Below are 144,179 nucleotides of genomic sequence, written 5' to 3'. Positions count from 1 at the left end.
AATTCGTTTCGTCGGATTATCCGAATGCTTGTTCAAACATCCATGTCTTTAGTTTTTTCCGAAACGCCATCAGCGAGGGGGCTGACCTTATTTCTATAGGGAGGGTGTTCCAAAGCCGAGGGGCCACCACAGAAAAGGCTCTGTCATACTTTCAAGGAATGGTTTGAACAGATGTATATAGCATTTCAAGTTATTAATCCATTTATTTATTTATTCATTTATTTCCTGCATTTGTAACCCGCCCTTCTCACTCCAGAGGGAGGACTCACAGCAAGCACCATTTGGTGCTGACACAATTGTAAATATTCAAAAATATAATTAAAAGCATTAAACAATTAATTAAAACAGTTAAATAAAATGTACATGAATTTTGTGCTTGGATCTCCTATGATACCTCATTATGTATGCAAGTATTCCAAAATCTTTAAAAAAAAATAAAAATACAGATACTCAACCCTTTTCGATAAGGAATAATTGATGGTACTCAGTAGTATAGACAACTAAGGAATGGATATAGTTCAGGAGGAGAGTTGTTTGTGTGTGTGTGTTTGTGTGTGTGTGTGTCCAATACAGAACAGGAAAGAGAATTGAAAATTTGATTGTTTCATTTCCTCTAAAGAAGCATAATAGGATTTTTTTGCAATTAATATAACCACCATTGGTCCTGTTTGGTATTATATGACAGCAAACACAACCGAACCAAAACAAATTGGCCAGTGCAGACGGAGCTTTATTCTAAGTTGCTCAAAGACACTGTACAGCATAAAGGGATTTGGCATCAAAACAAAGTGTAAGACATTGTTATTCACAAACGGTATTTTGAGATTTAGCTGTATTTGGACTGGGAGGAAAAATCCACTTGAAAAAAAAGTGATTTGCCATTGAATTGCAACAACATCAAATTTGACATTTAGTTTGATTGAAATGGGATAACCTTTTTGAATGGTAAAAGACAATGAAAAGTTGATTACTAAAATATAAAAAGTGCTAATTTATTTTTTAAAATAATATAATGGCTACTATTCCATTTTAAAAGGCCTCTTTTATGCTCTTTGGTGTTAAGGCTGAAGAACAACTCTAGTAATATGTAATTTTTAAAGTGAAGCCTGTAATTTTGTTTTACAGGATGAATTATCTTTGTGAAATATTGAAACAGCCATTACATGAGATAAAAGGAAGAACAGTCCTAAAATCAGATGAAATAGGATAACCCCTTTGATATACAGTATTCAAATTACTCTGGATAGAAAAGATATTTAGCTGCAAAATAGATCCAATAGAACTTGCAAATTCTTCTATTTCAGTTCACTACAACTTTGCTTGCTCTTCCTTGGAAATCTCTGCACAGAAAAGTTGGTTACAAAGCATGTAAATGAATAAACTTCAGTAGTTTTTGCATATTGATCTATTTTAGGATGATTACTGTATCAGTCAGCACTTCTAAAAAAGATTTAACCTGAATGGTAATAAAATGACTTCATACTTTATTTCTATGTGTGTTGAAATATTAAGAATCTTGTAGATCTACCCAGAGATTGTAAAATGTCATAAAGTATGCAATTATATTAAAATACAGAATACCACATAGATTTCATTAGAATCTGAACATGTGCCATTTTCTATGTATGTTAGTAGTTTCATTAAAGTGGGTCATGGAATGAAATGGGCTGCCGAATCTGTATTGAACATTGAAGAACTTTGGATTCACTGTATTGCAATTACAACTGGAAATGTCCTTTCTTATTTGTTGTCTGTTTCCTGCTATTATTCTTCTAACATGATCATATTGCCAAAAAACAAAAAACAAACAAAAGCAAAACAATCTTTTGTTCATTTCTCTGAAACTCAGGATAAGGGTGGTTTAAATATTTAATTTGTTCTCTTGTTAAGGGAGGCATTCATTGTCAGCAACTTCAGAGCAACAGCCTTACACTTCAGGATGGTTCTCATTTTCTCACTTCCTTTCCTTTACTCTTTTAATTATTTATGTACTGTAAGTTCAAAGCTGAATATTCCACTTAATCACTCAGTAAAAGAGCTGTGACTCTACAGTTCTGCTTCAATGAACTTGGCTGGAGTGTGTGACTAACAACTGTACCAGATGATAATGTGTGTGGGTAGTAAACTACCCCAGATTTTGGTCAGCAAATAGGGAAGGAGGGGGGCTACAATTGCTGTGAATTCTTGAAATGTAATGTGTCATTCACGTTCACTTGGATTTAAGCTGAAGGGTATAGTGTTCCTAAACCCAAATGGGAAGCACGACTAACTGGAAATATGTACTATTGAGATACTGATAGCTTAGAAAAAGTTTTTTTTTCGGACTACAGTTTCCGCCTAGTCAAAGCCATGGTATTCCCTGTAGTCACCTACGGATGTGAGAGCTGGACCTTAGGGAAGGCTGAGCGAAGGAAGATCGATGCTTTTGAACTGTGGTGCTGGAGGAAAGTTCTGAGAGTGCCTTGGACTGCGAGAAGATCCAACCAGTCCATCCTCCAGGAAATAAAGCCCGACTGCTCACTGGAGGGAAAGATACTAGAGACAAAGTTGAAGTACTTTGGCCACATCATGAGGAGACAGGAAAGCCTAGAGAAGACAATTATGCTGGGGAAAGTGGAAGGCAAAAGGAAGAGGGGCCGACCAAGGGCAAGATGGATGGATGGCATCCTTGAAGTGACTGGACTGACCTTGAAGGAGCTGGGGGTGGTAACGGCCGACAGGGAGCTCTGGCGTGGGCTGGTCCATGAGGTCACGAAGAGTCGGAGACGACTGAACGAATGAACAACAACAACAACAGTTTTTAGAACCCTTCAGCCAACCTGCCACAAGGACTGTGAGATTCTGTGATTTATAATACAAAATGCATGTGTTTTTCAGTTTGTGTATACACACACACAGATACAGCCTTCCTTCCAGCATGAGATGCAAGGTCTAAATAATAATAATAATAATAATAATAATAATAATAATAATAATAAACTTTATTTATACCCCACCGCCATCTTCCCCAACGGGGACTTGGAGTGGCTTACATGAGGCCAAGCCCAAACAAAAAATTACAATACAGTAAAATACAACGAAATAAAAACCGAAATGTAAGCAGCAACACAATAATACACAAAAACATGATAAATATAATAAGCAAGGAACATAAAAGTGCAATGAACATCATAAAACAGTGAGCGGGCCGCATGTACGATTAAATGGTTAAAAACTCAGGGTGAGATAAAAGGAGCAGATTATTTGCAGGGGAGATCTCATAGGGAAACGGGGTAATAAACAGGCCTTCATACAAGTAGGAGGTGTATTCCCAGGACAAAAGTGTTGAGGTGAGCAACAGCATAAAGTTGTGTGGCTACTTTCCAAAAGCGCAATGGCAGAGCCAGGTCTTGAGATTCTTTTTAAAGTTTTCTAAGGTAGGGGCTTCCCTGATCTCTCCGGGCAATGAGTTCCAGAGTCGGGGGGCCACAGAGGAAAAGGCTCTCTCCCACCAAACAAGCCTGAGAAATTGGCAGGGGCAAAAGGAGAGCCTCCCCCCAGCTCAGGCTGGTTTGTGGAGGGAGATACGATCACGAAGATGGGCGGGTCCCAAACTGTTTAGGGCTTTATAGGTGAGAACCTGTATCTTGAATTGGGAGCGGAAAATGAATGGCAGCTAATGAAGTTCTTTAAACAGGGGGGTTGACAGCTCCCTGTAAGTTGCCCCCCCCCCCTTATTAATCTGGCTGCCAAGTGTTGGACAAGTTGTAATTTCCGGGCTGTCTTGAAGAGTAGCCCCACATAGAGTGCATTGCAATAGTCCAGTCTAGAGGTAACTAAGGCGTGGACCACCATGGTCAAGTCAGACTTCACAAGGTATGGTCGCAGTTGGCACACAAGTTTTAATTGTGCAAAGGCTCTCCCTGCCACCGCTGACACCTGCGCATCAAGTGTCAGCGCTGAATCCAGGAGGATACCCAAACTGCGGACCTGCGACTTCAGGGGGAGTGCAACCCCATCCAGCACAGGCTGCCACCCAATACCCTGGTCATACGGGCGACTGACCTGGAGGACCTCTGTCTGAGTATCAATGAGTATCACAAGATTTCACCTCACTGTCACAATGATAATTGGTTTTGAAAAATGTAGCTTGTTGCAGAAAGATGGACCGATAATAAAGCTTCAATTGAAACACTTCTTCCCCTTGATAACTCTTTCAGGAATGAATTTATCTTCCAAAGGATAGATTTCTCTCACTTTGTGTTGTCTCACCCTCATTCTTAACTATAAGCCATTTGTAAATAGGACACTTGTAACTCAAGGACTGCCTGAACTTTGAATTATGATAGTTATGAATCTGGACCACATACACACTAAAACTATGCGGTTCCTCCCATATTCTGGTTACTAACTCGGGATGTTGTGTGCCTTCAAGTCATTACTGATTTATGATCATCCTAAGGCAAATTTATCATGAGGTTTTCTTAGCAAGATCTGTTCAGAGGGTACTTGCCCAAGGATAACTGGTCCAAGTGGGAAATTGGACTACACTACACTGTCAGTGCTAATTCCAAAACCACCCTTGGAAGTGGTGGAAAAGAAAGCTTTTTAAGAGCAAGTCAGGGGTGAAACCCTCATATACTCACATGAACCAGCTGAGAGCAAGGGGCAAGAGTATGTTTAGCCCTTTTGTCCCATCAAAATGGCCCATAACCCCAATCCTCAGATCTCCCTAAAATACCTTATTGTTTTCTTTCAAATTGTGAATTCCATCAGCATGCTATAGTTCTACTTTCATACATTCATACCCTCTAACATTTCACAGAAAACCACTGAGCAATTGTAGCAGTATATAGCAGTATTATTTCACTCTGGGTTGCTGTATGGCCCACTCCCCATCTTGCTTCTTTGATCCCAATGAGAGGCCAACCAACCCCCCACCCCCACCCCCAGGCCCTTAAAATAAAATAAAATATACTGGGCTACTATTACGCCTCTCTGGCAGGCCTTCTGCCACGTAGAAATGACGTGCCAAGAGGCAGGAAGGGGAGGAGCGATTTGCCCCCCCCCCCCCCGTGAATAATTTCTACAGACCAGGAGGCCTACTAGAGAGGAATAATGGTGACGTGGTAAGTTTTCTTTTATTTTAAAGGGGTTTGGGGGGGGGGTGATGGCCCCATGTCTTTCAGGTAGTTACCAGGAGGGAATGGGGACACCATCCCCCCTAGGAAAGCCCAAGTTTTGGGGAAGGGTGTGGGTACTTAACCTCACAATGAAATGAGCTTCTTAAATCCGCTTCATCATTGGTTTAACCCCTGCCTGGAGGTGCCCTTGGTGTTGTTGTAATATTACCATAACAGAAAGGATGGCAAATCTATTCAGGAAGAATGCATGCCTAATTCTTTGTTGTTGAGGTAGTTACCACTTACCAGTATTTATGAGTGGCTAGTTTAGATTCTGCTCAAGACTTAGATTGGTGCTGCTTATACATAAAAGGGAATTTCAGCCAGTGTTGCTTCTTGCCTAGTTGTATGACAAGCAGCACCTGCTGAAATTCCATATTACACATAACACTATGTAACACAATTTTTGTTCCTGGGTTATAAATGTAATTTTTTAATTGGTTCTATCATAAAAACATGGAAAAGGTTTATTAAACTGCAAAAACCTGCAGCATATTTTGCTATAGTTTTTCAGTAAATATCTCATAGAGTCTCAACCAATTCAACATAGTTTATGGCAGCCACAAAATGAAGTAACCACCATAAAAGTAAACAGAAAATAATGCTTTCAAACCATGATCAACAAATATTTCAGATTTTGTTACGTAGTGTAACCATTAAGATGACAGGAGCTACTGCTGATTTGAGAGCCACTGGATGCTCTTCTGCAGCGAGTTTCCTGGAAATAAATAAATATAGTTAAAGATACAAATATTATAATGGACCCTGGCATATGGAGGTGGTCATTGATAGTGTTACTCCACCTCATCTAAGGTTTCCAGGTTAAAGGGATTCCAGGCATAGAAAGTTCAGAGCTAAAGCTGTAGACCTAGGGATGCCTTGTTAATGTCACAGCAGGAAGATGGTAGTGATATCATTAAGCATGGTAAATTAAGCATCAGTTAAACATCAACAACAGTTGTTCACAGTATCTCATTCAAATAATAAACACCAAGTCTATCAAATAAAGAAAACATTTCCCTGCTGGGGTGTGGATAATCTGAGCAATATACATCTTTTCCCAGCTGTCTTTAGCATCTTTGCAAGAGGTATTTAAGAATATAAGGGATTGTGCTCCAGGCAAATAATGTTTTCTGGGCTTTGAAAATAGAAAGCAATCTAAAGTAGCCACTCTCAAGTAATGGGGCAATGGAATGCTAGTTCTCTCTTTGTGTGTATGTGTAATTGTTGTTCATTCATTCAGTTGTTTCCGACTCTTTGTGACCTCATGGGCCAGTCCATCCCAGAGCTCCCTGTCTGCCGTCACCACCCCCAGCTCCTTCAAGGTCAATCCAGTCACTTCAAGGATCCCATCCATCCATCTTGCCCTTGGTCGGCCCCTCTTCCTTTTTCCTTCCATTTTCCCCTGCATAATTGTCTTCTCTAAGTTTTCCTTTCTTTTCATGATGTGGCCAAAGTACTTCATCTTTGCCTCTGCTATCCTTCCCTCCAATGAGCAGTCGGGCTTTATTTCCTGAAGTATGGACTGTTTCCTGAAGTATGGACTGCAGTCCAAGTTTCCTCCAGCACCCCAGTTCAAAAGCATCTATCTTCCTTCGCTCAGCCTTCCCTATGGTATGTGTAACATTCAAGGTAATTATTTATCCTGAGATTAATCCACTCACTATAAGAAGAGAACAAATAGGATCTATGGTAGCCTTCCATCTGATCCTATAGTGATATCACTGAGAACTGATTATGGCCCCATATACACAGGTTTAAAGCTCATGATTGCTTCCAGATTAGCCTGAGTTGTCCAAACAGTGCCTCAGGCTTTTCCAGTTTAACCTAGATAAAAAAAATACCTGGGTATGGGGCCTCTCAAGATTGCCTTTCGTAATCCTGAGGGTCAATCCTGAAGCCTTAAAAACTGAGATGATACTGCCACCCTACCCTCCCAGCCCCCATTTCCCCAGTAAATGTACCGGAGAGGCCTGCCTTCATCTGCAGGCTTCTTAGAGTAAGCTTCTGCTACCTCCCCTCTCCAAAGCTCCTGACGCATCATTTTGATGTGACAGAAACTTAGATGGAGGCAGGTCACTAAGTTTACTGGGAAATGAGTATTGAGGGCAATATCCACTGGGTTGATCTCTGATTGACCTGAAAGTATATCTAATCACCCCCTCTCCACTAAAATTGTGGGGTTTGAGGTTGCTGTGTAAATGCCACTTTCTCTCGGATTCTAGGCCTGTCTGGAAGTGCCTTATGTTGCCTCCCCCTTCTTGTTTACATTTTGACATCTGTCTGTGAAAGAAGACAACTTGCTTTTCTTCCTGTGAAGCTGGGGACAACAATGATTACCTGTATTTTTCTTTGGTTATTTAGAATCAGAAGTAATACATTTCCCTTATATTCCCTTTTGCAGAAATTAAGGGAAACCTCTTAGCATGACTAATTTGGGGGGGATAAAGTGTATCTACCCAAGGCATTTTGATATGACAAAGTGCCCTATTGCTTAATAAGGTTTCAAGCTTACTCTTTTAATACATATACAGCAATATTTTGCTGCAGGTCCCACTTTTAAATAAATCAATCAAGAAATAAAGAGATACCTAGCATAGAAGTAGAAATCTTTGCAAATACAATGGATCCTAGAAGTTTAACTGAACAGTTGTAAAACATGACATTCTTGTAATTGTATACCTTCTGACCTTTCACAGTAGAACAAACAGATTCTTACTATTTCCACATAGACAAAAATAGACAGCAATTTCACTACTATTTAGTTTAAGTCTACATTGGAGGTTGTGAATGACACTGTAGTCATTACAAAATAAAATAAACATTTTCTCATTTGTATCATACTAATGCATTGGTATTCGTTTCCATGTTGTTTTTCCTCTGCAACTAAAGCCATAAATTTACACAAATGAGCCAGGTATTTTCCATCATGGCACAACAGCTCTGGAATCTCTTTGTAAGGAAAGTCCATATGTATTCCACAGTGCACCACCAGGTCCATCTATACAATTAACCATCTCCTTTTCTGAGTAATTTTATACAGTTTACGATTCATGTTCAACCTATTGACAGCTGGGAGGGGGTACTTTCAATGTATATATATATATATAAAATAATGTAATCCATGTCTAAGCTGCCAAATTCAATTTTACCTGTGTGTTGTCTATTAAATATTGGCAAATACTACAGTTACTGTCTGCCTGAAAACATCTTTAAAAATAACTATCAAAATACTATCTAATAAGAGATTGATTTGCTATTCCTCAGGTATGATGAAAAGTCATATACTAGAAGTTTCCAAATTAGATTTGTTTCAGTTTCATAGGGTTCTTCTATGCCAGGCATGAGCAAACCTTTTTGCCTAGGGGCTGCATGGTAGGCTGAGCCAGGAATGAGGGGAGTCTGGTGCATGCTGGGTGGGGTAGGGCAGGGCCTGGGTCATCCTCATGTTTTCCCCCCGGCATAAGGATGGGGCAGCTTACCCATCTTTATTTTGGGAGAAAGGCAAGACACGCAGTGACTGCCTCCCAATCCTCCCTTCCAATCTCAATCCTCCTCCCCCAATCCTCAAACTGTCCTCTTGGCATTATGCTGGCAGGAGGGCAAAGCATTATGCTGGCAGGAGGGCAAGGCAGCCACTGCATGTCTTCCTCCCTTGTCTTTTTGGCATAAGGAAGTGGCAGGCCACTGTGTCCTTATGCCAAGACGACAAGGAAAATGAGGAAGGCCTGAGATAATTGCCCAGGGGGGCACATCTGGTCCGTGGGCCTTAGTTTGCCCATGCCTGATTTATGCTGTAGAATCAATGCAGCTTGACACTACTTTAACTGCCAAGGATTTGGAGTCCAGGAATCATAGTTTTACAAGGTATTTAGCTTTCTCTGCCAAAGAGTGTTGGTTTCTTGCCAAACTACTAATCATAGAATTCCGTAGTGTTGGGCCATGACAGTTAAAATATTATCAAACGCATTAATTCTACAATATAAAGCCAACTTTAGAAGCTCATCATATCTTAATTTTTATTATTAGACAAATATTAAATATATTTTAAAACACATTGCATTTAAAGTGTCGCATAGTTCAGGACATCATCTAAATTTCCGCTCTAGAACATGTTCCCAGAATCCTTTGAGATTGCCATCGATGATGAGGTAGACATATCTGCTTTGATTCTGTCATAGATATTAACTTGGAAAGTACACTTGAAAAATTCAGTCCTATTGTACAGTGATAGATTGAAGTTCAAATAACTTTTATTCAGTTGTGTTTTCTTTCTTTCCGTTTATGACCATTTACCTGTATAAATTGGTTTCCTTTACCTGTTCTTCAGAGCAATGTAAATAAGTGACATTGCATCATTTAAACTATTAGGTAAAACTTTGCCATGAACCTGTATAACTTCTTTTTTTAAAAGCCATTATAGAAATTCCTGTCTTCAAGGCATTGTGTCTAGTCTGGTTTATAAAACAATTAAACTCAGAGTTTTACCGGGTCCTTAGTTTAACTGATGCCTGTTTTCAGAAAATACTATTAAGTATTCCCAATAACTTGGCCAGAATATGCCAATATTCTTCTTTTCTTTTCTTTTCTTTTCTTTTCTTTTCTTTTCCTTTTCTTTCTTTCTTTCTTTCTTTCTTTTTTTTTTTTTTGGCATTAAATTGAAATAGCATTCCACAAAAGAACATGTTGCTCAACAAAATGCTCTTGTGGCCTTATAAGGTTACAGGAAGTGCTGAGTGAAGGTAAAACTTTTTCTGATGTTTCAAATTCCTAAGTAGTGGAAAGGCGATCATGTTTCTTTGTGACGTAGTTATAGTTATGGTTGGGAGTCCTGTGAAAGGGGGTGGGGATGGCCCAGATTAGTAACAACAGCAATGTTTCCTTTTCCTGTAAATGTTAAAGAAGGAAAAAGCGCACTTATTCACAAAATGGAATAGAAATATGTACCACATGGGAATGAAACATAAACTGAGAATCCTCAAATACTTGGAAAGTTCTGTCCTTTTGCAATGTCTTACATCAGCAACACTTTTATTCATTGAGGCATATTTTCTTTAAAATCCTCTGAATCATTAAGAACTGGAAAAGAGGCATATTCTTACAATATCAAATAATAATTGAAATAATGGCCCTTCACCAGAGCCAGAACCATTCATGAATTAAGGACTGATTTTACTGTGAGGCAAAGCAGGATGGTTGGATATAATAAGCTAACCATGTTCAGATGCTGATTAATTTTGAGAGGTTTCACTGCTTATAATTCAAGCAGAACTTGGAAAGATAACTTTTGGGGACTACAACTTCCAGATCACTACACTCACTGTGAAATGTAGTCCAAAAGTAATTTCTCCATTTTATGACCCCAAATGTTCTAAAATCATGTTCTAAAGGTTTACTATCGCATGAGGACGTGATTCTATTATATGGAAACCAAGAGATACTATCTAAGTAGCCTTTCAATATTGAAGGTTAACAACAAGAGAAGTGAGAAGAGCCAGGTGAACACACTGTACTGAGAAGATTTTGAAAGTCAGAAGTGGTCTCTAACACTAGCATGTAACATAATTCTTGGTGTGACTGGTAGAGGTTTCAGATAGAAGCCATGTCTCATTTCTGAATAGATTACCAAGCTTCAAAATTATATCAATAAAGAGGGACAAATTTGACTGCAGTCTTTCAAATCCTGATAAGCTTCTAGGAGGCATTCAATGCAGAAGAATGTCCCCTTCCCACTGATACAAAGCAGCTTACAGTCATTCACTGCATGTAACCCGTTAATTGGATAGATGACTGGCATTGCTCCTGGTGTGATCCTGCCAATAGCCATAAAATAATGAAGGACAGCAAAACCTCATTAATGTTTCAGTCTTGAACATTATACTTCTTGCTCACATACACTGGAAGACAATGCTTCTCACATAAACAGTACCCCTTGTAGGGTTTTTTAATTGCAAAAGTTTAAACATGCAAAATGCATTACTATGGGAAATGCTTAATGAAGTATTCTGTGAATATTTCTTGGGAATTTGTTAATGTGGCCAAAATACAGGGCTGAAATATAGAGCACATATTTGCCAAGGTCACTCTTTGGCCAAGGTCACTCTTTGACTAGTTAGAGATTTCATTTAATAGTGCTGGGAAAGCCCTCTATTTGACACCTTAGGGAGCTGACTACCACTCATTCCATATATACTCCTGGAACAATGCCATCAGCATTGTCTTCTAAAATTCCTGCAAATCTCTTGGGAATGTCAGCATGCTGGAAGAAGAAAAGACCACCAGCATTGAAGCGATGCTCCTTCGCCATCAACTCCACTGGACTGGCCACGTTGTCTGAATGCCTGATCACCATCACCCAAAGTAGTTACTCTACTCCAAATTCAAGAATGGAAAATGGAATGTTGGTGGACAGGAAAAGAGATTTAAAGATGGGCTTAAAGCCAACCTCAAAAACCATGACATAGACACCGAAAACTGGGAAGCCCTGGCCCTTGAGCGCTCTAACTGGAGGTCAGCTGTGAATTTGAAGAGGCACGAATGGAGGGCAAAAGGGAGAAACGTGTCAAGAGGAAGGCACGTCAAGCCAATTCTGCCGGGACTACCTTCCACTGATGTCCTCACTGCAGAAGAACATGCGGATCAAGCATAGGGCTCCACAGCCACAGCCACCAATCATCCTTAAGCTATGAGGGATCGCCTAACTGAACTGAACTATTTGACACCTTGGGGAGCTGACTACCACTCATTCCATATATACAAACATTCGCACAAACCTATCATGCAGAACCCACACTTTACATATATGACATCTTTCTTCTGTGGAACTGAAGGCGGGTACTGTTAGCCAGGCACCCATACCTGCTTCTCTACAGCAAGGTTGACGTATCCTTAGTTGGGCATTTAGTTAAATGAAGCTGTTGTCCACTGTAACAGTATCTAGGTATTAATGTTTAAGAAACTGACCAGATGCAGTACAGTTCTTTCAATATCAGTAAAATTGACTTGCTATCGTAGAACAGCCTAGCTGCTGCAATTGAAACATTTGTACATTCTTAAAGGGAAGCCTCATGTACACTGCATTGCAGCAATCAACACAGGATGCAATTAATGATTGTTGCTAAGTCAAGGCAATCAAGGAAAGTTTAGAGCTAATGCTTTTAATAGTGTTTAATGCATCTAACATAGAGAGAGCCCGTGTAAGTATAGTGAGCTAGTGTACTGTAGTGGTTTAAGTGCTGGACTTAGTCTTCTGTACACTTAGTTTTAAATCTCTGATCACTTGGTGACCTTGGATAAGTCACAAAACCTTAGCATTAAAAGCAGGAAATGGCAAGCTACTCCTGAATAAATCTTGCCACAAAACCCGCTATGGTGGGATAACCATATTGGAGTTGACTGGTAGGCACATAATATCAATGCAGACTTTGACACATCTGAATGGTCCCAAGATGGAGAGACATGCAATTAATTGATTTGCCACAGGGCTTCTGGGGGTATCCCCCCCCCCCTTTCTCTCTGTCTGTTAAACACAAACATGGGGGCAGGTGTTTCAGGGATGCCTGGATGTTGGCAGGAAATTCATAGAACTGAAACCACCTGGGAAAAATGCCAGCTACCTTTCCTTTTCCTTCTTGTTGAATAATGAAATATAAAACTGGCTGCAATCTATAAATGGGATAAACAGCTGTTCATACAGAGCTGGAATATAAAAAGTGAGTCTTCCTGCATAGAAGGAAATGGGCCTGCTGGAGTTTTAAGATTTTTGAGAAAGGGTCTTTTTTTTCAGCCCCACAATCAACACATTCATATTTAGGGAAATCGTGGGATAGAAAATTCTTGGTTGCCACCACCAGGGCATGAAATCTGTTTCCACAGGAGTCTTAATTGGATGAGTAGGGATTAAAATCTTGATCTTCCAGAGTTAGTTCAACATTCAAATCACATCACACTGGCTTTCTTATCCAATGTAGCACCCTGCAATGATGTAGGTTGTTGCATACACCCTGGGTCCTGGATTGAAACAAAATGGCACAATAAATTGGAATAATTGTGTACTTCATGAAAGGCCAATCTACTCTTAAGAGATAAGATTAATCCCACTAGCAAAATCTTTTGTGACTCGTAGAAGACTTTGTAAACAGTAATCTGTGGATGGGGTTCAGTTCATAAAAATAATAATACTTTATTTATATCCCGCCCCCATTTCCCTGAAGGGGCTCAGGGTGGCTTACAAAACCCCTCCATCAACAACACCCCCCCCCCCCCGTCAACACATGTTAGCATAAAATCAAAACAACAGTAGCTAAAACTAACTGCTGACAATACACATAATGCATATACTCCATAGCAGCCTGTGGTTATTGTAAAGTAAATGCAATGTTACACTTCCATGACTTTAGTTTTTTAAAGCTCTTCTAGAAATGGGCAGTCTGCAACTGTATAATAGGTATAAAATAGGAAAAAAACCCACATTTAATAATGGAAGGTAAAATACGTGAGTAGGCCAATTCTCAAAATGTCATGAGCTTGCCCTCTAAATGCCATGCCTTTGAGTCATTTCTGGTAGATGCAAATACCAGTATTCATTTAACAAGATCTTGGACCTTGCCACAATAATTTTCCCATAGTAATACCCTGAGCATAGAACATTTGTTTTTTAACACTGTATTGTTAGGCTTTAACTTAAAACTGAATTGGGGGGAGGGGGGGGGCTGGTGGGGAATAAATAAGATTCCAAGGTATTTCTTAAAGCAAATTCAGAGTTGATCTGAGTTCCATTTTTATATTAAACTGCATTTGCATTCATGCAGAGCAATGCAACACTGAGCTATAAACAGATACAATTAAACGATTAGCACTATATGTCCCTAAAGTTTTTGCCTTGGGGGCTTTCCCTTTTTCAAGTTGAATTAGCCTTGCTAATGTCAACGGAAGTGATAATGTTAACCACAGGCAAGATGTGTCTCTGCAGATGTTAAATCTCTTGTTTCTGGATTCTGCAAATATGAAACTTGCAACCTTTTCAGAAACTCTGATATTGGTACCACACACAGATACTTATTTTGTATGCCTTGAATACATAAGATAGATCAGAGGATGCCTGCCATAGATGCAGGCGAAACGTCAGGAGAAATGCCTCTAGAACATGGCCATATAGCCCGAAAAAACCCACAAGAACTGAGTGATTCCGGCCATGAAAGCCTTCGACAATACAGAGTCATCTTAATTTATAAAGCTTAAGCACCATGCTTAGCAAACACTCAAAATGAAGGAGCAGTACAAGAAATCACACTCTACTGGTTCAAAGATAAAGGAAGAAGAAAACGTTGCTGCAGCAACATTTCTTATTGTGGTTGCATCCCTCAGGTTCCTCAAAACACTTTATTTATAGTCTTCTGGCAAAGCAAGCACTGGTGCTATACAACATCTGTTCATTTCAGTGAAGCCTTCAGAGAAATCTCAAACAAACTGAGCTGAAACAAGTGAAGCAGTGATCCTCAGAGGACTGCTGCCATAATTCCTGTTTACCATGCTTCAGCACTGTTTCACAGTGTTGAAAAATATTTTTGGGAGATTACAGTTACAGAAAAAACATAGTTAGCACTGGTTCCTGGCTACTCTGGCTGAGAGATGCTTAGCGCAATAGACCAAGAAAGTAACTTCTCCAAACACTGCATTTAATTCACTAGATGTGACTCTAAACATTAAATGTCTCAAGAGAATTACTAGTTTGTGCAGGGCATGGCTAGCATACAAAACACTTTGTAAAATGGAGCTTCAACGGCAGAGGCTTTGTTAACTGAAAGATACTTGTATATACAACCTGTGAAAAACACTCATTTGACCTTGCAGATTAACAATAATAGTACAGTTGTTTAACAAGCAAGGAGTAAAACTGGACTCTTAAGATTTCTTCAATTTCTTTATACTTTGTAACTGTATATGTTGCATTTAACTGACCATCAATGGAAAGAGGAGTTGAATAGTGTAACCAGATGGTTGTGTTTTTATTTATTTATTTATTTATTTAGAACATTTATACCCTGTCCTTCTCAACCTCCAAAGATAGCTTTCAGTTAGATTTGCCGACACAATATAATAACATAACATAAAATACAATTAGTATACATTAAAAACAGTTATAAATATACAATAAAACAGTTTGCCTGTTCAAATCGTCATCCAAATCAGTCCATTGCGGTCCACTAAAACCTTCACCAGTAAATCAGTCTATTCTGCAAACGCATATATGGCATAATACAGAATGCAATTAGGAACCGAGCCATAACTGTTTGAAATCAGGAAATCTCCACCTCCACTTGGTCCTAATGCACTGGGATTCAGGAAGGAAGCACAGCATTTGATTTGTTGGGTACTTTCTAAACCCAATGAGAATTCCATGTCCAACAGAGTATTTGTGTGTGGACCTTTTTACCATAAGTATGTACAATAATGTTCATGATATGGAAACCAGTGTGTCTCCATATCCAACAGATTAGTTGTGCGTGGAGCTTTTACTATGACTACATGTTTGAATTATGTAGAATAACGTGAATGCTATGAAAGTCAGAGAGTCACACCACTCCATTTTGGGTTGCTCTGGAGGACCACAAGTAGATCATTATAACTGGTGCTTTGGGCAACTGATAATGATGTTGGATAATTTCTGGATCTTTTATTTTTTGCTGGAAGGGGATGGAGCAAGACAGCACTTAAGTGTTCTACGGCTGATAGGATTGGGTTTTGGCTGAAAATTGAGTAGAAGGCAGAGTGGTTAAGTAGGGTTCTCAAGGGCCACACTGGATATCTTGTAGGACCACGTATTTTCAGTGGTGGTTGTTTATTGTGATGAAGATTTGGTTGATTTTATGCAGCTGTAGCCTTGTGAGTCAATTTTTCTATCTGTCACATTACTTCTCCCAAAGCTTGTCTTCAAAAACCTGGAACTATATATGCGAAACGAGGGCAAGGAATCTCAGGCTGAAACCACATGCCCCCCCCCCCTCTTTCTGATCCCAATCTGGTCCTCTTTGGTTTCCCAGATGACCATGCCCTTCCCAATGACACCAACATGTAGTAGTAGTTTTTATATTGTTGGGGTTTTTTCTGTTCTAAAAGTTTCAAATTGCTCTTCAATGCATTGTACTGAAATTTTAAAGCTAAAATATGCTTGGAGTTTTTATTTCTACTGCACTGGATTATAGCTCTCAATAATTTTTTTGGCACTGTCTTGGGTCCTCAGGCTGAAATAAATTTGTCAACTTCTGGATAAGGGCAACTTCTAAATTGCCTAATGAAGAACATACTCCCAGGATATGCATCCAGCAAAATTCTAAAATCCAGTTTGGCAAAAGCAGGCTGGGGAAGATGCTTAAGCATGCATCGCTGAGTTTATAAATCGCATTTTTATACACTTCATAGAATCTCAGTTTATCTGCAGACATGGACTGAAAATGCTGTTGAATTGTGTCTTGTCTCTAATTTGGCTTATTTTATGTGCTCTTGACTATGATTTTACCTGATCAGATGTAAAAATGATGAAGTGACCTTACTGGAAGAGAGCTTGTTTTAAAAAACCAAAAAAAAAAAAAATGCAGCACTGGAAAAAGAACAAGGAAGGTTTTCTGGTAAATGAGTAGTGAACTCCACCAAATCCCCAGACACCACAGGTGAGGCAATAGAAAAGAGGAAACAGATTTTGGTACAGGAAATACAAGACACATGGCTCATTTTCTTGTTAGCAAAGTTCCTCTTTACCTTAGGCCCTGGTGTGCTGTTGAAGAAGTATAACTAGATAGTAATCTTTCAATAACTTTCTTGTACCGAGGCACTAATAAATGGTATAATAATTAAATGCCAATCATTCTGTAATGTAAAACATGGCTTCCCTCAAACGTAATATTAACATGGCAGAACCCTATTGTGAGATACTATAGGGCTTACAAATTTGTGTCCTGCTCAAGGATGGCAAATTGGTGTGAGGGAACAAGTCAGGATGAAGGGGGATGCTAAGTGAAATCAGACCACCCACCTTTCAGAGTCAGAGGACAAAATTTAAGTGTTGCTAGTTTGCAGAAAATAAGAATAAACACGGAGTTTCAAAGCATTTTAAAGGAACGGGCGACAGACCTATACCCCAACAATCTTTTTCTATTGTCGTTTACTAAAAATGCTGGCAAAGAGGTCAGGGAAGTTTAGTTTCACCTTGCATTCCAAAGGAAAGGTTCAGAAGACAGGATTGTTTCTGGCAATTATTTTGTCACAAGGAAAAAAGCGATTTGGATTTTGTACCCCAGGAACATAAATATTTCTGGTCAGATCTGTATACTAACAGGTTAAAAGCTTGGTTCTCTGACTAATTTTAGTATAGCAATTTTCTAGAGTAGAATTCCTGTGGAATAAGGCCACACAAATAATACAATGGAAACCAAACTGCGTGTAGATTTTCCACACAGATTTCTGCTTTTGTACTCTCATAGGAAGAGGGGAAATCTAGCATGATTATGGTTGCTCTTTGTTCCTTTTTTGAAATAAAATGGAATGAAGGAACTTCAATATAAACTGTAATTATATTCACCCTTTGGTGTCCTTCAGATATTCCTGCTACAATTCAATCCTGAAACTAAGGAAGTTAAGGAATTGTGTGGAGTTCTTATATTTACTTCTATTCTATAATGCCTTTTCAATATTGCCAGTAAATATAGCTTTGGACTTATAGAGCACAGAATATATTGTAGTTATTTTTAATTTAAAAAACAAACAAACTAGGAATGCTTTCAATACTCGATACACAAACAAGCAAAGTATTTGGATGCTCCTTGTCAACTGTATTCACTGTATTCATTGTATATTGTATGTGCTTATAATAATAATAAACCATTCCATAATCAGAAATTGCAGAGTAGTACTCAGCAAATTAAAACAGTCAGACACAAACATTCAATAAAAATAAACACATTAATAAAATTGTGACTGAAATCAAGAAGTTTGTATTAAAAAAAACCTTTTCAAGAGAGATCAAAATGGCATAATTCAGTATAAAAATAATGTATAATACCTTCATGGAAAGGAAATTACATAGAATCTATCACATAGATACATAAAAAGACAAGTTCCAAACAGATAATCAGTTACATATGAACTGAATTGGGCATCTCTTGGAAGTCTTGTTGATGGGTGAGAATACTTGTCCTCTGCTGTCTGGTTTTATGTTGCTTAGAGCTTTTCTCACTAGTACAAAGACTCTGAATTAGTCTCAGTGGCAAACAAGGTCTTCCTCAAAAGTGATGTTATTGTCAACTACCAAGTTGACTTTGACTTATAGTGATCTCACAAATGAGAGCTTGTAATCACCTTATCATCAACAGTATTCTGACTGAGCCTATCCACTTCTAAAGCGGTCTTTCTCTTTCCCTACTACCTTCTACTCTATTGAAAATTCATCTCTTTTCTAGTAAGTCATGCCTTCTCATGAGATGTCCAAAGTATGACAGTTTCAGTTTTGTCTCTTTGACTTCCACAAAGAGATTAGGCTTGATCTGCTCTAGGACCCCTTTCTCTCTCTCTCTCTCTCTCTCTCTCTTCTTTCTTTTCCTTGTTATTTAACTTATTGAGATAGGCAAGATAGAAATATCATAAATAAATAAATAAATAAATAAATAAATAATGTCCCTGTTGTTTCTTCTGTACCTCTCAGCAGCTTGCGATACCATCGACTATGGCATCCTTCTTGACCATCAAGCTGAGATGGGACTTACAGTAGCTCTGTACCTTCCTGGAGGGGCAAACCCAGATGGTGGTACTGGAGAAATCCTGTTCAAACCCCTGGCTATTGATCTGTGTGCTCCTTCGGGACTCTGTGTTTGTCCCTCATGCTGTTTAACAGATACATGAAATCACTGGGAGAGGTCCTCTGGAGTTTTGGAGTGTGCTGCCATTTATATGTAGATAACAACTACATCTACTACTCCTTTCCATACAAAGCTGAGCCAGATTTCCTGGTCCTAAACCATGTGTATCATGAGTAATGAACTGAAACTTACTCTGGATAAGACAGAGGTGATTCTGGTAAGTTGGAAGTCAAATCTGATAATAGGGATTGAGCCTGTGCTAGATGGGGGTTACACTCCCCTAAAGACAAAGGCTTGCAGTTTGGGGATACTTCTAAACATAGTGTTGAACATCGAAGCCTCATTTTCTGTGGGGTCCAGGAGTGCCTTTGCACAGTTAAAATTTGTGGGCCAACTGCACCTGTCCCTTGGTATGTTAATCTGCCTATGATGGTACTTGCCTTAGTTGCATCCTGTTTGGTTTAATACCCTCTATGTGAAGAGTGTTTGGAAACTTTGGTCCAAAGAGCTGTGATCAAATTGTTAACCAGGGCTGGCTCCAACAACTCCATCGGCTGCCATTTTGTTTCCTGACACAATTCAAAGTGCTGGTTATGACATTTAAAGCTGTGTACTGTTCAGGTCCAAGTTATTTGTCTGATCACATCTCCCTGTACGAACCTGTCTGGGCCCTAAGATCCTCAGGAGAGGCCCTTCTCTTGGTCCCACCTCCATCTCAAGCTTGGTTAGAGGGAACAAAAAAGGGCATTTTCAGTGGTGGTCCCTCAACTCTGGAACTTCCTGCCCATGGAATCCAGAATGGTCCTCTCTCTGCTGTCCTTCGGACAGGAGACTAAAACCTTTTTTTAGGCAGCTTTTTAAAGAATAAAGTTTTTAAGATCAAACCATGGGGTGCTGTGTAGTGTTTTCTGTATTTTAATACTTTCAAAAATGTTTTATTATCTTTAACTATTTAATAATCCTAAATTTACTTCTATTTCAATGTTTATATGTTCTACGTTTTAATTTGTACACTGTATTGTTTTAGTATTGTTAGCTACTTTGTGTCTCTTTTGAGAGAGAAAAAGCAGGATATAAATGAATATAATATTAATAATTTAAACATTACTTTTCTAAATTAAATATTCAGTCTTGTAGAAAAATGTATATAGGTAGCATTGTCTGCTGTGAACTGAAAGTTGGGATATGCTGTTTTATAAGAAACATGTTTCTACTACATTTTTAGAACAAACATGATCCTACTAAAATTTATGTGTGTAATTTTAATTCAAAAGTAAGCTGCATGTTTTGCAGACAGATGATGATGATGATGATGATGATGATGATAATAATGATGATTTTTATTCATACCACGCCACCATCTCTAAAGGGGACTCGGGGCGGCTAACATGAGGGCAAACCTAACAGATGATCTTGTTCAACATCAGGCATCTACAATTAGACAGATAAGGTAATAACTAATAGGAAATATTTCTGACAGTACAAATTTCCTACCAGTTTTTAGGAATAGGCAAGATTAAAATATTTTACATTAATTTATATGAACTTTTACCATCTAGATCCAGATTTTTTGCCTTGGGTCAAGTTCTGCCTAATGTTCAATTTTGTTTTTGCAATTGATTTACCTGTTCTCAGAACACTTGTTTTGCATTAGTGTTATACTTTCCAAGGAAATTCTTCTTTGTGGGAAATGTCTTACTCTTATCTATGAATATTTTTCATTCATAAATTCGGACAAAACTGTGCTATATTATTCTGAGCATTTATGGGGATAACCAAAACAGTTATTTCCATCATAACAGCTGCGTAAGGGATGGAAGGATGTTACTGACTCACTTGGCTGACCAATTAAGGGCTTAACTTTAAAAGAATTTTCTTGAGAATCTGACTCAGCCTTATATTTAGGCAGGCCAAAAATCCACATGATTTAAAGTTCCAGAAAATCATTTATGCCAAGATCCATCTCAGCAGGAATATAGAATAAATACACTTCAGCAAGCCTAAGGACATCAACAAGTTTTTCATTTTCTGGGATGTTACTCTTAAGATGATTCCAAATTAAAGAAGCTCCCTTTAATTGCTAGATTTTAAAATGAAATACAGAAAAAAATATCTTCAAGTAGTTTAGAAACTTCACATCGATACGCATATATGTATCTTTTTAAAATTCAGGTAGTAAATTAGCATAAATTGTAAACTATAGATTATTAATTCACACAGGCAACTTTAAATTTGGGAAAGTATATGTTCCTTTTCTGTTTATCTTGGGACAAGAACTCCAGATTTCAAAGAACAAAGAATTTGGATTTTGAGACATTCTCAGTTTAGTTATATGTAATAAGAATAAAACTATATTAAATTTTATTGCATTTACTTGCAGATTAGTCTTAATGATTTATATTAGCTAAATTGTGATAAACAATTCATGTGCCTCCCACACACATGTGGCTTTTGTCTTTTTGCATGATGTGAACTACAGAAACAAGGACATCTTCAAAATGCAAATTAAGGTCTGTATTAACAAAGTTCTCAACATCATCTCTTTATTATTAGCTTCAATTCCAACTTATTCTCCAAAAAAGTATGGTAGATTTGAGGTCTATAAAACTGAGGGAAGTGATATCTTTTGGTTGTCATGTTGATAGGAAAGAACACAAATAGGGTAGATTTGTAGGAAAACAATTGTGTATATGTGACTGCATCTTCCCATGCCATAATCGTCAAAGAACCCATGCCTAAGGACTGTAATATAACTTTTTCATCATTGCTTCAATCTTGTTGACGCAACTAACCCAAAGTAAGTTCCCTCCCCTCGACCTACCACTTTATCCTCATGGCCAGAATTGAGAAATACTCCATAAAGTTATGCCTACTGGTGAGAAAGATGCAGCTGCCACTGCCTCTCTCAATCACACACTGTGATGTTGCAGTGAATAGCATACATCTGAGGTGGGCAGCCTTCTTGGTCATCGTAGAACATGGCAGTGAACGTAACTGCACAAACTGGTAGTGGATCCCATTAAGCTTTGGGGAAAAGATGCAGAAGTTTTTTGTGGTCCTTGTCTAAAATGATTTCAAGGAGCTTCAGCTGAGTCTTCAGCCCCTGCACAAATATCCTGGCCTCATCTCCCAGCATGGATCTGAGAGACAGCACTGCCTAGCTTTGCCTGGCTTAGTTCAACTCTGCCAAACTGGGGTAGTGGTGCTACCCCAGTTGACCCACAGCTTGACCGGGCCAGTTAATTACCATCACGTTGGGTCAGCCCCCCCCCCCCCAAACCTCACTAGTATTCGAAGTTGGCCATATTGAGTATTTGTGCCAAGTTTGGTCCAGATCCATCGGTTGGGTGCACCTTGCTCTGTCAATGTGGGTGAACTCTAACTCCCAACCTCTGAAATCAGTCCCCTCAAAACCCCACCAGTATTCAAAGTCTGGCATGTTGGGTATGTGTGGCAAGTTTACTAGTTCCATCACCAGTTTCGTCAGAGTGCTCTCTTAGTGTTGCTGAATTACAACTCCCAGAATTAAAAAAACAGCCCCTCCCCACCTGTATTCAATGTTGGCCATGTAGGTAGTGTGTCAAGTTTGGTGCAGATCCATTGTGGGCTGGGTTCAGAGTGCTCTTTGATTGCAGGTTAACTATAAATCCCAGCAACTACAACTCCCAAATGACAAAATCAATCCTCCCCACCACCACCACTTTACCAGTATTCAAATTTCAGCGTATCAGGTATTTGTGCCAAATTTGGTCCAGATCCATCGTTGTTTGGGTTCACAGTGCTATCCAGCTGTAGGTGAACTACATTTCCCCAAAATCACTGTCAATTCCTCCCAAATCCCTCCAAATCCCAAATCCCTCCAGTATTTTGTTGGTCATGGGAGTTGTGTGTTGGAAGTTTGGCCCAATTCTATCGTTGGTTCAAGAGGCTCTTTGATCATAGGTGAACTATAAATCCCAGCAACTACAACTCCAAAATGACAAAATCAGTATTCAAATTTGGGTGTATCGAGTATTTGTGCCAAATTTGGTCCAGTGAATGAAAATATATCCTACATATCAGATATTTACATTATGATTCATCACAGTAGCAAAGTTACAGTTATGAAGTAGCAACAAAAATAATTTTATGGTCGGGGTCACCACAACATGAGGAACTGTATAAAGGGGTCTTGGCATTAGGAAGGTTGAGAAACACTGCTTTATGGAAAGTTGTTAGTCATCTTCTCACTGCAAAAGCAATGTTAACTTCTACAGAATTAAAAGCACTTGGTATAAGAGGTACAAAAGGATAAGTAATGCGTGGTTTCGAAACAGTTCTGCAAAACTGAAAATCGTATTATTAGTTGCTCCAAAGATAAATTTAATCAGTTAAATATATACACCACACAGAAGCACCTATCCACAGTCTGCTGCATACAAGTATACATTTGCCTATAAGTCCAGTAGAACTATTATGCATTTTTAATAGGTCATGGTACATTATGCTTTAACTTAACGTTCTGGAGGTAAATCCATCTATCTATTTTATATTCCTTAGACAGGCACAAATTTAAAAGTGTCCTTTCCATTTCATGTTACTGTCCCCCTAAGCAATGAAAGTATAAAGAGCAGAAGTCTTATACAATAATGAGCAGGACTGCACAGTTTGCATACAAGGTTTTCCCCCCTGAAAAACACTTCCCTCTAAATAGCATGCATATATGCTATTTAGAGGGAAGTATGCTATTTAGAGGGTCTAATTGGAAATGAAATAGAAAATGGTATATGTTTACAACCATTAATTAACCACATTTAGCCATATATTGCTAGAATAATTTGAATTTCAGAGAAAACATTATGTTGCAACTAATAATACAAGCTAGTTCTTACAAGCAAAAAAATTCCATTCTACATTATATTCTGAAATTTAATTTTAAATAAGAGAAATATAAACACATTAATTTTCTAAATGGTAACTACCCTTTCCATATTTTTGTGACTATTTGCATGTAACTGGATACAAAATGAAATCCAGAGTTTTATATTTAGGAAAGAAAATGTGAGAATTCCTCTTAATTTTACCAAAGAGAGAGAGAGAGAGAGAGAGAGAGAGAGAGAGAGAGAGAGAGAGAAATGGGGGAAAATAACCCTGGATATCATTCAAAAATTGATTCAAATGAAAACTGGAGAAAACCTGAATTTTCTTTGAAGAATTGAAAATAATATATCTTTAAAATACATAATTTCAGGTTTTTTTTAAAAAAATAAAATAAAGCAGCAATTGGAATTTCAGTTCTCTGAACTGATGAAAAGGTGAAATTAATGGAGTATACTACCATGTAAGGCAGTATGTGCATTTGAAACACTGACATTTATGAACGCTCTGTGATGTTAAAGTAGATCTAGCAATATAAGAAGCCATGTGAAGTGATGGAATGCCAAACTACACTTTGGTTAGTACCCTTTGCACCTGTTTGAACAGATGGGACGATATTATTAAATCAGAAGAAAACCACTGCATTGAATATAAAAATACTCCCTCAGGAGAAAGCATGCTTTGAAATTGAGTTCACACATTTTTATACAGCAATAAGTTGAATGGGAGATGCTCTGTAGAAGACTGTAATTTATGGTCTTTGAGATAGTCAAATTAACCTTCTTCAAGGTGTTGTTTCTGTAAGTAAAACAATTTGGTCTGTAAACAAAGACTAACCACACCATCATATGGGTCCCCCCCCCCCGCTCCCCATTTTAGCATGCTACCTACACAGGCATGTAGCCAGGGGGGGGGGGGCTCGGGGGGCTTCAGCCCCCCCCGAAATTCTCATGGTGGTTCGCGAAAAGGCCTTACTGGTGCATTATTTAAACTGTTATGTTTATTAATATCATGATTTGATCACCATTCTCAATATATCCCATATGTATGGGGGTATTGGGGTAATGATACAAAAGGTTTGCTAGGCTAGACCCTCTTTCACTCAGACTCAGCCCCCCCCGAAACTCAGCCCCCCCCGAAACCCCCCCTGAAATTTTTTTAGCCCCCCCCGAAACGAAATCCTGGCTACGGGCCTGTCATGCTGCCGGGATGAAGTCCACCAGAGCCCATCATATGATGCAGGGCTACTTCCAGCAAGGCTTCTTGAGAGCTGTCCCGGCAGCATGCCAGCAGTGCGCTAAGAGGGAGCCCTGAGGAGATGGGTGGCTACTATCTGTATTCTCATTGAACCCCAAATTGTTTAATCTTGTTTACATAATGCAGCATGTCCTGACCACAAGTGCTAATCATGCAACCTTTGTCAGTATAGCAAAAACAAATAAAAAAAAAAGCAATGGTGTACCACTTGTTTGGTCAGTATAGCTCAGTGTAGCCAAATCAATTGCTGAGAAGTAGTGGGTAAGGAAGGTTCAGCATCATCACAGGCCCCAACACAAAGTGCCCTGGAGAGGGGATTATGGAGATGGCAGTTGCTATCAAGTATTATGGTATATCTCATCATCAGGAAGTGGTGGAGACCAGCATTTTCTAATCATCCCACTGACATCAGGCTTGAAGCTGACTCTGCTGTTGTTTTATCAATGAAACTATTTATTTTATGCTTTAATACAAATTTGAAAAACTCACTTCTTACTTTACTGTTTTTTTGGGTGGGGAACTTGGTGGTTTTTTCTTCTTTTTTTGCTATTTGTGTTGTGTATGGATTGGGGTAATATTTAGAGGAGGGGGGTCAAGATGGATTGCTGGTTTGCACCCCCACCTGGCAACACTAATGAAGTTATTTGATCCTAAATCAAGCAGCCCAATCAATCCACCTCACTCTTAATCTCATGACTGGACTTGGAGAAAGAAAAAAAAGACAGTGCTGATTTTGCTTTTGGGCAGGGGAAATGTGTGACTATCATTATGATTTGAGCCCTATATATTTTGAGTATGCATGGTACTAACAGGGTCCATTCAGGACAGAATACTTCATATTGGCAGTGGATTATTTTGCAAGTCTAACAGCCACTGGGGAAGTTGCTGTCAGATTATATCAACAAGTTAGACTTTCAATTTGCTGTCCTTTTAAAGTGAGCTGTATAAATATTTTCTACAATGAACACTGTATGTGATCTAAAACATTTGAGGCTTCCAAGTAGGATGTTTTTTTTCTTCCAGAAACAGGAAGCTAAAGAGTGGAAATAATTTCCTCTAGACAAGATATGATGGTTTCATCAAAGTGCTGAAAGCTTTTCTTTCAGGAAATAACACATTTTAGAAATGAACACTGAAAGCAAACAGTTCTTCTTTTACATCTGCGTAGCAGATCCAAATGCTTTTGTCCTTATTCCCAAGCTTATGTTTTAAAAAAAGATTTAGTTTCTATAAAGATGTGTTTCTGAAAACAATCTCAGAAATCTCTAAGAAGCTAGAATTGGTAGTTGTAGGTGACTTCACAATTATGTTGATATCTGCTGGGAGGCTAGTTCTGCGAAGCATAGGTTCTCCAACAAATACCTGGTATGCTTTCAAGATAATTTTCTCCTTTCAAAGGCAGAAAAAGGAACAAAGGGATCAGCAACCCTGGACTTGATCCTAACCAGTAGGGAAGAGTTGATGAGCAGAACCAAAGCATTTGATACTCTAAAGTAGAATGATCATGTAATGCTAGAATTCATAATTGCAGGACAGGCCGAAGGAATTTCAGCAAACCTTAGACCAGTCAGCCTGAATTTAATGCCAGATAAATTTTAGAATGGATTGTAAAGGAGTCCGCCGGCAGGTATTGTCTTTTCTTTTTTTATATAATATTTAAATAAAATATTATATAAATATTATATATGAGGAATGGGGAAGGGTACTAGAGTGGATAAAGAACAAGGTGTTTTAAACATACTGCATCTTCGTCTTCTCCCATTGTTATCTAATACAACAAAGGTTTCTATGACGTTAATAAGGAAAATTTTAAAAAGAACATTTCTTTTCTAATAAAAAACAGAAGGATGGAAAAGCGGGTTTATAGTATTTTGAAACATAGGGGACAGAATAGTTGGGAAACAGAAAATAGGAAGCCCTAATGTTCCATATCCTGTTTCTGCTGTCTTCTTCCTAATAAAAATGCTATTTTTTGTCATAAAACTTAACTCTGGTAGATTAACTTTCCAAGACCCCTTGGGGATTCTGCTATTCTTGTCACTAACTCCTCTATTTTTTCTTGTTATTCCTACATCACTGACTGCACTACTAATTTTTCCCTAATGCTATAAAAACTCAATATTTTCTTTTTCTGGTGTCAGTTTGCCCATCTCTCCCATGTCCAACATTTTTGTAATCCATGCTTTCAGATATCTTGATGACAATCCAGTGATTAGCAAAAATAAATTTATATCTTTTTTAGTACATGGTGGGGATGCTGTGGATATAATTTATATATATTTCAGCAAAAAGCTAAGCTTTTCCATTATATTTCAATTAGCAAATTGACTACATATAGAATAGATGGAAACACCATCAGTACCATGACAGAGTGGAACAATATACATATACCTGTTCTACTTGTTCATTAAAAGTAAACAGCAGCATGTTAGTTGAAGGGCCATTGAAGAGAGCCTCGGGAAAAAGACTCTTGCAACACAAAATAGACAGTTGAAATTTTATACATACTCATGGCAATACTGCATCCAGTATTTTTTGTGTAGATGCCACTGGATAAAGTGCAATGTTTTTCTGAATAAACATACATGGGATTTCATTGATATACAGCCAGCCTTTGCATCCACAGTTCAGTGATTCAACCAATCACGTCTTGAAAATATTTGATATCCCACCCTCCCAAAAAAGCAAAACTTGATTATTTTATATAAGGAATACCATTTTCCTACACTATTCTATACAATTAATAATATCGAGGATATTCCCCATAGTAACCTATGGATATGAGAGCTGGACCATAAGGCTGAGCGAAGGAAGATAGATGCTTTTGAACTGTGGTGTTGGAGGAAAATCCTGAGTGCCTTGGACCGCAAGAAAATCCAACCAGTCCATACTTCAGGAAATAAAGTCTGACTGCTCATTGGGGGGAAGGATATTAGAGACAAAGATGAAGTACTTTGGCCACATAATGAAAAGACAGGAAAGATTAGAGAAGACAATGATGCTGGGGAAATGGAAGGAAAAAGAGGGGGCAACCGAGGGCAAGATGGATGGATGGTATCCTTGAAGTGACTCTGAAGGAGCTGGGGGTGGTGATGGCCAACAGGGAGCTTTGGCATGGGCTGGTCCATGAAGTCACGAAGAGTCAGAAGCGACTGAACGAATAAACAATAACAATTCTATACAATGTGATTTGAACATCCAGATTTTTCTATCCACCAAGGGGTGTGTGCATCCAGGAACCAAATCCCAAGGAACACCAAGGCTTCAGGAAACCTTCATAACCTGCAGATATGAAAATATGAAATATTGTTTTACTGGGGTGTGCAAGATTGTGTGTTCTCATCATGCAGAATTGTCTCTATTGAAGTTAGGCATTGGTTCTTTCTACACTACTGATCAAACCTTAAAATATCACTTATTATGATTGTTTGAAGGCCGTGGCAATGTAATGTTTATGTAACATTTCTTTTAAAATAAAAATGCCTCTTCCTCAACATACTTTTTTCACTTTAACTTTGATTCGTTAGGAGCAAACAAAGCTTTCTATGTGAACTGCTGTCTCGGAGTTCACACTGAGTTTGACACATAAAATCAGAGACATTTAAATCTACAATGTTCCATGAAGAACAGCAGAACTGTGCAGCACATCCCCGAGCAAAATTATTTAGTAAGGCTGCTGAGTTCAATGTGGCTTACATCCAAAGTATGAGCGGGATTGAAGCTATAGACATTCAAATCTAGGGGGACCCATACAGTGCAATCCTCTGTATATTCTTAAATAGGAAGCATATAATAGCAGGTCTGCTGGATAAGACATTTTGTTCCCACTGTGGCCAACCAAATGTACGGGAAGATCACAAGCAAAATATGACTGCAACAGCAGCACTCCCTCACTTGTGTTCCCTGGCAAATTGTGTTAAGAAGCGTACAACTTCTGATGTTAAAAGTAATAAAGAGCTGTCATGACTAGCATCCATCAACAGCCTTATATGCCAAGAACTCATCTAGCCCACTTTTAAAGCTGTCCAGGTTGTCAGCTATCAAATCCTACAATATGATTTTAAATTCTACAGTTTAATTATGCATAGGCATACTTTTCTCTCTCCTATATCTTTCTCCATTCACTTCACTAGGTATGTGTGTATCTTCAAATCATGTGGTGATTTAAAGCAACGTTAATAGGGCTTTCTTATAAAAGGAATACTCAGAGACGGTTTTGTCAGTTTAGCATCTGAAATATGGCATACAGTACCTGTGATTCATTGGCACTCTCCCATCCAAGTAATAACCACAGCTGTTCCTGCTTAGCTTCCAAGATCAGACAGGACCTGGCATGTTTAGGGTATCCAGACCGCTGTAGTACTGCATATTTTAATACACAGGTTTCAGCCCTGCCACATACACAAATCGATTCTTCTCATACCAGCTTTAACACAATTATTTCACACATACAATGCATTAGATGAGGCTTTTTCTCCAATATACATATGGCTGCCTGTTTATCTGACCTATATCCTACCTTTTTTAAACTACCATCAAAATAAATATTTATGACTTTCTTAATGACTCAGTCCACTTGTACAAGAAAGTTCTTCCTAGTTAGTCTCAATGGTGTAAATGGATTCCTTTACGTTGTTTTACATTTAGTTCATTACCTTGTATATATCCTTCCTTCAGTGTAAACCTGAGTGTAGTAATAATCTTTCCAGCTAAAATGCACACAGGAAATAAGCCTTCATGCAGAAAAATACTGTGCATGCCTATTATTTGTTTGATTGAGACCCCACTTCTCTCCTAAATGGGTATACTCAAAAATCCCAAAAAAGAGTATCCTCAAAAATTCTAGAAGTTGTTGTGTTCCTTCAAGCCCTTTCTAATGTATGGTGATCCTAAGGTGAACATATCACAGGATTTTCTTAGCAAGACTTCTTCAGAGATTTCTCTGAGGTTGAGAGAGTGTCACTTGTCCAAGATCACCCAGTAGATTTTCATTTTTCCCAATGTCCGACTCCAACACTCTAACCACTACACCAACTCTGTGCTTATACCCTGGTTTCAGTAAGAAATCAAACTGCTGGGACTTAAGGCAGCTTGAGTAAATGGGCTTAGGTGTCAGGTAATGGGACTTATCAGGGAGGGAAAATTGATTCATAGAATCATAGAGCTGAAAGAGACCACATGTGTCATTAGTCCAACCCCTGGCCATGCAGGAAAGGCACAATCAAAGCATCAACAACTGATGGTCATCCAGTCTGTTTAAAAGCCTCCAAAGGAGCTTCCACCACACTCCAAGGCAATGAGCTCCACTGCTGAACAGCTCTTACAGCAAGGAAGGTCTCCCTAATGTTCAGCTGGAATATTTTCCTATAATGTGAACTCATTCGTCCTAGGCCCCTTCCACACATCTGAACAAAATCTGGTTTTAACTGGAATATATGATAGTGCGGACTAAGGGCCTTTCCAGACAGGTGTTTATCCCAGGAGAATCTGCGTTTAAAAAACACGGATCTTCCTGGGGGCCCATCTAAACTCAACCCAGAAAGTGCGTGCTTTCTGGGGTGGGTGTCCAGACCTTCTACTGGGACTTCCCAGTAGAACTCCAGGACACTGTAACCCCCTCCCCAGAAGCCCCTCTAAACAGAGTAAAAAAGAAAAGAACTCACCCGGGCCCCATAAGACGGCTGCTTGAGTTCTCCTGGCAGTTACAAATGAAACAGCAGGAGAAAGGGAGGGGGGAGTGATTTTCCTCCTCCCTCCCCTTATCCTAGTGCATCATTTCTTCGTGCCAGGAGAACTCTGGCAGCCATCTTATTAAGCTCGGGTGAGTTCTTTTCTTTTCTTTTTTACTTTGTTTAGGGGGCTTTTGGGGAGGTGATTGGTATTCCCAGTTTTCCGGGCTAATTTAGCCCAGGAAACTGTGGGAATACCATCTGGACTGTAGTCCAGACACCAGTAGTGGGTTTATCCTGTGCCTTCCAAGAAGGCGCGGAATAAACCCACTATCAAATTAATTCACTATAAACCAGGGTTTTCCTGGTCTGTGGTGGCTTAATGCAGGTTTGTCCAGGACGTTGTCTGGACAGCCCCCTTTTTATTCCAGAAGTTTCTGCATTAATAGGGCTGTCTAGATCCACCCTGTGACAACCCAGTTCAAAACAGATATTGTGGGATTTTCTGCCTTGATATTCTGGAGTATGAGGCTGTGTGGAAGGATCCCTAGTCTCCAGCGCACCTCTCTCTTCCTTATGACATCCCCTCAAATATTTAAACATAGTGATCATGTCTCTTCTCAACCTTCTCTTCTGCAAGCTAACTATATCCAGCTCTTTAAGCTGCTCCTGTTAGGTCATGGTCTCCAGACTTTTGATCACTTCTTTTGCCCCTCTCTGGACACCTTCCAGCTTGTCAATATCCCTCTTGAATTGTGGTGTCCAGAACTGGACACAGTATTCCAGGTGAAGTCTGACCAAAGCAGAATGGAGAGGCACCATGACTTCCCTTGATCTCGACCAGGCATGGGTAAACTTTTTTGCTTTATAGTCATATTGTGGGCCTGGCCGGGAGTGGGGCATTTGCACGCTGGGTGGGCATGGGCACACGAGGGGTAGGGCCTGGGGGATCGCGAAGCCAGGAGGGGGCAGGGCCATCCTCAGGCTGTCCTGACAGCATAAGGACGGGACTGCCAGCCTCATTCTTATGCCGGGAAATTTGGTGACTGCCTCATTCTTGGGCTGGCCTCTTGGCATTATGCCAGGGGGAAGATGAGACAGGTGGTGACTGAGAGTGCTCCAGAGGGCTCTCAGACACCATGTGTTTTCTTCGAGCAGTCCTCCCAGCATAAGGATGGGGCATGCCTTCTACTGGCATGGGCCAACTTGGGCCCTCCCTCTAGGTGTGTTGGACTTTGATTCCCACAATTCCTAACAATCTCAGGCCCTTTCCTTTTTCCTTCAGGGAAAATATAGCTGGGTTTACTGTTGATCAGGCAAGGGCCAACTTGGGCTCTCCAGGTATTTTGGACTTCAATTCCCACAATTCCTAACAGCCTCAGACCCTTTCCTTTTCCCCTCAGGGAAAATATAGCTAGGTATACTGTAGAACAGACTGGTTCAAGATTGGGAAAGGCGTACAGCAGGGTTGTATACTTTCACCCAACCTATACAACTTGTATGCAGAACACATCACACGATGTGCAGGGTTTGACAAATGCAAGGCTGGGGTAAAAATTGCTGGAAGAAACATTTACAACTTTAGATATGCAGATGATACCACTTTGATGGCCAAAAGCAAGGAGGAGCTGTATTTCTAGGTGCAAAGCTTGCAGCCAGGAAATCAGGAGATGCTTACTTCTTGGGAAGAGAGCAATGACCAATCTCGATAAAATAGTGAACTCCAGGACACTGAAGTAGAGACATCACACTGGCAACAAAAATCCATACTTCAGGAAATAAAGCCCGACTGCTCATTGGAGGGAAGGATAGCAGAGGCAAAGATGAAGTACTTTGGCCACATCATGAAAAGAAAGGAAAACTTAGAGAAGACAATTATGCTGTGAAAAATGGAAGGAAAAAGGAAGAGAGGCTGACCAAGGGCAAGATGGATGGATGGTATCCTTGAAGTGACTGGATTGACCCTGAAGGAGCTGGGGGTGGTGATGATCGACAGGGAGCTCTGTCAGGGACTGGTCCATGAAGTCACAAAGAGTCGGAAACGACTGAACAAATGAACAAAAAGAGACATCACACTGGCAACGAAGATCCGCATGGTTAAAGCAATGGTATTCCCCATAGTCACCTACGGATGTGAGACCTGGACCATAGGGAAGACTGAGCAAAGGAAGATCGATGTTTTTGAACTGTAGAGTTGGATATTTATCTATTGTGTCATCAGCACCCATACCATTGTATTACATTTCTAACAGAACAAAACAAACAGACAGATTAAAAAAGAAAAACACAGATTTTGCAAACTTGGTAGTTGATTAAATGTCCTTTGACCAGTATCTGGCCACTTGGAGTGCCTCTGGTGTTGCCGCAAGAAGGTCCTCCATTGTGCATGTGGCAGGGCTCAGGGTGCATTGCAGCAGGTGGTCAGTGTAGTGTTGGAGGAAAGTTCTGAGAGTGCCTTGGACCGCCAGAAGATCCAACCAGTCCATACTTCAGGAAATAATGCCCAACTGCTCATTGGAGGGAAGGATAGTAGAGGCAAAGATGAAGTACTTTGGCCACATCATGAGAAGACAGAAAAGCTTAGAGAAGACAATGATGCTGAGGAGAATGGAAGGAAAAGGGAAGAGGGGCCGACTAATGGCAAGATGGCATCCTTGGAAGTGACTGGCTTGACCTTGAAGGAGCTGGGGGTGGTGACGGCTGACAAAGAGCTCTGGCGTGGGCTGGTCCATGAGGTCACAGAGAGTCGGAAACGACTGAACGTATGAACAACTGTAGATCACGCATGGGCCAACTTGGGCCCTCCCTCCAGGTATTTTGGACTTCAATTCCCACCATTCCTAACAGCCTCAGGCCCTTTCCTTTCCCCCGTCAGTCGTTTAAGTGGGAATTGAAGTCCAGAACACCCTCTGTTTAAAAGCTTTGCATTTCGTTTTTTCTGCCAAAGTGGAGTCTCTTGCAAGGTTGCTCTGAACATAAAGCATAAGCAAAAAAAGCCAATGGGATTTTGGCCCACATCAATAGGAGCATACTGTCTAGATCTAGGGAAGTCATGCTACCCCTCTATTCCGCTTTGCTTAGACCACACCTGGAATATCATGTCCAATTCTGAGCACCACAATTCAAGAGAGATATTGACAAGCTGGAATGTGTCCAGAGGAGGGCGACTAAAATGATCAAGGGTCTAGAGAACAAGCCCTATGAGGAGCGGCTTAAGGAGCTGGGCATGTTTAGCCTGAAGAAGAGAAGGCTGAGAAGAGATATGATAGCCATGTATAAATATGTGAGAGGAAGCCACAGGGAGGGAGCAAGCTTGTTTTCTGCTTCCTTGGAGACTAGGACGCGGAACAATGGCTTCAAACTACAAGAGAGGAGATTCCATCTGAACACGAGGAAGAACTTCCTGACTGTGAGAGCCGTTCAGCAGTGGAACTCTCTGCCCCGGAGTGTGGTGGAGGCTCCTTCTTTGGAAGCTTTTAAACAGAGGCTGGATGGCCATCTGTCAGGGGTGATTTGAATGCAATATTCCTGCTTCTTGGCAGGGGGTTGGACTGGATGGCCCATGAGGTCTCTTCCAACTCTTTGATTCTATGACTAGGACGCAATGGAGCCATGGTTTCAAACTACAAGAGAGGAGATTCCACCTGAACACGAGGAAGAACTTCCTGACTGTGAGAGCCGTTCAGCAGTGGAACTCTCTGCCCAGGAGTGTGGTGGAGGCTCCTTCTTTGGAAGCTTTTTATACAAACAGATTCCTCTGTAGTCCGCATCCTTCTCTCCCTCCTCCACAAGCCAGCGTTGCCCAACATTCAGAGATTCCAGAGAAGTAGCGGTGCCTCATTCCTTCCTTCCCTCCCTCCCTTCATGACTGACTCATGAATCACAGCCGAAGGTGGAGGGGGAAAAAAGAAGGAAAGAGCCGGAAGTGCTTCCCCGCCCTCTTATTGGCCCTTCTCCGTATCACTCAGGGAACTCCAGGACCAACAAACAAACAAACAAAAAAAGCCCACTAAAAAAGAAGAGGCGGGAACAGCGACCAATCCGGGTCTTTCCTTCTAGTTTGTCTGAGCACCTCAACCGCCCCACACCCTCCGCTTTTCAGTCGCGCGCTCAGGTTTGATTGGGCCAAAGGCGCGAGGGCGAAAGAGGGGAAAGGGGGGAGAGAGGGAAGAGGAGCGCGAGACTCCTCAGCACGCAGGCGCAGTAGGGTCTTGAGCGTAGGGTGAAGGAGGGGAGAGGCAACGGGGCCTTCCGCTTGGCCCCGCCCTTTCTCCGGAGCCACGCCCCCTCGCCGCCCTCACACAGGAGAGCGATGAGGCAAAGCAGCGGTGCCTTGGTTAACGCCGCTGCGGCGACCACAACGACGACGACGGGCCCTCCGTGAGGAATGAGACCCCCATGTTTCCCCGAGGAGCCCCCGCGGCTGTGAGGAAGCCGGGAAGGAGGCTGAAAGGAAAGGGAGCGTTCTCTGCGGCGGAGGCGTCTTCTTCTTCTCCTCTCAGGAGCAACCGGAACCAGGAAAACGGCTGGGATTTAATTGCTGAGGGATAGAGATAGCCTGAAGGAGAAGGAAAGGCCAAACTAAGTGTGGGGGCGTCTTTTGCGGCCTCCCCTCTCCTTTTCAAACTTCCCAGAGGAATAAAGGAAAGGACTTGGTGTGGCTACTGCTCTGAAACAAACCTTGGAGACTTTGGATCTACAAACATCAAGCGACCTCCTTCCTTCCTTCCCTCTGGATTTCCTTTGGGTGGTTCAATTTGGAGAGGACATCCATATATCCCAATAGCAAAAAAACAAAATTGTTGGGAAACTTGTAGGTATTTTGAATGCCTCTCTCTAGAGATGGAAGAGATTGATGCCTTCTCTCTGTTCTTCTTTCCAGGCTGGAAGTGTTTGTTTAGTAACGTGGCCTTTTGGAAGCCCATGTCTTTGGTCCCAAGTTGGATGTCGTTTGGGAACGACATCATATGGTCAGGGCAGATCAGGCATGGGCAAACTTGGGCCCTCCATGTGTTTTGGACTTCAACTCCCACAATTCCTAACAGTCTCAGGCCCCTTCCTTTTCCCCCTCAGCCGCTTAAGCGGCTGAGGGGGAAAAGGAAGGGGCCTGAGACTGTTAGGAATTGTGGGAGTTGAAGTCCAAAACACATGGAGGGCCCAGGTTTGCCCATACCTGGTTTAGACTCATTATAGTGCAGTTTAACCACATTGGACTGTGTAATGCAGTTTCAAACTGCATTATACAGTAGTGTCAATGGTGCCTTTGTTACCTATCATATAGTGTGTCCTTTCTGAGGCACGTGTGGACGATTAACTATAATAGGCATAAGTTTGAGTGTCACTGCGTGTCACAGTTATTATCTTTGTCTTGAATTATATTCATATTCGCTTTGAATTCTTAAACATGTTGAGGTGAATGAGCCAAAACTATGTATTCTATGTATGTTGATTGCTTATTTCCATAAGAAGCACAGAGTTACTGCCAATGATTCTGTTGGAGCAAAGATTCCCTTTGGGTTGATGTTTTCCATGCTCATGTTCCAGGAGCATTCTCTCCTGATGTTTCACCCACCTCTATGGAGGTTGTTAGGTCAGTTGGAAACTAGGCAAGTGGGGTTTCTATACCTATGGAATGCCCACGGTGGGAGAAAGTACTCTTGTCTGTTTGAAGCAAGTGTGAATGTTGTAATTGGCAAGCCTTGTTTTTTTCATGCCAGGAGTGACTTGAGAAACTGCAAGTCGTTTCTGGTGTGAAAGAATTGGCTGTCTGTAAGGACGTTGTCCATGGGACGCCAGGATGTTTTACCCTCCTGTGGGAGATTTCTCTCATGTCCCCGCATGAGAAGCTAGAACTGACAGACGAGAGGTCACCCCGCTCCTTGGATTTGAACCTCCAACTTTTTGGTCAGCTGTCCTGCCGGCACAAGGGTTTAACCCATTGCACCACTGAAGGCTCCTTGATCAGCTTGATTAGCATTGAATGGCCTTTCAGCTTCAAAGCCTGGCTGCTTCCTGCCTGGGGGAATCCTTTGTTGGGAGGTGTTAACTGGAAAATCCAGTGATTCCATCCATGAAAGCCTTCAGCAACATGAAGATTACCTTTCTTCTCAGAAAGTTTGCAGTCGACGTGTTACTGGGGTTCTCTTCATCAAAAGTTATATTGTAATTTTCCATCCATTTGAAAGTCTATGCCTTTGTTACTTATCAAAGTGTATCCTGAGCCATGTGAGGACAATTGCCTGTAACAGAGTTTAATTTGAGAGAGTGTGTCTCTGCATGAGGAAAAGGGAATACAGTTATTATTATTATCACACTGGCTTTGAATTATTTTTATACTAGCTTTGAATTTCTTAAACATATTACAGAGGCTAATGAGCCAATACTATGCATTCTCTCTATGTTGACTGTCTATTTCCATAAGATGCGCTCATTTGCGGTCAATGATTCTGTATGACGTTGGAGTGAAGATTATTTTTCATCCACCGAAAGGTCACAATAGGTGGGTTGTTGTAGTTTGTCGTCAAAAGTTATATCGTAGTTTTTCCTTGACATATCCTGTATTTCCTTGAGGTGAAAGCGTGAAGTCAGCATGTCTTGTTTTCCTTTGTGGGCATGTGTGCCTGGGTGCGGGGGCAGGAATAATTTCACACACCACTCTTTCTTTTTCTTGCAAAATTAAGATCCCAGATGGCCAATTCCCTCAACGGCCGGAACCCAGGTGGCCGAGGAGGAAACCCCCGCAAAGGGCGTATTCTGGGCTTCATTGATGCTATTCAGGATGCAGTTGGCCCTCCGAAGCAAGCAGCTGCTGATCGCAGGACTGTGGAAAAAACTTGGAAATTAATGGACAAAGTGGTGAGTCTGTAAATTGTGTTCCCTTGTCTGAGAAGAATTGAGAGGACATACATATAAATGAGAACTGTTATTGTCAGTGTCCTTTCATGGAAGCACTACTTCTGGATTGTGTTAAATACTTCATGTTAATTTGGCCTCTGGCTATTTGTTCTCTTCAGCATGGAAATAGTGAGAAAAATGACATTCTGTCATTTTAAATATTATGCTTTCTGATATAATGCATTATTTACATAAACAGATACTTATAGGGTTTTGAAGAAGCCCATTGCTTTACGTGAATCTAATGTACATTGGGTCACATTACAACATCTCCCAGGCAAAGAAACTTCAGTTAAGCTAACCAAGCTGTGAAATACTCATAGGTTAATCACATGACTGCAGTTCATGCTGCAGTTTAGAGAAACAATTCTGAGTTTTTAATGTATGAACAAACACAATTTAAGCACCAACTTATGGTACCAATATTCTTTTAAAATATATTATGTGACAGTTTGATGAACAGCTCTTGCAAAGTTATTTACCCATGGTGGTATGATGGATAATATATTGAAAAATATTTATACTTATATCTGAATCAGAATCACTTATTTGGTTGAATTCACATAATTCCAAAGTGAATTCCCCTTTTGTTCACTACCAAAGAAATGTGTTCATAACAAAAATGACCAGTTTTGGTTGTTGTCATTGCTTGATGGCTCTATTTTTAATACTGAATTAAGGGCATCAGCTTTTGCTATAGTTTGCTGAAAGCTGTAGGATTGCTTCTTTAATGTTTGTTTTATATAAACTTCACAGATATAGCGCAAGTAAATAGCTATAACTATGCAATATATTTCTAAAAGCTGCTTCTTTAAAACACATTTTGAAAGGTTACTAGTGTACATATTTTGCTAGCAGATAGGAATAGAATATGTCTTCATGAAGATGCTTTCATAGCCTTAATTCATATAAAATGTTCATTAGTAGGTTGTTCTACTGCGTAGTATCAGCTGTTGACATCATTATTAATATTTGGTGGGGGTTGAGAACTACTTCTGGGGAACCTGGCAGGGCATAAACATGTTCATATAGATACATGTCTATGTATGAATTCAGTTCTAACTAACCTGGATGTTTTCCTCCCAGCACAAGGCACAGGTCAGTTCTATTCAAGTCTGCTCAAACATAAGGCTTGATGTTTTGCATATACAGAGCATTCAAAATTGGAAGGTAGTGAAAAAGTTAAATGCCTTCAAGTTTCTTGAATCTCTATGGATAACCTATTAAGGACTGAAAAAACTTCAACCCTAGTGATTGTATCCTGGGCACAGTTGGTGCACAAGTTTTAATTGTTCAAAGTCCCTCCTGGCCACCGCAGTTACCTGGGCCTCTGTTGAGTCCAGGAGGACCCCCAAACTGCTGACCTGTGTCTTCGGGGGAGTGTAACCTCATCCAGCCTAGGCTGGATCCCTATTCCCTGATCTACCTTCTGACTGACCAGGGGCACCTTTGTCTTGTCCAGATTAAGTTTCAAGTTTGTTTGCCCTCATCCAGTCCATTACTGATAACAGGCACTGATTTAGACTCAAGACAAATTCCTTGACTTTCAGTTGGAAGGAATAGTTGAGTTGGTTGTCATCTGCATATAGGTGGCACTTCACTTCAAAACTCCGGATGACCGGTTTCATGTATATGTTAAACAGCATGGGGAACCACACAGGACAATGGCCAGGGGTTCAAACAGGAGCCCCCCAGCACCACGCTCCAGGAAGGTATGGAGCGACTGTAAAACAGTGCCTCCCAATTCCATCCCAGCAAGAAGGCCCAGGAGAATACTATGGTCAATGGTATTGAAAGCCACTGAGAGATCCAGGAGAACCAACAGGGACACACTCCCCCTGTCTAGCTCTCTACGTAGGTCATCCACCAAAGCGACCAAAGCTGCCTCTGTTCCATAGCCAGGCCTGAAACCAGAAGCCCTGGTATAGTATAGAAACCCTTCATTGGATCCATAGTGGGGAAGCCTGGTAATTAAGTTCTCCAGACCCTCATATGAATCCTACTCTAGAGAATTCAGTATTATCAGGGCTGCCATAGTCCGGTTAAAGTCTGTAATTGCCCTACTGAAAAAGTTCTATGCTTCCGATTGCCAGCAAGATTTAGTCTCTGTTTAGGTGGCATATAGATTATTTGTGAACCCTGCTCTATGTTTAAGTGGTTCTGCCTGTGCTATATTTGTTTAGTACAGTTGAAGCAAAGAACCAAATTTGAGAACTGAGCAAACTACAAAAGGCCATAGCATTTATAGGACCATAATAAGCAGCTTTGTGCCAGGTCAAACATTTTTTTCATTCAGTCTGGAATTTTTTCTTGTTCCATCTATTCTTCAGCACTTTATAAGGCAAGAGCCTTTATATCATTACTTATCTAATCCTTCCACTTGGGGATGCCAAGGGCTGAATCTGTGGCATTCTGCATAAAAAGCATATGTTCCACTGTATAAACGTGAAGCCCTTTTGGATTCACAAAAATAATCTAGTAAACATGAGTAGAGCCAGGCTGCTTAAGTGTTAAAAAGATCTTTTATGGATTCTTTGGATCTATTTTTATAAAGCTAGAGATTTGTTCCAAGTAGTAGTCATGTCTAGTCAATTCCTGGACCCTGTACAAGACCCATAACATAGTGTTTTCTTTGCTGTGTTATCTATATGGTGTTTGATCCCTCAAAGTCATACCATGCATCATGCCCATCAGAATGTCTTGCAGTTTTCTTTTTTCTTCACATCTTTCTTTTACACTTGTTTTCAAAGAAAAGTTTGACCAAGTTTTTTTTTAGTTTCAAACTTAATAATTATTTTAATTCATGCTGTTTTTGGCAAATAATGTTTATTTTCTTAGTTTTCATTGTCCCCAGTTGTTGCTTTTTTTTTTTTTGCATACAGTTTTATCTTGCTGTCATGCTAAAGTAACTATATTCATTTGATTTGCATTGGACTTATTTCCTGATGTTTATTGAAAGGCTTGGCATTTCACTTTCCAGTTCTATTTGCCTTGCATACTGTTGGTTCCAAGCAAATGTGTAACAAAAGTCATTGTAGGTGTTTGGGAGATATGAGGGGTAGAAATGAAATTGTGTAGATTCTGAGAACAGCTCTGATTTGCCCTCAACTATTTGTTGTATGGGTGGCATAATGACATACAGCTTTTGATTTTCAAAAGCAGTAGTGTGTATCCTATTCTAAATACTAATTTGTTGGTAGAGTATGTGACAAAAGGGAATATAAGATTGGTTTCTAAAATGATTTATATATTTACAGTGTTAGGCCCATCCATAAATCTCTAAAAAAAATCCCTATAGGGAACACTTTTAGCTTAGTTTATTCTCACATTCAGTATAGATGCTGTTTTATCTTTATGCTTGAATCCTTGGTTTGAAATCTCTGATGATATGGAGGAAGAGATACTTGAGGCTGTCTGCTGTTAAAGTTAGATCACAGGAAGCTGTCTCGTGGACACCTTGGCACCTTTGTTTTGGCTTTATCCGAATAGCCAAATTCATAATGTAGTCTGTGTCTAGACACAAGACTGTGTGCCACAGTAACTACTAATTGAAGATAATTGCCTGTGTAAGGTTTCATTTGCAGCAAAATATATTTTTGTAGAACTTATGATTAATTTTCACCATGGAAAACACGGTGGAATAGTCAGCATTTCTACTCCATAGCATGAAGCTTTTAATTCAAAAGAAAATGCTGGCACTGCACAGCTAGCCTTGATACTACATGCAGTCTATGAGTCACATGATTTCCATCCTTCATGGAGCTAGAGCAACTGAGCTCGAAGCAAATATCACACAAAATCTGTGGATGTCATTTTCTGAAACTTCCTTATACAGTAATACTATTTGCAAATTAATGGAAATATATGATTCAGTTTTTATGTTTCAATTGCTATATATCCTAAAGATAAGAATTTGACAATTTAGAATTATAGCTTGAACCAAAAGGAATTTGTTTTTTTTTTTTCCTTCCTTCTCGCACAACTCCCCTGTGAGCCTCTGCAAAATCAGAGGATCATCCTGATAAATGTTGTTTCAGATGCATATTCATCTCACATTTTTCAGGGGGTCTAGTTGAGTGACGGGTTGTAAGGAAAGAGGTGTATTCCATGAATAGTTACCCTATTAGGACCTATGTGGTTGTATTTTTCAAGGTTGTTTTTGATTTTTTAGCTCATTTTACATATGACACCTTTTTAAATTTCTTAATGAATATTTGCCCTTAGTGCTCTCTTAATGCCTCCTATGTTGACATTTGTCAGTTAACCATTTTTTTTTCCAAATTAGTTTAAAATACACCAGACATTTTGATGTCATGGTTTTAGAAACCTTTGATTTTTTTCCCTAAAATTGAGTATTTGGTACTGTGTCATTAGGAGGAATCATTTGAACAATTTCAGTATTTAGACAGATACAATACTATGCTGTAGTTCAAAGAAAGCAAAAAGAAGCCTCTTCTGTTTGTTAAAATAAATATAAGATTGTAAAATCAGCTATTTTAGTTTGAGCCATTGGTAATCAAAATGTGCATTACAATTTGATTTTGCAGATAACTTTAGGTAAGGCTACCCTTTCTCCAGTTCAGAACTCACAGCTTACTGCAATTTTTAAAAATTTATATCATATTATAAAAAGCTAAAAAAATATCATAAAAAGCTGAAAAGTGAGCAAATTATCAAAAGTTTCAACACAATTAAAAACATAATTAAAATATTAATTAAACATAATTAAAATATTAATTAAACATAATTAAAATATTATTTAAACATAATTAAAAACATAAAAGCTGGGTTGCAGTTAAACATAAAAAATGCCAAGATAATGGCAACTAGACTGATTAATAACTGGCAAGTAGAGGGAGAAAACGTGGAGACAGTGACAGACTTTGCATTTCTAGGTGCAGAGTTTACTGCAGATGCAGACTGCAGCCAGGAAATCAAAAGACGTTTACTTCTTGGTAGGAGAACAATGACCAGTCTCAATAAAATAGTGAAGGGTAGAGTCATCACACTGGCAACAAAGATCTGCATAGTTAAAGCAATGGTGTTCTCTGTAGTAACCTATGGATGCGAGAACTGGACCATAAGGAAGGCTGAGCGAAGGAAGATAGATGTTTTTGAACTGTGGTGTTGGAGGAAATTTTTTGAGAGTTCCTTGAGCTGCAAGAAGATTAAATATGAAATGCTTTGGCCACATAATGAGAAGACAGGATGGCTTGGGTAATGATGCTGGGGAAAATGGAAGTAAAAAAGGAAGAAGGGCTATTATTTATATACCGCTCTATCTCCCCGAGGGGACTCAGAGCGGTTTCCAAATAACATCATCAATACATACAGAGTAAACAATATAACCATAAGATTAACAAAACAATATAAGCATAAAAATTGTCGCCAATACACACATATATTAAAAGTAATCCTGCCTGTTTAAAAGGCCGGGCCGAGATTAGTGCAAGCTCAAACATTCTGGGGGGCTATCTGATTATTAATTTGGGACAGAGCAGGATCTGAAATTAATTCACTTAATTTGAGATCCTGCTTTGAGCTCACACATTTTGGGTCCTTTCTGGATGGGCCCTCAGACTTTGTGTGACTTCTCCATGGTCACTCAATGGGTTCTGTGGCTGAGTGAAACCTATTAAACCATGGCAGTTATTTAAAAACAGTGTTAGACTCTGTATGATGAAGTTGTTTGGGGGGCTTGAATTCCTCATGGATCTTGTCTCATTCAGCCATAATGCCAAACTATATAAAAATATAACCCACAGTGTTGTGTTATTCAAAGTTTTAATGTATTGTCGAAGGCTTATGCAAAGTTTTAAGTTTTTAACAATTCAGAGTTTCATTTTAGCCATGGAATGGTTTTGAATATCTGAACTGTTTGCAGGAAGAGCAAACTACAGGGTTGCAAGAAAATGAGGGTCATTCAAAACTATTGAAAATGTGAACTTTTAACTACCTCCCATAATGAGGAAGAAGGATGAGAGTTTCGGACAGTGTCTTAGCAAGACAGAGAAAAAGACTCCTGGAGTCGTAGGAGACAATTTTCTCTATCTAGGACTTTGAGGAGATGCACTGTGCTCAAGAAAGCTCTTTCCTCACTCTAAATTAGGGGAAAAGCTAATCAGAAGTGACTAGAAGTCGCTTTTAGTTTTGAAAAGCATGTGTTTGTGGCAAAAGTTACTATTTCCAGGATTCCTGGGGGAGCACCAAACTTAAAAAAAACCCTCTTCCCTCAGAATCCTGAAAAAACAAAACAGCAAATCAAAATTGACTGGAAATCTGCTTTGAAGTTTTAGATAAAGAAGAGAGGCTTAAAGGTAAATGTTGTATATGTTTGGTTTGTATATGCTGAAATGTGATGAACCACAGCTTCTGGAATGTTTAGGAGTGTCAAGTTACTTTTTGTTTGTAAAACACATTTTTTTATTAAGGAGGGCCAAGGGCCACACAAAAATACTTGATTATACATGCAGCCCATAGGTTACATGATTTCTACCCCTTGCATATTGAGGAGCAGCTGAGCCTAAAGCTAACCATGGCTCATTTGTGTACCACACATTTGTAGCCTCATTTTAGCACCTATTAATATTTGACTAGAAACCTGAGATAAAAAAGATCAGTAAGCATTGTTAGCTGCCCTGTAAAGAAACATTTAATGAACTGTGATAGGCTATGTTTATTTTATGACAGGCCTTCTGACACTATGGACCAAACACATGAGGAGGGGTAGTCCTCTTACATTTTCCCATCACTTTCTACATGCTTTTCTGAACCTTTGTGTATAGAGACTGCCTATATAGTCCCCTTGGGGAGATAAAGTACAGGGTTAGTCAAAATGCATAGGCCAATAAGCCATTCAATTGAATGGCTTATTGGCCTATGCATTTTGACTAACCCTGTATAATTTACAAATAAAGTGTTATTGTTGTTATTATTATTATCAAAAGTACTAGAAAATCAGCATTCCATATCATAGGGGAAGCTGCAATGAGTAGAAGATACACCTTAATGATGTTACTTTTATATGAGGAGAGAAGCAGCAAAGGGGCCCTGCTAGCCTTTTACCCTTGTTTATTTTACTTATGTAGGCAATGTTTAAACAGGGTTCTAGTCAAAGGCACTTTACACATTGCTTATCTTAATACATTGGATTCAAAATTGTTTATAGAGAAACACGATAAAATAAATATATATAAATGTACCATGCAATTAATAAATATCCATAAACTGAAAAAATCCATGTGAATAAATATGTAATGAATTCTGCTCCATGTCAAAATTGACAGAGATGTCTACGGATTCTACCTTGCAGATGCTGTATGTATATGGAGTTGTGGTCTTTGTAAGCAGTATGCCAGCAAGCAAGGATTTCACTGGAAATTGTTTTAGATAAGTTCTTTATGTTATGAACATAAGTAATCAGAGATGCCAGAATTTTTGATGGTGCTCTTTGAATTCAATTGGGTTTAATTAAGTTTTTGTTGCAGCTTATATTTTGTGTCAAACCATGTCTCTACATAAATTATATGTGTAGATCTATGTAGAACAGGACAAAATTGAAAGATAGCAACATTGTTATTGTTTCCACTACATTCTTACTTAAATAACTTTTATCCTTAGCTTTAAAATGATGCCTACAGAAGTCACATCCTGTTAATTGATATACAGTAGAACCTTGACTTATGAGTGTCCCAGCATATGTACTTTTTGACTTTCAGGCCGTTGCTTGGCCCAAGTTTTGTTTTAACTTCTGAGCACCATTTTAATGTCCGAGCAGCCCAGAGGATGCACTTGTGCCAGAGGAAGTGCTCATGTGAGAGTACAGTGCCGCCTCAACCCTTTTCTTCTTCTGGGCTACTCTGCCCAAAGTCTCCGCCCCTCTCGTGGCAGCTTGGCCGGCCTGCCTGCACCCCCTCTCACTCCGTCTTCCTCCCTCCTCACACCCTCTTGGTTGCTGTGGCAGGGCTGCTCTCCCTCTCTCTCTTTCCATCTGCCTCCTTCCTTCTTGTGTCCTTTCGGCGGGGGTGAGGCTCTTCCTCCTCGCACCCTCATAGTACCAGCAAGGCTTCGCTTCATCCCTCTCTTTCCCCCTCTCTCTCTCCATCTCACTTCCTCTTCCTGCTATGTGTAGTTGGGATCACCTAGCAGGAAACTATGGGTATTATATTGGCTTTGAGATTGTCTGTTTCAGTTTGTTTCACTTTCTTAACATTTATTTAAAATATCAGTTAGAGGATGTTATAAAATAGTTCAGTAATTAAGAACACAAAGAGATACTGCACTATTCCCTTGTTAGTTTAAATGAAAAGTGATCTGCCCTACATGTAATCACTAATCCTAACTTGGAACAGCCTTAGTGGCTGGATGGAACTAAGCAATATTATTTGTTTACATTTTCTTTTATTATGTGTCATTTATGGCTATACATTATTTGGTATTATAAAGTACAATTTCTTATTTAAAAACAAATTCATATTCTGTGTAGAGACAAATTAGAACTGGAAAGCTGTCTCGAGTTGGGTTTATTGAAGTGTCTTCCTACCTTGTGCCTAAACACAATGCTGGTTAATATTAAGATAAAAATATCAGGCAGTGAACAATGCTTTTAAAATGTCCATTGGTGACTGATAATCCTTGTGGGAAGGATGTAAAATATCCAATTCCAGTCAGCCAACATCTGCTGCTTTGCTGCTCCATCTGCACTTATTAAAGCTTCTGCACTAATCACAGGGGAGTATGGTCCCCTTCTGCAACTGTGTTAATTAACAACCAGGGCCAGGTATCATCTGATGTTTCTTTTCCCTGGTGGTTAAACAAAAAATAAATTACTTGTATACTGGATTACTATGTAGACAAAAATGCTACATACATGTAGATTTGGGTGTCATTGCCCTGTGTTTGGTGACACTTTGCAAATGGCAAATGTGCTGACTTTGACTTTGAGTATTTAATTTTTCTTCCAATTTGAAAAATGAATAAGTTAAGACAGTCTCTAGAATGGTAACTCATTCAATTGCCAGGGTGTAATGGACACATCAATGAAAAATTGTCTATTTAATATGATTTTATTAATATGTTTAACACCATGTTTTTTTAAAATGTACATTTACAAGATATTAATAATAGTTCTGTGGATTGTCTTAATCAGAAGTACAGGAAGTCCCCGAGTTAAGACGTCCGACTTACAAACAACTCATAGTTATGATGTGAGACAACAGGAAGTGACAGAAATCTACAGCTAGGAAATGAAATTTGCTCCTGAAAGAGTTATCATAGGGAAAAAGTGTCTCCACTGAAACTTTATCACTAATCGTTGTTTCCACAAAAGCCAAATTTTTCAAAATCCAATTATCACAGGAACAGAAAGTGAGGTGATATCTTCTGAACAGGGACACAGACAGCAAAACAAAACTGCACAGGTTGTTAACCTTTCCTAAATTAAATATACCTGTTCTGACTTAAATTCAGCTTAAGGACAAACCTACAGAACTTATGATTGTATCACTTTATCACTAATCTGCCTGTACTAGAGTTTATTATTTGGACACCTTCATTTTGTAAAAATGTTATCATTCTGAGTCTCTGCATTTGGGTGATGCTCATTTTGCCCTGCAATTGAAAGTTTCATACTCCCGTTGCCAGACAGAAATCCCTTCCTTCATTACTTTTTAAAGGTACCAGGGGTCACGAAGACGTCTCTGGCCAAAGACCTGTTCTGTAGCATATAATGTTTAGTTATGTTTCGATTATTTCTGTCCATTATTAGGAGGCAAAGGAAAATGGTATATGTTGGAATTTAAAGCACGATAGGATCCCACTTTTGAAGTGGCCTCATATGAAGACCTGACTTGTAAAATTAAATCATGGTTCTTCATGCAGGCATTTAGAGTCTAGTGAAATCATAACTTACTGGTAGTTTTGAACTTCCAAATTGCAATTTGTATGTTGTCTTAGATTTGTTTAAATCATGTGGGTAAAGGTCCCTCTTCCAGAACTGTATCACAATTGGAACTGCACTCCAGTGACATTTGTAACTTTCACTTTGCCCACCTGTGTTATAGTTGATTTTGGCTCGTTTCACAGTTATTTAATGGATAATGCCCAACCTTTTTATTCAATGATATAGGTTATAAATAATATAAATATATCTAAACTAACTCCTCCAAATGTTATGATGACTTGGTACAGGGCATTAAATAAATTAATATTATAGAGCTCTTTTCCTTTTTTTCCCATCCAGAATCTTAGAATCCTCATGATAATTCCACAGAATGCAGTGTCCGTTCTTTGTGTCCTTCAGTCCTCTTTTTTAGATGTCCATTCGTAGAGCTAATCTTAGATCCATGTAGCCACAATATAGTTATCCTGACTTTTATTTTTTTTATTTTACTGGGTATTTGCTTGTGAATGATAAGGCTTCTTTGTTGCGTATGAGTTAGTTAATTCTTCATCACAATGTAATATAATGTTGTAATGAATTGCCTCCCATATGAAAGCTATTATGCAAAAAACTGACTATATATTTAATTTATACATCAATTACCTTTTCCCGATATAGGGCCCAGGCAGCTTACAGAATAGTACAAAGGTTAAACCTGTTGTAGTACAGCGTGATAGTAATGTTACTACTACCGGTAGAAGGGAGAAGAGGGCTGCGCAGGTGTTGGAGGAGGAGCAGCAGCGAAAGCGGATTAGAGACATATTCATGGCTCCAACTGATTCCGAATCCTTTGAGGGTTTCTCAGACTGTGAAATGGGGGAAGGAGAGGAAAGCAGGGGAGTTAAGCGGGCTACTCGTGAACAAGAATCTGATGAGGAGATCCAAAGGAAGGGTATCCGTGATATACTTAGCGCTCCACCAGCAGATTAAGATTTTATGGGTTTTGAAAGGAGTGATGGGACTGGGAGTGACATTGAGGAGGACGATGATCTAGACTGGACCCGTATACAGGAAATTAGGGACATCTGTACGCAGCCTACCTCCATTGATGACTTTAAGGGGTTTGCAGAAGAGTGGCAATCTGGGAACACTTGGGAGGACCTAAGTCTTGACAGACGCTGGCAAAGGTGGAGAGATGGGAGGCAGTGCTCAGCTGCGGGGAGCAGAAAGTGATGATGAAAGGGCTGGGAGCAGTTCATCCTCTGAGGAGGAGTTATAGGATATAAGTTGGTTTGGTTTCAGTAGGTCTTTGCAGAAGGCAAAGTGTTTTTTCGGATGTGAATCTTTGTTACTGCCATTACTCTCAAGCTTGGGTCTTTGGACTACAGATCTTCATGTTTCCGTGACTTCTGGCTGATACTCCGTAAGTGCTGACTTCAACTCTCCCTTTTTGACTCCAGACTGTGTTTTGACAACGACTACGCTTTTTGGACTGCTTCTTCTTACTTTGGACGTGCCTGGGCTACGAACTGCTTTTGGACTCTGATTTTGCTTGCTCCCATCTTGTTTTTCTGTGCCTTTTGGACCTTTTGATTTACAAGCAGATTGCTGTATATTTTTGTTATCCCAGATTATACTTCAGGATAATCCGGATTATATTTAAATTGGGGTTTTTACTTAGCGGTTGCTATAGACTTTTAGTTTGTGCTAGAGACACTGAAGCAAGTGTCTCTAAGCCTTTTTTGTGTTCAATAAACCTGTGTTTGGACCTTTTATATTGTATTTGCCGTTCTTGAGGCTTCTGGGTCTTGACAAAACCAGTATTAAAAATGATTAAAACTACTTTAAAACAGTTTTAAAACACTTAAAACATTAGCAATGCAGGTAAAAATACACCACACTTTGTTAAAATGATCTTCTCCATGGACAGTTAATAGCCAAAAGCGTGTCTAAATAAAAGGTACTTACTTGCTTGAGGAAAGAAAAGAGAAAGCAGGCCAGTCTAGTCATACATGGGGAACAATTGCATCTCCTGAAATCGGCCATCAAGAAGGCCCTGTTGTTTGTCTTCTCCAAATGTGCCTGTGATGATGGTGGGATGTTAAAATTTGGTCAGGCCCATGCAGTAAGATATGATCTTCCTGATCATCATAATTATTGTTGTTATTTGTATCCTGCCTTTCCTCCATGAGTCAGTTTTCAATTTAAAACTATGCTATATGCTTGATACAACAACAATACTTTACTTATAATCTGCCCTTCTCACCCCGAAGGGGTCTCAGGGTGGATCACAGTACACATACACGGCAAACATTCAATGCTGCTTTGTATAGACAATACACAGACAGAACAGAAGGAGGTGCCATGGAAGATTGGGCTTGAATCCAGAGGGTGCTGTTGCTCTATCCTCTATGACGAAGAGCCGTGAGGACTTCCTACTTCCTTTTGGTCGCCCAGCATTTTCTGATCTTTCTTTATGGAGTCTTAAACACCTCCCTCGCTTTTAGCGGTATCTAATTTCTTTAATCACAGCTAAAGCTGTTTTCGAATTGCTTAGGTAAACAGTGAGCTGGGACTGACTGATCCGGGACTTTGAACTTGCAACCTCTTGGTTGAAAGATCTTATAATTGCTGATGATTTACCAGCTGTGCTAAACCTCTGGCCCCCTAAATTGGGATTAAATGCTCAGAAACATTAAAAAATAAACTATACAACTAAAAACAATAAACAGTCCAGAAACAGTACAGTTGAAAGCAGTGCAACACTCTGTTAAAATTCTTTTGTATTATGCTGCTATCCCCTATCTTCAAATTTCATAAAATCATATTTTGACTCTATTTTCTCATTAACAGAGGACTAGAAATTGGAAAGAAAGTGTTGAGAGATGTACCACCATAAAGGAAAACTAGTTTGTTAAAGCTGAGATTGGGAAATATGAAGGGCTAGTGAGTCTATGGTTCTTCATATCTTTCATGATGGAGGCATACATGACGCTCCAAAGTAATAATTATCCTGTTCAGGTTCACTTATCTGCACTTTTGCTTTAATTTGGCAAAGCTGCTGCACTGTGCATTCAGACTTGATCCTGGCACTAATGACAACATGCAAAATGAGCAGATACTATGAATATATATATATATATATATATATATATATATATATATATTGAAAATGAGCACAACATAATTGGAAAAAATAGAAGTTTCTGTACATACTTAAAAACACAGTGTTATTTGTCTTGGAATTCAACCCCACACTGCAAGTCTGCAGTCCTCAATGAGGAGCAGTCCCCCCCCCCCGACTCCTGAATGACAAAACATATCTATTTGTTATTATTTTTGTAAATAAACCTTTTGTAATTTTAAAGATTGAACTCTGCATCTTTGCTCCATGTGCTCTAAATTCTTTGCCAGCCACAACACTTCACTCTCTGTTTGCTGTGTGTTGAGTGCTCAACTATTAAGTATTCTGTTTGTATTTTTGGATGCTCTCCTATTTTGGGAGTTTTCCCTAACAATTTGCACCTCAAATAAAAGCTTGATTTTTAAAATTCTTTCTTGTAGCAATTCTGTCATTTTATTTTCAAGGCCTCCTATGAAAATCATAAACAATTATTTCAAATAATAAGAAATATTTTATGAAAAAACTATTCAACTTTGTACTCTGATTTACTGTAATATTTGTTAAAGGTAAAAGTATTACTAGTGCCTTGGGTTTGCATCTTGGCAATCATATTTAGCAATCTAAACTGGAAAGAAAATATAATTTTCATAGGTCTAAAAGGTGACCTTTGGGAGGGACAATAAATGTAGAGAGCTTTCAGAGACTGTGGCATCTGAAAATAATTATCTTTGAACGTGAGGAAGTAACGTAACTAGTACAGTCTGAATCAGATTTCCTGTGCTAAGGTTGCCTGTTTGCATCAAAAACTCAAGATGTGTTGCAGTCTTTGTTATTCTGATGAATGCTAGGGATAATATTTCACATGATTTGAGTCAACTGTGATAAGATGTAATTCATATCAGGTGATATTTAACTTCTTAGGAGAATGGTCTGCTTTGATCTATTTTAATTGCATTACTAAAAGAACAGGCTTACAACTGAGTCTGGATCTGTTTGTTTGTTTTACTCTTTAACAGGGATACATGTGAGTGTAATAAAGGGCAGTAGTAGGTCAGGTTTTAAAATACAGCTTTGACTGTATTGTCGAAGGCTTTCAAGGTCGGAATCACTAGGTTATCGTAGGTTTTTCGGGCGTATGACAATGTTCCAGAAGCATTCTCTCCTGATGTTTTGTCTGCATCTATGACAGGCATCCTCAGAGGTACAACCTCTGAGAATGCACAACGTTTGAGGATGCCTACCATAGATGCAGGTGAAATGTCAAGAGAGAATGCTTCTGGAACATGGCCATGCAGCCTGAAAAACTTACAACAACCCACAGCTTTAAATCTTCTATGAGTTTTGTTGTGAAGTGTACATTTAGTTTGCTGCTCAGTAATTTGATATGAAATAGTATTCCATTTACATCTTTAGTGGTATCCTTAGTGTAAAATGAAATTTGTTCATGAAAAAATATTTTCAGTTAAATACCCGAGACAACCAGTTCAGGTGCTTTATCTGAGTCATAGATATGAGGAAAGAATGGTTTGTTACTCTCTATATGCAAGATGATATCTGATGCAATTTCTACACTTGTGTGTCCTTAAGTTTGGAAAACTCAAATGGGGTGGTTCTATTTCCTGAAAGGTTTTTAACTGTGTATGGAGAATATGATCTTGTTACCTCCCAAATAGACTACTGCAATGCACTCTACATGGAGCTACCTTTGAAGACTGCCCGGAAGCTTCAATTAGTCCAACGGTCTGCAGCCAGGTTGCTCACCGGAGTCGCGTACAGGGAGCATAGAACTCCTCTGTTGCGCCAGCTCCACTGGCTGCCGACCAGCTTGCAAGCACAATTCAAAGTACTGATTTTAACCTTTAAAGCCCTAAACGGTTTTGGCCCAGACTGCCTGTCCGAAAGTATCTCCTGTTATGAACCATCATGAAATTTAAGATCATCAGGAGAGGCCTGCTCTCGATCCCACCATCATCGCAAACTTGTTTGGTGGGGATGAGAGACAGGGCCTTCTCGGCAGTGGCCCCCCATCTTTGGAACTCCCTCCCCAGGGACATCAGATTGGCCACCTCACTCCTGTCTTTTAGAATGCAATTGAAGACTTGGCTTTGGGACCAGGCATTCAACTAGTGAATGCGACAATGATTTAACCCAGATTTGGATTTGATTTTTAACTGGCGTGTTTTAATTCTATTGTTTTAATAAATTGTTTTAATGTATTGCTGATTGTCTATGAGTGTTATGGCATTGTATGGTGCTTGTTGTAAGGCCGCCCTGAATCCCCCCTTGGGGGGAGAAGGGCGGGGTATAAATATATGTAATAAATACATAAATATATAAGATCTTATCAACATATTTAAGTGGTCCAGAGATTTTTTTTCTCTACTCTTAGTTGATAAAATGCAGACTGTTGCTTAACCAGATAGTGGATACAGCAGTAAATAGACAGCCCTCCACACCCATGGATTCAATTATTTGTAACTTACTTTTTTAATTCTAAAAGGCAGACCTTGATTTTGCCATTTTTTATATAATGGGTGCCATTTGTTTTCCATGTAAGGAGTGACTTGAGAAACTGCAAGTCATTCTGGTGTGAGAGAATTGGTCGTCTGCAAGGACGTTGCCCAAGGGACGCCCAGAGGTTTTGATGTTTTACCATCCTTGTGGGAGGCTTCTTTCATATCCTCACATGGGGAGCTGAAGCTGAGGGAGGGAGCTCATCCACACTCCCCCTGAATTCGAACCTCCAACCCGTCGGTCTTCAGTCCTGCTGGCTCAAGGATTTTGGTCACAGAGGTTCCTGTAACTAATCCCCCAAAGATAGCAAGCACCCATTGTACTTCGCCTCACATAGCTATGCAAAAACAGAACAAAACAAAACAAAAAAACCCTAAACTTCTTAACCTGTTAGACTCACAGTGAAACTTTTAAAGTATGTTACTGCAACAAATAACTGAGCCTTAATTAATTTAGTAAGCATTGCATGAGGTCTGTTGCTTAATGTTAATGCAAATTTATGGGGTGTCATGTCATTCATGTAAAACATCTTACTGCAAAATCGGCACAAAAACTCCATTAAATCTTCAAATAGGATTCTTGAACAACATTTCAAGAGCAATCTAGCTCAAGCTGAATGTGGAACAAACATATACACTGTGTTGCTCATAACAAAAAAAAACTTACAAAACTAATCTCTCAAGGACAAAATACTGACCACTGTTCTCTTGAAGTTGATTTTGCAATCATCTTCTATGTGCTTAGATAAAAGGGAGAGGCTGGCAAAAACCAGCTGAGTGTTTATTTCCTAAGAAAACCCTATGAAATTAATGGGGTCACCATACGTCAACAGGTAACTTGAAGGTATATGCACACATGCACACCTACACAAACAAAGGTAACCATCCAATCTTTCTATTACCTCTGTTGATTATATTTGCCTAAAGCAGGGGTTGACAACTGTGGGAGACTAGAAGCCAAGAATAATTTGGGTCCCAATTGCTGCTAGAATCCTGGAAGGGACTTCTGCCACCAGAGATAGCTTTGGGGCATTTTGGAGCAATACTTTAAAAAAAATCCATTTTTTTTTAATCTGTAGGGAACACAAAAAGAGGTGCAGGGGCCACATGGGCCCATTGCCCACACTTGATCCACCCCTTCCCTAAAGCATTTTACATGTCTTTACTTGGTTTCATATTGTATTTTAACAGTCTCGCTAACCAGTCCTGGTATGACTTTATGGCTTATATGTTTGCTTCCATTTGCTCTCTTTTTGATATGAAATAAGATGTCAATTCAGTCAGCTGTTAAATTTATGCACATTTTTTTTCTTTCCTTCTAGGTAAGATTGTGTCAGAATCCCAAACTTCAGTTGAAGAACAGCCCACCTTATATACTTGATATTTTACCAGACACCTATCAGCATTTGCGACTTATATTGAGCAAGTATGATGACAACCAGAAACTTGCACAGCTCAGTGAAAATGAGTATTTTAAGATATATATTGACAGTCTCATGAAAAAGTCAAAACGGGCTATAAGACTATTTAAAGAGGGGAAAGAGAGGATGTATGAGGAGCAGTCACAGGACAGGTAAGAGAACTCAGACTTGCCAACTCTTTTAACAGCTTTGTGCACATTTATCAGTGTTTGCTAAAAGTATCCCTCTTGGAAGCAGATAATTTAATTCCTACTAGTGAATTCTGTCAACCTTCAAGTTTGTTAGTAATTTATTATTGATTATTTCTGTCTGGCTGGTATGAAGCCCTTCTTATTTAATTTCTGATACATCTGTTTGATTCATAAAGTGTTATTTTTATGTTGAACTGTTTATTCCGTACATTTCATAGAGATGTATAAGTGAAATTTTTAGAAACTCACTGATTATTTGGCATCCATTGTGCATAATAAAGTTGGGAATATCAAAATGGCTATATCAATTTGGAGCTCTATGTGGCAAGTAGATTATTGGTTTTTGAGTTGCAAAACTGATGGTATAAGATAAAAGTACAGTTTGAGCATCCCTTATCTAGAATTATAAAATCTGAAATGATCCACATTGATGGCTGAAGTAGTAACACATTCGCTTTCTGCTAGTCCAGTGTATACAAACTTTGTTTCATATTCAACATTATTTAAAGTATTGAATGCAATTGCCTTCATGCTATGTGTTTAAGGTATATATGAAACATACCTTGCATGAATTTAGTGGGTCTTAAATAGAAACACGTTCTTACTTAGAACCTGGCTCTGAGAGCAGGCCTTTGGAAACTAAGGCAATGCAGTATTTTTTAATCGAAAGCTTGTGCAATTGGCCATGGAATGGACTTAGACTGTGAACTTGGATGTTGTGTTTTCTAAGTTTTTAAATCTGTTTTAACTCTGTTTAATATGTTGCAATTTTGAAATGTTTCGGTGATTGTGTTGAGGCACGACGTTGTGACATTGTAAGCTGCCTTGAGTCCCCCTTTTAGGGTAGAGAAGAGCGGGTTACAAGTATGGCAAATAAATAAATAAATAATACTTAACTACTTGATATAATGATTAGCTGGGCAGGATTGTAAAAAGGATAAGAATTTTGTATTTGATGGTGTTGATGACTAAAACACCCAAAACATTAAAATGTATTTTTGTTTTGCCAAAAAAAAAAAACCGCTAACAAAAGTGTAGGACAGGGGTAGGGAACCTTCGGCTCTCCAGGTGTGGTGGACTTCAACTCCCACAATTCCTTGAGGCTCAGCATTTGCCCCAAAGGCTTACACGAGCCTCAAGGAATTGTGGGAGTTGAAGTCCACCACACCTGGAGAGCCGAAGGTTCCCTACCCCTGGTGTAGGAGAAGCCTTTTCTTTTAGGGAAGTAAAATGGGTAGTAAGGATGAATGGAAGAGGCAAATGGAAATTAATGCTTCAAAGCTCTTGTGCTCTGAAAATAATTTATTACTTTCTGCCTTTTACACAAAAATGTCCTGACGCCTAAAAAGACTTGCTAAAATGATCTTAAATGAAAGAACATAGTGAAATAGTGGCACATGTAGAAATATTTGTCATAGCTAAAGGGTGGATCTGTTGTTGACGTTAATGCGTCAGGCTTTAGATTGTGAGTTAAGCATGCTATTTCTATTTGACATAGCACAGAAGAATTTATTTTAGTCACAGTTTGTAAACATTTTCTGTATTGGGTGTAATTTGTATGCATCATATAATGCTAAGTGCAGAGTAAATGTCATTGCAAACCACAGTTGAAGAGAGACATAGCTTTTTTACACTGTCCTGTTTGAATCATCACGAGTGCATGCTTCAGTGAATGTCAGCAGCTATCAAAATGATTAGGCTGCAATCTCAAATATACTAGAAAATAAAATCTACTGAATATAGTGGGACTTTGTCTTGGTAAATATGCATAGGATTGGACTTTAATGCAAATCCACCATCTATTTCTAAAATATATTCTTCAAAGTTTGAGCCTAAAATACTTTTTTCAAACAACAGAACTCTTTCCAGATTCTTTTACCTCTGTTCAGCTTACTAGGAAAACAGTTCTAAATTAAATATTAATTAATGTGTATGTTAAATATTACATTTGCTCATTCATAATATTTTTTGGTCAAGGGTCATCTATATCCAGTGATATTAATACTTTTTATTCTTCTGCGTCTTAGAGTTACTGTCCGTAGTGCAAAATGCTGTTGTTTTAGAATTTCCCATCCTTCTAGCTTTCGAGGTGTCTGGAGACTGTAGAAGGAAGTGTGCATCTCTGTTTCTGGCAGAAGCAGTGCAATTCAGTGGGAAGTACTCAGATCCTAACCATAGATTTTGAATGAATAGTGAACTGAAGTCATGGCAGGCAGGTAGCCAATAAAGGCTACAGACAAACAACAGAGATACTGGAATTCTTGACCTAAATATCATAAAAATACCATATACTGTCTGACCATGGAAGTTAAGCAGGGGTATCTCTGGTTAATACTTGGATAAGATACTGCCTACTAATGCCAAGTGCTGTAGTGTATAGTTCAGGGGGAGGAACTAGTAAAACTATTCATGAGTATTCCTTGCCTATCAAAACCGAATGAAGTTCAAGGGGTTGCCACACATTGACAGGTAACGTGAAGGCACCAACATACACATATTAGATAATTCTTCACTGATACACAGAGCTGAATTGAAATGGACATATCCCAAGAGACAAAATTGAGCATCTATTCTCAACTACCCAAAATACACACATTTATTTATTTATTTATTTACTATATTTATATCCTGCCCTTATTACCCCAAGGGCGGCTCACAGCAAATGCACACATGTTTCTTACCTGAAACATTAGAATCTTGACTTCTGGGGTAACTGAAAATATGGACTCAATCGGCAGACCACATGTCATCAGTGCTCGAAGACATGTGAAGGAAACAATTGATTTCCTGAGGAAAACACAGTCCGTCCACAATCTCCTAGAAAATAGTGTCCTTGCTGCTATGGATGTGGAATCCTATAAACCAACGTACTACACAAGAATGGACTGTAAACCGTCAAGAATACCAAACTGAATACTAAACTACAGCAGACCTAGCCACCTAACTCTGCCACTTTGTGCTTACAGCTACTATGCTTTTGGGAACACATACTTCCAAATCAGTGGTGCTGCCAAGGCATCCAAATAGCAACACAGTATGCAAATATCTTCATGGCTGACTTGGAAGAATATTTGCTCAGAATTTGCACTTTAACTCTGCTTTACGTATGATTTCTAGGATGAGTTATTTGGAAAGCCATCACTTGAGAATTTGCACCAGCTTCCAGAATCCACACAACAAATTCACTTTCTTGACAACACTGTCCAACTGCACCATGTAACTTCTAAGCACTATACTCTATTGGAAATGCACTGGTCTTTACACATGCTTTCATACCTCCAGTTTCCACCAAGAATGACTGCATCTGATAGATACACTCAAAATTCTTCAATTTACAATAGGCATTTGTTGAACTAACATCCATACCTAAGGAGGTAAAGAAACAAGTCAAGAAAGCAAAAGTAATATGTGGTACCAACAACAGATCAATGACACAAAGTGACAGAACATCCATAGTTGTCATATACAGTCACAGACTGCTCAAACACATTATGAACAAATTACAGTCAATTATGGAGAATTACATTCAATTATGGAGAATAGCACAGGTGTCTCACAAGCTCTGGGAAGCATGCCTTTGGTGGCCTACAGACCCCCTCAAAACCTTAAACAACCATTTACTTACAGCAGGACACATAACATGGATGGTAATAATGGTCACTGCATGTATGACAAAAGTGTTTTAAACCTAGCAAAACTGACTTTTGGAAAACTGATTTATTGCATTCACACATCAATAATAATTGACTATTTGAAAGACCAGTGTTACCTCACTGGTCTTACCTAGGACAAATAACACATTTGCATAATTTTGGATCTTATTACATTATATCCCACTCTTACAACTCTATAAATACACTTTATCACCTGAGGATTTAATATTCCTTTGTACTTCATCTGAAAAAAATACGTTTATATCCCTTTACAGGTGATGAGAACTCTGTGTTCATGTAGAAACTGGCTGCTGAAACAGAATTGAACTCATGAATAATAATAATAATAATAATAATAATAATAATAATAATAATAATAATAATCTTTATTTATATACTGTCCTATCTCCCCAATGGGACTCAGGGCGGTGAAAGGGACTCAGTGTAGAGAGCTACCAGTAAGCTGGTAGGGTGAGAAGAAAGTTAGTACCAGTAACAACCCATCAGTAGAAATCTATATATTTCGTGGAAACCAAATACATACTTCATGAGACTAGTAGATAGCTTCTTTTATCTCAACATAGTCACTGATTTTCTGTTTACTTCTATCTCTAATCACTTTATTCTTTAAAGCTAGTTCAGTCCCTAATGTTTTTATAGCAGGAGTGGCTAATCCTTTGCCAAAAAACTATGTACTTGATGATTCATAGCCCAGGAGAGATCAATTTGTGCTTACATATTTCTAAGCTTTGTCTAGTTGCAACAGTGTCATTAATTTGAACACTTTCCAGGAACATGTTGTTTAAATTAGAAATATGAAAGTATGGTGTTGTGTTTTTTTTAAAGGAAGAAATAAAGGACGTTGTGCAAGAAACTTTGAAGTAGCATATTGCTGTTTGATTCATTAAAAATCTTCTGGCAGTTGGAGGATAGGTTGAAGGGATGAAAGGAAATAACTAAATTACTGCATATCCCTAGAATAGAAGCTGCCCTGAGTCCCCCTCGGCAGGTTGAGAAGGGCGGGGTACAAATAGTTTAAATAAATAAATAAGTACTTCATATCCGTTCTATTTAAAGTTGTTTTCTGTGGACCAGTGCTGGTCCATGAGCACCATCTTCTATAAGACACATTTTCAGAAGTGATGCCCAGTATGATGATAATATGGCAAAACTTTAGTCTTGCTGCCCAGCACATGATAGAGAGAATTGCTGGCTTATCACATCAGATAGTTTGAGAATAGCTGCTTTATGTGATTTTTTAAAAATTTAAATACAGATGCATAATATATTATTTGATAAGGACAAAACAGAGACAGTGTCCTCATCCATAAGAGATTGGTTAGATTGGGTTTACAAGTACATATTTTAAAAGCTGGACTCTTGACCCTTTTTTGGCTTTTTTAAAGCTTTAAAAATCAGGAGAAAAGTTACAGTATGTGTTATACACATGCCCTTGGAGTGAGCCTTGAATTCACCAAAATGTCATCTATGACTAGAAGACAGCTGTTAGAAACATGTTCTTAATGTCTAGCTAGAATCTTGCTTGTAACTTAAGGGGGGGGGGGAATGTCCCCTTTTCTATTTATAGAGTTCATGTTGAGTAATATATCATAAAGGTTGCTTTGTGGCTCACATTATTTGGAATCCTACACAGTTACTTTGTTGAGAGATTCAAAAATAGCGGGAAGAAGAAAATGGCAAGAAGAAACAGCAGCACTAGCAGCTACCCAAAACAAGGGAAGAAAATGACTGCGGGCTCCAAGCCACCTATTTCATCTGTGCCTGACAGCCAGGCAAATATGAAAGGTTAGCTAAGGTTACTTGCTTGGGGTTCAGATCACTGACCAAACTTTCCTTCCAGTACTTTTTTCAGCTCCATACATATTATCTTACCAAATACCAGGTATTTAAGAGGTGATTTGAAGCCAACAACCCTTTCTGATCAGTTGCCCTGTCCTGCAGTTGCCTAGATTCAAATGTGTCCATCTGAAAGTGGTAACTGGGACAGATTGGGGATTTTGCTTGTGTACCGACCACCCTGCTACATAACAGACTCCCTACCTGAGCTAGCAGGGATGGCCTCAGGCCTGGTGTTGAAGTCTCAGCGGCTTATAGTCCTGGGGGACTTCAACGTCCATGCCAGGTCCACCCTGTTGGGAGTGGCTCAGGACCTTATGGCTGCCATGACAACCATGGGACTGTCCGAAGTGATATCTGGGCCCACTCATATAGCTGGACACACCCTGTACCTGGTTTTTAATGCAGATGGGGAAAATATCAGAGTGGAGGAACTTAAAATTGTTCCATTGTCATGGACCGACCATCAACTGATCAATTTTAGACTAACCGCAGCTGCTAACCTCTGCAGGGGTGGTGGACCCATTAAGATGGTCCGCCCCAGGTGATGTATGGATGTGGATGAATTCCTGATGTCTCTTGGGAATTTTCCTGTCATGGAGGCAGACGATCGTTTCGATTCTCTGGTCAACCTCTACAACTCTGAGATGGTTAGGGCAGTGGACATGATCACCCCAAACATTCCCTCTTGCTCCGCAGAGCCAACTCAGCTCCTTGGTTTACCAAGGATCTGGCAGTGATGAAGTGGTCGAGACGGAGAGTCAAGTGCTGCTGGTGGAAGACTCAGAAAGTATCCAACCGAACACAGGCTAGATTCTCGCTTAAGGCCTACTCCGTGGCTGCCAAGAAAGTTTTCTCGACTGCCTGCATTGCATCTGCAACAAATAGACCTGCAGAGTTGTTCCAAGTGGTCAGGGAATTCCTTGATCCTTGTAATCAGGAGGAGACCCCTGACCACTTGACAACTCGATGTGGCAATTTCGCCCATCACTTTGCAAATAAAGTCACTCAGATATGTTCCGACTTTGACACCAGTTTTATAGCAGTACCAAGAGATATACCTGAGGCACCTGTCTGTCCTGTGTTGATGGATTCGTTTCAGCATGTTCAGCCTGATGACATGGACAGGATTCTTGGAACTACGTATGTGCTCTAGACTCTTGACCTGCCTGGCTTATCAAACTTGCCAGTGGAGGATTGGCTGAATGATTCATGCTGATTATAAATACCTCATTGGAGCAGGAACAAATACCATCAAGCCTAAAAAAAAGCAATAGTAAGACCAATTTTGAAGAAGGCTGTCTTGGATTCATCAGTACTAAATATCTATCAGCCCATTTCTAATCTCCCCTTTTTGGACTAGGTTCTGGAGCAAGTGGTGGCTTTTCAACTACAGGGATTCTTGGATGAAACCGATTATCTTGATCTGTCACACTCTGGTTTTAGGCCTGGTCATGGAATTGAGATGAATTTGGTTGCCTTGGTGGAGGACTTCCGCAGAGAGCTAGAATCTTGTTGGTTCTCTTAGATATTTCAGCAACTTTTGATACCATCAACAATGGTATCCTTCTGGGGCAACTCTCCGGAATGGGTCTTGGGTGCATTGGACTGCAGTAGCTCCACTCCCTCCTGGAGGATCGCACCAAGTTGGGGAAACTGGGGTACACATGCTCAGATCCCTGGCCATTGACCTGTGGGGTCCCACAAGGTTCTATTCTATCCCCATGCTTTTTAATATCTACATGAAGCAGCAGGGTGAGGTCATCCGAAGTTTTGGAGTTCTGTACACAGATGATACACGGCTCTACTACTCCTTTCCACCGAACTCCAAAGAAGCCCTCTGGATCCTGGACCAGTGCCTGGCAGCTGTGATGGACTGGATGAGGGCTAACAAGCTGAAGCTTAGTCCAGACAAGACAGAAGTTTTCCTAGTCCGTCATGAGGCCAGATGGGGTATATGGTGGTTACCTATGCTTGACGGGATTACACTGCCCCCAAAGACGCAGGTCAGCAGTCTGGAGATCTTCTTGGACTCAGCACTGACACTTGAAGCCCAGGTGTTGACAGTGGGACTTTGTGCAATTAAAGCTTATGTGTCAGCTGCGAGCGTACCTCAAAAAACCTGACTAGGCCAAGGTCATCCATGTCTTAGTTATGTCTACATTGGGTTACTGTAACGCACTTTACGTGGGGCTGTCTTTGAAGACGGCTTGGAAACTGCAGTTGGTGCAAAGATCAGCAGCCAGGCTATTAACTGGAGCTAGCTATACGGAGCACACAGTGCCCCTACTAAAACAGCTCCATTGGCTGCCGATAAGTTTCTGGTCCCAATTCAAAGTGCAGGTTACTACCTATAAAGCCCTAAACAGTTCGGACCCTGCCTATCTTTGTGACCACATCCCCTCTTATGAGCCAGCGCGGGCTCAGAGATCTTTGGTGGGAATGAGGGAGAGGGCCTTCTCGGCAGTGGCTCCCTGGCTTTGGAATGCCCTCTCCAGGGAGATTAGGCAGGCCCCCACACTGTTCTCCTTCCATAGGGACCTGAAGACCTGGATTTTTAAACAAGCTTTTGATAACGCCTAGTACGTATTTGTTCTATGCAATAGTTATACAGACTTGCACCTCGTCCTATGCCCTCGTCCCATGGTTACAACTCGGTGCTTATCTCATTCCCTTATCCTATTGTTTACAGCCTGGCCACGTCTTACAGTAGCTTAGTGCCATTCAATTGTATTTTATATTGTGCTTTATTTCATGTTTTGTATTTGAGCACTTGTGCCCTGTGTAAGCCTTTTGGGGAGATGGTAGGAGGATATAAGAAGGTTGTTGTTATTATTGACACAAAACCACAGTATGTCATGCGTGGAGATCCAAGTAAGGTGGCCTTTTGCAGTAGACAGATCGTGATTTTGTCAATGTTTATTGTTTCCAAATGCCAGCTGAGATCTTTTGGCACGGCACCCAGTGTGCTGATGACCACTGGGACCACCTGTACTGGTTTATGCAAGAGCCTTTGCAATTCGATTCTGAGGTCCTGATAATGGCTGAGTTTTTCCTGTTGTTTTTCCTCAATGCGACTGTCACCTGGTATGGAGACATCAATAATCCAAACTTTTTTCTTTTCCACAATCGTGATGTCTGGCGTATTGTGTTCCAAAACTTTGTCAGTCTGGATTCAAAAGTCCCATAGTATTTTTGCGTGTTCATTTTCCATGACCTTTGTAGGTTTATAATCCCACCAGTTCTTTACTACTGGCATGTAATACTTGTGACATAAGTTCCAATGAATCATTTGGGCCACAGAGTTGTGCCTCTGTTTGTAGTCTGTGAGATTTTCTTGCAGCAGCTGAGGATGATCAATGGTTTCATCAGCTTCCTTGCACAGTCTGCATTTTGGGTCATCAGCTGATTTTTCAATCTTGGCCTAATTGCATTTGTTCTGATGGCTTGCTCCTGGGCTGCAAGAATCAGGCCTTCTGTCTCCTTCTTCAGTGTCACATTTATGAGCCTTAACCAGGTTTTCTCCTTATCAACTTTTCCTTCAGTTTTCCTTCAGTTTTATCAAGCAAGCCCATGCAATGCTTTGTTGCGCCAGCTGTCAGCTCTGGTTTGTAGTGCAGTTTTCTTGCACTGATTCTTTGTCTGCTGTACATTGAGAAGTTTCCAATTATTCACTTCAATTAAAGCAGGTTCTTGGCTTTTCTTTACATATTCAGCCAGGACATGCTTTTCTTCTTCGACTGGTTGTTTTACTTATAAAAGTCCCCTGCCACCAGACTTTCTAGGCAGATAGAGCTGGTCAACATCACTGCGAGGATGTAATGAGTTATGAATGGTCATGAGTTTTCTTGTTTTTCTGTCCAAATTATCAAGTCCTGCCTGCATCCAGTTTATGATGCCAGCAGTGTATCTTATGACAGGTATGGCCCAGGTGTTTATGGCCTTGATGGTATTGCCTCCATTGAGCTTGCTTTTGAGAATTTTTCTGACCCTTTGAATGTACTCTTTGCTGACCACAGTTTTCACATGTTTATGTTTGATGTTGTTCAGCTGTAGTATGCCCAGATATTTATAGTCCTCTGGCTGGTGATTCTTTATGGCTTGGCCATTGGGCATATTATGCCCTCACTTTCAGTGATTTTTCCCTTCTTCGGTGCCACTGTCGAACATATGTCCAAACCAAACTCCATATTGATATCAGTGCTAAAGATTCGTACAGTGTTAGTCAGAGACTGGATTTCAGTTTCGCTTTTCCCATGCAGCTTCAGGTCATCCATGTACAGCAGATGTGAATTTTTGTGAGATTTCTTAGATGTTTGAGAGCCGGGGTTTGTTTTTTGTAAGGTTGTTGACAGAGGGATCATGGCAATGATGAAAAGCAGTGGAGACAATGAGTCTCCCTGGAAGATTCCTCTCCTGATGTTGACAAGTCCGTAGTTTTCATTTCCAACAAACAGTTCAGTTTTCCAGTGCTTCATCATATTTTCAATAAAAGTGCCAACATTTTTACAGATCCCGATGGTGTCTAGGCACTTGTTGTTGTTATTATTATTATTGTTGTTGTTGTTGTTGTTGTTATTGTTATTATTAACAATGGGTTTTTCCTGTTGTGTGGACCCAAAAAGAGCCCATAACAGACTATTATACTGCTGTGGTACTTGAATAGGATCCAAGCTAGTGGGCCCAATTTTGAAAGTCTTCTGCAGTGCTTTATGTCAACTAAGAATATTACAGTTGAGCAATCATTTAGCTGAAGATGTCTGATAAGTTGATATATGTCAGCAGAACCTCAATATTCAGTTTTTTTGCCATTCCAAAGCATATTAACTTCATGATGTTGATAGATATAATGGAAAATAAGATGACTCAGGAGTTCAAAATAGGCACCTCAAAGACAGTATCTGAAAACCCATGTTGTATTGACTACATTGAATTTAATCACGGATAGGCAGGCTACAAATACAGTCACTTCTTTCTGGATACAGGAAGAAAATGCTCATTCTAGAGTAGTGAATCTCGATATTTATTTGTATGGATGTTGTAGATGTCAATTTCCATAAGCTCTAGCTAGCATAGCCAATTGTTAAAAATTATGAAAGTTGAAATCAAAAGCATTTGGAGGGCCAGATGAACCTTTTTAAGCGGAATTTTATAACATTGAATTATGATGGCTGTTGATTTTATTTCAAAGCAATATATTTAAATTGAAAAGAAAGTAGCATCCTGATTGTATTTTTCTTTGTACAGTCCTATTAATTAATATCCTGTGAAGAATGAGCTTCAATAGCATTCAGAACTTAATAGTAGTAAAAAGCAGTGTGCATCTTGGAGGCATTTGACACTGTAGTTATTTATTGACTCAGCTGGTAACCAGATGTAAGTGCACAAACATATTAACTGCGTAGATGCATCAACAGCAATTCTCATAGTAGTATGTATGCCTAGCAGCCAAGCTAGATTTTTTTCATACTTAAAAGTATCCTTTTCCATATAGTGAGTGATAGATCTATTCGGCAAACTATCAAATCATTGTTCTGTAGGCAAGGTAATGTGAAATAATGTTTCTGACGGTTTTAGCAGTTTTTCATTAATAAATTTTGTTTAGAAGCCAAGATTATCAGCAAACAATTTACTTTAACATGGCTTCGAAAACACTGAATGATCTGAATCATTTTTTTAACCATTCTGGTTTCTTCTGGCAGTGATTAAATGATAACAAGCTCAAATTTACAAAACCAGAAAATAGTATGGAACTATTCCATTATCCAGAAGGAGGCCACCAGGGGGCACTAGAGAGAGAAGGATAGTCCATTTTACAGGCGGAGAGCTGAGAATGGAAACCATTTCCCTGGTTTTCTCTGGTTATTCCTCTTCCCCACCTTCCCATATCATAAACAAGGTTGTTTCCATTATGAGGACATGGATGGGGGGGGGGGGGAATAGCAGGAAAACAGGGAAATGGTTTTCATCCTTCAACCCACCTTCCTCCCCCATAAAATTGACTATCTTTTCTGTAGTACCCCCTGGTGGCCTCTGCCTATATAATGGAACAGTACCAATGGTATTGCTCTATTATCCAGTCGGACACCAAAAGGGGGGTACTACACAGAGAAGGATAATCCACTTTAGGGGGGGGGGGAGGATGGGGAGTGTGAAGGAGTAAAACTATTACCACTGTTTTTGTTTTATTCCCCCCACCCATGTCGCTATCGTGGGAACAACCCTCGTTTATGACATGGGAAGGGAGACGGGAGGAAAATCAGCAAAAACGTGAGAAGTTTTTTCCTTCTTCAACTTCCTCCCTGTAAAATGGGCTATGCTTCTCTGTCTAGCACCTTTTTTGTCCTCCACCCAGATATTGGAACAGTACCCAGAAAACATAAACCATTCCAAATGTTGTAAGACGTAATAGCAGTATTAATCATTAATAACATTGTTGAGTAGTTTTGCTGAGCAAGCAAGCAATCCTGTTCCCCCGGCAAGCAAATCTACTGGAAATTCTTCTTGGTTATTGACTCCTTTTTCTTTAAAACAATTGTTAATGAGATGACAGAAAAATAGGATGTGAACTCATCACTGTGAAACAGGAAATGATAACCTGTGGAACCTAGGTTATTTACAGTTTTTAGCAGTTACTTTGCTAAAGCTTAAGATGTTCCCACCCCTTACCCTGTTAGATGGCAAGGAAACAACCACTGTCCCAGTGTTTCTTTCAACAGTACTAGTAGAGCAATCTTGGTGGAAATTTTAATATTGCTGTCTCGTCATCAGTAAAAATCTGCTTTCTGCTGCCTTCTAGGGAAATAATTATCTTGATATGGATTATTTGGGTCTGACAGATTAAGGCCTCTCTTAACCTAATCCTAATGCTGTGTAAACAATGATCTTCGAGGCACTTGCATAGGGCCGGATGTGATTTAATACTTTCCCTCCACCCACCAAAGATTCCATCTCAGCAGGCACATTTAAGTCTATCTGAAGGGTAGTAATACATGCAGTCCTCAGGGTCACAGAGATTCCCCCATTCTCGTTATAGTTAAGGATAGAATTTCTACTTGTTTTGTCCTACATTTAAATGGTGCTTATTAAGCACCATTGAAAGTGTGATTATTCTGGCACAGCTGCAGTGTTCATCAAATTTAATTAACTTTAAGAAAGCAATCTAAAGAAGTACTGTAGTTTGGTTTGGTTTTATAGGTCAGACCTTACCCAGTAACTGTTGCTTCTCTTCCCTCCTTTCCCCAGATATTCCAGAATATGTGTATTTTGGTTCAAGCAATGCATGTATTTTATGTCTCGACTCAAGTTTAATCAACATATTTAGGGTTAGCTATGTTGAACAGGAAGCAAAATACAACATACTCAAAATATCAGTACCTATATTAGCCAAACAAAATGAACTAAATACATTATGTACTCGACTCCTGGAGTTTTCTTGAATGTGTCACACACCAGAGCTGGGAAAGCACCTTTAAATCAATCTCACACTCCAGAACTCAGGTTATAAGCAAAGCAGTTTATTAAAGAATAAGTGTAGCTTCAGCAAAAATGATTAAAAGACCAAAGTTAATATAAAATATAATCCATGTAAGACAATTTATTTATTTATTTATTTATTTACTTTATTTGTATACCGCTGTTCTCAGCCCTTAGGCGACTCACAGCAGTTAGTCACCAACAAAACACAGCAACCCAGAGGATCAAAAGTACACAGCAGCTATAACATAAATCCAAAAATACAGGAGACCAGAAAACCACCTGATACAAGGAGCAATACAGGAGACCAGGAAACCACTTGATACTTGGAACATGAGCCCATGAATAAACACATAGAAACCCCTAAGACTTGAGTCCATGAATCCCATACACATGAGGAAACTTGAGAGAGAAACTTGAATCATGTAACAAATCTAGATGTTGTCTCCTCTAAGGAATAACATGAATCAAACCTCCTTTATACCTAAGAACCTATGGCGCTTTCTTCAGGAGCTCTCTGCAGGGCCCCTTCTCATTAACAGGTGCTGAGAACAGCGCCTCCCTTCAGCTGCTTGTCTTTCTTGACAAATTGCTCTTCTATCTAACACAGGAGAAACAGGGGAATCAGGAGGAGACACATCTGCAATTACTACATTCTGGTCAGAGACTGACCTTGGTTCCCTTGAGAAATCTAATTCAGGCCTGTCAGCTTCTGAATCTGTTTCTAACTGCAAATCTATTTCTGGCCTAACATTCCCAGAATCCCCAGCCCCATCAGGTACAGAACCAGACTCCTGTGAGTCCTCAGATGCTGGCACAATCTCCTCTGACACCTCAGACAGTGGTACAATCACAGGCTGAACCACAACAGAACACCTATCAAAATGTTGCCAATGCATGATAAGTTTTCAGCACATGATACTGAAAACATTTGACATTTTTCACACTGTCATTAGGATATAGCAATAACCTGTGATTTGAGATTACATAAAGAAACCTCTGTAAAGCCAACTTCATTTTTCTTCTTCATCATCATTAGAAGAAGGTATAAACTATGGTGGGAGAAATAACCAATGTCTATTAACCAAGTGTGAAGGGTGCAGTTACCAAGCCTGATTTGCAAGTGTTTGCATGGGATCCATCTAATAGCATGTGAGTAACTGAGAAGATTGCATAGTCAATAGTAATTGCCTCTGCCTGGAAGTAGGCAGGAAGAAGCCTCTAGGCGGCAAGCAGTCAAGGCCCAGTGAACACCACTCAGACAAAGGATGCCTCCAGTCAATAAATACTCAAAAGCTACAAAGGCCTGGCTAATTCCAGGCAGATGCCGTATGCAATCTTCTCAGTTACTCACATGGTAATGGATGGCTCCCACTCAAACACTTGCAAATCAGACTCGCTAATTGCATCCTTCATACTTGAGTAATAGACACTAGTTCTTTCTCCCACCCTGGACATTCCACAGGCTGGCATCTTCATGTCCTCCGAAGATGCCAGCCACAGATGCAGGTGAACTGTAAGGAGAAAATGCTGCTAGAACACGGCCCTAGAGCTTGGAAATCACACAGCACTCCTATGGAAATATCCCCATAGTACCATTTCAGTTTCCTGCATCTGACAATATATGTCATCTGAAGGAATTTTCTAGCCATTGTGATATGCTTCTGTCAGACTTTACTACTAACTCATGCTGGCAAGTTACTAGAAAGGATACTTCTCTAGGAAGTTTCTGGGTCCTTCAGCATGACATTATAGTAACTTCTAGCAAAAGTTGTGCATTTCAATAGGGTTAGCTATTACCCAGGGTTTCCTCTTCCTATTGTTCAGGAGTATATCTCTTCCTACAGGGTTTCCTCTTCCTACTGTTCAGGAGTATATCAGTCCATGTGCAAGTTTACAAAATCCTAAACCGCAGAAGTGGCACTGCTGGAAATAGTTGCACTGCAAATCATTGATAGGCAGTATTGGTATATCAATATGCAAAAGCGGAAGTTCTACAATTTAAAACTAATAAAAACTGGAGCAAATCATAAAATATATCATAGTTATAATTTTCAATAACACATGTGATACCATGTCCTATGCATTTCAGAAGGAAAAGGTCATACTAAATTATCGATGCTACATTAGAGCTCTTTAAGTGCTCTTTGAGCCAGTGGGGTATAGATAAACAACAACAGCAATATATTGTCGAAGGCTTTTATGTCCAGAATCACTGGGTTGTTGTAGGTTTTTCAGGCTGTATGGCCATGTTCTAGAAGCATTCTCTCCTGACGTTTCACCTTGTCACCAGCTGCATGGTATACGGTAGACTCCTGCAGAAGTCTACCATACAGCTAATCACCTCTCAACACAAGATTCCCCCAGGCACTAACAAGCCACACCAAAAAACTGACAGGCCATCAAATGCTAATCAAGATGGCCAATTGAAACATTCACACCTAGCTCCAACAGACAAGAGTTCTTTCTTCCATTCTGGACATTCCACAGATATATAAACCCAAATTTCCTAGTTTCCAACAACCCAACAACAACAATCTCCATTTGAGACTTCATCTCACCAATCTTCTGGATCCCCTTGAGGCACCGTGGGTTAAACCCTTGTGCTGGCAGGGTCTGCATTTTGAATTTGGGGAATGCGATGAGCTCCCGTCTCAGTTCTAGCTTCCCAAGCTGGGACATAAGAGAAGCCTCCCACAGGATGGTAAAACATCAAACATCTAGGCGTCTCTTGGACAACGTCCTTGCAGACAGCCAATTCTTTCTCACCAGAAGCAACTTGTAGCTTCTCAAGTCGCTGCTGACTCTAAAAAAAGCCCCAGTCTTCTGAATTTTAGTATTGCTTTTACTTTCAACAGTAGACACTCCCTTGTATTCTTGACTCTTATCAAATAAGATTGCCCTAAAAGGATTCAGAATACATTCAGGGGGACTTGTAAATATTAACTCTCCTATTATGTTGGTTTCAATATTCTGTTGGCAGAAAGGCAGGCTAAATTGCCATAAAGTTTAATAGAATTTGCATAGGCTAAGGATACACTGTCCTCTGGATTCAGATACTATATCTTGTTCAAGATCATTGATGATAACCTCCTAGCATTCTGGCATGGTATGCACTATATTTGCTTACTTTCTTGTAGTTTGAGTTTACATGTTACAATATTAAATTATAATGTTTTGAAAGATAAAACAAAAGCAGCCACTGGTACTAATGTTCTCCAGAATTCATAGAATAATTACTGCCAGTAATGTTAAGTTACTTGAATATGCATGTTGCAAACACATTATAAATGTATTGGTGAATGAACAGAAGGCAGCTCTACTTTCGTAGAGATCCCCAACCTCCAGACAGATCTCCCCCATATGTCATTGCATGCTGTTCATCAAGTAGCTTTTTGTAGGAGTGAGGACATATTGGGAAGAAGAATGAGAAAAAGCTCATTACAGAGTACTATTGATGTGGCTTGCAATCTTATCCAAAGTTTTCCCAGATGCTGACCTAGAGTTCAGGTTCTTAGTAGAGTGTTCTGTTTTATTTTGAAGAAGGTTTTCTTTCTTTAGTTTTCAGCAGAGAGACTCATTTCTTAGTTCATCCACTGTTTAGAAATATTTTTAAAAAAATGAAATGGCAGTTTTCTTGGATGGTATGATTCTGCTTGTGAAAACGTAATCTGAACTATTGGTATTATAAATAGACAGCCAGTCTTTTTATCTTGTTATTTAAATGTACATCTAAGTCTCTTAAGTGTGTGTGTTTGTGTAATTGCTGGTTTCACTTTATGCCAAGAACATGTGATATACAAAACATACTGCAGGGTTGAGAGCATGTTTTAATGGGGTTACTGTTTTAAGTGGACTTGGTCCAAGTTTGAGGTGCAGCTATGAACAGATGATGCATGTGTTGAGATTCAAAGTGTCATATAGCTGCCCATACCTACCCAGTGAAAAAATTGAAACTGCTAGGCATAACCATGTTGAGTGAAAATTCACAAACCCTTCTTTTGAATATGTTTTCATTCTAAGGTGTTTTAGACTTGGAGATGATTTGGATTTGACATTTGAGTGTATTCTGTAAGATTAACATAGTGGAAATGACATAAGTGCCTTATTTATAAGAATAATTTTAATAAACCAGAACACTGGTGTGGACAACCCTCAGGCTTGGAGAAATGTCACCCTTAGAAGGACACATAGGACCCGGAAGCCTCCTCAGAATACTTCCGCTCAGCTGCAGTTACACAATAGATTCCAAATTCTCACACAACTATCACCTGACCAAGAAACACAACATATTGGGGAAGACCAGAATGGCTTAGATACTGATCAGTGGCTCATCCTTGATCAGTGTGCAGGGGATAGCCCTGACTGGGACAACACTTCACAACATTCACACTTGCACAATCGTGCAGGTGTACCATCCCCAACCATAGACCAGGAGCAACAGGAACACATACAGGAGAACCATAGGCTCTTGGACGAATCTCAATGGATTGTCCTTGACGAATGCACCGGGGATGTCGAGGAGGAGGACAACACTTTTCACCTACACAATTCACACCAACAGGATCACTTTTCTGGAGACCTACACACTACATTGCACAAAAGGGGCCCTGTCATTCCCGAAAGTAAACAGGTCTTGGTAGTAGGCGACTCCCTCCTTAGAGGAACGGAAGCTGTCATTTCCAGACCGGATGGGATGGCTCGAGAAATATGCTGCCTACCGGGGGCAAAAATACACCATATCACTCAGAGGCTCACCAGGCTCCTCAAGCCCTATCACCGTCCTCCCCTCATGTTGATTCCATGTAGGAACCAATGATACTGCAAGGCATACGTTTCAAAAGATCACAAATGATTTTCGAGCTCTAGGAGCAAAGCTAAAAGAATGTAATGTACAGGTGGTCTTTTCATCCCTCCTCCCTGTTGTAAGACACGGACCCACAAGAGCCAGAAAAATAGTACAGGTCAATGACTGGCTTAGAAAATGGTGTCAGGAGGAACGCTTTGGCTTCCTCGACCATGGCCTGCTTTTCCAGGAGGATGGCCTACTGGCAAGGGATGGGGTGCATCTCACACAAGTAGGAAAACACCTTTTTGCTCACAGACTTGCAAACCTCATTAGACGCACTTTAAACTAGGTCCACCGGGGGAGGGGGACAACAGCCTTGCGAACACTACTTTACCCATAATGTCTGGGAATCGCCAGAAGGCTAAACGGAGGGCTGCACAAACACAACAAGGACCAAGCACCAAAAGCACAATAATCCCAATTAAACAGCTCAAGGGAAGATCTCAGGGGCTCACATGTCTTTACACTAATGCACAGAGCATGGGAAATAAACAAGACGAACTCCAACTTTTAGCACAACACCACAAAGATGATATCATAGGGATCACTGAAACCTGGTGGGATGACTCCTATCGCTGGAATGTAGATATCGAGGGGTATAACCTCTTTCACAGAAACCGAACAAAGGGGAGAGGAGGCAGAGTAGCCTTATATGTCAAAATCTCTTATGCTGCAGAAGAGATTCAAGACAACAATCTGGGAAACCATCTTGAAATCATCTGGATAAGAATCAAGGGAACTGGGACTCAAAAAGATGTCGTTGTAGGCGTCTACTACAGACCCCCAAGCCAGGAGGAAGAACTTGATGAAGTCTTCTGCCAACAGTTGACCAAACAGGCACAGAGAAGAGATGTAGTAGTCATGGGCGATTTCAACTATCCTGATATTTGCTGGAAAACAAACTCGGCCAAGAGTACAAGGTCCAACAAATTCCTCGCTTGCCTTGCAGACAATTTCATGGTCCAGAAGGTAGAAGAGGCAACAAGAGGATTGGCTACTCTTGATCTCATCCTAACAAATGCGGAGGACCTGATCGATGCGGTCGAAGTGGTAGGATCCTTAGGGGCAAGTGACCATGTGCTCCTGCAATTTGAGGTACAAAGGAAGGCCGAAACTAAGACAAGTCAAACCCGCATTTTGGACTTTAGGAGAGCTGATTTCCAAAAAATGAAGGAAACGCTGAGCAGCATTCCGTGGACACAGATACTAAAAGACAAGGGAGTTACGGATGGATGGGAATTTCTCAAGAGTGAAATACTCAAGGCGCAATTGCAAACCGTGCCAACAAAGAGAAAAAATAAGACAAGTGCAAAGAAGCCAGAATGGATGTCCAAAGAACTTCTAACTGTGCTAAGACACAAAAGAGACATGCACAAGAAGTGGAAAAAGGGAGAAATCACCAAAGAAGAATTCAAACAAATAGCCAACACCTGTAGGGAAAAGGTCTGCAAGGCTAAAGCAAAAAAAGAGCTCAGACTTGCCAGGGACATTAAAAACAATAAAAAGGGCTTCTATTCTTATGTCAGTAGAAAAAGGAAAAACAAGGAGGCGATAGGACCTCTTCGAGGAGAAGATGGGGCAATGCTGACAGGGGATAGGGAAAAGGCAGAACTACTTAATGCCTTCTTTGCCTCGGTCTTCTCACAAAAAGAGAGTCTTCAACCTCAGCAAGATGGAGTGGATGAGGGATTGGAGGACATCCAACCCCAAATTGGGAAAGAAGTCGTCCAGGAATACCTGGCCTCTCTTAATGAGTTCAAGTCCCCAGGGCCAGATCAACTACACCCCAGAGTATTGAAGGAACTAGCGGAAGTCATTTCGGAACCATTGGCAACCATCTTTGAGAGTTCTTGGAGAACGGGAGAAGTTCCAGCAGATTGGAGGAGGGCCAATGTGGTCCCAATCTTCAAGAAGGGAAAAAAGGATGACCCAAACAACTACCGTCCGGTCAGCCTCACGTCGATACCGGGCAAGATTCTGGAAAAGATTGTTAAGGAAGCGGTCTGCAAACACTTAGAAACAAATGCAGTCATCGCTAATAGTCAACATGGATTTATCAAAAACAAGTCATGCCAGACTAATCTGATCTCTTTCTTCGATAGAGCTGCAAGCTGGGTAGCTGCGGGGAAGGCCGTGGATGTAGCGTACCTGGATTTCAGTAAAGCCTTCGACAAGGTCCCCCATGACCTTCTGGCAAAGAAACTAGTCCAATGTGGGCTAGGCAAAACTACGGTGAGGTGGACCTGTAATTGGTTAAGTGGACGAACACAGAAAGTGCTCACTAATGCTTCCTCTTCATCTTGGAAAGAAGTGACAAGTGGAGTGCCGCAGGGTTCCGTCCTAGGCCCGGTCCTGTTCAACATCTTTATTACCGACTTAGATGAAGGGCTAGAAGGCATGATCATCAAGTTTGCAGACGACACCAAATTGAGAGGGATAGCCAATAGTCCAGAGGACAGGAGCAGAATTCAAAACGATCTTGACAGATTAGAGAGATGGGCCAAAACTAACAAAATGAAGTTCAACAGTGACAAATGCAAGATACTCCACTTTGGCAGAAAAAATGAAATGCAAAGATACAGAATGGGAGACGCCAGGCTCGAGAGCAGTACGTGTGAAAAAGATCTTGGAGTCCTCGTGGACAACAAGTTAAACATGAGCCAACAAGGTGATGTGGCGGCAAAAAAGCCAATGGGATTTTGGCATGCATCAATAGGAGCATAGTGTCTAGATCTAAGGAAGTAATGCTACCCCTCTATTCTGCTTTGGTTAGACCACATCTGGAATATTGTGTCCAATTCTGGGCACCACAATTCAAATGAGATATTGACAAGCTGGAATGTGTCCAGAGGAGGGCGACTAAAATGATCAAGGGTCTGGAGAACAAGCCCTATGAGGAGCGGCTTAGGGAACTGGGCATGTTTAGCCTGAAGAAGAGAAGGCTGAGAGGAGATATGATAGCCATGTATAAATATGTGAGAGGAAGCCACAGGGAGGAGGGAGCAAGCTTGTTTTCTGCTTCCTTGGAGACTAGGACGCGGAACAATGGCTTCAAACTACAAGAGAGGAGATTCCATCTGAACATTAGGAAGAACTTCCTGACTGTGAGAGCCGTTCAGCAGTGGAACTCTCTGCCCCGGAGTGTGGTGGAGGCTCCTTCTTTGGAAGCTTTTGAGCAGAGGCTGGAGGGCCATTTGTCAGGGGTGATTTGAATGCAATATTCCTGCTTCTTGGCAGGGGGTTGGACTGGATGGCCCAGTCTTCCAACTCTTTGATTCTATGATTCTATGACTTGCTATATATGACTATTTAACATTTTCGTGTTCTTGGGAGTATTTCACAGTTTTCCCAAACGCCATATACACCCCAATTTAATTATCACACTGAATACACCCATTGTTTTAATCTTTAACTTGTGCTCTGTGTTTAGATTTACACCTATTATTCAGGATAAACAAAATGCAGTTTGTAGAGAAGATATCTCTCTCTGCATGTGTGTCAGAGAGATGTAGGGATTGGTGGTTTTTCACTCTCCTGAAATCCTAGAATAGATGGATGTTAGAGTATCTCAGACCCAGTTCTTATTATTGAGAAATGCAGTTATTATTATTTTAAATAAGCGTTTTGTAATTTTAAGATTGGACTCTGCATCTTGGCCTGCCTAAGCTCTAAAGTATTTACAGCCACATCACATGGCACTTGACACTATGTTTGCTATGAGCTGATTGCTTAACTATAGGTATCCTATTTATGTTTTTGGATGTTCTGCTTATTTTTGGGTACTTTTCCCTAACAGGTAGCTCATATTGATCCGGTAATTTTTTAAAATAATTTTTTATTAGTTGATTTTCTATAAACAACACTTAAAAAAACCGGGGGGGGGGGTAGGGGGCGGGAAGAAAAGAAGATTGGGGGATGGGGGGTATAGGGGAGGGGTGGGGATGGGGAAGAGGTAGAGGTTGGGGAAGGATCCGCGGGGGGGGGGGGGGGGGGGGGAGGAACGTCTTCTTCCGTTCCTCTTCTGTGGGGTTTTTTTCTGTTTAATTCCTTTCTTCTTGAGTGTATAGTATTTCTTTATAGCTTCATAAGAGGTGGATCCTGTCTATTTTTCTGGTTTGCTCTTTTACTGTCTCTTCGCATTTTCTTTCTTAGATTAATACCTTTACTTTATTTTCTTTCAACCATGTGCACACTGATGTCCAGTCTGTCATCTGTCTCGGTTTGTTTTGTATTTTGGATATTAGAAAAGTTAACTTGTCCATGTTCATTGTGTCCAATATTTTCTTTACCCATTCTGCTTTGGGAGGTCTTGTTTTCTGTTTCCATACTTTTGCGTAGCTCAATCGTGCTGCGGTGGTGATATAAACAACGATTTTTTTCCTCATTATTGCTCCAATGGTCATCTGTAACGCTTAGAAGGAAACGTTCTGGCTTGAATGGAATCTTTTTTGACAGCACTGTCTGGCACATGGCATGGATTTCTTTCCAGAAAGCCTGGGCGATCCTGCAGAACCACCATGTGTGTATGAACGTCCCTTTGTGTCTCTCGCACTTCCAGCATCTGTCACTGAGGTTTCTGTTAAATTTGGCTATATTCTCCGAGGTCATATGCCATTGATGGAACATCTTCATTATGTTTTCTTTGAAATCATACGCGTACATATAGTTCAACTTTTTGGTCCATAATGACTCCCATTCCTCTAAGAGTACCATTCTCTTTAGGTCCCTGGCCCATTTTATCATACAATGTTTTATTTGTTCTTTTTCTGTACCCCATAGCAATAATTGTTGGTAGATCGTTGTTATTACCTTCTTTGTACTTTCGAAGATTTTTTGCCATGGTGATGTTTTCTCTTCAAAGCCCAGAGCCTTTGATCCGTTAAAATTTGTGAATTAAAGATATAGTAATATCTTATGTACAACCTATCCCTTCATTTTCTTGGGGACATCAGATCATAGCATTCATTTTAGCACTCACTTACACAGCACTAAAGATAATTCTGGTGTTCAGCAGAAGGGGCACATTAACAAATGTTTAAAAATGACTTTTTAAAAACTTGTGTGAATAATTGTTTGCTTTTTAATAATGACAAAGAAATTTCAGCAACAAAAACGGGTTTCAGTGTTGAAAATGGGACCTATGTGATTGCCTATCCAAAACAAGGGAATTGCTGGAAAAAAGCGTCTATGTAAACATTAGAAAGAACTTCCTGACTGTAAGAGCTTTTCAGCAGTAGACTATGCAGTCTCAGTGCATGGTGGAGTCTCCTTTCCTGGAAGTTTTAAAGAAGAGGTTAGATGGCTTTGATATGTTCCTTCTTGGCAAGTGGTTGAACTTGATGACCCTTGTGGTCTTTTCCAAGTATGATTCCATGAATTTGGCTGTGTGTGTGTGTGTATCTGTTCTTCTGATAGATATTGAGCCACAATAAGAGCCACTAATGACCCGAGCTGATAGTGAATTAATTTTTAAAGTAGACCAACAGAAGGAACGGACACTGTTTTAGTCCCTTCTTAAGGTTTAAGAGTGCCCAGACTTGAATTATAACTGGTACAACAACTTCAGTGTTCAAACTGTGTTCTTTAATAAAAAGTATACACTTTAAAAAATAAGGGCAGGAAACTTTACTTTTGTAGTCTATAATCTAGTTTTATACATGGCATTGAAATAATGTTTCATGTGAAAAAAAGAGTGATAGAGGTGCTCTTTCCCCCTTCTTGAAGCTGTCAGTTCACACCCTTGTGAATTGATCGCCTGTTTGTTAACAACTGAAACATTCTTTTCAGGGGTTGGTTAAACTTTAGTGAATTGAGTTTATTGAAGTGGCATAAGAGGGTCTCATGTTGCCAGAACAGATAATGTAAAATTGGAAGGATGGGGGGATTTGTGATTGGTCGCAAGTTGTTGAACTGCAACACTTGTTCACACATGTGTGGATATTAAAGATGTTGTATTTGCTATATTTTAATTCTGTTTTTACAATACGATTATTATTTAATTGTTTTTATAACTTTTGTATTGCTCTTTTGAAACTGTTTAGTATGGATTTTAAAATGTATTTTTCATGATACAAGAACATGAAGAGAGGTTAAGAATGGTCTGCTACAATAAATCTTTGTCTATATTATTAGTAGATTCATCACTGGATGGAATATTGTGAAGAATGCAAGGAAACTAAAGGAATTGAATATATTTAGCCTAGAGTTGAACATAGTAGGCACAGTGCTGACAACCTTAAAATGTTAGTTTATTTATATGCTGCTTTTCTAGTCACAACAGGAGGTTTTCCTTTAAGGAGGAATGATAAAAAGTGTCTTATTTGCTGAAACTATAACAAGAATTAGTAGCTTTCATATGAAAAGATAAGATGACAGTTGAGCTATTTCAAAATATATTAGTGCAGCTTAGGGTGTGCAGCTACTCTCTCTGTGAATTGTATAATTAAAGACATATGACTCTCTGTTTAATTGCTGTTCTTTGTCATGTCTCAGAATGCTCCCTCAACATGAAGGGACCTATTGATCTACTCAAGCAGTTTTTGAACTGCTAGGTTGGCAGAAGCTGGGGCTAACAGCAGGATCCTAGATAGAAAGAAAAACTAAGTTGCTTAATTTCTTATGGTTTTTACGTGTTCTCAGTAATCTTGGAAGCAGCAGTTCTGAAGAGAGGAAATAAATCAATAAATGGTGATAACCTTCAGTTGCTTCCCTGATATGTATACAGGAATTTGGAGAGAAGTGAGATATATTTAATTAAAAATTACCTTCAATTGCTTTCTATAAAAGTTAAGATGAAACATGTAGCTTCAAATTTCTTTTTTTTAAAAGAACACCCCAAACTACTGAGCATGTCTGCTTTAGAAAAATAATGCTGTCATGACTCATCTTTGACCTTTGGGGAAGCCTTACTTTCAACCGCTGTAGGTGGTTACAACATTGTTCCATGATACTTGCCCTTGAATGTGATAAATTCAGCTTTTTCTTTCCTCACTTCATTTTGCTTTAGAAAAAAACAAATTTGAGAGATCATATCATGAAGTTTCAAGGGAGATGAACTAAAGTACATAAGAAATTTCCTTAATGATGCTGCTTACGTCTTCCCACAAATGATATTTCTGTAGATAAGCTACTGAAAGATTCAGATTATTTTTTTCATTTTCTGAAATAAAAAGATATAATCTGTGTAAAGTAGGGAACCTGATAGAAATCCAGTCAGCGCAGGACCCACATAAGTATCATAGAGGCACCACATAGGCAGCTGCCTGCTTAGTGACAGAAAGAAGGCAATGATGTGACTGACTGGAAGTAACTGTGCTTAAAAAGATATGCTTTCACAGAGAGTAACATAGGCATTCTCAACTAGCACATAGGCCCCAAGGATAGGAAGTTGTAGGGCTTTCTTCATAAGCAGGGTGCACCTTGGTCATGAAGTTGAGAACTTGGATTCTAGGTGGCACCAGGGAGAGGGGTCAGGTAAAGCATGACCAAGAAACTGAGGATCGCCTGTAAGTTCAGCAAGATTTGTTGCATAAATCATATCTCTATGTCCTGCCTAATCCTACTCCAGGTTCTCTTTGAAATATTCTGAATCGATGGGACTTGGTGAATAGCTCAAAAAACTTACTCAGGCACCCAAATAAAGGATATATTTATGTGGGCTTAAATGGCTGGACCCACAGCTGCTTCACATCAACTACCAGAGCTATAGCTGCCAAGGTATCACCAACACTGAGCCATTTTTCACCTTGAACTTTTGTAGGAAAATACCCAGAACTGTGAAGGAGTCTCCTGCCCTGTGCCTTGGAAAAGGAGAAGTCATGGGCCTAAGACCTAAGCAGGACTTGTTAGTTTAATACTTAAAGGGAAGCCTGCTTAGAAAGGGACTAGGTGTCCTGAATCAGACTCATTAAGCATCATGCCACAACTGGATTTTCTTTGAGAAGACTATGGGAACAACTACAAATGATTTGTTTCTCCCTGTGGGAGGGATGTCCCAGAACAATAATGCCCTTTTCTCTATGGGAAGAGTTGTGTTCAGAAACATTTTGAAATGTATTGAACTGGTTCCTGGATAATACGCCATTATGTCATGGGTGTGTATCAATTGTAACATTACTTCAAGGGAAATACTGTTCATCCATAATAAGCTGAATCCCAAAATCTACACATCTCATGGCTTAAAACATTTAGGTTTGTCTTAATCAGCTTCTTATTCATTAATAATTTCCAATTTTTTTTAGAGTCTTTATGCACCAAACCAGAATGTCAACAACTTATTTTATTATTAAGTGAGAAAAAATAGTTGCATGTCACCTGCTTTTTGATTTGTGTTAACCATAGAGTCATGCTATAGAACCTAGAGATTTCTAGATAGGTGTTCCCTCACTTTTTTAAAAAAGCATATATATATTGCATTTTATTCAATTTTCCCTGGAGTCTTGTGCCCCAAGCCCTATGAATTTGGGGGGAGGGGCTGGTTTTACTATATCCCGAGAACGTAGACACATCTAGGAAAAACCACTCCACATTATTTACCCATTTTTGTATTAAAATAATATTCTCAGTTCCAAAGCCTCAATATAATAAGTCAGTCTCAAATAGAATAGATTTACTGAATCATTGGCAATAAATGCTGACTTGTTACTGAGAAGTTGATTTAAGTGGGTATGGTATAGTTGGGACTAGCAACTGGATTTAGGTCTAATTACTAATCAAGGTAAAATAGCACCAAACAGATAACTATTCAGTTAGTTTAATGAGCATTGCCACTGCAAAATAGAACTTGGAGCATGATCATCCTCTTCTTCTTCCTCTTTTGATGTGTGTCTGCTTTATCCATCTTTTTAAATCAACACTATCAAACACCTTTGGGTAAAACCAGTATGTCAGTTCTTGGATTACTTAATCACTAATGTAACTGCTTTACAATTTAACCATTGCTGTGTTTTAACTACATGGAAAGTGATCAACTAGTTCTCAAATGTGTTGCTGAATATAATATTAAAGTCAGCCATGCTTCTGTTTTCATGTCATTATGATTAAATGATAAGTGTGTCTCTTAGTTTTGTTTTCTTATATCTACTATAGGCAATCCTCAAGTTACGGACAAGACAGGTTCTGTAAATTTGTTCTTAAGTTAAATTTGTATGTAAGTCGGAACAGGTACTATAAAAATGTAACTCCAGCTATATGTTTATGTATATATAAGCTTTCGCTGGCAGAGGGAAAGGTTAACACGCCCGTGGTGTTTGTTTTGCTGTCGGTTTCCCTGTTCAAAATATTTCAGTCTCTATGTTAATTGGATTTTGAAAAATCTGGCTTGTTGTGCAAGCAAGGATTGTCAATAAAGCTTCAGTTGAGGCCTCTTTTCCCAATTATAACTCTTTCAGGGGTGAATTTCCCTTCTGAGGGGTAGATTTCTCTCACTTCCTGTTGTCTCACCCCCATTCTCAACTATGAGTCATTTGTAAGTTGGATGTTTGTAACTTGGGGACTGCCTGTACATAATTTGAAAACATATTGATTAGTTGAAAACAGAAAATATTTATATATATAATATGATAATGATGTTGATTTTTATTGTTTTTATTGCTTCTATTGTGGTTTTATACTGTTTTAATGTTTAATTTTTATTTTGTTGTTATGTGTACTGACTTGTTGTAAACAGCCTTAAGTTACTGATAAGGCTGAGAAAGGCGATATACAAGTATAGCAAATAAATAAATAAATAATATTATATGTTCACCTGGAATACAGTATCCACATTTGAAAAGGATGTTGATAAGCTCATACGTGTCCTGAGAAGGGTGACCAATTTGATCAAAGGTTTGGAAGTCAAGCTCCATGAGGAAGAGCCATGTTTAAATATTTGAAAGGATGTCACATTGAAGAGAGGACAAGCTTGTTTTCTGCTGCTATGTAGTCTAGGACATGGAGCAGTGGATTCAAATTGTAGGAAAAAAGAGTATGTTATATTGAAAAAACACAGCTTGAAATTCTCAAAAACAACAAATTTTTACTAGTCTCTCCAAAACATTTTGGAGGCTTCCATTTCATTTCATAATGCTTCAAAGGGCTCCTGTTTCGGCTAGAAATTCAGAGATTTGTATTAACAAATCATACAAATCTCAGAATTACGAAACCAACCTCCCAAGCTTTGCACAGCCCTTTTAAAAACGTACCACACGGAGTTCCTTCACAAATTTGATTACTAAGTTTAATATTAGTTTCATTTAGTTACATCTGACAACATAGAAGTGTCAAACCAAGTTGTGGAAGAACTATGTGGGGGAGCAAATTTGAGATTATTTTTGAATTTAGAATTCCTAATTCCTGTAAAATCAGCATACTTTTAAAAAACGTGTCCCTTAATTTTTCAGGCTTGTGAGGAGTACACTTTAACCTTTAAAGGTCAAATATGTTATTTTCTTCAGCAATGGTATAGCAAGCATTTTTCCTTTCTCTGTATTGATTCTTATTCCTTTCCAGTTTTGGTGTTGCTTCTCTTCCTTTAATTAAGCCTTTCCTCTTTATATAAAACTTTCAGAGTGACCTTTTAGAATTAATTTCAATTGGAGATGTGGATATGTAACTTGCATATATGTGACTCCATCCCTGGAATTATTGTTTTACTAAAATCTACCTATTGTTGTCTCCCTCATAATTTTTCTCTGTGTAGGAATCCATTGATTTTGCTAAAGTTACTGTGTGCATCTCTATAACACAGATGCTTATGAAACTTTGTTGTGTGCTGATTTTTGTGAAAATAGCTTGCTAACTTTTATCACTGTCTGTCCTATCATATCTGTGTAAATATAAGGACATTTCATTCAATTATTATTCTCTTCTTTTCGGGGTTACCTATCTTACTGGTCTAACCTGTTGAGATAAGCATGCTTCATTTTCAATCAAAAATATACTGGCAAATGAAGGAATGAATATGATTGTGTATGTTTTGTGTACATTAAATAGAACTGCTTGAGAAAACACTTTGTGAGGAGCAATTTTACCCCAAAATTACTTCAGTGATTTCATAGATCATAAGTGATATAATCTAACACTTGGTTGTGGTATAAAATGAATTCTCGCTATTTTCATTTTTTTAAAAAAAGTCAATGATTATCTAGCAACAAATAGGCTCTTTTCCTTAATATACTTGACAGATTAGATCAATCTGCTATCTAGTACCGATAGTGACATACTGTAGAAATGAACATGTCCAGTTCTTAAAAAACTGATGCTGCTTGCATTTAATTTACTGTATTCGTTTTCGAAGCCAAAATGCCAGATAGCAAAGATGTAAAAATTTCACAACATAAGTAAATATTATTAAACCATACTTCAAAGCAAAACAACAGAGTGCAACAGCAACATAACTTGGTATCCACTTGGTATATCACACGCAGCTAGACCATTTGAGTAATGGTTATTTATATAAATTGATGAACTGAGTACCAATACCTTTGTCCCTTTCCAAAGGAGTGAATGAGGTTGCATGGGTTGCCTACTAATGTGTATGAGGCTGAAGGGTTGCAATCCATCCCAACAGTTAGGTATAATGCAAGGATCTTCATTGCAGATGTGGCTATGATTGACTCATACTTTATTTTTCATTTATCGTTTCATAAGTGAATTGAGAATACAGCTATAACATATAGAAAAACTTGGCATTATTCCAAATTTCTTTTGACCAGAAGTTAGCCACTTCAAGTGCCTTTGGTGTCGCTGCAAGAAGGTCCTCCATTGTGCATGTGGCAGGGCTCAGACTGCATTGTAGTAAGTGGTCTGTTGTTTGTTCTTCTCCTCACTCGCATGTCGTAGACCACTTTGTATCCCCATTTCTTAAGATTAGCTCTGCATCTCCTGGTGCTATACCGACTCATGCTGATATTGGGAGTTTGGCTTGTTGTCGTTTTAACATAACCACAGTTGCTTTGTGATGCAGTTTGTTTGAGTCCTGTTACTTTTGGACCACTGACTTTGATGGTCTTGATTTGAAATAAGTTTTTTCTTCTGTTAGAAATCCCTTCTCACCAAATTCCTTGTGACATATTGTGTCCATTCGTAGGGAAGTTATTCGTAGCAACGCCCTCCCAAAAGATCTCAGACAGGCCCCCACTCTAGCCGTTTTCAGAAGGAACTTAAAAACTTGGCTGTTCCGTTGTGCCTTCCCAGACTAGGAATCCCCACCCCAAGTCCTAGTAGCACCTTAGCATAACAAACTGTCGCTGCACATCGCACTTTTAACCCTACGTGCCTCCTGCCATTCAGCACTTTTAACCCTTGTACCCCAGTGCGCCGGCCGAACCAGTTTTTAATAATGTCCTGATGTACTGCCATTGTTGTTATTTTGCTTATTGTTTGATTTGTTTAGTATTGTGGTGTTATGTTATTTTGCTTATTGTTTTGCCTTGTTGTTGTGATGTTATATTCTCTATTGTATTGTGTTTTGTGGCTTCGGCCTGTGTAAGCCGCATCGAGTCCTCCGGGAGATGCTAGCGGGGTACAAATAAAGTTAATAATAATAATAATAATAATAATAATAATAATAATTCATGTTGATTAACAAGTAATATGTTAATATGGAATACATGACTGTACAGTTAGAAAATAATATTTTTTCTTCTGAGTTTTCTGTGAAACTTCAACATCTACTCAAATCTATAGAAACCAAAATTGTGAAACTTTGAGTATATCTACATTGTCGAATCAATGCCACTTTAATTGCCATGACACAGTGCTTTGGAATCTTGGAAGTTGTAGATTTACAATGTTTTTAACCATATCTGCCAAAGAGTGCTAGTGCCTCACCAAACTAAAAATCTGAGGATTCCATTCAATGAGTTGTGGAGTTAAAGTTATGTCGAACAGCATTAATTCTATAGTGTAAATGCATGCTTACAAGAGGAAATGTGAATGGAAAGAACTTGGAGGGTAGGATAACAGGTTGGGGCAAGAGGGTATTTGATTTAGACAAGAAAGAATATTCAACTGGGCAGGGAGCTTGGCAATACCATTTTTAGTTTTTCTCTGGGGGTGTTCGGTTTCCTTTGTTTGGTATCTCTCTCTTTCTCTGCACAAACATTCTCTTAGAACTTAGTAGCAACTCCCACTCTAGGCTAAGAATATTTGCCTGTCAAATACCTCCTAGCCAAAAAGTTACCGATGCTTCATTCCAACTGTAGATAGATTTTTTTAGAACAACTGGAAGATATGCCTTGCAAATAGGCTAATTTCCCCTTTTCGGTAGCTTGTCTTTACAGTCTTTCTCCTAGCTTTTAAAGATTTGTATTTAGAAGAGATGAATGCTTGTTGTTCTGTGTTGAGGCTGGCCAAGCAAGTAGAGGATATATATATATATATATATATTTGCATAAAGAGGACGCAGGCTTGTGGGGTCTCAGATATGTGGGGACCAATCATACGCTCTTATTAGTTCTGTTCCAGGAGCAACCTTCCACTTGCTGCATAAAAAGAAAAAGGCATTCTGTATGTTTGCATGTATTTAACTATATTCCTGCTACTTAGTAGACTCTTTTTTTAAGTTCAGGAAATGAAGTTAATGAACAGAAGTTAATACCTTCCTTGCTTATATAGTGGTGAGCCCTTAGGAGGAATCTAAGGAAATTGTAAACACAATTAAAATGTAGAAAACTTGAAGTTGCTATTTATAAATATCTGGCCCTTTTAAACCTTTGAAAATAGGAAAATAGAGGGAGGCATAAAAGAGTCGTATAAAATTATACATGGTGTCAAGAAAGTGGATAGGAAGCAGCTTTCCTCTGTCACATTGTTTATATATTTGTGCATATATGCATAAATACAAGTTTCAAGTTTAATCAATGTTTAGACCATAGGTCTTTCACATATAAGGCAAATAGATAAATACATGAAGGCCAAATTATTAAATACAGTATAAAATACACAACAGAAATCCTATAAATCATTGAAATGCAACATATATCGATGACGAGATGCACCTGTAAAATACTACATACTGTATGGACTCACACCTGCATAATTCAGGTAAATCAAATAGATACAGCATTCTTAAAACTACATAAATAGCCACTATTAGTTAAAATAATCAGTCGACTGCAATATCAGAAATTAGTCTTGCCTGGATTTTCTGTGCTGTCAGGGCAAAAAGAGATACCTTGTGAAGTAACTACAGGGTTAGTGTCAGCCAAGAGATAGAAAATCTTTTCTGACACAGTGTTGGTTTGAAGGAGATGAAGAATAAGCCCCAGGATTTTAGTTCTTGGCTCAAAGTACAGAGGCAGGAAAACAAATAGTGAGGGAAATCCTCAATTTCCAGGCACCCGCAAACACATAAATGAAGAGCCAGAAGGTGCTCATGTATCTGCCATCAGTCACCACCGTGGGCATAATTTGAAAACGAAGGGCTGTGAAAGCTTGCCTAAGTTTTGGAAATGTGAGCCTAGTGAGGTGGATAGCCCTATCATGGTCAAGTTTGTACAGTCTGAACCAGTGGGAAAATTTGGAGTTATTAATAGCCTGCCTATCATGGTGGAGACAGTGATTAAAAATATATTCATGGAGCTTCTCCCTTGAGTTCAAGATAGATGGCTTTTCAACAGTGTGGGGTGAAATTCAAGCAGCTTCTGGTATCTTGTATTCCAGACTTCTCATTTTGCTCATAAATACAAAAATGTCAAAGAAAAGATAATGTTTTTCACTGAAAATTATGATATATTTTGTAACTGCTTTGAATGAATTCTCATAAATATTAAAGTACAATCGGTCCCTGAGTTGCAAGCATCCAACTTATAAATGACTCATAGTTACAAACGGCGGTAAAACAACAGGAAGTGAAAGATATCAACTCCTAGGAAGAAATTCACTCCTGAAAGGGTTATCATGGGGAAAAGGTGTCTCAACTGAAGTTTTATCTTTGTTTCCACAACAAGGCAGATTTTTCAAAATCTCATTATCACACCGACAGAAAGTGAGGTGAAATCTTCTTAACAGGGACACAGGTAGCAAAACAAATACCACAAGGGTGTTAACCTTTTCCTGTCCTATCTAAAGCATTCATATATGTGTGTGTGTATGTGTGTGTGTATACACACACACACACACTGCTGGAGTTACACTTAAAAATGTACCTGTTCTGACTTACATATAAATCAACTTAAGAATAAATCTGCACAATCTATCTTGTTATAACTTTGGGAATTCCTGTAGTTTACTTCAGTTCCAATTTTTTTTTAGTTTTAGGTTCTTGGTTTTCCTTCAGATACACATATAAAACCAGGGACTTCCTCTGTGCAGTTTTGCTTAACGTTTCTCCTCCTGTTTTATTTTATTGATAGGCGAAACCTCACAAAACTATCACTCATCTTTAGCCACATGCTTGCAGAAATCAAGGCAGTCTTTCCTAATGGTCAGTTCCAAGGTGACAACTTTCGTATCACAAAAGCAGATGCTGCTGAATTCTGGAAAAAGTTCTTTGGAGAAAAGTAAGTATCAGCAATTATTTTATTGTTAGCCTATTTATATAGATTGTATAGGGAATGATGAGTGTTGCTAGTGACAATGTTTACTAAAAGAACATTTTTCATAAAAATCTGAGCCCTCCCCCCATTGTTCAGATTATTGATAGCTGGCCATGGTTCATAAACATCTTGCGTGTTTTATCAGTTACAATATATTCAACTCAATAGAAGTTGCTAAGGATCCTTTTTTGGATACTGACGTCATTGTTAAACATGGGCTGGTAACTGAAAGGGGTTGGGGGGAAGGATATACTAAGAACCCAGACTCAAAGGCCTAGGGACACACACACTCAATTTTGTTCGTTGTCACCTCCCAATCCCCCTCTTAAAACAGCATTCTTGAAGTATCTGACCTGTTGCAATTATGCAAGCAAATCAAAATTCAGGAAAGAGGGTGGACTCACCATGAGTCTTATTTATTAATTCATAAAACAGTTGGTTTCTATATTTAATTTTGAAATATATTTATGTTTGTAAAATGTAAAATAAAAACAAGTCTGAGTGTCAGAGTGAAACATGGGAATTCCATGTTGTTTGACATCCCCACACAGCCTTGAAACTCAGTAGATATCTCATGAAACTCACAGTCATTCAACTGGATTCACTAATTGTCTCTAACAACTTGATCCACCACTAAATACTTTCTGTGAAGATAAAATGATGCCTGTACCATCATAAACTCATTGAAAGAAAAGTGTGATACTTTTTTTATCCAATGAAACATTTTTTCTTCCTTTCTTCGTGATGGGAATGTCATTACCAACTTTTTCATTTTTCTTGTGTGCAGAGAATTTGGGAGGAGAAAACATTCAGTCACTAGTTTCCTCCAGCCAGGTGTCTGTAATGCAGGCCACATAAGCATTTTCATCCAGAATTAATTCCTAGCTGGCTGTTTCATTCATTGACCTGGCATTCAGCAGCAGCATTTTATAGTAATATTAATAACAGCAGCAGCAGCAATTATTTAAAACCTGCTCTAACTCCTCATAGTGGTGGAGGAAGCGCCTTTCTGCGTTTCTACCCCACTTTGGGAAGAATGTGGGCGGGACCTGCTTTGCATCGTGTGATGGTGTCTAGTAGACCCCATCCAAGCCACATGTAAAGCCGCATGTAAAAGCAGCAAAACGGAGCAGAAATGACCCATGTGAAGAGGTCCTTAGATCTTGAAAACGGCACGCATAATATGATAATGTCTTCATTATATACATTATAGAACTATAACATTTTTTCAGTACTTCCACTATCACACATATGCGCTGGTTGTTATTTTTGAGAGGAGGATGGTTCATGAATCACAGATGGGCTTTAGTCTACAATTTCCAAGATCCCTAGCTAAAATAGCCAATGATGAGGCATTAGTTCAAATACATGTAGAGAGGCACAGTTGCTCCCTCTTGCATACGTAATATAGAAACCTCACTTTGGTTTATGAAATGTGGACAGCAGAGAATATTCTTCCTCTGGATCAAACTGTGGCATTATGGATAACCAGAGTTTGAGCTTAACTTATTATCCAAAACCACATTCCAGCCATGTTTATAGAATCTGGATTGAACTGGAACCTTGTTGGCCTTAATAGTAATGATATATTTAATAATAATAATAATGTTATTTATATTCCGCTCTATCTCCCCAAAGGGACTCAGGGTGGATAGATTTATTAATATTATGATATAGAGCCAGTGTTTGTTCGGTTTTTAAGTGTGAGGGAAGCAGATAAGCTGAAGACGAGTACTATATAAAGAATATATTGATTGGTCTATCAAGTGTTTCTGAATAGATGTGTTAGAGACTAAGACAAAAGTGGTAGGGACTTAAGCATTGAAATGACTTTAATCAGATCAGCAGCTCTGTTCCTGAATGCATCTGTTGCAGTATTTGTACTGTTCATTGTGGTTTCCTGTTTTGCATAAACAGAAGGTGCTATCTTCAAATGTGTCAGATTTCCGCATGCCACAACACTTCTGGATTTCTCAGGCAATATTATCTCCTAAGGCTTGTGTGTATATAGTAGTGAGCTAATAAGATTTTTGTCTGTCGCAAAAGCTACAGAATTGGGACCCAAAATCACTAACTAATTTTTCTGCCAAACCATATGGCAGTGTATAACGGTGTAACGATTATCCTAATTTGGAGGGGGAAAAACAATTCTTCCAAAGGTAACAGATTCATTGTAAAACTGTTTTTACAAGTGTTGCTTTGTAAGCTGATCCCCATTTAAACCTTTTGAATTAGACAAATTCCAGGACTGATTATTTTTATTACTTGTGTAATTCAAGTATAGTGACACCACCTTTCAGCCATATTCCCGTGGTGATTTATAAAAAGAAATATATTGTTCCAGCTGAATATAAGCTCCTAAGAACAGTTGCATTCTTGCAGTCAGATGTCTAAGAATGGTTTTCTTAGGAATTTCTCACAAAATATTATGTGTCTATACTGAGAGAAAACTTGTAAAAGTAGTGAGTCTGAATAGTAATTTTAAATTTACATTGGGCTAAAGGCACAATCCCTGTGCAGGTGTACAGAAGTAGCACTGGGACTGTGGCGCGGCTGGCTGGGAGTCAGCTGCATTAAGATCACTACTGACCAAAAGGTCATGAGTTTGAAGCCAGCCCAGGTTGGAGTGAGCTTCTGGCCAATTTGTGTAGCTTGTTGTCGAACTTTGCAGCCTGAAAGACAGTTGCATCTGTCAAGTAGGAAAATTAGGTACCACTTATGTGGAGAGGCTAATTTAACTTATTTACGAGGCCATTAAAAATCTCCAGCAAGCATGTGGGGAATGAGGAAGTACTTCATCAGTGTCGCAGATAGACGGTTAAGCGACAGCTCCTCTGGTGGCCAGAAAAGTTGGAATATTAAATAGCCTCTGTCTGTCTGTCTATATGTGTTGTGTGTCTCTGGCATTGAATGTTTGCCTGTATATGTACCTTGTAATCCACCCTGAGTCCCCTGCGGGGTGAGAAGGATGGATTATAAATACTGTAAGTAAATAAAGAAATAAAGAAATTGACATACAGGGATAGCCAGATCCCAGATTTTGAGACCCAGAACTTTAATTTTTTAGGGCCCTGGCAGGTATGGAGACCATCAATACATACGCACTGAAAAGAGGAAGGGAGAAAAATAAATGTGGTGGCACCTTTGAGATGAATTGGCTTTTATTTTAGCAGGAGCTTTTGTGAGCATAAACTCCTTTCCTCTGATATACTACAAGTGGTATTAAGGACTCGTATAAAGCGCTCCATGCAGTCATGCCGGCCACATGACCTTGGAGGTGTCTACGGACAACGCTGGCTCTTCGGCTTAGAAATGGAGTTGAGCACCACACCCCAGAGTCAGACATGACTGGACTTAATGTCAGGGGACTACCTTTACCTTTTATATAAAGCACACTGATACAGTTGAAAGAGAGGAATAGGATGTAATAGGATTCAGAAAGATGCAAATCGTGTTCCATGCCCTAAATTTTGAAAAGCCTTGGCAAGGTGATCAATGTGTTTCACATCTTTACAGTGATCAACGAATCTGCTTCCCAAAGTCAGTTTCCCTAAGTTGAAGACACTCTCTGAGTAATTGCTCTGTCTTCTTTTGTAATTTTCTTTTTCAAGGATTGTTACCTGTATTTCCCATACTGTGTGTCAAGGAAGTTTGAAATGTCTGGCAACTGGTTTTTAAATGTTGCCGTTTGTAATATCAGATCTGTGTCCATTAATCTTCTTGGTAGTACAGACATAGAAACATTTCAATTGAGAGGAATGTCTACATTTACATACTTTTATTTGTCATTATAGGGTGGCCTATAAATAATCATCATCATCATCATTATTATTATTATATTACCCTAAACTAAAAAGGGGTTTTGTTTTTTCTCACAGCAATTGTTCAATCCGGAAGGGGGAGTCTTTGAAGTTCATTTTAATCAACTCAGGGATAAGGAGAAGCTTGTCAAAGTAAAATCTCTGGAGCTTTTTATTAGTCCAGAATGGCCCTCTAAATACCAGTTGATTGAGAAGGATTATACGACCTCCTGAGTTTAGTAACAGGGTGGAAGTAAAGTTTCAATACGCGAAAAAGTTCAAAAGTGTCAAATAGTTGACCAGGTTTTTCTCTATGAATAATGTTATTTCAAGAGATTCAGTGAAGACATTTTCACAGTGGTTTGGTTTTTATAAGTCTTCCTCTGTCAGTTGGTGCAGTTCCTTGTATTTTAATACCTTTGCTTGGCCAGTTTTCTTTAGCTAGTGAACACTTGGCAGGCTGTGTAGTTATTAAAGACGCTATGCAAGGGCAGATATCCTCTTCCACTGTATGAAAAAAGAATATTCAGTCTGACTGTACTTTCACTTTCTGCAGTGCTTGCAGAATATTTTCTGCTTCATTGAGTATTTCTTCTGCTTGGTAAGGTTCTCAGATGGCCCATGAGGTCTCTTCCAACTCTTTGATTCTATGATTCTATGATTCAGGCGTTACTAAAAGGCAGATAAATGCATTTATTTATTTATTTATTTATTTATTTCAATCATTTATATCCTGTCTTCCTCACCTCTGAAGAGGGACTTAGGGCGGCTTACAAAAGACCAGTGAACTCTGCCATTCTCTGCTAGTATTTCTAAGTCTTACTGTTTAATCCAGTAGTTCTTGGGCTTTTAAAGTCAGTCATCCCCTCTTTTTGGTCTCTTTCCCTGTGTCACATTTCAACAATGGAAACATAAACTTAGTTTACAAGTATATTTTCTTATAAAATGTAAAACATAACAAAACACAACAATGTCATAAATGTTTTCTTAAATTAGTATGTTAATATTTATTTTTGCATTTAATGTAAACTTCCAGATACAAAAAGTTTTGAATTCCTATTATTTTCTCATGGTGTGTCCCATTATTTCATTTTTCGGTGATCTATTTTGGGGCTACTTTTTGTTAGAATTTGTTATGGGTAATGAATTTCATTTCTTATCAAATCCTGAAGCACTGAAATCTCTTGAAGGAGTTTCAGCTGCTTGTGTTGAATTTATATGTGATGAATTTGCTTGCTTAAAGGATTTATAACAAAAGTTAGTATTTTTTGTTAATTTCTTCAAACCATTTTCCTCCTGTGGATTGGTGTTGTTGTTTTGGTTACAAATCAGCAGTGGTACCTGCAACAGAAAATCAGAAGTAAATTGAATGGAAACCCAATAAAATCAGAAATTATAAATAGAAATGTCCTAAAAATGAAATGAAATAATTTTGAAAGCAGTACCTAGAAGCTTCAGGAGTACATTGATAATGAGACCATTGAACTCTAGGCTTTGTTCTGTGTTCATCATGTCCCCTTTTGTTAAAAAGGTTTTTTTTAATGAAGACAACAATTTTATATAAAGTCTTTTTTAGAAACTACAGCATATTGGAAATAAAACTGTGACTCAAGCAACAAAACCTTTATTTTGCTTTTTTCAAAAACATAGGACCATAGTGCCTTGGAAAGTGTTTCGGCAGTGTCTACATGAAGTACATCAGATAAGTTCTGGTTTGGAAGCAATGGCTTTGAAATCTACCATTGATTTAACTTGCAATGACTACATTTCAATTTTTGAATTTGATATCTTCACAAGATTATTTCAGGTAACATATACAACTGAATGTACTGCTGAACTTCGTTTTTCTGTGATACTTACAGCCAAGTGTGTATGTGTGTATTTATCTATATAAATAAAAATGTAATGTTTGTTTGTGGGATTAGCATAACTCAAAAACCACTGGACGAATGGACACCAAATTTGGACACAATACATCTATCAGGCCAAAAATTGACCATCACTCATAAAAACACTGAAAAACACAGCAGAAGAGACTTTAAAAGCCAAAAAACAAAAAAAAAAAATACATTACAACGCATGTGCAAAACCACATATATACACAAACACACATATATACACATATACACAAATACATATACACACATATACGCATGCATTTATTTATTTATTTATTTGCAGTATTTATATACTGTTTTTCTCACCCCTAGGGGGTGAGAAACACATATACACATGTACACAGACTAGGGCACAGCAATGTGTGGCAGGGAACGGCTAGTCTCATAAAAATTCAATACTTCTTCAAAGTGGACAATCTTTGGAATTCCATAGAACTGTAAAATCTGAAGGCATTCCAAAGACAATCTAATCAAATATCTACAAATACCTGGATAAACTGTCTTTGAAAAAGGGCTATAATCCTCTGCAGACACTAAAGTCTGCTGAGGGACATTTACTTAATCCAGTCAAAACCTGACTGGCAACTGTTATCCAGAGGACCTTTTAATCAGCCACCCCAAGACTGTAGAAGGATCTGCCAGAAGAGATTTGACAGCTAACTGTCCTGACACAATTAAAGATTTTTGTCTTTTGGGAGGCCTATGGGAAGTGTGGTGGAAATTCCTTCTTTAGAGGCTTTTAAACAGGCTGTATGGTATAAAGAACTATGGTCACCTAATATAGGAATATCCCACCAGGTGCCACCTGTTGTAAAGGATACTAATTATAAAGAAATCCACCTCCCAATGATCACACATGATGAAGGACTGAGGGAAGAATCTGCCTCAGGCAGACTCACAAAGATGGAGAACAAAAGGCAAACCACGAGGTTTGGCCCAAGGCGAAACCATGATGGAAATCAGTGCACACACACACCCTCACTCACAGAAAGGCCAAACAGTGGAGAGCCACCACTGTATATATCTATTATTCCTCAAAGAGGTTTCTTTCCTATTACAAAACAGTTCCCTTCCTTCCCTTCAGTCTCTTAGTTCCTCCTTCTTCACCACCATTTCTACAACTGATCTTAAAATTGCTGCTAACTTCTTCTTTTGGCTCCAGTTTTGCCCACCTCCAGCTACTGAGCTTCCCCCCCCCCCCCCAATTTCTATCAGCCTATCAGACTGCACTTCTGCCTTAGATACTGCATAGACTGTTCCACCCCTGAGCCTGCTTTAGCTTCAACAAGCAGGGGCCTGGCTTCTGCCTTTTAAACCAACCCATTTACACACCAAACCTTCAGAGTAGACCAACCCTTTACACACCAACCGTTCAGGGTAAGACAATCCATTAGAGATGACATCTGTCAGGGATACTTTGTGTTTTTCCTGCATGGCAGGGGGTTGGACTAGATCGCCAATGCTGTCTCTTTCAACTCTGCGTTGATTCTACCGAGTAAATTTTAAACAATGATTTTTAATTTTACCTTTATTAATATTGGTGTTTTAATATTTGCCATCTGTGTTTTAATATTTGTATTTTAATGGTATTATGTTTTATCTCGGTATTTTAGCTATGTTGTACCTCAGGTCAAGCTGGGATACAACATACTATTATTTATTGTAGACCTCTGGTAGATATCTATATAATTTTGAGTATATTTTTAGTTAGTTTGCTGTTGTATCTGATTCTCTGATTCTTTCTTAAAGCTTTTTTCATGTACATTAAAACATTCTAAGTTTCAGAATAATAACTAAGGAATAATAGCAGTGAGAAAAGATTCTCATTCTTTTCTGTCTGAGTGCAGGTTGAAGATGGACATATGAAACATTTGGTATGAGAGTTTAAAATAGGACCTACTTACATTTTTTGTAATGTAATTTTAATAGTGATCATAGTAGTTTGCATATTTAGATATGTGCATGACTGCTGTGATAAATTACTTGCAGCACTAGATGCAATTGGCTCATCTCATAATCAGCAGAGATGTTATATGTTATATGTAAAGGGGAGAAGGTTTTTCATTAGTATACAGTAGATTTAAATATTGACACCAAGATTTTATAGCTAGTTTGACTGTTGGCTTCTGGTTCCTTTATGACTATGTAAATTCATTTTCCGCTTCTTTCACACACTCATACCTCCTAAAATGGATGTTGTGTTTTATTTATTTTTTAGAACTGGAATGGGACACAGATGTAATTTACTAACTGAGTGACTAAACCAGGGGTCCTCAAACTATTTAAGCAGAGGACCAGTTCTGAGGACTCGGGGGGGGGGGGGGGACTATAGTTTGGAAAAAAAAATCTGAAATTTCCATGGCTTACCAATCCAGATTCAGACAGAAGTACCTAAACGAATCCTCCATTTTGGGCTAAAGTAGCTCATATGACTATAATAGTAATAGAGGGCAAGTACTTGACAATGTTTTCAGATGAGAATTGGGACACATACTGTACATTTTTTTTTCAATTTTTGTTTAGCCTTGGAGTTCAATATTAAGAAACTGGAACTTCTTAGCTGTGACACATCCTGGATATATGGCATTTCTGACCTATGATGAAGTTAAAGCACGGTTACAGAAATACAGCACCAAACCAGGAAGGTAATGTGTTTTAACTCAAACATCATTAGAAACATGTCATTTGGCCTGAGCCTCTTTGTTGTCCTTTCATTCAGTCGTTTCCGGCTCTTTGTGACTTCATGGATCAGCCCACACCAGAGCTCCCTGTCGGTCGTCACCACTCCCAGCTCCTTCAAGGTCAATCCAGTCACTTCAAGGATACTATCCATCCATCTTGCCCTTGGTCGGCCCCTCTTCCTTTTTCCTTTCATTTTCCCCACCATCATTGTCTTCTCTAAGCTTTCCTTTCTTCTCATGATGTGGCCAAAGTACTTCATCTTGGCCTCTACTATTCTTCCCTCCAATGAGCAATCAGGCTTTATTTCTTGAAGTATGGACTGGTTGGATCTTCTGGCGGTCCAAGGCACTCTCAGAACTTTCCTCCAACACCACAGTTCAAAAGTGTCTATCTTCCTTCGCTAAACCTTCCCTATGGTCCAGCTCTCACATCCGTAGGTGACTATTGGGAATACTATTGCTTTAACTATGTGGATCTTTGTTGCCAGTGTGATGTCTCTACTCTTCACTATTTTATCAAGATTGGTCATTGCTCTCCTCCCAAGAAGTAAGTGTCTCCTGATTTCCTGGCTGCAGTCTGCATCTGCAGTAATCTTTGTACCTAGAAATTCAAAGTCTGTCACTGCCTCCATGTTTTCTCCCTCTGTTTCCCAGTTGTCAATCATTCTTGTTGCCATAATCTTGGTTTTTTCAATGTTTAACTGCAACCCAGCTTTTGCGCTTTCTTCTTTCACCTTGATTAGAAGGCTCCTCAGCTCTTCCTCACCATCAAAGTGGCAGCATCTGCATATCTAAGGTTATTAATGTTTCTTCCAGCAATTTTCATCCCAGCCTTGCATTCCTCAAGCCCTGCACATCGCATGATGTGTTCTGCATACATGTTGAATAGGTTGGGGGAGAGTATACAACCCTGCCGTACGCCTTTCCCAATCTTGAACCTGTTGTTCCATGGTCAATTCTTACTGTTGCTACTTGGTCCTTATACAGATTCCTCAGGAGAGAGATAAGGTGATTTGGTAGGCCCATACCACCAAGAACTTGCCACAATTTATTATGATCAACACAGTCAAAGGCTTTAGAATAGTCAATAAAACAGAAATATATGTTTTTTTCTGAAACTCCCTGCCTTTCTCTATTATCCAGTGGTTATTGGCAATTTGGTCTCTCGTTCCTCTGCCTTTTCTAAACCTGAGCCTCTACTTTAATACAATGTTCATAATTGCTGTTGTTCATGTAATGAAAGACTAAAGTCCTGATGTTTGTTTGATATGATAGTTTGACTCATACTGCTTTTTAAAAACTCAGATGCACTTGAGAAAACTATATAAATGTTTAATCAATATGGACTTCTTCTGTGATTTGTTGAGTATTCGTAGATTTGTGGTAGATTTTCAAGCTTTCTGCGAAAACCACAAACACTTTTTTTAAAACACACACATACACAAGTTTAATAGGAATTGTGTCCTGAGTAGTCAGCGGACTATAATCAGCAGTGCAACAGTAAAATCATACTTGATCTTCTTTATTGGTGTGCTTCAATAATTTGATTATGTGGCCTTATTTTCTTAGCTCAGTTCCCTGTCCTTCATTCTTCATTCTTCATCACTATTTCTAAGTTTCTCTGATGCATTTCTAACTTTATGTAGTAGATAGTCTTCATGCTGTTGGCCCCAGAACAAAATAAACTCTTTCTGTAGCTGGAGAGATGTTTGGCATATCACATATTATGTATCTAAAAAATTCCTAATGTTGACCTCACATTGTTCAGACAATGTTAAGCCATAGTTTGTTTTTGGTTTTTTTTTTTAAAAAAAAAAACCAACGTTTTATCATAGTCCAATACATTTGTTATACATTGTTTGTTTTACAGCAGATACATATTATTCAATACAATCTACCATACTTTTAACTTTTGGCATCTACTATTATTTACTTGCTTATACGTATTATCTATCCCTTATCACTGTGCTCCCCTCCCAAGCCACGGCTTTTACATATCATCTGTTCAAAATTTCAATTCTTCTTCTTTCTTTTTTAATCTTCAATCCATAGCCGTAGTTTAGCCTAACTGTGTTTTATACATACAAGCCTCTTCAAGTCAATTAACGATGGGCTATATCCAATTTTAGTTCTAACTAGAGCAAACCAGTTGGAATATGTATGATTTATAGGGTAGTAAGCAATGTTTCCCATTCGTTTTAAAAGTAATCTAGCTGGAACTAAAATTAGATTTAGTCACATATCCAAGTAACCTGTGCTCATCCTTGAAGTGTACAAATGGGTAAAATGTGCATTAGAACTAGATAACCTGTTATTTACTGTGTCTGCATCAACCATATTGCCCAGGTCCTTTGTGAATCTCTTTTTGCAGCAACTTTATCTGCAAAGTACTGAGCAAATTGTTGGTAATAAGGTGTTGTGTAGTCTGATTTATCTTTGTATAGTCCAGGGTATTAAAGACATCTGATCACTTATAGTGAAGTTTTAAACATGTAGAAGGGTACGGTTATCAAGCCCTGATCCAGATACTGTTCTTTAATAATGATGATTTTCCCCCTTCACTAAATACACTTTTGTTCCTTTGATTTGCAGCTATATTTTCAGACTAAGTTGTACTCGATTAGGGCAGTGGGCCATTGGATATGTCACTGGTGATGGAAATATTTTACAGACTATACCTCACAATAAGCCTTTATTTCAAGCTCTGATTGATGGCAGCCGGGAAGGATTGTGAGTAGAAATGGTTACTACTTCAAATACAAAGTGGAATTTCTGGTTCATGGATTGCAATTAAGGATAGGGGGTACTTTAGGTAGATCATGATTGCAATGACTCATTATTTCCCTTTTATCTCATAACTCTTCAGGGAAGAATATAAAGCAGGAAAACAATGAACAGTTTTCTTGTACCCTCAGTTTAGGTGAGATAGAATTTATATGCAGACTGCAGTGAAATTGAAACACAAATAGGAAGGGGGATACAATTAGAGGCAACTATGATATTCTGGTGGAAAATATGAATATTGCTCTTGCAATGATGTCCAGAACTGAGAAGAAATGATCAGAAAAAAACAATGGGAAGAGGGGAACTTTGGAACCTTCACTTCACTTTACCTTAATAGTCTTGTGGAAAAATTCTTCTTGAGACAGAATGAAGCAATTTCTGTTGTCTAGTTTTTATCAGATTAATCTAAAAGTCACTAGTTTTTTGTTTCCAAAAGGTGTTAGCAATTTGATTATCTTGAGCACATAGAAATGTATTTAGAGTTGGTTACAAATTGTGCAAAGTAAAATGGTCGATGTTTATTTTCAATCCAGCTATCTCTACCCAGATGGACGGAGTTATAATCCTGATTTGACAGGACTCTGTGAGCCCACCCCACATGATCACATAAAAGTTACACAGGTATGCTGCATATTATCAATTGGAATAAACACATCAATCAATAAAAAACATAAATAATAGATAAAAATTCTAAAAATTGAAAGTTATATTTGTGGAATCTATGTGTATTTCAAGGGTACTAAATACCCAGAGGTATGAAATCCATTATCCAAGTTGGTTAAAAAAAATGGCAGAAGGTGGGCTTTTAGAAGGCACTCTTGAAAAAGTGTTTAGTTCATTAAGTATATCTATTTAGTAAAACTCTAATTGTTTCAGTCTTCAGGAAAATATCAAAGGTAAAATATGAATTAATTTTGGCTATTTCTGTTTGTTTTATTTCATGATACTTTGAACGATATTAACATTTTATTTGACTTTTTAACAGTGTAATTTAGTAATAAATCTGTAACCATTTTCATGCAGATTAAATTTTTGTTAATGCTGTTCTTGGGCAATCTTATATGTTAGTGTTTGAAGTGATCCCTTGTTTTTCCACAAAATATTGATGGTTTATTCAACTTTTAGAGATTGGGTTTTTTTTCCTGTTCTGGTTTTACAGAGTTTCTAATGCATTTCTGTATGCTGTGGTTAGATTTTTGCTAACATTAGTTTTGACTTTATAAAAAAAAAAGAAAAATATTTTAGTATGAATAAAAAATCAGTACAGCTTGAAATAAAGTAATGTAATGCTGTTCTGTGTGCTACATGGGCAATGCAAATTAATTCTGTGCTTCTTGCTGTAGGATATACTATACTCTTTTTGTCATTTTTTGTTGCTAACTGAGACATAATTGGTATCTAAATGTAAATGTTAAGTGAAATATAAAATATCAACTTTCTGAAAGTGAACATATACAATGTTATAAAATTATAACTTTTGAACACATCTTTGATTTGTGTTTTATGTGCTGTAAAGGCAGTAGATGTAATTAAGGAGGAAGAGCAGGATTTGACTAAAGGCAAGATTTTCTGAAAGATAAATAGCCTGAACATATTTCAAGGAGTAGTTTAGTTCTGGTTTCCAACAAAAAAAGTCTTAACTTTGCCTTGATTAATTTGAAGAAATAAACTCAGTCATTTCCATCAGATCTCAATGCTCACAGTTCTGCCACAGCCACATGTGTGTATATGATCCTGCAAATGAAGATTCTGCAACTTTTGAATTCTGTTTTAAATGTGATTTTAAATGTATATTGTTAAGGCATCAAATGGCTTCCTGGTTGTAAGCCGCCTTGAGTTACCTTTGGGTTTGAGATAGGCGGGATAGAAATATCATAAATAATGAATAAATATGATAGTGCTGGTTTTTTCCTTGTGGAGTGGACTGTACAGTTGGTAGAATTTTACTCCATAATTAATTTGTCTTCATAGTAACCCAGGTTCCTTTGTAATTAATAATGGGAAGTTATTGCATATGGTATATGTATAGATTTACATACAAAACAAGGCATACAAATTTAAAATATTGTCATAAGCTTATTTTTGTATCACATCAATGTCTTCAAAATTTTATAGCTTCACTTGTGTACTGTATTGCTAAGGAGCAAAAGCTGGGTTATCAAACCATTCTTAAACTTTGTTAAACTTAACAACCTGTGTACGCACTACAGTAGTGGAATAACTAGTAACTACAGTAGTCTCATTTTCAGGAACAATATGAGTTGTATTGTGAAATGGGTTCCACATTCCAACTTTGTAAAATTTGTGCCGAAAATGATAAAGATGTGAAGATTGAACCTTGTGGGCATCTGATGTGTACATCTTGCCTTACAGCATGGCAGGTAGGTTGTCTTTCTTTTACACTGTCACAGTTAGACTTCTTTTACTAGTCAGATTTGCTCTACTGGTGGAAGTATGCAGAAGTGTCTTTGGTACCAAATTTTGAAAGTCTTTCTTAGAAGATAAATGCAGAATTCCATAACCTGTTTGATTATGATTGCTCAGTCATGAGAGTTAGAAGAAAGGTGAATTTTTACCTTAGTAATAAGTGTATTACCCCCCCTCCCCTGCACAGTTTCACTTTTTGTGTTCTCAATTACCTGCAGTAAACCATGATCTGAAAACATTAAATGGAAAATTCAAGAAATAAGTTTTAAATTGCACCATGTTCTGAATTGTTTGATGCAATCTCACGCCATCCTGCCTGGGACATAAATTATCCCTTTGTCCACGTTGTGTATGCTACCTCCCTGTTAGTCACTTAGTATCCCTCTCAGTTATCAGATCAACTGTTGCAGTATCACAGTGCTTGTGTTACATAACTCTTTTTTACTTAATAATGGCCCCAAAGTACAAGAGTAGTGATGCTGGCAATTTGGATGTGCCAAAGATAAACCATAATATGTTTAAGTTAAAAGGGCAACATTCTCAACTTAATAAGGAAAGGGAAAATGTATGTTTAGGTTCCTAAGACCTATAGCAAAAATGAATCTTCTATTCATGAAATTCTGAAGAAAGAAAGAAATTCATGCTAGTTTTGATGTCATACCTCAACCTGCAACAACTATGGCTGCAGTGCACGGTAAGTACTTAGTTAAGATGGAAAAGACATTTAATTGGTAGGTGGAAGACATGAACTGAAAATGTGTTCCAATTGACAGCAGTATGTTGAACCAGAAAGCACTGAGCCTATTCAAATACTTTAGCAAGGAATCTCTTGAAATTTCTGACACCAAGTCCTTTACAGCAAGTAGGGATGACTGCATTGATTCATTAATACATTTGCCCCCCCCCCCCCAAATATGAAAATTACTGGAGAGCCTGTGACTGCCAACAAAGAAGCTACTGCCACATCGAGTAGAGTTGAGGAAATTGAATAGGGGAAAAAAATACCATCCAAAGCATATCTTCAGTTATGATAAAAGTAGATACTCAGTGGAACCTACATTCATAAAAGTGCAAAAGAGGAACCAGGGCATAAAACATGGAAGGACAAATTAACTGATACTATGTGCAACTCTACAGGGCGTATGATAAAGCCAGGGTGAAGACCTCACACTTTCAAAAACAAAAAATGTCTGTCATGTTCTGGCAACATAATCAGGAAGCGTGGCAGCCATTTTGTTTATGGAGTAATAGTAATAAATCTTTATTTATGTTCCGCTTTGTCCCACGAAAGGACCTAAAGTGGCTTCTAAGATATTAAAATACAACACAAAATCAACAGTAATCGAACAGATAAATATAAAACATTGTAAACAATCAAAGTTAAAAAAAATTTAACTAAGCATTTAAAACCGTGCAGAATGGTTGCATCAATTCATCATCCCAGAAATTGAGAGGAAAAAGAATCCTTGGAAGAGGAAGGTTTGGAATTTAAACTGCTGTTAATAATAGGCAATTAACACATCCTGAATATGCTTACTATGACTATAAAAATGAAAACGTTGAGGTTGTCTTTACCTCCAAATACACTTCAGTGCTTCAGTCCCTAGATCAAGGCATCAATCATTTTGCCAAAGCCACACACCTCTTGTATTTGATCACATTTGATCAGCAATGGATGCATACTCTATTGTGGACATAATGCAATGCTGGAAATCATTCACTATTGATGAGCCAATCACATCCTTCAAAACAGCATTGGATTAATTTAAACCAGAATCTGTAAATGCCTGCCAGAAGAAGTTATGGAGTAGAGTTGTGAATGAGTTTAAAGACTTCTTGGTAATGGAAAAGTCAGAAAGATTATTTACATGGCAAGACATGTTGGTAGGGAAGGATTTGCTGACAGATTGGATAGAGAAGTGAAAGAACATACTGAAGGCCATTGAGAAGTCTTAAGAAATGATGAATTGCAATAACTTGTTAAGTCATCTATGGAGGAAGATGATGAAGATGAAAATGAAGCAGAACCAGCAATGTAGACGTTGCTGAAATTTGCCAATATTTTTCAAATTGCCCAAATATTAAGGACCACATTGTGGAATGGGATAGTTGGATGGAATGCAACATTAAAATCACCCATATGATTACTCAATGATGTAAAAAGAAAAAGACAACAACTTCACTTCACTTCACCTTATTTCTTAATTAGTCGCTCTCCACCAAGATGCTCCGAGCGACTTAGAATTTAAAATAGCATCTCACAATATAAAAACATGCAACATAAAAACATTTAACAGTGACTATTTGGCAAATTAGATCTGATTACTTAAATGCACAACCAAAAAGCCAAGTCTTGAGCGCTTTTACAAAAGGTTGCAACTCCGACATTGCTCTAACATATGGAGGCAATGAGTTCCACAGAATTGGAGCATAGATCGAAAAAGCTCTACGCCTTGTAGTTTCCAGGTGTAGCTCCCTCGGGCCGGGTATATATAGGAGATTTTCCTGGGTGGATCGAGGTGACCACTGATGGAAAAAAGAAATGAGGCAGTCCCTAAGATATAAAGGTCCTTGGCCATTTTGAGCTCTAAATGTCAGGATCAGTATCTTGTAAGAGATCCGATGTTCTATTGGTAGCCAATGCAGTTGTTGCAGAATCGGTGTAATATGGGGTCTTATAGATGATCCTGCTAGCAGCCTGGCCGCCACATTTTGGACCATCTGAATCTTCTGGGTTGTTGACTTCGGAAGGCCGGCATATAAGGCATTGCAATAGTCCAACCTAGTGGTGATGGTTGCGTGGATTACCCTTGCCAATGCTTCCACCAAAATGTAGGATGCCAATTTCCTTGCCTGGCAAAGATGAAAAAAGGCCTGCTTACTTACGGCAGTGATCTGGGTCTCCATCGTCAGTATTGAGTCCAACACAACCCCAAGGCTTTTAACAGTGGCAGACGGAACCAGAACTTCCCCATCGAAATAAGGCAGAGACTGGATTAATTCTGGCGGCTGGCCGGGCCAGCGTATCTCAGTTTTTGCAGGATTCACTTTTAGTCTGCTCGCTCGCAGCCAACTCATCACTGCTTCCAAACACAGCTTAAAGTTCTCAGGGATCGCGGTTGTCCCAGGTTCGAGATGCAAGAGTAGCTGGGTATCATCTGCATACTGGCAGTGCTCTATGCCACAGCTCCGCACCAGTCTAGCAAGTGGTCGGACATAGATGTTAAATAACAGGGGTGAAAGGATAGCACCCTGGGGAACTCCACAACAAAGGCAGGAGCTCTCAGAGCTTTGGCCTAACCACTCCACCCTCTGTCTCCGGTCCCGGAGGAACGAATTGAACCATTTAAGGGCTATAGCTCGTACACCAGACATAGCCAATCGATGAATCAGTAAGTCATGGTCCACGGTGTCGAATGCAGCTGTGAGGTCCAAGAGTACCAATAGCACTGATCCGCCTCGGTCTAACTGACGACAAATTTCATCAGTAATAGCTACCAGAATAATCTGTCTCATGACCTGAACGAAAGCCTGATTGAAAGCGGTCCAAACACACAGTCTCATCTAAGAATTGCTGTAGCTGCCCCGCCACTGTCCGTTCAATCACCTTGCCCAAAAATGGAAGGTTTGAAACTGGGCGATAGTTACTAGGTACGGCGGCGTCTAGGCTTGGTTTTTTCAAGAGAGGGTGGACCACTGCTTCTTTAAGGCAATCTGGAAAAATTCCTTGCTCCAAGGAGCTGTTGATGATGCTCCTTAAGGGTTCTCGTAGTCCCTCCCAGCACTCCTTAACCAACCGGGAGGGTGATTAAGGAGGGTGGTTAACTATCAATCACAATGTTTTTCCTAAAGATGTTTTGGAGAAAATTGAACTATTGAGAATCCTCAACCATCAATATTGTCTTGGCTCAATGAACCAGGATCATCCAAAGCAGATAATAATCCCTCTGACATACTCTCAGAACATCAATAGTAGCGTAACACTAAGTCATAATACTTGTGTCATTCACCTCACTTCATCTTATCACATCATCACAATAAGAAAGATGAGTACAGTATGATAAGATATTTTGAGAGATATATTATTACATTTTCTTACAGTATAGTGTTGTAATTCTTCTATTTTTATGTTAATCTTTTAATGTGGGCAATTTATAAATTAAACTTTGTAATTAATATATATGTATAGAAAAAAACATTGTGTAAATAGGGATCTATATTATGCATCGTTTCAGTCATCCATTGAATATTTTGGAACATTTTCCCTGGTGAACAAAGAGGGAGTGGGGTAGTATGTAAATAGCAGTATATGACAGTGCACAAGTATGGCTGGATGAGCAGGCAATATTTTTCTAGCATACATTCTTCAAGAGCATTTTATAAATTAGTAATGAAAAGGAGAATGGGTGTGGAATTCATTGACCATTCAACCAGCAATATAATCTTAGGCCAGGATGTGTGCTCAAGTACTATAAATATATTTTGGATTCTATTTCTAACATTGTTTTGTTACTTCCATCCTTTCCACTCCCTATTGGAATCAGAGGAAGTAAGCTGTGAAAAACCATAGAAGTGATGGGGATTTTTGCAAATACCTCTTCCTCCTTTCACCAATAGGGACTACATGCTCTGTTGGGTCTTCTTGTGGAGCAGCTGTAAAAACAGGCACGGAAGAAAACATGCAGATGTTAATTTCATACTATCTCTTTCTATGTGTCAGTGGGGACAAAAATCTGGCCCAAACAAAACACCTTTTTAAAATAAAAGCTGAAGTGAACTACAATAAAAAAAATGAAGCATTCAGCTTTTTCTTTCATCAGCAGTCACATTTTCTGTTTAATCAAACTTCATTGCAAATTCAACTTCTATATAATTGATGCATTGATGAAGGGGCCATACTGTAGCAGTGCCAGTTGTTACTTGCCAGTGGTTAGAGTTTAATTGTTATCATAATGGCTCATTAGACATGCCTAAAGAAGGATTGCCTTTGCTTATTTCTCGTAGTGAGACATTTGTGTTATTGCTCTACAAAAAAATCATCGGTGAACTCAAATTCTGAATATTATTTTATACTGAAGATCAATTTTATTTGTACCATTTTCTTTTTTATAAAAAAGCTTTGCAAGGGTCATGGGGGAAAGCAGAGTACAGATCAATGTTGAAAGAAACATATTGGTTAGTTAAGAGGGTCGCATTCTATAAAATGGTGATTTATTTCACTTTTGCATAGGTAGAACTGATTAATAATATATGCATGGAACATTTAATTATATTAAAGCATTTTAATGAGTTTCTGCACACATTTGTGTAATCATGGTTTAATTTAAAGCCTGAAGCAGAAATGTGCAAATACATTGGCAAGGTTGCCAATAGCAACCATATCTCTTGATCTGGCCTGTGTCTGCCCTCACCACAAAATAAAAACTAGGTTGGGTCTTCTCTGTGGTTTTGTGTTTTGCTTCAGAAGCATTCCCTTTGAGCATAAAACTCAGTACCTCAGGGAGGCCTTCACCCTTGTAAATGAGGTCCCTATAGACTTGGTGAAGGGCCATATATTTTGGTTAGCTACTGAAGCCAGAAGAAAATCCTGAAAATCCTCCTTAAGGGGGTTTAGAGTGTATTTAATTAGCATATATGCATTGTTGTTTATTAGAATCGTTATGTCTTGGCCAGTGTCATGAAATCTCACTGCAGCATACAACATCCATTTAACACTTTTAAAACAATTTAGGACAATAAAAATAAGTAAAGCAAACTAAATCCATATTAAGTTATAAGGCAATTTGAAACTATATACATGTGCAGATTTGGATGAAATCAACTAGGCCCCAAAGCAGGCATCCTCAAACTGAGGCCCTCCAGGTGTTTGGGCCTTCAACTCCCAGAATTCCTGACAATTGAACAAGCCTGTTAGGGCTTCTGGGAGTTGGAGGCTCAAACACGCAGTTTGAGGATGCCTGCCCCAAAGTCTTTAGAAAAAGGCCATGTTTTATCTTGGTGTTGTTGTTATAGTAGTTGTTACTATTATTACAAAGGCTAGTTGGCCATCTATTGGGGATGATATGATTTGTGCTTTTCCTGCATGACAGAAGGGGGTTGGATTGGATGGTCTCTGGGATCTTCCACTGAAGGGGGTTGGACTGGATGGTCTCTGGGATCTTCCACATATTGTTAGGTTTATCTTGGTTTAAATTTTTCTTCATTTTAAATATTATATTGTTCCTCCTCCCCCTCCTTCTGTTTTTTTTCCCCAGGGGTGGGGGGGGGATTGTACTACAAGCGAAATATCTGTAGTGTGCATAGCAATTTGTTCATTTTTTTCCAGTTCACACAAACTTCATCCACCCATCTGCCATTGACCCAGCCCATCGGTCAAACTTTAAAATGCAATGTGGCCTTTGTGTCCAAAAGTTTGCCCATGCCTGATATATATACATTATATATTATATATTATGCAATATATAAACATTTATTGGAGCTCCACAAGAAACTTTTGCTTCAAAAAGTGCTCCATGGCTGAAAAAGTTTGAAAACCCCTGTTTTACAGTAAACAACCCAAACCAATGGATACAATCTAAAATATATGTTATATCATATATGCACACAGAGGGGAAAAAATAACAAAATACAAAACTGTAGAATCAACGTTCAAACCAAGCCATCCAGATAAAATACAAAAACAAAGAAGCAATATGCTACAAAGCAAACAGATTAATCCATAATCTGAATATACAAGACTACAAAACAATATTAAACAAATTCCAAAAGCCCTGGAAAACAAAAATGTTTTCAATTGAGATTTGAAAGCAGCAAGAGAAGGAGCAAGACCACACATGTTCAAGGAAGCAATTTCAAGAGTAGAGGGAAGCAAGTGAGAAAAAATGAGCCTGAGCCAAGGAAGTGGAAAACCATAGTTGTTTGAGATAGGGTTAATAAAGTTGTTGTTGTTATTGATGTGTACTGTGAAGCTTTTTTTTTTTTTTTTTTTTTTTTTACTTATGGTAACTCTGTTATGGGGTTTTCTTAGCAAGATTTATTCATAGCGGGATTCACACCTTAGTGTTATTGTATATTCTTTAGTTGGCTCCTCTTAAAACATTTTTGTCACTTTTTAGATTTTCTCAGTTGTATTAAATAAAAACGCATAAACATTTTGTAGCGTAATGTACATTAGCAAAATACAGGAATATTACCCTTTGAAGGCCATTAGATATTACGACTCAAGTTGCTTAGACTAATTTGTGGAGATCTGTGGATATGCAAAGCTCTTGCTCTGTTTTCATGGAATTCTGTCCAATAGAAAATATTCCCACTATTCACAGGGCCATAAAAAATCAGAAATAACAGAGGCAACCCATAATTAAATAACTTTATTCAAATTGGTTTTATTATAGTTTCTGTTTTAATTTTATAGGATTTTAAAGAATTGTTTGGTACAAGGTTAAAATGTTTCCCTTAGAGAGTTTAGGAATCCAAATACACAGAGATAAAATTGTGTTCGGTAATTTAAAATGATTTTTTCCCATACAGGAGTCTGATGGCCAAGGATGTCCTTTCTGTCGCTGTGAAATCAAAGGGACGGAGCCCATTATTGTAGATCCCTTTGATCCCAGGGATGAGAACATACGGTGCTGCAGCATCATGGATAGTTTTGGTATCCCCATGCTTGATTTGGATGATGATGATGATAGAGAAGAATGTTTAATGATGAATCGATTGGCATCTGTGCGAAAGGTATATATTTCTGTTGAAACATGTAACATATTTCACTCTTACTGGCATAGAAAAGCTAAAATGAAGTCATTTGTAAGAATTAGTTGAGTCCCTTACAGGTACTTAAATACTGTTAAATATAGGCTATGTTAATCAATCATGATATTCATTAACAGGTAAGCAGCATATTTCTTCATTGTTAAATTAAACATAGGCAAAGTTTTTATTATGTGAAATAATTTTGACCCATCATTTTAAGAAATATAAGAATCCTGACAAATCAACTATCTATTTAATTGAGCTGTCTGTTTATAAGCACCAACCAGATATTTGAAAAGTGATAGTTTTCCACTTTATCCTTCCACTTAATGCCAATAGGAAGCTTTGTGCTTTTCTCCTTCATTTTTACCAGTTTTTAAACTAGTTTTAATTATAATTTATATGTTTATTGATTTTATTGATGTATTGTTTTTGTATAATGGTAGCATTGAATATTTGCCAAAATCTGTAAGCCGCTCTGAGTCCCCCTCAGGGTGAGAAGAACAGGGTAGAAATAAAGTAAATAAATACATAAATACTAGGATTTCATTTCACTGTTGATTTTTGGAAGGATTTTTTCAAAGGCTTTTAGAGCTAGTTACCATATTTCTTGCCATTAGCTTCTATAATTTACGTATTGTATAGGGCAGTGGTTCCCAACCTATGGGTTAAGATGCCATTTGCAATCGATAAGGGTTTTTTTTTGTGGGGTTGCTGGGCAGTTATGAGCTATGAAAAGTTTTAAAAAGAAATTCCAGTATTGCCTAAATGATCAATTCCTATACAAAGGTTGTGTTAAGACTCTTGAAAAATAAAAATAACATCATCTTTCAGAACATTTTGCATTAGTCTATTAATATTCTTAAACAAGTTAGCAAAAAAAATAATAATCAAAAAATACATGGAGCTCTGAGCCAAAGTGTTTGACTTAAGGGAAAGACACATTTTGCATTGAAAATATGCAGATTTTCAGCATATTCACTCACAAATGAGAGATTGACCTATCTTGAATAATTGTCACATGTGCAACATGCAAACTTTTTTTTGCATTTTTAAAGATTTGAATCCAACATTTTTCAAGTAAGCCTTACAGGATAGGATATGAACTAGCTTTAATGACTACAAATACACTTCTGTTGATCTGGCATCCCCTTAAATGCCACTGTTTTTTGGCAGTTATGTTTACTGATCGCTCTGGCCTTTGGACACTGTAGTAGTTGGATGTTAATTATTATGTTAATCTATTTCTTCATGTATTTCTGACCTAAATTCAGTCCTAAGTCTTTGTGAAATACTTGTATGAAATACTTCTTTGTTCATCACCTAATTAAGAGCCTGGGTTGAGACAGCCAAAATCATTGTGGCTTGTTTTGTTTGTTTTTCACTTGTCCCCATGTGCTTTTTATATGTGTTAGAGGTGTAGTATGTAGCTGAAACAGCAAACCTCTTTCAGTCATTTGAATAGAAACTGAACTTTGGTGTAATAATCCTAATTATTATTTTCTAGTGAACAAGTCGGCCTCACTGTAAAATAGTATAGTAGCTAAAGGCTTATTTTGAAAAGCTCAAAACCAACTAGAGAGGTAGCTTGTTTCAAATCATATAGTGGTGGTCACAGTATAAATCATAGATTCAGGATTTATTATTCAGAAGAAGGAACATTTACTGATATAGTAAACTAGGAAGCGCTAAGAATAATACAAGTTTTGCATATAAAATTTGAAAACTCAAATGTATAGTTTGCATGCTTTCTGAACTATATGAACTTAGAATCATAGAATCATAGAATCAAAGAGTTGGAAGAGACCTCATGGGCCATCCAGTCCAACCCCCTGCCAAGAAGCAGGAATATTGCATTCAAATCACCCCTGACAAATGGCCATCCAGCCTCTGCTTAAAAGCTTCCAAAGAAGGAGCCTCCACCACACTCCGGGGCAGAGAGTTCCACTGCTGAACAGCTCTCACAGTCAGGAAGTTCTTCCTAATGTTCAGATGGAATCTCCTCTCTTGTAGTTTGAAGCCATTGTTCCGCGTCCTAGTCTCCAAGGAAGCAGAAAACAAGCTTGCTCCCTCCTCCCTGTGGCTTCCTCTCACATATTTATACATGGCTATCATATCTCCTCTCAGCCTTCTCTTCTTCAGGCTAAACATGCCCAGTTCCCTAAGCCGCTCCTCATAGGGCTTGTTCTCCAGACCCTTGATCATTTTAGTCGCCCTCCTCTGGACACATTCCAGCTTGTCAATATCTCTCTTGAATTGTGGTGCCCAGAATTGGACACAATATTCCAGATGTGGTCTAACCAAAGCAGAATAGAGGGGTAGCATTACTTCCTTAGATCTAGACACTATGCTCCTATTGATGCAGGCCAAAATCCCATTGGCTTTTTTTGCCGCCACATCACATTGTTGGCTCATGTTTAACTTGTTGTCCACGAGGACTCCAAGATCTTTTTCACACGTAGTGCTCATCTAGAAGTATCTGCATTCTTAGTTAATGTTAGTTAATTTTCACATAGCTCATTAGGCAAAATATTATAAAAACAGAATGGAGGAAAAAATGAGAAAAACATCCCTAGTGATGTTAAAATCAAGTTTCTCTACATGCTTTTTGATTACTATGATGTGGAGGAGTCTGGAGACATTCAAAGAATGTTGAAGCAGGTGCTGGTATGTTTTAGGTTTCACTTGGAGTGACATCTAAGAATATTGAGTGTAAGAGAAACAAAATTTTGAAAAAAAATATAAACTCAGAACTCTTTCCATAGTAAATGGCTAATGTCACTGAAAGAATTTACTAACCTAGATTCTCTTTAATCAATGCAAGTTATATGTGTTATAGGCTTTATGAGTGCTTTCCGTTGCAGTGTAATGAAAGGCAGAATTCACCTGTGACATCCCCTGGATCTTCTCCACTATCTCAAAGAAGAAAACCACTTCCTGATCCCCTACAAGGGCCCCATCTTAGCCTTCCACCAGTGCCTCCTCGACTAGATCTAATTCAGAAGGGAGTTGCTCGATCTCCTTGTGCCAGCCCTGCTAGTTCACCAAAGGTATGTCCAATTTACATTTTTAACACACCTTTCTCAGGTGAAACCCAAAATTTACTCATGTGATATCCATGAGTAAAGTTCTCATTTATAAACTAGCCCTGCTGGCAAACTATCCTTAGGAGCAAGTCTGCAATGGAAGTCAAATGTGTGATCAGGACAAAGAGGACCAGATTGACAATCCCTCTGGTTTCATCATAATCTACAGATTGAGTTCCTGGACAACTGAAATCCTTCAAAATCTAAAATTGTCCATATGGCTAAGATAGTGAAACTGGCTTTCCTCCCTCCCTTTCTTCTCTGCCCCACCTTCATCCTCCTCATTGTCTCCCTGCATTTTCCAAAAAGGCTGCCCTTTGCTGCGAATCCTCCCTTGGGAAGTAAAGGGGAGCACCAGGTGGCAGCTAACCCCACCCCACCCCCTCCATAATCAAAGCCCTCCCAATAGATGGCCATTCCACCTCTGCTGAAAAACCTCCATAGAAAGAGTACTCCACCAGACTCAGGCAGCATATACTACTGTCTGAAATGACTTGAAGACACATAACAACAACAGTCTTAATTATCTTGACTCTCATCAGCCAAAAGCACGCCCACACTTCCCATTGAAAGATAGGTACTTTTACGTTGGTTACACATGTTATTCACTTCATATATTGTATTGTTCTTTCATGGGTTTTTTTTGCACTACAAATAAGACATATGCAGTATGTTTTTCAAACTATAGCCACCACCACCACCAACCCCCACCCGCCGCAAACAGGCTGAGGGAACCGTGAACTGGCCCTTGGTTTTAAAAGTTTGGACACTCTCCCTTAGAGGAAAAACTGTCAGACCAATGTGTGTTTACTGCAAAGGGTTAAACTTTAAGAACAGAAAGTTTAATTTCATCAATATTTCTGTATCATGTTAGAAAAAGTACCCGATATAAAATAGTTTAGTCAAGTATGTAGGTTTTAATGCAGGGCTTCTGTTTGGGTTGTATTAAAATAGATTTTTAATTGAATGTTGACAGGATACTTTGAAAACCCAATTAAGTGTGGTTGCATATGTTCCTGCATGTGTGTGAATGCCCGGTGATAACACACATTTTCCTTTTATCAGTGTTTTGCCTGCAGACTTGACAGTTCTATTTACAAATTAATTTTAATTCTAGCTGCATAATACTTAAACAACTAAAGTACATAAAATGTTTCCTCATTGCTATCATAATTTTAATTAACTTTGTCATTTAAACTGGCACTGAAAGGTTGCAATTGCTGGTGAGGTCTGGCATTTAATTGAGATGATGAACGCAGTGCAATATACTAGAAAATCATATACTACAGACTCTCATAGAACTTGATGTCAAATTCTGTATATCCCACATTACATTTGTTTTACAATATTGGTGAAGTTTGATGGAGATGCTGAATGTTAAAATGTGAGTAGTTTGATGTGTGAGTTTTGAATGTAGTTTTTTTTGTTTTTTTCAACTAAATAGCACAAGTGCATTTGCCATGAACTTGTGATCAAGATCTTTTGCTTTTCATCATCCAGTCATTATTTAACTCATTTTAAATAACCAATTTAGAAAATAGCAAGTCGAGAAATGTTCCCCAGAAGCTCTAATATAATGTACATGTATGTGTCATGATGTACTTAAACTGTGTTACTTTATGTTGAATACCTAGTCTTCTCCATGTATGATGAGGAAACAAGACAAGCCTCTTCCTGCACCACCACCACCCATACGGGATCCTCCTCCACCTCCACCAGAAAGGCCTCCTCCCATTCCACCGGATAACCGGTTAAATAGACACTTGCATCACCCTGAAAGTGTGCCTTGCAGAGACCAGCCTATGCCACTTGAAGCCTGGTGTCCCAGAGAAGTTTGTGGGACTAATCAAATAGTGGGATGTCGAATAGCTGGGAGTGATGGTTCTCCCAAACTTGGACTCACTGCAAGTTCAAATATGAATGGAAGGCATTGTCGAATGGGTTCTGATCCAATATTTCTGAGAAAGCATAGACGTCATGATTTGGCTCTTGAAAATGCCAAGGTAAGAACCTATAGTGCAATACATGATGCTTAATTATATTTAACAGTTTCCAGCTGGGTCAAGTGCTGTTTCTTAGTTATCTCCTTTCCCTTTGACACTTAATAATTAAAATTCTGGAATTAATAAACAGATCATTGCATTTTCTTTTTTAAAGTACTGCTACTTTTAAGATTATGCAGTCAGAAATCTTGCAAAAGGAGAATCTCTCTAGACTTATTAAATTATTTAAAAATGTTGTAGATTCTCCAGCCTTTCTCGCATTATAATCCCCTGTATCAACTTCTCATTCTTAGACAATCTTGCGGTTTCTATTAACATATTCCATTGAATCTAAGGCACACTTTTTCCCATTTAAGGGGCTTCAAAAACAAGATGTGCCTAATATTTGAGGATGAGCCTCACTTTTATAATATTTTTCTCTTGCAAAACTGTTATGCCTCCGAGAGAGAAGAGGAAGGGCCCAAGCCCTAGTGGCTTGCTGTGCTCCCAACATTTTGGCTTCAGTCGGACGCCCCCCCCCCCCCAACACAGTGTGACTTCTGCTGTTTCCCCAAAGGACCCATATATGTAATAAAACACTCATGCAAATAGTTGACTTGATTAGTGCTGTTTTAATTTGAATCTTAAGTTGCTTGTTTTTATGCTTATTTGTTTTATTCAATTGTATTTTATATTGTGTTTTATTTTATGTTCCCTTTTTTTTTTTGCACCTTGTGCTGTGTGTAAGCCGACCTGTGTCCCTTTGGGGAGATGGAGGCAGGATACAAGGATAAACTTATTATTATTATTATTATTATTATTATTATTATTATTATTAGAAACACAACAAGATGAGTCCACAGCAGACACTCTGCTGGCTGTTGAATTGGATCACACTTCAGACACTTCCCAAGTGTCTAGGACTGTGTGATCCACAAATAATGCATGCAGATCCCAGTAAGGTGGCCTTCTGCAGCTGGCAGATGGTAATTTTGTCAGCGCCAATTGTGTTTAAGTGCAGGCCAAGATCTTTAGGCACTGCACCCAGTGTGCCGATCACCACTGGAACCACCTTTACTGGCTTGTGCCAGAGTCTTTGCAGTTCGATCTTTAAATCCTCATATAGTGTCAGCTTTTCCAGTTGTTTGTCTGCAATCCTGCTGTCACCTGGGATTGCGACATCAACGATCTATACTTTGTTTTTAACACGATTGTGAGGTCAGGAGCATTATGCTCCAAAACTCTGTCTGTCTGAATCCGGAAGTCCCACAGGAATTTGGCGTGTTTATTCTCTGTAACTCTTTCCAGCTTGTGATCCCACCAGTTCTTTGTTGCAGGCAGATGGTATTTGTGGCACAGGTTCCAATGAACCATCTGAGCAATGGTGTTATGCCTCTGCTTGTAGTCTGTCTGCGCGATCTTCTTGCAGCAGCTCACGATGTGATCTATTGTTTCATCTGCGTCCTTGCAGACTCTATTATTATTATTATTATTATTATTATTATTATTATTATTATTATCTTTATTTGTACCCTGCTAGCATCTCCCAAAGGACTCGATACGGCTTATATAGGCCAAGGCCTCAAAACACAACACAACAATACAACACCTAAAGCAAATTAAAAACAGTTAAAACAATATTAACAACAAGCAATAAACAATACATCAAGACACTATAAAACTGGGCCGGGCCAGAGTAATGGGTACAAGATTAAAAGTACTGATGTGACAGGAGGTATGTAAGGATTATAGGGTAAGTGCAGTGTGCAGTGTGCAGCAATCTTAGTTCTACTAAAGTGCTTCTGGGACTTGTTATTGGAGATCTACATTTGGGATCTGTTGTCGACTTTTCAATTCTGGCTTTGATGACGTTTGTTCTAATGACTTGTTGTTGTTATTATTATTATTATTATTATTATTATTATTATTATTCCCTCTTCACACTACAGGAAGGATCGCACTACAAAACTGCATTGAAGCAAACAAACAAAAAGTATTGTGTCTACAGAGAAAATTCTAAAAGATATTCCAAGAAAAATCTTTTTTCTTAAAATTAGAGCTTGGAAATCATGGGTACCATGCATTTAATGGTGTCTTAGATTTGGTGAAATATGGTAGTTTTGATTTTATCAGTTTTGTGGTTCTCCATATATTTCTATGGTTCTTTTAAATGGGTTTAGAATACAAAACAATATGTCAGAATAAATATTGTCTTTACAGACAGTATATTTACAGTTTCAGCTACATATAGCATGGAGACTGTAAAGATAATGTTCAGATACCCTTACTATTGTGTCTCTATATAAAGTGTTTGAGGATTAAAAGTTGAACTGCATTAGGTTTTTATTGACTTATAAACTTATGCTAAGTAAATATTTGGTAGTTTTAGTGGGAAAGATTTCAAGGGGTTTAGAAAATCATGCATTTTATATGTTGTTCGGTGGTTATAACACTAAGAAATCCATCTCTTGCAGCTATTTTCAAACGGCCATCTAACTAATGAGGAATATGATGTTCCGCCCCGACTTGCATCCCCTCCTCCAGTTGCATCAGTCATGCTGAATATGAAGTGAGTTTAATTTTTAAATCAATAATATAAATTACATAGTGGGGAAAATGGATTAGCTAAATCAATTCTAGTTATTCTCTTTTAAAAGAGACAATGCTGCAATGTTTTGAAATGACTTTAAAATGCACTAAGTGTGTGTCTTATCCGGTATACTCATATATGTCTAAAGGTTTTGATCAAAAAATCAACTCAACTTAAAGAATCTGAGTCAACTTAGCCACAAGTCAGTGTGATGCAGGCAGTCCCCACATTACGAACAAGATAATCTTTGTAGGTTTGTCCTTAAGTTGAATGTATATGTAAGTCACAACAATTAAATTTTTTGTGTAACTCCAGCCCCTCTCTCTCTCTATATGTGTGTGTGTGTGTGTGTGTTTGCGCGCGCGTGCATGTATGCATGCTTTGGATAGTATAGGGAAGAGTTAATACCTCTGTGGTATGGTAGTTGTTTTGCTGTCTGTGCCACTCTTCAGAAAATTTCACCTCACTTTCTGTCCCTGTGATAATTGGATTTTGAAAAATTTGCTTGTTCTGGAAACAAGGATAAAGCTTCAGTTGAGATACCTTTTCCCAGTGATAGCTCTTCCAGGAGTGAATTTTCCTTCTTAGGGGTAGATTTCTTTCACTTCCTAGTGTCTCACCTCTGTTCTTAACTATGAGTTATTTGTAAGTTGGATTTTGTAACTCAGGGATTGCCTGTACTGTACCATAACGGTTTCCAAAAGGAACCATCCTATTCTTTGAGTAGAGTGGTGAAAGGCAAGAGCCTGGCCTTAAAAGAAACACCACCCCACGAGACTCCATCATTATGCTACTCCTGGCTTTTGTCATCTACCTTGCGTTTGTCGTATGACATGACCATGAAGGAATTGGGATGACTCAAATCACTCATATTCCTAACTAATTCATATGTCTTAACTACTGCAATCTCTTTGACTCTGACAAATGCTTTTAATTCCGCCCTTCTCTCTCATATATTCTGCATTTGACCTCCTCCCCTTTCTCTCCTTCTCTCTTTCCCTCCCTCCCATGTAATATAACATGAATGTAAATGTACTGAGTTTGAAGATACTTGCAATTGATCATGTCTCCCCATTGTATTTGACATTTTCCTGTTTCTATGGAGTTAGCTACTTTTTAAGTCTAGCAGAGGCTGTTAGCTGACATCTAGAAATTTTAAATTTATTTTCATTTTGCTATCATTTTTTCTTACATATAATTTTTGAGTTTGAAATCTTCAGCTACTGCTAAAATGAAAAAAAAAAGATTTTGAAGACACAGCTATATAAAATAAAATATATTTTTATTGTATAATTAGCAAACCTGTAAATATTTGTTGTCAATCAGTCACAGCAATGACTAAATGTGAGTGTGTGCAGGGACATATATTCATAGGTTATTGGTAGGGAGGATATAAACTACCCAGATTTTTTTTTAGATTGTGATTACAATAAATAGTTTGTGTTAAAATATTGAGTGCTCCCTAATGTCTGTTTAATAAAGGCACTGGACATTGAGCCAAAGTATCCAACAACATTTTCTGTTTATTATAATTATAATCTTTTTGTACAGATAAGCTTCTAGGTTTCTAGAAGCCTATCTTGTTTTAAGTGTTTCAGAAGCTTTGGAGAATGTCAATTATAATACTGTATTTATTCAGAATTTAGACAGAGTGGAATATTTTAGATGAATCATAAAGAGCTAGATATATTGATATTTTCACTGCTTAATACCTGTGAGACCTTTTGGTTTACTGTCCTGAAAACTTCTGAGATGGAAGAGTAGTGTATACATTTTTAAGAATGGGTGGATGGAAGAAATTGTGGAGAACATATAAAGTGCTCCTGATTAGGTTGCAGCTTAGTCATGCCCAAAGAATTCTCCAGAATTGACCAGAGCAGGTTGGGGCTTACAATGCTCCTTGCTTCTATGATTTCCAGAATAAATTTTCAAAGCCTTAATTTCTTGTTCTATTTTTAATGCTGTTCTGTAAACTTGACTAACAGTTAAAAATAATGAATCAAAATAATATTGGGTAGTCAAGATTAAAGAAACCTTTTAGCAAGACAAAACAAGTGTTTTTAGAGACACTAAAACAGTGGGTTAAATCCCTGTGCTGGCAGGACTGAAGACCGACAGGTCACAGGTTCGAATCCGGGGAGAGGCGGATGAGCTCCCTCTATCAGCTCCAGCTCCTCATGCGGGGACATGAGAGAAGCCTCCCACAAGGATGATAAAAACACCAAATCATCCGGGCGTCCCCTGGGCATCCTTGCAGATGGCCAATTCTCTCACACCAGGAGCAACTTGCTCCTGACACGGGAAAAAAAAACTGAGGGTGAGTTTATTCCTAGTAGACATATGGAGCTTGACCCATTGAGATACTAAGACTATAAAACAAGCAACTCCCTTGAGCTTTTGGGATAATATTGTTCGTGCAAATATACAATCTGAGTCTGCTAAGCATTGATTCTGTTAATTTGTTTTGTAAAATATTTATATAACACAGGCTCAATTTTTCATTTTCCACACTTATTTTTATTCTGAATTGAATTGAGGGAAATGATGAATGTTTGAAATAACAGAATAAAAGAGCAGTTTAATGCATAATGCAGTTGATACTCTTACTTCACCTTGTTAAAAATTCTCATTGTCTAAAATCCATGAACAGAGTTAAATAACACAGAGAATAAGAATTGTTGAGATGTCTATTGTAGTTGAAAAAATAACCAATATGATGCCCTTTTTATAGTTATGAATTATTTATATGGATAAAGTGGGATATATATGAAATAAGAATCACTATAGTAGGGATGAGGAACTCTAGCCTGTTCCCCATTTTTAGTTATTTCTTGTTGGTAATGAATGTCCTAAAGGCATAAGATCATTTGGGAGCTAAGCTCTGGTTAGTTCTTCGATGGAAATAAGCAGTGAATATCAAATATTGTAGGTAATGTAGGCTATATTTCATAAAACAGACAGCTTCCAGGCACATACACAGAGAATAATCGGAGCTTTAGAAGTTATTGACACTGAGGTTTAGTTTGCGGCCTGATAAGTTGTTGCACTGTGGCTTATCTCTAAGTAAACATACACAGAAATTGAGGTGAATTTTGTATACTCAAAAGGTGTGATAATTACATCTGCACTAATGCTGGTGTGTAAAGTGCTGAAGAATAAATTTGGAATTTAAATTATTATTACTCATTGTAAACTTTAAAAATCCAAAATTGTCCACATTTTGAGATATTTTCTGATGGTTCAGTGTACACAAACTTTGTATTGTGCATACATTTATTAAAAATACTGTGTATAAAATTTGCTTCAGGCTACATGTGTAAGCTCTATATGAAACATCTATGAATTTTGTGTTTAGATTTGTGACTCTTCTATAAAAGATTGTATTACATATATGCCAGTATTCTAAAATCTAGAAAAAAATCCAACATTCAAAACATTTCTAGTCCTGATCATTTCAGATAAGGGATATTCAGCTTGCTTGGGGTTCTGACATTTAGATATGTCTCAAAATCAATCTACTGAATCAGAGAGACTAGAGTTGGTCGTAGTTCATATGCCATAGAGCAGGGGTCCTCAAACTAAGGCCCGGGTGCCGGATACGGCCCTCCAAGGTCATTTACCAGGCCCTCGCTCAGGGTCAACCTAAGTCTGTAACAACTCAAGAGCACACAACAACAACGCTATCTCATCAGCCAAAAGAAGGCCCACACTTTCCATTAAAATACTAATAAATTTATATTTGTTCCGATTGTTCTTCATTTTAATTATTGTATTGTTTTTATTTATTTATTTATTTATTGCACTACACATAATATATGTGCAGTGTGCATAGGAATTCATTCATTTTTTTTTTTCAAATTATAATCCAGCCCTCCAATTGTTTGAGGGACTGTGACCTGGCCCTCTGTTTAAAAAGTTTGAGAACCCCTGCCATAGAGGTTTACTCAGTGCATCACTGAGTATGAGTGGAACCCAAAGACCAGAAGCCCTGTGCATATCTAGCAAGTAAAAAATAGTACACTGAACTTAGTGTACTTCACACATAAAATTGGCAAATGAGATTTAAAGCTCAAATTTAATCCGTTCAGATGCAGCAGTCAGTATTGTTAGAGAAAAATAAACTATTGGGTTAAATCCAATAGTTAGTTGCAACAATAGGAGACCCACTGATTCAATGGAATAGTGTTGATTTAGCACTGATCCAGTGGCTGTAGCCTTGTTGGGACTAATAGTTGGTTAGTGTATTATATGTAAACTAGGTGGGGTAGGCCCCAGATTACTTTTTCTTACCCTGGAGTGGCTACCCTATGTTAACTCTTTCTGAAAACCCACCATTCAATTGTGTGAAAGGAATGAGGTGACTGGGGAAAAAATAACCAGACACATGTCCTCCCATTTTTGTACATTTTGGTAGTTAGGATCTAGTAAGTGCCCTGTAGTAAAAAGAAAAAAAATAACAGAATAATGTTGGTTTTTTAAAAAATAGATATGAATTTGTGAGAAAAATAGATTTTCTGCGAAAAACTGAAATCTGTCGAATACTTATTTATATTTCAAATATAAAGTGGTTTTGAAATTCACAAATATGAAAGCCTTAGTATTGTGCAAGCAAAATTACAGATATGCTCTGTACTGAAGAGAGCTTTTAATTTAGCATTGGATAGAAAAGGAACCCTTAGAAAGTCTGTTATCATCATGAAAACCAACAAACCCTCTTAGTTCTTCTCATGATATGTGCAGAAATGCATTTCTATGTACAGAAATGCATCTTCAGTCTCTGTTTTGTTTATGTCTACAATATGGAAAATTCATTTTATTTCTCTATGACTCTTCTCAGACTTACATATATATGTACATACTAGACGTGTACATACAATGATACAAGATAGGGTATAATTCCCCCCAACTTTCAGAAATATTCATTCCTACTGATTTTAGGATTTTTTTTAAGATTCGACAAAAACATTTTTAAAGCCACAACAGCTATTTCATTGAATATCTCTCATATTAACCTATAAAAACCAGTATTAATCAATTTTACATTTTCATAGAATCCTAGAGTTGGGGGCGACTCCCAAGGACCATCTAGTCCAACTCCATTCTTCCAGGCAGAAGGGCACCATCAAAACTCTCCTAACAGATGGCCACCCAACTTCTAAACTAATTAATATGCTTTCCCTATTGAGTTGGAAGGTGTAATGAAATATCTAATTATAATGTATGATTTAAATATGTTTATTAATGTTGTGATATGATAAGTGCAGGCCAACATTTAATGTGGCTGCTTAGCTGATGCGTTGCCATAGTGACGGAGCCTGTAATAGGAATGTATCCAAGTTAGATGAGCCAAAGTGGGTGGAGCTAACTGCCAACTGGCAGGGGCAGACATTTTACCACTTCAGTCCGGTTAGTGGAAGCCGAGCCAAGTGTTTAGCCTTCAGCCTGCTTAGTTTAAAGGGTCAAGTGGACCTATTAGAATTAGAAAATAACTTATGAGTTAAGGGAAATGAATTCCCAAAGGTAGTCTATACTTTCAGTGAGAGAACCGAAGTATATGAAGGGCAAAATGGTACCTAAGTGTTAATCAGTGAGACTGAGAGTAAAGTGTATTTTGGGAGTCAAATTTACACTTAACCTAACGCTTAGGTGAAGAAACCACAATATTATATTGACCCAGTTGAAAGACTGAGAAAAGAGTAACATTTTTAAGGTATCAGCAAATTATTAAAGAAAGCTTAACAGGAAAATAAGCCAGCTTGAAAGTTATATGGAAACTGTTACAACATTTCTTGATATTAGAGTTATTGTAACCTCGATAAATATATGAAGTAACCAGCAAGAATTGTACTGCCTGAGAGTTCTTGAAAATAAACATTTTTCTTATTCAGTTCACTATTATTAAAGACTTGTGTGTGTCTAATTATTGAGGAGCAAATTTACCTCAGAAGAAGGTGGCTGAGGATATTGGTAAAAAGGATTCTGGTTTGGGTAATGAGTTACTCCTTTCTAAAGTACCTCAGGTAAAAACATTTTAAAAGTCAAGCCTCAGCAACACACACCACCACTATCTTAGTCTCTTTATCGCCCTGGTTTTATATATTTGTTATTTGTTCGTCTTCTTTTACAGAAGGAATCCCCACAGGCTCTCCACTTAGGGATTTCTTCCCAACCCAGCACAGAGATTTACTTACTTGAAGTATCAGTCTGTCCTCTTCTTTGCAAATTCAGCAGTTTATTGGAACTATGTCTGGCTGGTGCTATGGAGGGACAAATCTCTTCTCTATCCTGATTGGGGCTTTCTAATGCGAGCAGAATTCTGGGAAATGTAGTTTAGGGTAGGGCCTTTTAAATTATCTGGCATAGGGCTCCTCACCTTCCCAAACTAAATTTCCCAAAGTTCTGTGCTTTCTCAGCCCCCCCCCCCCCCCCCCAGCAAACTCTGCTGCCTGCTTTCCCTCTCCTAATCATGAGAGGCCATCCTTTTTGGCTTTACTTTGCCTCCTTGCGCTGAAAATAAATTGACTTTGGGAGGCGTCCAAAATTTACAAAATACAAACAAAAAAGTATTGAGTAAGTTTCGATTCTTACGATTTTGGCATGGGCCACACTCACGTGTCATATATCGCCTTGTAAGTACGAATTTAATGAATTTGATATGACTTACGACAGCTAAAAAGATTACACACCCATGTACATACTATGAAATTCCTGCATTTTGTACAAGTGAATAATTTTATCTGAGTTTTCCCATGCTCTCCTATTTTCCCTCTGGGAAAAAAATCACTGTGTACAGGAGTAATAGAGGGAAACAAGTATTTTTGAGCATTTTCTCCAGTCTCCCCAACTATTGAAAATACAATTAAATTAAAAATCTTGCCAACACTTTTAGACTTGAATGTTTTATTGACTCATTTTTATGTGCTGAGTGTGTGTAAAAAATACTTTAAAAATATTTGGGGTACAGACAGAATGCACACATATCTTGTCTATTTCATGTTTTAAATATATGATATCCTTTGGCTCCCTCTGCAGAAGGTGGTTAAATATTGCATTGCATAAATTCACATTCATTGATTCCACCTTTCATTGGGGATATATGTCCAATCACTGTCAATGAAATGTGCTTTCTGCTTCTCTGTTTTTAAACTGTCCAAGCTAGATACATTAATTACATATAGGGTCTTGTGAATCTAAAATATTACATAATTTATGTTGAATTGTCCTCCACTTTTTTACAAACTGGTAACTTTAGTATAATATCTAAAATGAATGTATGATACCACTGTCCACAATCGATTGAAAACAGACTGACAAATAAAATTGAAAATTCACCGGAGGCACCTTGTAGTCATCGCATGTGGCATTGGTTAATTTTTGAGCATGCTCTTGAGTGTAGAAACAATTGAAACTCAAAACTTGTAATTTTAGGGGGCTTTCTTACACACATTTGACTGTAACATAGTTTGCCCTCAAAGGTAATAAAAGTGGAAGTGGACAGATCCCACTTTGCCCTTTAATGTGATACACAATCTTCCTCTTTAACCAGTGTCTTTGAAGTCTGTAGTTTCATCTAATCTTCTTAAAATATCTGTATTTTAGTTAAAGTTGAATCTTTGTAGAAGTAGTTATGACATTCTTTCACAACTAGATTTTGGGGTGCAATTATTTTCCTTGTTTTGGCTTATGACACTGTCTTCATGGTACTTTGAAGTGTTTTGTCATGGCAATAATAAATACCTTCTAATGTTCATTATGGGTTATTTCAGTAAAACAGTCATTTTGAGGATAAAACTTACTAATACTCATGAACATAATATGTTTACTTCAAATTCCTTGAGTGCAGTTTCTCTGTGCTTTGATATTGATGCATTTTCATTGTTACCTTCTGATTCTTTTGAAGAATGAAGAGTGATTTAAATTCTTGTTTTGTGTCTCTTCTATAAGACATCTTTTGAATAGAAAATTAATGCTGTTAAAATTGAGTGTCTGATGGTCTCACAAGTGTAATAATATATAATGGAAGCACAAGAAGTCTTATTTTATGCATTTATCAGAGAAGTAAAATAGTGTTCTTATATAAAATAGCAAAATCAAGGTTTGCCATTGGGAAGTTTTGCCTGGTTGTTTCTTTGGTTGTTGTATTTTAATGTGTTCACACTGTGAATCGTTGAATAAGTGAATGCAAAATCCACGGATATGGAAGGCCAACTGTATTTATCAAACAAATGATGAAAAGTTGACATTTAAAAATATTTAACTGTGTATTGTTGTTGTAAGGTGTGTCGGATCCGTGGAAAGCATCATTATGGTTTCTGTACTTGAATTAAGTGAGTCTAGGTTCATAGCCCCATGTGGCCTGAAGGCCTGCTGAGTCATTTTGTACTTGTCATTTAACCCCAGACTAAGTTACGATTTAGTAAAATGTAGATTAGCTTAATTCCTGCATTCCCTGTCCTGAGTCTATGTGTTCTTCCTTCCCTTTCCTCATCCTATATAGCTTCAAAGAGTTCCGAAATTTGGTTTCTGCTCTTGACTAATCACACTTGTCCATAGTTTGCCATAATGAAAAGTGTGGTTAATCTCAACTCTTGCTAGTATCAGACAACTCTGCTTCGTATCTGAATTTATGAAGGTTGTTAAAGGTAAACCACAGTTTTGGGTTTGTTTGTTAATGCCAGATTTCACCAATCAACCATTTCTGATTTCCTTCTAGTCCTTTTATAAGAGGAGGAGCACATTATCTGTCATCCTACCATACGTTGTAGTCTTGTTGTAAAAGTTAAAAAAAAAAAAAGACTTACCTGGATTTGATATTTTTTTCTCTTGAGGTCATCTGTTCCTCTTATTAATTCCCTTCCTGAAAAACCAAGGGAAAATGTAGAAGAAGATGAGTACAAGATACCTTCATCCCATCCTGTCTCTTTGACCTCACAGTCACCTCAGTGTTATAATATAAAACCTCATATTCGGTAAGGTTATTTCAAGTCCCTAATGGTGCAGTCAATTAGGATATGTCAGTGCCTTACATTTTTGCAGTATATTCCCTGAGAATGAAAAAAATCTAGAAGTTTTGAAAGCTTATTTGCATGTCTGTGCCCTTTTCGTTCTCTTAATAAAGATTTCATACAAATGTGGATTTCAGACTTCAGTGTAATTGTGTAAAGTGGTTTAATTTAATCTTTTATTGATGCGGTTCTTCCCTCCGTTGCCCATGGCAATGTTCTAATCCTGCCTCCTGGCAACAATGGAGTGTGGAAGGGGGTTCCACCCTCCCCCTCGGGAGAGAGGCAGCCAATCAAGAGAAATTGCAAAGCAGAGATAGCTAGCAAAAAAACCTGTGTGGTGCCCTTAAATCTCTCCTTGCTTCTGTCTCACCCTTGGAATGTGACATACATATATATCATCCCTACTTCACAGATTTTCACTTTTCGCGGTTGGTCCTGGAACATAACACCCGCACTAAGTGAGGGAACACTGTATTTCTACCTTTTTGCTAGAAGAATGCATGATTAGTACTGATCTTTTAAACACAAAAACCTTATACTTCTAAAAGCTTTTAAAAAAATGACACATAGCCTTGATCTTAATTCTGTGTTTAATTTCTGCCTCTGACATGTCACTCTTAAATGAGTAAATAGGGCTAATTTGAAGTGTTAAAATCATGATGGCTTAATGAGTTAATGGTCATCATGATAAATTGTCTGCTATTGCTTTCATGTGCCTAATATCAAAATGTGTGCTTTTATACATCTCTGCTTTCAGGGTATGTGAGAATGGTCAATGCTCTGGAATAATTAGTGAAACTCACAGTGCTGCCTCCGAGATGAAACGATTGAAACAGCCAGAAATGGGTATGCCTTCATATTTGCTACTTCAAATTGAGAGCCAAATTAACATTTTTTTAAAGTGCTGTTTTGAACATGCTACTTTTGTTGTTCAGAAGAAGCCTTTGAGTCGACTATCTCAATACCTTTACCACCGGTACGGCCTCCTGTGAGAGAAAATATGAAACATGGCGCAGTACTCAACAGGACTCCTTCTGATTACGATCTGCTGGTACACCCTCCAGGTTGTATCTTCTTTTTCCCTCCTTCCATTAATAAAAAAGCTATCTTGCCTTATAGTATAAATTCTGAAGGATAGTTGGTGTGGAAAATAATATAATTTGTCTAAAATGCTCACAGACTGGGATACTTAAAAATTATCAGGCCAATCAATGTTTTCTCTATTACTGTATTTATACTTGAAATTAATAAAACACCATGCATTTAAGAAAAGCTAGATAAGGACATTTAATAAAAAACATATAATTGCTTAAATTTTAACCTAAATTGTCAAATACTTCATAAAAGACGTGTCTTGAATATGTTTGAGAATATGTGCATATCAGGAATTTGAAAGAAAAAATAACAAGAAAGATCATCAGAATTTTCTGTACTTCTTGAAAAGAGAATTCAGTGACTTTTCTGTAGTGCAGGCCAAAAGTCTCAAAGGCATATGATGTTTCAAAAATGTTTTTTGAAAAGATTATATAGAAACAGTAGTGCAATATAACGTAATTTTATTTCCTATATATATATACTGAAAACGATGTTATGGTATTGCAATTTTTTTTAAAAAAAATGAAGAAAATGTTACATATTGGCCCACCCTATCTATCTAGTTTTTCTCTCAAAGTCCTTTTGAATTTTGGGAAACAACTTATCCTGTAGCATTAAAAATGACTTGCAAATTGTATGTGAGCTCTTCCTCACATGCAATTTTCTGCACAAAGTTTTGTTTCTTCGGCTGTAGCACCACAAACATATGCGTAAGTTGGTACATTATTATTGAAATAAAGATTAGAGTTGTATAATAGCACAAATATGAAACTATAGTAAATCTTGACATTAGCAAGTTCTGACAGATGTTGAGAGGAACGTAATGGTTTTTCATTCCACAACTTTCCGACATCCAGGATTTTTTCCCAGCAGCAATGGAAAACTGCATCTTTTCTTCAAAAGCTATTAATCTTCCTCAGAAAACCATAGTTTTCTAGAAATTGTGTCATTTATGTGTAGTGCTGGTGTTGACCTATAAAGCCCTAAACGGCTCTGGCCCAGTTTACCTGTCCGAACGGATTCTCCCCTATGAGCCATCAAGGCTACTAAGATCTTCCGGGGGGGCCCTGCTCTCGGTCCCACCACCCTCACAATCACGGTTGGTGGGGACGAGAGACAGGGCCTTCTCGGTGGTGGCTCCCCGGCTTTGGAACTCCCTCCCATTAGAGGTTAGATCTGCCCCCTCCCTCCTGACGTTCAGGAAATCGTTAAAAACATGGCTCTGGGATGCGGCATTCAAAGACTGAACCTGGAACCTTCCCTGTGATGGATTATGATGAACTGCGACTATGAATATGATTATGACCATGACTGGATTGACGATTTGGCGTAGGAAACTGTGATGATGTAATGATGATTTTATTGTACGGAGTTATACGATTTTAATATGTAATGAGTTATATTTGCTGTTTTATCTGTTTTATCTGATTGTATTTGATATGTTTTGTAAACCGACCTGAGTCCCTCGTCGAGGTTGAGAAGGCCGGTATAGAAATCCTCTAAATAAATAAATAAAATAATAATAGTTTTCTATAAAGAAATACTTTCAGGCAGCCGTATGTACATTTTCTGCAACATTGGAATTTGTTTTACATAGTAAATTGCAAAATTGCAAAACAAAATTCCAGACAACAAAATGTGCAAAATCAGCTTTGTTTCACAGCAAAACCATGTGTCATTCTTTTTTACAAAATTGTTGGATTTCCACATGAAAAAAAACCAACAATGGTACACAACAAAATCGCATGTGACTGAAATTTCAATCTGCCCATGTTTATTTCTCTGTTGAGCAATATTTTGATGGCACAACTTTCCATCTGTCAAGGGCTACAACCATAATGTAGATTGCTTCAGCATATTGTTTATTTAGCAGCACAATATGCAACTTAGTTTTTAATTTTCTGCATTTTGACCAAATATATATTGAAAAACAAGGTAAGCTGGTGTTATATTTCCTCTACAAGAGGCTGTGTGGTTCTCTGTATGTAGTAAAAAATATTGTGAGAGTAGGTTTTAACTGTGAGGGTGTGCAGTTTTTCAGACCCATGAACAGTTCTCAGAAACTGCATGTTTTGTAGTGTACTGGAGACCAAAAAAAAAAAACTCTTAGAATTTGCAGGAACTTTTCAAATACCCCCTTTCCCCCTTAAAATTTCTTGAGGGCTCAAGGAATGCAAAATTCAACCCCATTTGGGAAACTGCTGAATTTCTTTTTTTTTCCTCTAGCAAGAGATAACATCATTAGCCTTTTATTACATTGAAATCCTAGACTTGAAACCCTGGCTCAGTAGTAGTTCCAAAGGTAATAGGCCTTTGAGAACTGATTTATTCTTTGAATTGTTCTTTAGATTCTTGCCTCTTAATCTGTCAATATGCATTTTCTGATAATAACACTATGTAATGATATATATTGGGAGGAAGGGATGCAGTGGTGATCTTCCTAAAATTATCGTAATATTCAGTAAGCTTTTTTATATTATAGCCTTTCATCAGAGTACAGTCTTTTAGACACAGTTACAAGTATGCAGGTGATTTTAAAACCCAGGAGAGAACTTCTAAAAAGAATAAAGTGGATTGAGTAGAATAAAAAGGTCATTCATAGCATGCTTTCAAGTCTTAGCTTCTGCATAATAAAAAGGAGGCTTACAGCTTGATTACTGGAATCACCCAAGTCCTAGATAAACCTTGGAGGAAGAGACTCTTTTCATGGCCAGACATGATAAATGTTCAGCATTACTTTTCATCATACCATTAAAGGAGATTTGCTTCTATAACAGGTTATCTCTCAATGCAGGTGACAGTGCATCTGACAATACTCCACCCTCACTTCCTCCGCCGCCACCCCCTGCCCGCCACAGCCTCATTGAGCAAACGAAGCCACTTCTTGCAGGAAGTAGGCCTCTATCTGGACATGAACTATATCTTCCTCCTGCTGGTAAGGGAAGAGCATAAACATGTTTTATCTTCTAATAAGATACCTAGCTGGAGAGAGAGAGAGAGGCTATAATCATGTTTTAGCTATCCTTGCAGAGTTGCACTTTTAACTTTTACTGTTGAAACAACAGTAGTAATAGTAATTTCAGAATATTTCATTTCTGACTTCAGCCATCCTGACATCACAAGAAAATAAGAACATTGTCCACAACACAGTAGACAATGTTCTTGTCCACTTGTCCTCTAAAGCACAAAATAGGCAAAAAAGGTTTTAATTTGTTTGTCTAACATGTCAAGTTCAAAGAAGCATGTTGGAGTGATTCAGTGGGATCATATGCCAGAATGACTTTCTTAAAGGCATCTATATTGTAATACGAAAGTCTTATTAAGTTGATGGTTCGGAAGCAAAACCTATTTCTCTGTCAAAAGTTTCATATTAAATAGTAAGATAATATGTATTGTTGAAGGCAATACATTTCCTAGTTCCAACAGACCTCACTACCTCTGAGGATGCTTGCCATAGATGCAGGTGAAACGTCATGCCTCTAGAACATGGCCATATAGCCCGAAAAAATCTACAACAACCCAGTAAGATAATAGCCTCCTGGTGAAGGCTTGAAATTGTTTTCTGTTTGTTTAAAATATATATGCCTTGCTGTTCTGTCAAAAATAAACTTAGGTTAGTTTATAGTGATCAGTAATAAAATGGTTGATACCCTTGGGCATTTTTAAAAAGGCATAGTGGAAGAAAAAAGAGCAGTGAAAGAAATAAAGCAAACCTGGCACAACGAATTAATTAGTCCCTACAATGCAAACAACTATAGAACAAGGGAAGGTAAAAGTCTCTGTGTTTCAGATGATAGTCCCTTCTTCTCATCATCTTTGACTGAAGCCTGTTGTAGATTTTATGAAGGCATGCATCTCATCATTGATTACATGCCCCTGCTTCACTTCTCCATCTCAGGAGTGTAGAAATTTTGGCCCTATATTTGCATAGGGTACAGAACTGCTCTGTACTGTTCGATTAAAAAAAACTAAAATAAAAAGGTCCAGCCATTTGTTGATTTTGTTATGCTCTGGAGGGTTTTCCTTTTTTTTTGTTCTGTTTTGCTTTGCAATCCATACAGCCCTCAGAATTCCATGAGATACATATGAGTAACATCTTCATTCACAATTTTAAAACATTCCTGTTTCTTTGTTGCATCCAGTGTTTCCCAAACTTTTTAGCAATACCAGTAATTTAAATTATTCTTTTGATAAGTATGAATGCACATTCTCACAATAAAATAATTAATTGTGTGAGTTTAGATTACCATGTTGTGATAGAATCATAGAGTTGGAAGAGACCTCATGGGCCATCCAGTCCAACCCCCTGCCAAGAAGCAGGAATATTGCATTCAAAGCACCCCTGACAAATACCATAACAGAAGAAGCAAAGAGAATGAGAACTGACAAAAGCGTTACTGAATGACTCTTGGATAAGCATGTGTTTGAATTATGGAGAGCAGCCCCTCAGAGCAAAGAGATTTAAGGGGAGGGAGGGACTTTTGTGAATGAGAGGATTTTTTTAAAAAGGGGAGTTGGAGGAAGACAGATGAAGAAGTCAGTTGTGAGAGTAAAAGGAGAGTGAATCTATACTAGATGTCTAAATTAATTGGAGGAAAAGATCTGACATCAATTTGTTTGAATATTAATATATGCTTGGAACAAAGCACCAGAACCTGATAAAGCAACAGCTATTCTGTAAGTTATGAAAATAAACTACCGGCTACTTGGAACATAGTTATGTCTAGCATTACAGGAACCAATTCTAAAATACATTTATCCACGCCAAGGTCACCTGGAGATTCTTGATTCAAATTCAAGGAGGGCCATAGGGCAGAACAAAGAGTGGTGGGCATCCAGGGCCAGAAATTATGGGGCTATACTGGATAGGCCTTTGGCACACATGGTTTATTTAGGGAATTGTGGGAGGTACATGCATCTATTCTAATAACCTATTCACCTATAATCTCTGATTTGAATGTTGCACAAGGTGCCTGACTCACATACCATTGGTTTCAGCTTTTCACAGCAATCTTTTTCTCACATTCCACCACATTCTAGAAAATATCCTGATCTTCAGGAGCAATCAATTTCTTTAGGGGGCACATGGAGCTGAGGCTTTGAGAAAAGGGTGAAACTCTCTATTTATTTATTATTTATTTACTGTATTTGTATTCCACCTTTCTCGACCCCGAAGGGGACTCGAGGCAGCTTACAGATAGGCAACAATACTTTCTATTTATTATTGCTTTAAAAGCAGCCAATCTGATGGAGAACAATATCTGTAAAGAATGCATGTACGCAAACTGCAAAATAGGGAAAGGTATGTTGCATCTTTTGAGAACACATATGTCACCTAAGTAGTTGGAGGTAAAAATTGATACCTGGGCCTTCATTTGAACCAGTGGATTCAGACTGATGTGAAAAGCTGTGTGGAGGAGTAAATCTTAGCCCTGCATTAACTATAGTTTGCTGATCTGGTAAACCATTAAAGAGTGTTTGATCTGCAGAAACCCATGGTACCTTTGAGTTAAATGGGGATTTATTAGTCCGGTGTTCATGTAATTTGTATTCCCTTCTGATCTTTAATTTTTTGGACCAAAAATCTACAGAAAGCTATTTTCTTTATTTTTATAGATCTTTTCTTTGATCCTGTAAATGGCTTAGTTCCATTGCCACCTGTTCGAAGATTAACTGGTGACAGTATGAAAACTCACAGATTATCCCAAGACTATGACCAGCTTCCCTCTTGTTCAGGTAAGGAACCCCCAATATGCACAATGAAAAGTGTGTGGTTTTGTTGCTCCTGATACCCATATTGCATCATATTAGAAAAAGAATATATTAATAATATCTGGATTTCAAAGAGAAATTACAAATATTTTTTTTAAAATTCAAACATATATTTTAGTTTTGCTGCACAGTGATAATTTGTATTTATAAAAGCACTAATTGTGGTTACTACAAACTTTCTTTCAGCATTATGATTGGACAGTATAGGACATTTTTGTTGTTTCTGTCATTACACAGTTGGGATTCAGAAAAAAATATTCCTATCCAGAGACCTTCCAGTAGATCTTGATGCCATTTCATTTGTCCTGGTGATCATTTGAGAGTCTTAAATAATTATGTCATTTCATTAAAAAGATAGTAGTCCACTATTTTGATATATATTTACTTGCCTGATATAAATTTACCAAAAAGGTCTGTTAAGTTGTGCCAGTTACTGCTCTTTTCCTAAACATTGCAGCCCTCCATCACCTTAATTGTTGCTTTACAAGAAAGCATTATACATTTTTAAAAGAATCTTCAGGAAAGAACTTATAAGTCTTATCATAATTGTATATGGGGACTTTACAGGAGTTAAAACACTCTTTAGGCTTATTGATTTCCATACTTTTTATAAATATTTGTTTGATTTTTCTATTGAAAAAGAGCGTAATTTTATATGGTTTCATGCAGTCTGTATTTTCAAACTGATGTTATTTACATCTTCCTAAGTAATATTTAAATTAAAGCACAGTCTTCCGTCAGATAAGTCTTACATCCAAGATAAATTTGGTTTTCCATACATCTCTTTTTTAAAATGCAAACTGTATACACTTATTTATTTATTTTATTTATTTATTTACTTTACTTGTATACCGCAGTTTCTCAGCCTAACAGGCGACTCAACGCGGTTTACAACAAGAATAAAAATCAACAACCATATACAATATAAAACCACAAGAGCATAATATACAATATTAACACAACAATAGATAACACAATGCATCTCATAACTTACTAAATACATAAGACTGAAACCGAAAAAAATTGAGTTATCCACCTGTCTCTCTGTTCCTATGGATTAGGACATAGCTAATAGGCACAGAGGTGACCTTAAATCCTATAAAGGGAGACAAGTGGAATATCATACATTAAAATTGCCATTCTGACACATGAAGCTAATCATACTGTAAAACATTTTAAAGAAAATATTTGCATTGAAATAATGGGAATATTTATATTTATTTTTCTCCAGATGGTTCACAAGCACCAGCCAGACCTCCTAAACCTCTTCCTCGCAGGACTGCCCCAGAAATACACCATAGGAAGGCACATCATTCTGACTCATCTATAGAAAGTGTTGATGCAAAAATTGCAAAACTTATGGGAGAAGGCTATTCATTTGAAGAAGTGAAGCGGGCACTTGAAATTGCCCAAAATAATCTTGATGTAGCACGGAGCATCCTGAGAGAGTTTGCTTGTTTTCCTCCAGCAATTTCCCAGCGTTTGAACCTATAGCAGTATGGAAAACATTATGTCCCGCCAAGTCTCCAAACGTGGGCATGTGAATATGAGAAGTAATGTGGAAGTGTGAAGTTGAAGTTCGAAAACGATGTTCTTCTCTAGGCGTCTTTGAAGAGCTGAGATGCAGCAGAATTTTTTTTCAAGAGTAAGATAGCTGCTCAGTCCAAGATATAAGTGGATTGAATTTTATGTATTTTTGCTAGCCATACTTATGAATCAGGGTTGAACTGACAAATAATTTAAAGTTTACTTGCCATGAGCTTTTAATCTGTGAAATGCTTTTTTCATGTTTACAAGGTGGCGAGTGACCATTTCCAAGCTGATAGTCCTCCTGTGTTCTTGTTCATGTTTTTCTGGCACTTCTTACTGTTTTTGTAGTAGATTGTCCCATCAAATAAGTCAGTTATTTTTTCCTCCGTGTATACACTCCATTTTGATTTTTCAGAAGTCTTTGATTTTTTTAAAAAATTACAAATGCAAGAAAATGTGGCCTTCATTGCTGATTCCACCCCCTCCAGTAAATCTTTGCTATTTAGAAAATGAAGTAAATGTACACTGCATTGTTTTGTCTTTGATCCATCTTTTAAAAAGGCATTTTGACCGCAATGTTCAGTATCTTTTCTTTGATGTGTGGCTGATAAGATTTAACATCTAGATGGCTTCAGTAAGAAAATTAACATTCATAGTGTTAAATTGCATAATAATATCCCAAAATGTAAATCATTTCTGGAGCTTCTGTTAAAAATACAGCTGTATGTGTTTTAAAATTAGCCTTTGATTCCATAATGAACTTGAAAGGTCCCTATGTTGCTCACACCTTCAATATCATGAGGCATGACAAATAGATCCATCATTCTGAATTATATTAGCAGTGATCAGGTAAATTATACTCCTGTCTTCTGAAAAGCGAGATGCAGTTAATTTCCTGTGTGGATGGTTATCCTCTGATTCATCACCACTTTAGGGGACAAGTTCATTTTAACAGAGGAGCTTTCAATCTTTCCATTGTTGAGCTCTAAGGCTATCGCAGCAATATTTTTGCAAAGCTTCTCATAAATTCACATTCGTACCTGTATATCCAATGCCCAGATCAACGTATAGCATCTATCTGCATTCTTGGAGATAACATATCTTGTTGCCTGAAATTCATACGAGCAGATTATACTGTCACTTTCTGAAGCACAAGCTAAATCAAGAATCCCAACTTCTTAAATACATTGTTCTGATTAAATTCCAGATTAATTCTATGTATACTCCCCCAGGTCCAAACCGAATGCCTGATTTTCTTTCATACCTCCTTGCTGAAATTGTGGACCTGATGTTGACAGTGAGCTGAATACCCAAGTGTGTGTACTCAAAAGGCTCCCCCCCACCTTTTTTTTTTTTTTTTGGTTCTTTTTAGTATCTGCAAACACTATTCATGACACTGCTGTGCAGAATACTCACTTGCTGTATTCTGTCTTGTTGAGATTTTGAGTTTGAACATTTCACTGGACAGGCTAAGATATATGTCACAAAACTACCCGAATGCTGTCAAACCCTATACAATAAAGTATGTTTTCAAGGACATTTTAAAACAAAATAAGAGTTTTTTTTACCCCTAAGTGGACTAGGAGGCCTCCAGACACACTGGAAATCATCCCCTCTACACACCAAATTCACCAAAAGAGAAACAGCCCTTGAGCGCCATATCTGGCCTACAGGCCACAGTTTACCTGCCCATGTACAGTTGATTGAGAGAGTAATGTTGAGCAATAGCAATTAACTATCATGTTCTCGTGAAGGCTCATATCAATATTAAATCCAGGAGACCTTTTAAAGAGTTCAGTTTTAAACCTCTCTTCCATATAAAAACCTAATTAACGTTCTTCTACATTAGAGCCTGTAGCTTTTTAAATTAACACTTCAATTAAATTCCTCCACCTGTTAACATTATTTATGGTGTTAAAGGTACTCCCAATAGAATAGAATATCCAGTTGCATTGAAGGAAAATAATTGTTTTTTTTTTCCCCTTTTTTAAAATAAATAAAGGCATTTAGGAAAAGCACCAGTTCAATTTTCATGAATGGCACAAACTGAGAACTTATATATTATTTTGGGTTATTAGGATAGGTTTAGACAATTTTCAAAAGATACAGGCCTGTGAAAATGCTATGCTAGTACAGGTTGAGCATCCCTAATCTGAAATAATTTGCTGCCAGCCACCTGTTTCCGCCTTTGAGGTAGTAGCAACACACTTGCCTTGTTCATTTGCAATGGGGATAGAAGTAGATAGTAGGCTCCCATAAGATATCCAGTACAGTACTGCAAAAAATCCTCTCCAAATATTATATCTTACTTTCTCAGGCTCCAGCTTCGTGTCTCATACACATCACAAGTAGCAAACAAACAAGACATGAAGATCTTTGTAATGGCGGGTGGTGTACATAGCCAGATATCTGTTATGTATGTGCAAATATTCTGAAATCTGTAACACTTTTGATCCCAAGCATTTCAGAGGAAGGATGCACAACCTATTTATGTCAATACCATCATGATACATCCAGTCTGTGTCTTAAGATGAATCCAGGATCATTGAACAGGTTGCAAGGGCTTCATATTGCAGTGAAGCATGTTCACACAAAATTTCCACTGTTTTTAAGGTTATCCAATGGAATGATCCTCAGAGACATTTTATTAAAAAAAACTAAGTATAATTAAACGTCCTTTCAAGGATTGCTTAATGCACACAAATTTGCAGCCTTAAAAATCAATGACAATAATCTTATTTTCTACGTAGTGTCTGCATTTCCACAAGGGCTTGTATGTTCGTTCACCCATTGAATTAAAGAGAACAGTACTGTGATAACATATTTTTCAAATGAAGCATTTTGGTGGAATACTTACTTTCTTACTAGTGTTGAGCTATGATTATGTTTCCAGCCCCACAATTCTTGAGAATGTCAAAGATTTCAGCATATTATCAACTCCTATTTTGCCTTCATTAGTGTGAAACTATTCCAGAACTGGTGAAGCAGATGGTGGAACATATCAATAACAAAGATACCTTCCAACAGTGTGAAAAATGTCTGGTGTTTGTTAAAATAAATGAGCTGCCATTTCTGTGGCCTGAATCTATGCCCTTAAATAGCCGCTAGTCTGATGCCAGTGTTGTAGTATCATAAATGTTTGTCCAATGATTCATAATGTGAATTTATTTTGTACCAGCATTCTTCTGTTGTTTATATTTGTTTCTCATATTCCGGCTTGAAGCTTTACTTTGCACTGACCTGGAAAATGTTTTTATTTGTGTCTTAAAGCTTGACAAATTTGGAAGCAGACAAATGTTTTAAATCAGGTACTCCCTGTTGACCTGGAACATAGAGCTTCTAGGACTGGTTTCTTGAGCGGACTGCAATAGGTTTTTTTGTTTTGTTATTGAAGGTGTATCTTCTTAAAAAACTATTTTATCTGAAAATGCCTTTTATAAACTTGTCTAATGTGGCAGACATAGTGATGTGATCAATTTATATTTTATTCAGCATTCTTTTTCAATTCTGAAGATTATGTAACCTCAATTTACTTTTATCTGTTCTTGTAAAGTATTTTATAAAAATTAATGTTAACAGAAGTATCTGTTTCCTTCATGTGTTTTTGGTTATCTTATTTCATTTAAACCTTGTGTGTGTGTTTGTACAGCTACACAGTGCCATGTCCATCCCACAGTAGAGTGATTAGATCTTTTTAGTGGCCTATTCAAAATGCCTGTAGCTACCACAACCTCCAGAGAAGCTCTACACATTTACCATTGGATGTAATCATTGTCTTCTCAAGAACAGCCTTATGTTTATATGGCATTTTGAGTTTTTATTTGTATTGAAAAAACATTGTTAATGTGAGTGTTAATAATAGACACAGATTTTTTTTTCTTGATGACATTGGGGTCGTTATTTTTGCCCCTATATGCAAGATATTTCTCTGCATGAGACCCAGCATGATTCAGTGATTTGAGTGTTGAATTTGGACTCTGGGAAACCAAGGAATGAATCCCTGCTTAGCCATACAAGCCCACTGGGTGATCTTGGGCAAGATATGTTTTCAGCCTGAAGAGAAAAATAATGGGAACAGTCCTATGAATTTCATCAAGAAAATCTTAGGATAGTGTCTCTGTAAATCAGTCAACATGAAAGCCATAGCAATCGTGCAAACTTGGTGAAATATACAATTTGCATAAAAGGTTACCCTCAAAATATTGCTCAAAATCAAAAGAGCTATTTTAAGCACTTTGAAGCCTATGAAGAAATTCCACAAGAAGATTCCTTCTCCCCCAGAAAAACAACATACAAACAACTGTACTATATGGAGTTCCCGGTGGCACAATGGGTTAAACCCTTGTGCTTGCAGAACTGCTGACTGAAAGGTTAGTGGTTCGAATCCAGGGAGCAGGGTGAGCTCCTGTTTGTCAGCTCCAGCTTTTGATGCAAGGATAAGAGAGAAGCCTCCCACAGGTAAAACATCTGGTTGTCGCCTGGGCAATGTCCTTGTAGACAGCCCATTTTCTCACACCAGAAGCGACTTGTAATTTCTCAAGTCACTCCTGACATAAAAAAAACTGTACTATATCACAGTAGAGTTTGGAACATCTAAGTTTCAGAAGTGGTTTTCTCAGTCAAGGAATTTAAGAACAACTCAATTCTGACAATTTTTTTCCCTATTTTAGATTTAATAAAATTGCTCTACACTAAACAATAGAGATGATAAAAACATGTTTCATTGTCTGGTGGCTACTCATACTCTTTATTACTTGTTAGGAAACAAAAAGTTTCTACCTATAACAATAGACAAGATATACAATTGTTTACCTTTCTAATTTCTGTTTTTGGATAGTAATCACCTCACTATCAATCCTAGTGGAGAACCAAATCCAATTGGACAGCTTCTAGGAAACTTGTTGATCACTCAGAGTGCGTAGACTCCCTTTCAAGTCTGGAACATGTAGTTTTCAGGTTTCCATGTTTTCCTTCCCTATTGCTCAGTTTTTAAGATACTGTCTATGTTCATTTTTGGAGTTTCTTAAATAGTAATGGAAAATTGGGACAAAGTTGGGCTGTTCTATCATTTCTGGACACCTTATCCTCACAAGCGAGGTTATGTGAATGTTCTTGTGTCCACTAGATAGCACTCTTAACACATGCCTCTCATTTGTTGGAACAAAGTTGGGCTGTTCTATCATTTGTGAACTAAGATGCACTAATCTTAGAAAGGTAAGCAGTAAATAGCTGAAAAAGCAAAGATCATGGATTTCAGTAACCTAAAGTAAGGAGGAAATGAGATCCATTCTCTTATGGTTGACTTCATATGTGACTCCTAAGAGAAGTCCAAGTTTTTCCATTTGGGTAACCTGACATTTCCAAGAATTGCTTTACGAGGTTTTCTGGGTGCATTTTTATGATGTTTGCTGTTATTTTAGTTTCTGTGCCCCAATGTTTATATTTCTGGCTTGACTAAACATTTAAATTTTTGGCATTAGCCTTCTGCACTATTCTAGGAAACCACTTGGGAAGTTTTGGCTTCAAGAAAATGTTTACTTAAATATAAACTAGAAATATCTAAACATGCTTTCTTTTGACACTACATAGAAGATAGGAATCTGAAGTGAAGGGAAAGCAACTTTGTTAAAAAAATGTTTTCTTCCTGTATTCTGCAGTACTTTCTTTTTTAAGGGCAGAACAAAGACATTTTCTTTCCATTTGCAAAATATAACAGTTGATATTTTGAGTACTATGATGTTTTCATTCCCATAAAAATGTAGACTTGAGAATTAAAGTGATTCAAATTGGAACTCTAATAGTTGAGTGGTGGACGTGTACACATAGCCTCTGTTCTGTCATGCATACACCATCTTCATGTGCACATACAACCAAGTCCTGACTTCTGTCTCATCCCATCCAGATTATAGACACAATCCCGGTGTATGTATTTCATGATGGAGGGCATTGTTTTGGGTTTTGTTTTTTTTTTAATAATATTTTATTAATTTTCTAACTTATACATCGAAAGAGTGGGAACAAAAATTTTAGAGAAAGTTCAGAAAAACATAGAAAGAGAGAGAAAGAAAAAAAAAACACACACACATACACAACATAACCCTATACTAAACACATCATACTATATAAAATTGACTTCCATTTCACACTTCAGTTTTTTAAGTCCATTATTTCCCTTTTCTATTTACAAGTCCTCTTGGTCTCTTCTTCTTTTGTCATATTCACAAAAGGGGGCCCAATCGGTCCCCTTTATCAGCTTGCCCGTATTCTTTTTCAAATAAAAAGTCAAAGTATCCATGTCTCTTATTTCTCTTATCTTCTCCAACCATAAATCAATCTCTGGGATTATTTCCTGTTTCCAAACACTAGCAAAAGTTATTCTTGCTGCCGTAGTTATATATGTAAACAACCTGTCCTCATTTTCATTGAGCTTTAAATCTTGGTCGGTGAAACCTAGTAAGTAATATTCAGGTTTCTTTTTAAAAGATTTCTTCAATATTTTTTGCACCTCCACATGTATTTGAGCCCAATATTTCGTAGATTCCTTACAAGTCCACCACATGTGGAAGAAGGAGCCTATCTGTTGGCAACCCTTCCAACACTTATTTGACATATTCCCATACATTTGAGCCAGTTTTTCAGGTGTAGTATACCATCTGTGGAACATCTTAATCCAATTCTCTTTCAAGTCCGTCGCATATGTATATTTTAATTTTCTGTTCCACATTTGTTCCCACTCCTTAAAGTGGATAGGTCTTCTTAAATTCTCCGCCCACCTGATCATACAATTTTTAACTTGTTCCGTTTCTGTTGCCCAAGTCAATAATTTTCTATAAACAGCAGTTATTATTTTCCTTTTCATATTTAGAATTTTGTCCCAAAAAGTTTCCTCCAGTTCAAAGTTTATTTTTCTATCTTGTTTATAATAGTCTTTCAATTGAAGATAGTGTAGCCAAGTGAGATTTTTATACTTTTCTTTTAAATGTTCAAATGGTTTGATCTCCTGTGTTCCCTTACTTAATATGTCACTGTATGTAGGCCATTCCCTCCAACCCAACAGCCTTCTTTGATGGGCTTCCATTGGAGATACCCATAGTGGTGTTCTTTTATAAAAATATTCTTTATATTTCTGCCATACACGTAGTAAAGATGATCTTACAAAGTGATTACCAAAATTCTTTTCTTTAGATTCTCTATTATACCAAACATATGCATGCCATCCCACTCGCAAGTCAAAGCCCTCTAAATTTAAACATTGTTCTTTATCGAGTAGCATCCATTCCTTAATCCAAAGAAGAGCACATGCTTCGTGGTATATTTTTAGGTCTGGGAAATCCAGGCCTCCTCTTGTCTTACAATCTATTAAGTTCAAGTATTTTATTGGCCTTTTCCCAGCCCACACAAATTTTAAAAGTTCTTTATTCCATTTTTGGAAAAGGGATTGGCTCCTGACGATAGGGATATTCTGAAATAAAAATAACATTCTAGGCAATATATTCATTTTGATCAAAGAGATTCTACCCAGTAGGGAGAGTTTTAGATATCTCCATTTTTGAAGGTCCCTTTGAATCTTTGTCCAAGTCATTTCATAATGACTTGGGACTTCCGGTGGGTAATGGCGTCAGGACAGCCGCGCTGAGAGAGAGCTCTCGGCGACGGACCAGCGGTGTGGCGGCTTAGGGGTGCTAGACACCCCACACCTTGTGCCGGATTGAGTGCCAAGGTGTTGTGAGCTCGAATTTGGCACGTAGACCCCAAAGATCTCCCTTCCCTCAAGGAGGGGGGATCGAGAGGGCCCGTGCCATATCGGGAGACATCCGCCCCGCAGGGAGCGAGCCGCTGCTATCAAGCTCGCTTTAACTGCCACCATCCCATTCTTAACAAGAAAAGAACAGAAGAAACCTACGGGGAGGGGCGCAAGTCCCTTAAGAAGATTTCACACCAGGTAACAGGAGAAATCCGCCAACTTTAAAATTGTGAATTTTGGAAAGAAGAAATTTGAATAAGAGACATTGGAAAATAAGGAGAAAAAGGAGATCGATATCCCCTCCCTTTTTACTTCTGAGGTGGGAAGTGGGAAGGGACGGAACGTGGAAGAACGAAGGGAGGAGAACGAGGAAAGAGGGACATTTACGAGTTCTGGGAAGCTTAAACATTGGCATAGCAATATTTGGCAATATTTGGTGTAATCAATATAAAATACTACGGAAGAAATAATTAAGATAATAAATATAAATACTAAGGAAGTATATCAGAAGCCTCGAAAAGCCTCGAAAAGAAAGCAGTACCATTGACCTTGGAGCCATATTGTTTGGTCTACGAGCCACCCTTCTTCATAAACAATCAGCGACCGGAGGCTGAAGACCGGAAGAAGGAAGTGAGGCCAGTGAAGAAAGCGGAGGTGACGGGCTGCAGAGGGCCTGAAGCTTTAGGGCGGAAGTGAATCGGAGAGGGCGGAAGACGAAAGCAGGAAACAGGAAATCAGAAAAGCACCAAGGCCATAGAGAAATGACGCTGCAGAGAGGCAAGAAAGGCAAGAAATAAAGAGTTAAAATTAATATAGAAGGCCGGTGAAAACGAGGACGAGAAGTAGACGTACCAAGTGAGGAGCGAGGAAGAGAAGTAGACGCAACAAGGAAGAGAAGCAGACGATAAGAAGAAAGAAGAAAGAAGAGCGAGGAAGAGAAGTAGACGTTTCTCCAGGGAGCGAGGAAGAGAGGCAGTCGGAAGGATAGGAGGGAGGCAGGAAAAGCGAGTGAGCCATCTAGTGGAGAACATTGATAGTGCAAGAGCAAAAGGAAGAGAAGAAAGAAATTGACCCTACAGATGAGATTAAATTGAATAAATTGAATAAATGATAATATTACCCACAACAGCTTTAAAATTGATAAATACCCATGACAGTATAAATTAATTGATATTATTGAGTGAAGTATTAATCAACTGTTTTCTTTTTGGAAATTATTAAATACCATACGAATTGATTAAATATAAACTTTGAATATTATACAACGAAGGAAATGCCATTGAATAATTAATGAATTAGAAGATTAATTTGATCTCTTCAACTCTCAACTGAAAGTTATTGATTAATTAATGAATTAGAAGACTAATTTGATCTTTTTGATTCCCAATTGAATTTTTTTTGAATATTATTTAGCAAGGCTACTATTAATATAGATTTATATAAAGACATTTCTCTCTGTCAGGTTTGAAATTTATTACATGAATTGGATATAGTGGAAGTTGGAATTAATGAAATTAATGAATTATTGACCCACAATTATATGAGCTGAAATACAACTTAATTAAAATCTATTAAGTAATATAATATTAGCAACTTAGAAGCCTGGAAGTTAAGTGACAGATGACAACGAAGGCCAATACAGAGAAAGAAAGAGATATACGTACCTACACAAGAAGAGGATCATTAGATATCAATCCAAAGATGGAGAATATATTGAAAGAAATAAAGGCCTTAAAGAAGGAAATGACAGATAAACAAGAAGAACATTTTAAAAAACAAGAAGAAAATTCTAAGGCTATGACAGAAGAATTTAAGAAACTTAAGACAAGTGAAAGAAGAATACGCGCAAATGAAAAAGGATA

The 144,179-nt window shown here is 38.3% G+C and overlaps 1 protein-coding gene across 4 annotated transcripts; it reads left to right on the top strand.

Annotated features, from left to right (window-relative positions):
- Positions 1 to 35,352: 35,352 nt before the first annotated feature.
- CBLB (Cbl proto-oncogene B) lies at positions 35,353 to 138,154 on the top strand. 4 transcript variants are annotated; one of them, XM_060770676.2, is made up of 19 exons: positions 35,353 to 35,612; positions 37,476 to 37,650; positions 54,529 to 54,779; positions 87,989 to 88,135; positions 93,622 to 93,778; positions 96,393 to 96,514; positions 99,143 to 99,280; positions 99,868 to 99,955; positions 101,584 to 101,715; positions 109,292 to 109,495; positions 112,378 to 112,563; positions 114,234 to 114,602; positions 117,056 to 117,150; positions 126,000 to 126,140; positions 126,934 to 127,022; positions 127,112 to 127,240; positions 130,066 to 130,206; positions 132,888 to 133,007; positions 134,275 to 138,154. In XM_060770676.2, exons 2-19 carry the CDS (start codon positions 37,483 to 37,485, stop codon positions 134,535 to 134,537), a joined length of 2,940 nt encoding a protein of 979 aa, XP_060626659.2. In that variant the 5' UTR covers positions 35,353 to 35,612; positions 37,476 to 37,482; the 3' UTR covers positions 134,538 to 138,154. The 4 variants fall into 4 exon arrangements, with proteins under 4 accessions (XP_060626659.2, XP_060626658.2, XP_067322740.1 ...); XM_060770675.2 differs by having other exon boundaries at positions 35,527 to 35,608; XM_067466639.1 differs by lacking the exon at positions 35,353 to 35,612 and adding an exon at positions 36,218 to 37,294 and having other exon boundaries at positions 127,115 to 127,240.
- Positions 138,155 to 144,179: the final 6,025 nt, after the last annotated feature.

The sequence above is a fragment of the Anolis sagrei genome, chromosome 3 (assembly GCF_037176765.1).
Source record: "Anolis sagrei isolate rAnoSag1 chromosome 3, rAnoSag1.mat, whole genome shotgun sequence".
In the NCBI taxonomy this organism is placed as follows: domain Eukaryota; kingdom Metazoa; phylum Chordata; class Lepidosauria; order Squamata; family Dactyloidae; genus Anolis; species Anolis sagrei.
Note: the sequence above shows the minus strand (reverse complement) of the source record. Positions and strands in the feature narration are given on the sequence as shown.

What these genes read in the sequence shown, in the direction of transcription:
- CBLB (XM_067466638.1), top strand. Translation starts at nt 37,236, where the DNA reads ATGATTCTGTATGACGTTGGAGTGAAGATTATTTTTCATCCACCGAAA. An exon ending in CCACCGAAAGGTCACAATAG is followed by an intron (nt 37,295 to 37,475) that starts GTGGGTTGTTGT and finishes TGCAAAATTAAG; the next exon opens with ATCCCAGATGGCCAATTCCC. An exon ending in TCTGCTGGTACACCCTCCAG is followed by an intron (nt 127,241 to 130,065) that starts GTTGTATCTTCT and finishes CTCTCAATGCAG; the next exon opens with GTGACAGTGCATCTGACAAT.